The 106,918-nt window shown below is 29.8% G+C and overlaps 11 protein-coding genes across 25 annotated transcripts; 7 read left to right on the forward strand and 4 right to left on the reverse strand.

Moving 5' to 3' along the window:
- The first annotated feature begins 11,010 nt into the window (after nucleotides 1–11,010).
- LOC127241748 (putative lipid-binding protein AIR1B) lies at nucleotides 11,011–11,741 on the forward strand. Its single transcript, XM_051260943.1, has one exon. It carries the CDS (start codon nucleotides 11,089–11,091, stop codon nucleotides 11,422–11,424), a length of 336 nt encoding a protein of 111 aa, XP_051116900.1. The 5' UTR covers nucleotides 11,011–11,088; the 3' UTR covers nucleotides 11,425–11,741.
- Nucleotides 11,742–19,079: 7,338 nt separating this feature from the next.
- LOC127241744 (putative lipid-binding protein AIR1B) lies at nucleotides 19,080–19,852 on the forward strand. The gene has a single exon (XM_051260938.1). The coding sequence runs from the start codon at nucleotides 19,153–19,155 to the stop codon at nucleotides 19,627–19,629; it is 477 nt and encodes a 158-aa protein (XP_051116895.1). The 5' UTR covers nucleotides 19,080–19,152; the 3' UTR covers nucleotides 19,630–19,852.
- Nucleotides 19,853–22,287: 2,435 nt separating this feature from the next.
- LOC127241745 (putative lipid-binding protein AIR1B) lies at nucleotides 22,288–22,989 on the forward strand. Its single transcript, XM_051260939.1, has one exon. It carries the CDS (start codon nucleotides 22,342–22,344, stop codon nucleotides 22,732–22,734), a length of 393 nt encoding a protein of 130 aa, XP_051116896.1. The 5' UTR covers nucleotides 22,288–22,341; the 3' UTR covers nucleotides 22,735–22,989.
- A 3,804-nt stretch (nucleotides 22,990–26,793) lies between these two features.
- On the forward strand, nucleotides 26,794–27,566 carry LOC127241776 (putative lipid-binding protein AIR1B). Its single transcript, XM_051260985.1, has one exon. It carries the CDS (start codon nucleotides 26,875–26,877, stop codon nucleotides 27,280–27,282), a length of 408 nt encoding a protein of 135 aa, XP_051116942.1. The 5' UTR covers nucleotides 26,794–26,874; the 3' UTR covers nucleotides 27,283–27,566.
- A 6,341-nt stretch (nucleotides 27,567–33,907) lies between these two features.
- On the forward strand, nucleotides 33,908–34,736 carry LOC127241751 (putative lipid-binding protein AIR1B). The gene has a single exon (XM_051260947.1). The coding sequence runs from the start codon at nucleotides 34,016–34,018 to the stop codon at nucleotides 34,433–34,435; it is 420 nt and encodes a 139-aa protein (XP_051116904.1). The 5' UTR covers nucleotides 33,908–34,015; the 3' UTR covers nucleotides 34,436–34,736.
- Nucleotides 34,737–40,556: 5,820 nt separating this feature from the next.
- Nucleotides 40,557–41,387, reverse strand: LOC127241761 (putative lipid-binding protein AIR1B). The gene has a single exon (XM_051260962.1). The coding sequence runs from the start codon at nucleotides 41,208–41,210 to the stop codon at nucleotides 40,791–40,793; it is 420 nt and encodes a 139-aa protein (XP_051116919.1). The 5' UTR covers nucleotides 41,211–41,387; the 3' UTR covers nucleotides 40,557–40,790.
- A 3,194-nt stretch (nucleotides 41,388–44,581) lies between these two features.
- LOC127241587 (uncharacterized) lies at nucleotides 44,582–51,284 on the reverse strand. 6 transcript variants are annotated; one of them, XR_007836561.1, is made up of 6 exons: nucleotides 51,118–51,284; nucleotides 50,637–51,020; nucleotides 49,802–50,173; nucleotides 45,309–49,672; nucleotides 44,984–45,049; nucleotides 44,582–44,824 (listed from the first exon to the last, which is right to left on the reverse strand). XR_007836561.1 is itself a non-coding variant. In XM_051260713.1 (5 exons), the coding sequence occupies exons 2-5, from the start codon at nucleotides 50,748–50,750 to the stop codon at nucleotides 45,323–45,325; spliced, it is 4,746 nt and encodes a 1,581-aa protein (XP_051116670.1). In that variant the 5' UTR covers nucleotides 50,751–51,020; nucleotides 51,118–51,284; the 3' UTR covers nucleotides 45,211–45,322. The 6 variants fall into 6 exon arrangements, 4 of the variants coding, with proteins under 4 accessions (XP_051116670.1, XP_051116668.1, XP_051116669.1 ...); XR_007836560.1 differs by having other exon boundaries at nucleotides 44,980–45,049; XM_051260713.1 differs by lacking the exons at nucleotides 44,582–44,824; nucleotides 44,984–45,049 and having other exon boundaries at nucleotides 45,211–46,740; nucleotides 46,831–49,672.
- A 926-nt stretch (nucleotides 51,285–52,210) lies between these two features.
- On the reverse strand, nucleotides 52,211–59,321 carry LOC127241686 (pentatricopeptide repeat-containing protein At1g79540). 9 transcript variants are annotated; one of them, XM_051260858.1, is made up of 7 exons: nucleotides 56,440–59,321; nucleotides 55,174–55,234; nucleotides 55,052–55,101; nucleotides 54,771–54,948; nucleotides 53,299–53,333; nucleotides 53,024–53,131; nucleotides 52,213–52,535 (listed from the first exon to the last, which is right to left on the reverse strand). In XM_051260858.1, the coding sequence occupies exon 1, from the start codon at nucleotides 58,933–58,935 to the stop codon at nucleotides 56,521–56,523; it is 2,415 nt and encodes an 804-aa protein (XP_051116815.1). In that variant the 5' UTR covers nucleotides 58,936–59,321; the 3' UTR covers nucleotides 52,213–52,535; nucleotides 53,024–53,131; nucleotides 53,299–53,333; nucleotides 54,771–54,948; nucleotides 55,052–55,101; nucleotides 55,174–55,234; nucleotides 56,440–56,520. The 9 variants fall into 9 exon arrangements, with proteins under 9 accessions (XP_051116812.1, XP_051116815.1, XP_051116811.1 ...); XM_051260855.1 differs by having other exon boundaries at nucleotides 52,211–52,535; nucleotides 53,024–53,333; XM_051260853.1 differs by lacking the exon at nucleotides 52,213–52,535 and having other exon boundaries at nucleotides 52,754–53,131.
- A 16,401-nt stretch (nucleotides 59,322–75,722) lies between these two features.
- LOC127241798 (nucleobase-ascorbate transporter 6) lies at nucleotides 75,723–80,807 on the forward strand. Of its 2 annotated transcripts, none has more exons than XM_051261016.1 (15): nucleotides 75,723–75,970; nucleotides 76,309–76,433; nucleotides 77,162–77,259; nucleotides 77,357–77,530; nucleotides 77,627–77,727; nucleotides 77,822–77,897; nucleotides 78,262–78,321; nucleotides 78,413–78,597; nucleotides 78,701–78,797; nucleotides 78,912–78,998; nucleotides 79,068–79,126; nucleotides 79,211–79,302; nucleotides 79,400–79,477; nucleotides 79,577–79,737; nucleotides 80,425–80,807. In XM_051261016.1, exons 2-15 carry the CDS (start codon nucleotides 76,325–76,327, stop codon nucleotides 80,641–80,643), a joined length of 1,596 nt encoding a protein of 531 aa, XP_051116973.1. In that variant the 5' UTR covers nucleotides 75,723–75,970; nucleotides 76,309–76,324; the 3' UTR covers nucleotides 80,644–80,807. The 2 variants fall into 2 exon arrangements, with proteins under 2 accessions (XP_051116973.1, XP_051116974.1); XM_051261017.1 differs by lacking the exon at nucleotides 75,723–75,970 and adding an exon at nucleotides 75,990–76,120.
- Nucleotides 80,808–89,923: 9,116 nt separating this feature from the next.
- Nucleotides 89,924–91,736, forward strand: LOC127241599 (uncharacterized). Its single transcript, XM_051260731.1, has 3 exons — nucleotides 89,924–90,301; nucleotides 90,379–90,488; nucleotides 91,288–91,736. The coding sequence occupies exons 1-3, from the start codon at nucleotides 90,007–90,009 to the stop codon at nucleotides 91,483–91,485; spliced, it is 603 nt and encodes a 200-aa protein (XP_051116688.1). The 5' UTR covers nucleotides 89,924–90,006; the 3' UTR covers nucleotides 91,486–91,736.
- A 6,083-nt stretch (nucleotides 91,737–97,819) lies between these two features.
- Nucleotides 97,820–98,895, reverse strand: LOC127241598 (non-specific lipid-transfer protein 1-like). Its single transcript, XM_051260730.1, has 2 exons — nucleotides 98,458–98,895; nucleotides 97,820–98,063 (listed from the first exon to the last, which is right to left on the reverse strand). Exons 1-2 carry the CDS (start codon nucleotides 98,805–98,807, stop codon nucleotides 98,054–98,056), a joined length of 360 nt encoding a protein of 119 aa, XP_051116687.1. The 5' UTR covers nucleotides 98,808–98,895; the 3' UTR covers nucleotides 97,820–98,053.
- Between the last annotated feature and the right edge of the window lie 8,023 nt (nucleotides 98,896–106,918).

The raw sequence follows: 106,918 nt of genomic DNA on the forward strand, positions 1-106,918 counted from the left end.
TATAGTGTTGGGCTTTGGATAACATTTAGACCTCTCCATTTTATATCCTAGCCAAAATTCAATTTTTCACCTAATTTTAATAATACAGTTTTATCGGGTGTATAGGATCATCGTCACCAAACAAAATAAAATTTTTTATCCTGTACAAATAAAGAAATATTGTTTGTAAAGAAATTAAAAGAGATTGCAATACATTATTGTTTTAAAGTATTACATTAGAAAATTATTCCATCTCACAAAAAGCATATTAAAATCTAATTTTTGCACTATCTGCCGAAACTTTCAAATCTCTGTTTATTTTTAACTTTTGTTATTATTCATTACAATAATTTTTTTAAAAAATAAAAAATAAAATCAAGTATTTTTTTTTTTTCTTATTATAAAATATCCCATGAAATATTTTACCTGCAGGGGAAAACTTACAAAAATTATAGCATCCAAATGAAACTTTGTATAACCTAAACAAATAGCTTATATAATTCTGTATTGTCATAAGCTGATTTGTGCCGTTAATCACATATATACATGAGAATAAATTAATGCATTTCCCACATACTCTACAATGTACAACAATAGTAACAATTATTATTATTATTATTATTATTATTATTATTATTATTATTATTATTATTATTATTATTATTTCTCCCCAGACACTCCCCTAACCCCTCCCCTAACCCCTCCCCTACCCACCCCATTACCTTCCTCCCCAGAAGCATATATCCACAGTCGGACCTCAACAACCTTGATGATATTAATGCATGGTGAAAAATCGTGAATTAAACTAATTCAATGTATCCAATCGAAGAGTTGAGAATTAAGTGCATGGGAGTTTGTGGAATACTCTATACATAGAGTTTTGTTTATATATATATATATATATATGTGTGTGCGCGCGCGTGCGCGCGCCTTTGTCAGATCTTGAGAATTATTATGTCAAATTAAAAAGAAGATGTGAACGTGAATACATGGTTTCATGTACTGTTGGCAATTTTTTATTTTATGGTATGCATTTTTTGTATCCGAAAATACGAATATTATTAATCTTGCGAAAAAATGGGCTAGGACACTAAGCCTCTAGGTGAATATTTCGTGTGCATGAAAAAATGAGCTAGCAGAAAATCCGCCAATAGAAATGAAAAAGGAAAAAGACTTTAAATGAAATAAACTGCTTACAAACTGGAAGGACGACTAAAAATACATTTGGAATGAAAAGCAAGCGGAAAAAAATGAAATAAACTTGTAGAAAAGATAAATGACAAGAAAAGTAAAATGCGAGAAGCATAAATATAAAATTGAAAATTATTGTGTTGGTCAGAAACTCTTTTTTATCTCTGATCTTTGCTTTGTATAGCTTCAAGAGGCCGCAACTCTATTTAATTGATTGCACGTAACTCCGTTCATCAAAGAATGATAACTCCCATATCTTCCTCAATGATCAAGTCCTTGAGCTTCTCTTTTACTCCCTCCGTCCCAGATACCATGTCCACGTTGTCATTTCTGTTCGTCCCACATACCATGTCATTTTATTTTTTGAAAATGATTACACACTTTAATCTCATTTTAAATTTTTAAATTTTATTTTTTTTAATTTTAATTAAACTAATTAGTTATCTTAATCTTAATTTATAATTATTTATATTATAGGATAATTATTTTCACTAATACATTCTTAATTATCTACTAATTATACCCCTCCTAAAATACCGTGTCTACAGTGTAGCAGACACGATATCTGGGACGGAGGGAGTATTTAATAACCACAAAAAGGGCAATGATCATTGAGTAGCTCATCGCTTGATAACATCCAAGTTCCGTAAATGGTCATTCAATCTCCCGTTTATCACCCATCGGTTAGTAACTCCAAAGATAACTGCCATAACTCACCTAGCATAGTAAAAAATTTGAATTAGAATAGTATTATTGTGTGATATAAATAGGTATTTGATGTGATATTTTAAATGTATAAATTTGATTTTTAATATAATATAAATAAAAAATAAATATTTGATTTGATATATTTTTAAAAAAAATTTAGTGAACAGTGAAAATACGAAAAATTTCCCAAAAAAACACAAGCATTTCAACAAAAGCTAGATATTATTTTGAACTATATATATATATTTAATAATAATTTTTCTTTAAAAAAAACACATCACATTAAATTATCTTTTGTTTGTGTAGTATATAAGTTTTTGCGGAATATAAAATAATTAGAAAGTTGACTTTTTTGTATTATAGTATATGTTAAAAAAATAATAATAATAATTTAGTCGTGTGAGGTGAATATGCCATTGCAATAGGCTAAGGTAGTAGCTCCGTTAAGGTAGTAGCAGCTCAATATAAATAATAAAAAAAGGAAAAATATAAATTAAATAAAATTATATATGTTAAATAATCGGAATGAGCGTCTAACTTAAACGTTTAAACTAATTGGGGATATGCATAATTAAGGAGTCTCCAGCACATCCCATCAAGTGCAAGTAGATGTATGCGAGATTTGCACATAGATATATTGATATACTTTAAATCTAGTTTGTCATTTTGTTGAGTTTTCACGGATGTCTTGCGGAGTAACCCCGGCCGACGGTATGGAGTATCGGGCTTTGAAGTTGGTATTGGGCTGAGTCTGTCTAATGTATTCTCTTAGTTTATTTAAATAAAATTAGAGATATAAAATTTGTAATTTGTAACACAACCGTCTTCAATAAATATGTTCTTCACTTCTGCTCGCGAATGTAGTCAACACATTGTTGGTGAATCACGAAGATTTGTGTCTTTTTTTATGTTTCTATTTGTTATTCGATTACTAATCCTAATCTGTCGCAATAAAATATATGCCGAATAGGGACCGTGGGACTTGAACTCGAAGTCTATAACGACTCTAATACCACGTCAGATGATTGTCTTACCTAAAAGCTTAAGCTAATAGAAAGACGTGGCATTAATTATTTTTCTAACGTACCAAAATACCCAACAATATCTAGATAGAACCTTATCACTACAAAAAAATTAGTATATTTGTAACGGAATTCTGTTCCTAAAATTCGCGTAGCTAACGTAATTTCATCTATAATTCCGTCTCTAATGTTATTAGTAACAGAAAAAGTGAATTTAGTAACGGAAAAATTTCGTTACAAAATTGATAATTTCTTGTAGTAATTTTTGGTGTTGTATTTTATGTATATGTTATAAGTGAATAGTTTAGGTGGGTGGGCGGCAAAGTTTGGAAGGTTGTGAATAATGTCGATGAACAAGAATGCAAATTGGCACGTTACTTTTATCAACTTTCATTTCTATAACTTATCTTATTTAATTATCAACTACACCCATTCGAAGGTACATAATTAATTTATGCATTCATGTCTACAATACTACTAGTACGATTAAATTGATTTTTTATTCAAAATATTATATTAAATTCTTATAAATCAAATAATTATTCAATTTTAACTTTTACTATTTTAAACTCCAAATCGAAGTCTCTACCCCACGTTAAAACACGCTGATATACACGTATCCTCTAAAGTTTAGAGTAACTTCGGATCATGAATATCCGTAAATTCAATATATGGTGTCGTTATATAAACATATATATCATGTTGTTAAAGAATAATAGCATTGTCCCCGTAAGGGTATTAGGCTCGGCCGATGGTCGGATAGCGGCTACGAGTTCCCATGTTAAAAAAATAATAATGATAATAACATTGTCCCCGTAAAAGATGACCTAATTATGTGGGGAGTGAACTTGTGACCGTGAGGTCATGGGTTTCAAACTCCGACGCCTACAGGTTCACTTGCTATATGACTTGTTTTGTCGGCCTTAGTTTGCAGTGTTTGTTTGGAAGACTTTTCCAAATTTTTACTATTCATCAAATTTTTTTCCCCAAAAAATCAAATCAAACATCTATTTTTTATTTGTTTATATTATACTTAAAAACTAATTTTACATTCAAAACAACATATCAACACCTATTTATATCATGTCATACAACTATTCAAATTCAAAATTTTTACTATTTAAATGCTAATTCAAAATTCAAACCCCCTACCAAACACATCCTAAAAAGAATTGGAAAAATAAATAACAATAATAATAATAATAAGGCAATGAAACAGACTTGAATAATTACAAATTAATCCTACTAATTGACCTATATTAAAAATTGTTATTTTTACCATATAAGTTGCACTTCTATCATTATTAGTGTATTCAAATTTATTCAATATCTTACTTGTTATCCCTTGAATGATTTATATTTAATTTTGACACTCAACCAGATATACTTATAGGAAAATAACAAGTCGATTGTCTCGTAAAAGGATGAACTATACAATGATGCAGGATGAATTGTAATCGTGAAGTCATGAGTTTCAACCTTCGATATTTCTGAATCTTATCTACTAGACATGATTCGCCTAATGTTAAAAGCAATGATCGTCGATTCTCACGTCATAAAATAAATAAATAAATAAAAGAACAAGTGGATAATTAACATTACATCGGTAAGTACCACACAATACAAATGACCATTAAAATATAATAATAAATAGAAAAATATAAAATAATTTTAATAAATAGTACATTAATATATAAATAATATAAGGTACTATGTCCGAGAGTAATTATATATATATATGCATATATATATATATATATATATTTTCTCATAGTTGTAGTAGTTTATTCTTCCTTTTTTTAATGTATTATATATACTCTTCTATCTTAATTCAATGTAATATTTTTATTATTTTTGTTTGTTTAAAAAGTATATTTCTTCACTTATAATAAAATCAATTATATTTATATACCAAAATACTAATTTTTATAAAAATATTCATTTCATTTCTAATTCAGTAAAAATATCAAAATAATATTACACATTTTTACTAATTAATAAAATATTATTATTTCTTAATCTATTAAAAAAAATTAATATATTGGATCGGAGACTGAGGAAGTATTTTAAAAATATACAATAGGACTAAAATAAAATATATGTATATATATAAATAGTTAAAGTTTCAATTTGTCTTTCTCCTTTAATTTTTTTTTTTCTGATATAAAAATAATCACAAATTTAAAATAATTATATTTGAACACTTGAATTGAATACTTATAATAATACTGTATTTTCTTTAACAAATAATTAGGATGATCCGTGATTTAAATTTTAAAATTATACCGATAATACACAAAATTAATATTATAAAATGTATATTAATATAACATAAATATAGTATATAAATTGTCAACATATAAAAATAATTTACACAAAATATGCAACAAGCAATCTTATCTCAAGATGCATGTTAATGCATCGTATACCTAAAATATAAATAGACCATACACAATAATAATCTACATATTATATACTACCTTAGTTTACTGTCACTCTATCAATCTACTTTTTCTATGTTAATATTTAAATATTAATTATTATATCAAAATATAGTACAAATTAAGGAAAAATGACAAAAATATTTCTATTGGTGTCTTATAATACTAATGAAATAAAATTTGGACGAAAAATTATACAAATATAAGAATATTTTTAATGTTAAAAACAATAACGCCAAATGCAAATGGATAAATTGGTGGTGGACGGAGATAGTATTATATAAACTCAAATCATGGTGTCTTGGTTTATATTTTATGGGCTAATTTAACACCCTAACCACTCTTTAAAATAAATTATCTTTCAGTGCCGGACTCGTCATACTGGTCCTCCGTTGCTGATGTGGCGCTGGCGCGACTGACATATCATCGTCACGTAGATGTCACGTTAGTGACACGTGGAATTTGTTTTATATTTTTTAATTTATAAATGCCTTGATAAACTATTTTCTGAGTACCGTATATGACATATGTGTTGATGTATTTTTTCAATAAACAAAAAGTAAAATTCAAAGATATGGAAAATATCTTCAAATTTGATTAATTAGTGCCTAAAATTATGAATCTCTAAACACTGTACGGTACATAAGAAAATTAACTGGAAATTAAAATGCTGGAAATTTAAAGTGGTGATCCCCGAATCTGACTTTGCTTTTGTTGAAGTTGATTGAAGATGACCTGCTAGTTGCTGACCCAAATCCTTAAATATTCCTCAGAAGAGACGTTTCGGAACCGTCGCCAGCAACCGTCGTCAACCGCCCACAACGAAACGTTTTGAAACATCGTTTGGTCGGTTACGGCAACCGTCTCGCCAACCACATAACCCATCCGACCAAATCAGAGACTAACTGGTCGCTAGACCAAACGACTCCTTGGTCGCCTCATCAAACGACCACCCTCTGGTCTTTCCAGACGATTCAATGGTCGCCCCAACCAAGCGACTGAACTATTGTTTACTTAATTAGGCGACTGATTAACAGACCTTCACTTGGTCCAGACTCCGCATTGGCCGACTCAACCGATGGCGGGCCAACCGACTGTGAACCAACTGACTGCAAACCATCCAACTTATTGATCCGACCTGCTGACTATCCGACCTACGGACCTTCCGACCTGCGGACCGTCCGACTTGTAGACCGTCCGACTCGCAAACTATCCGACCTGCGGACCTTTCGACTTGCGGACCGTCCGACCTGCGTACCGTCCGACTCGCAGACCAACCGACCTGCCTATCCGACCTCAGACCTTCCGACCTGCCGATCCGACTGAGGACCAACCGACCAGACCAACCGACCGAGGACCAACCGATTTGACCGCAAATTTTTCTCCTTTTCCATCCGACTTCGTGTCTAACTTCTTTTAAGATCATGCTATCCTTATTTTTATTATTATTATTATTTTTTGTGTGTAACAATAAGCCTCCTCCTCAAGACTCCTAAACGTCACTTTCAGTGATGTTTTAGGAGTTTGCAGGCCATCATCCGAGGCTACATCAGCCTTAGATCCGACCTCCTTCTCTCGAGGCTACGTTGGACCCGACCTCCATTTATCGCGGACTGGTGCTGGCCTCCACGTTGGTCGATCTTACACTACCATTTCTTCAGCACCTCCCCTTGACAGAAGTCGTGATCGTTTTCTCTGAAAAAAGATTATAACCTCCCTGACTTGGATGCTAAACTGGCCAGATCTTGAACGTCGTGGGCCGTTAAAGCCTCTCGCAGTTGCGTATGCATATTTCGGACCACCAAATTGGTCATCTCGCTTTCCTCAATGATTTTCGGGCAATGTCCCTTTATTAATCGCATCCGCTCTATGAATTGGTAGGCGGTCTCCTCCGGCATTTGCCTGATCTCCAAAAGGTCTGTGAGTGAGACTGTTGGAAGCGGAATAAAGAACCTTGCATGAAAGGCCGCTTCCAAACCTTCCCAGGTTTGTATTTGTCCAGGTGGTAGATCGACAAACCACGAAAAAGCTGTTCTGGTAAGAGACAAACCAAATAGTTGCAGTTTATAAAAAAAGTTACTACCGACCTCTCATAACTGTGCTGTGAACCGACCAACATGCTCTATGGTGGAGGATCCGTCTTTTCCTGAGAAAAAACATGAAAGTCTGGCGGTCGATAATTCGTCGGGAGAGGATACTCATTGATGATTTTTTCTGGAAATGGCCTTTTTGATACACTGGTCGGTTCACCGTTTGCGGGTTTATTCCAAAATGCACATGGCATGTGGGACGGACAAAAATGGCAACGTGGACATGATATGTAGGAGTATTTTAATAAACTAATTTTTGCACACTCATTGAAACAAACACACCTCGAGATTTGGCCTCGGTTAAATCTGTCTTGGTTAATCGTGTACGTCCGTACATAGTATTTAGTCAGGAAGCCAACGTTAATAATATTTCTGACAACAAATAAATTGATAACCTACGACAACTTGAATTAATTAAAGAAAACGAATTCAATTCCCAAAGTAAAGGATATTTAGTACATGAAAAAAAAAAAGAAAAAAAAAGAAAAAAAGAAAGATATGGGACTGATTTCATCTCTCTAAATTAATCACCTTAAACCTGAAAAATAATTTATAATTAAGTGCATCTCTATTGACTTAATTAATTTATAAACGCACACTAACAATTAAATTCTAAAAATTGATTATTAACATGTTGGCTGAACCCTGCATGCATTGACTTGATTAATTTTTTTATTATCTACTAGTACAAGCAAGAATATAAAAATTTTGAGGTTTGGGTTTTAAATAACTTATAAGGTGTCTTTGCATGGGGCTTGGATTTTGAGTTGTAATTTGAATAGTTGTATGATGTGATATAAATAGGTGATGATGTGATGTTTTGAATGTAAAATTGATTTTTAGTATAATATAAAAAATAAAAAATATGTGTTTGATTTGATATTTTTTGAAGAAAAAAATGGGACGAATAGTGTATTTAAAATCTAATCTCCCAAACAAATCCGAACCTTTAAAAAAAAATCAATGTAAATTAGATTGGATTTCAAAATTGACACATTGTGTTTGGTACTGAGAAATGAATCCAGAGAAACAAAAATAGTATCATTTCTCTTGTTTGTTTGAGTAAGATAAATGAAACTTGAAAAATAAATTATTTCTATTTCTCTATTTTAATTTCTCTCTCATATGCAGAGAAATTAAGAGAAATAATGTAGTATATATTTTTTAAATTTTTTTTGTACTATTTAACTTTTATAATTTTTTAAAATTATATTTGTTCAATTTTACAAAAAAATAAATTTAATTTATTGTTAAAGTATTTAATTTTTACTGTCCTTTAAGAAATTATAATTTTTTGAAGAAAAAAGTCACCAAAAATATTTTTCATGAATTCTCATCTCTTTTTATCTAATTAATCATTTATTATTGTTTGATCATTCGTATAATTGCATTTGTTTTTATATTTTTCAACTGAATTCTATGTTTACCAAACAAGAAAATTAATTCACTTTCTCTACTAATTCCATTTCTCATTTTCTGTAAGAGAATGAAAAATTTAGGTCATCGATTACTAGACAATCCAATTTGTTCACTTTGCATTTTTTTATGCACCTATTTTTTTATCTTAGTTATAAGAAATTGTATTAATAATATAAAAATTAATATTTTATATTGAATTATTGATTTTATGAGTAAATAAAATATACTATATATTACATTTTATTAATGTATATATATTGTAATTTTTTAATAATATTTTTCGAAAATCATGTCATCCAAAATACTAAAGGACTATTTGATACAAGAAATTTAGGACGGAGAAATGAAAATAAGTGTATCTTTTTTGTTTGTTTGTCATTGAAATTTGAAATTTGAAAAATAAAAAATAATTCATTCTTTACTTTCAATTTCTTACATATACAAAAAAAAAAAAAAAAAAAAAAAAAAAAAAAAAAAAAGAATTTATATAACTATTTCACTAATTGACGTTCATTTTTTTGTTGGAATATTTGAAGTTGTATATAAAATGGTAAAAGATGGAAATTTATATGTAAATAAATAAAGTTGCAAAAGCTATTTCAATGACTTTTCCAAAAATTTAATATTAAAATTTTAAAAGTTCTTAAGCAACACTATTTCAACCATCTGAATTCAAAGTTTTGAAATTTTAAAAAATAATAAAAAATAAAACACCTTCCTATTTAAAATATAATCTCAAAAGTTAACCAAACTGACCGAATGAAGCAAGACTGAAACCTTTAAGAGAGATACGATGTAAATCAATTCAATTTTAATATATATATATATGGGAGGTTCTTAAGAGTAAGATGAACAATTGCTCAACCCTAATTAATAGATGCATATATTTTTTAAAACTATTCCATTAATATTATTATTAAATTTTAAATTTTAAAATTAAATTATAAATTTTAGTTTATATTTTTTTCTTTTTGAATTATTCAATTCAATTTTAATATTAAAATTAAATTTTAATTATATATTTTTTCTATCTTTTCTTTGTAATCATATTGTATCTCATCTTTTCAAATTTAATGATTGACCAATCTCTCACCTTCACGTTCCACCGCTCAGCACCCACCCACCAAACAACAAGGAAGACTCAACGATCAATTAAATCCAGCTCCTTCCCTCTCTTTCTTTTTCCGGCAATTTGTTTCACTTTTCAAATATTCGGACATCACCATGAAGCACCGCCGGTCCGTCTTCCATCTTATTTTCCCGAATCGACACCGCCGCTAGACTGCAGCCATCAACCTCTTATCCAACCCACGTCAATGTTGATGATATTATTTTGAAAATATATTGTAATCATGTGTTTATAAGGTCTCAGATCTATTTTTGTTCAGGACTTCGAAAAAGTTCGAAACAACCCTATCTATATATATATATAGTACTATAAATCTATCTATTGTAGCAAACTTGAGATATAAAGGTGGTCATTAAGGTTGTGTTTACATGTTTTCTGAAGTTTTGGATTGATGTCATTTAAAAATAGTAAAAAGTTGAATAGAAATACGTATTAATTTCAAGAATTAATACAATCTTGTAGAAAGAAAATATTAACATATATTGCTACATTTTCTTAAGCAAAAAAATAACAAAAAGCAAGATGAATCACGGAAAAACAAAGGTTTGGTAATTAGTTCGCGAAATTATCTATATCTATCAATTGGTTCGCGCCAAAAAAAATTCGAAGGCTCCCACCTTCCTAATGCCACAGTTAACTCGGCAGCGAGTTTGATTGCCGGTGTTGGACTTGAATATACAATATTATTTGAACTTTAAATCGAAATATATATTTTCTTTCTTTCTTTCTTTCTTTCTTTCTTTCTTTTATTACTAAATGTATAAATTTCACAAGGAAACCCTACCCACATCTCTAAAATTGTATTGTACATATATGTATAATATATATATATATATATATGAATCCCACTAGATTTAATTATATAACTTAGGAATTGCAACTAGCTAATTAACTTAAGTTGTCATCAACATTTCGAGATCTTCATTCGATCCAGGCTGTCCACATGGAGATCGACATCAAACTCAAATTAAAATATTCCCAAAACCCCCCAAAATTTTACCTATAAAATCCCCAACTGGCTATCCCAATTTACTACCAAACACATTCAACATCAACTAATTCCCAAAGTAAACCCTAATTCCATCTTTGATCACATCTCAGTTTCTACAATGGCTTCCAAAGCTGCCCTAATCTTTGTCCTCTCCAATGTTCTCTTCTTCACAATGGTGGCCTCATCCAGCCCCACCTGCAATCCTCTAGATTTGACTGTCTGTGCCAAAGTTCTGAACCTGTTAAAATTGAACATAGGAACCCTCCCTCCTAAGTCAGATTGCTGCAGCCTGATCCCCGGTGTGCTCGACGTCGACGCCGCGCTCTGCCTCTGCGCCAGCATCAAATCACTCAACGTGTTGAACCTTCTTACCCTCACCCAACCACTCTCACTCGAGTTGATTGTCAACCTCTGTGGCTGTCAGCTTCCCCCGGGCTTCAAATGCCCAGCTTAATTAACTCTAGATTTCGATGATCCATCGATATATCTACGAGAGGCTCGATATAATTTACTCGTAATTTCTAATATGTCGTTTTTCGAGTTGTTATTGTAAGCGTCTGTCTGTTTCTAGGTTTTGTTTGGTGGTCGTTCTTGTTTTCGTCGTCATGTTATGTTATGTAATAATGTTTCTGGCTGTACGGTAGGTTCTGGCCTTCTGGATAGCACAGGAATCAGCAATGGAGTATTAGCCCTTGCTTTGAATAATCATCGTATGTTTGTTACTTGATGCTGGATTCCTATTATTAGATTCTATAGAAATTAATTTTTATATGATTATTGATTCATGCAAATAATAATCCCACCATTTAATATACTATTAAATAACAAATGAAAGACATAGATTACTTTAATTAATCTGGAACAGACTATGGATTTGAAAAACTATGCATTCTATAATATAATAATAATAATAATAGGATTGGTATGATCAACATCTCATTTATTTGTATCAACCAATGCAAGAAATCAGAATATACATTCCGTCATGACTGTCTCGATCGGACTTTTTCGGAGCTCTGAGAAAAAATAAATTTTAGGCCCTATAAACACACAACTAAATGTATTTTAAAAATTATATCACAGACATTGGCTTCAGCTAGACAAAAAGTTGAAGGCAGTGGTCTGACGACGTGGTTGACTCGGAAGAAAAAGATGAAAATCGAACCGACGTCACTTCGTCTAAAGGTTCGAATAGTAAGAAAAACTGAGAGAATGTGAACGAGAAAGTAGAGAGAGAGGGAGAAGTGGGTTTTGGTCTTGGTGGGTGGATGGACGCAGCACAGTAAAGACGTGAAAGTGAAAGGGAAGAGATGTAGGCGACCAGTAAATTTCGAAAGATCCAATGCAGTATGGTTATGAATAAAAGATAAAAAACAAAAAACAAAAAAACAAAAAAAAGAGATACATGAGATTAGAGCTTTAAATTTAATCTTAAAATTAAAATTGAATTGGATAATAATGAAAAATATAAAATATAAAATAATATTTAATAATTATAATAAATTAATATTTAAAAGAAAGACCTTCTCTTAATTATAGGCGTTGTTCACCCTGCTCCTACTAATAGCCGCCCATATATATATATATATATATATATATAGCTTCTCCAAGTATTTTATTTGTCATCACATTTCATTAGAGTATACGATCATATCTACAACATTATTCCCAAAATACTATTTATTTTCTATAAAAGAAAAAGATCTTAATTACCACATCAACCATTCTTAGTGATTAACCAATGTTAAGTCAACCTTTTTTCTTTTGTACTAATTCTCTCTATTATGAAATTTGCAATAATTCATATTTTATATCCATATCGTCAGTTGTAGAGATCATAAAATAAGAAATTTAATCGTCTCGTCAAAGATAGTCTGGTGGTGTGAAAGTGAACTCGTAATCGTAAAGTCGAATTTTCATATAATAAAAAAATAAAAATAAAAATAAAGAATTGTAATAATTTCATTTTGCACCGGTAAAGAATTCCTCCAACACTCACTAGTATTTTCTCACTTGAGGTGTTCGTATAAATCTTTGACAACACAAAAAATCGATATTTTAAATACAATTTATAGGAATATTAAAAAAATGATATATCAAAACACATTATTTAAAAAAGTCTACCGGAATAAATGCTAGCAATCAATTTTGGACAAGAGAATGTATTCTGAATTATGAGCCTCTCTAGTGATAGGCCTAACCATGGTGTTATGATAAATAATGCAATAATTAAAACATAAAATCAATGAGGAACACAAAATTTAATTATTTGATTCGATCAAATTGATTTACCTCTTAGCACTATCAAGTAACAATTTCAACTATGTAAAATTAATGCACACTCAGTCTTCGAACGTTATACATAAAGTAAGAATATATGTATATTTATAAAGTAGAAACCTTAGGTCAACAATTTGGCAATGCTAATAATACTCTAACCTCATCTCTAGGCTTCGGGTTTCAATCAAATTTCACAATCAAACAATCTCCTACTTGATTCATATTGCTATGAAATTTAGTCTCAATTATTTTTGTTATTTATATATATATATTTTTTTTTTATTTCGTAAATCACACAATCTATTTTATTTCGTAATTAGACTTCGTTTGTTTGATTAGTGTATGGTGATTTTGAAATGTTATAATTTATCCATTTCTGGATATATGTATTTGTGATACAAAAAATATATTAGATTATATGATTATTGTTGTTACTATGCGTATTAGATTAGATTGTATCATAATCAAATTCTCTCCGGATATTTGGAGATCCTCCACAACCCTACCACCACCATCACTCCAAAATCCATAATTCGAAATCTCAATCCAACATTAGACTAGAAAGAAAATTTAGTCACTAAACATTAACTAGAAATAAAAAACAGTAAAGGTCTACTCGAGAGAAGATGACAAAGAAGAGGTTGCGATCGTTCTTGCTCCAGCCGTCCGCGCGTGCATGTTCTTACATCCTTTTTCTTTTTATTTTCAAGATGATTTTACGACTTTTTGCTGTTATTTTATTTTTTTTTTTATTTTTTATTTTTTGAATAAAACCGTGCAACCCTTAAAAAATCTAAAAAATAAATATACTTTTAAAATTTTTGTTCCTCAAATCTCTCTTGATGCCAGAATTCTCAATATATCCTTTGACTTTATCCAAATTTTCTCTCTTCTCTTTTGATTTGTAATATAGCATGAGATGCCTAAAAGAAAGTAACGATCTGAATTTTTTGTGCAATAATCTTTATTTTCTTTTCTTCTTAGTACAAAAATAAAATTCAATAAAAAAATTAGTAAAGACTATACAAAACTATGATCGATAAGCACAACTAATGTACAAAAACTCGGATGAACTTGTCGTTCATCAAAACACGCAGCCGCAACCAGCTTTACCTTTCTAATTTGTCGGGGGACAAGCCTTTTAGTTTTAACAACTTGTCCTCTTTGGCTTAACTTTGCACTTTCAAGCTTTTTGGCATTTTGTCAACTCGAGTTCAAAACCCTAAAATGATATCGAGAACTCCCAAATGAACAAAAGAGTCTTATCTTTCAACTCCTCAGCATGTGACAAAATATCACTTCATAAATTTCCTTTTGCAATTCTGGTTGCTGACACCGATCATCTCGACGGTTGTCTAATGGACCTGAAAACAACATGCGGCAGCCAAAACAGTTCTTGCTCAAGATCATGTAATAATTTGTGTTGTGTTCGCGTTTTATATTTTGGATTGAAAATTCTATTCAAGTCATGTACGAGTTTTAATATTTTATGTTTTACCTCCACCTCAATACAACAACAACACAACATGAAAATATGAATTGACAAATCTATATATCATTATATAGATTTTCTTAGGGTGTGTTTGTTTGGAAGTTTGGATTTTGAATTGGGATTTGAATAGTAAAATTTTTGAATTGACATAGTTGTATGATGTGTTATAAATAGGTGTTGATATAATGTTTTGAATATAAAATTGACTTTTAGTATAACTTTAAAAAATAAAAAATAGGTGTTTGATTTGATATTTTTTTAGAGAAAAAATAAATAGATAAATAGTAGATTTTTGGGAAAATCCCTCGAACAAACACACCCTTAATTGACCATCTCGCCTAAAAACCGTCATTAATTATTATATAATCAACCCAATAGATTTTCTCCCATGCAAAAATATTTCTTCGATTTCATTGTTGATATATTTGGATAATTTTTTATGTGACATATCGCAAATATGTTCAATCTATAACAGGCAACTTCTAAATAATATTTGGGACAAGAAATAAATTGATGATAACTAATACATAGTAGTATTGACCTGCTACAACTTGAATTAAAGAAAACAAATTCTGAGTCATTCCAAAATTAGAGGATATTATCATATGAATAAAAAAGATATGGGACTGATTTCATCTCTCTAATAAATTAATCACCTCCAAGCTGAAAATAATTTTGAAGAAATTAATAATCAACATGCATGTTTCCTGCATCTCCATTGACTTAGCTAATTTGTATATATATACATATATTCTGCATTGACTAATGAATTTGTTACTAAACCACATGTATAATCAGAGGCGGAATCAGACCAGGATGAAAGGGAGGGCTAATTTTTAAAATTTTGAAACGATCATCATCTATTTGTTATCCAATAATTTTATCAATAGAGTTATCATATTTCGAAAATCTTTGCAAAATATCTACATTGACAACTGCATATTATAAGATGAATTTTGTATTATATGAAACTGATAAATAATAAAAACATTTATTAAAAAAAAAAAACTGTTAAAAATATCATTTCCTGTGTTGAGAAATTTTTAAAATTTTTTTTTAATTATTATTTATTACTTTTTTGTTCATATCTATTTTTATATTATCAAAAAATTATTATGATATAAATTTTTTTATTATTCAAAATTTAAATTTTTACATAAATATTCTATCAATTTTTTTGTAATTTTTTAATTTATTTTATTATTTTTTAATTATATATTATAAAATAAAAACAAAAACTTAAAAATTATAAGGGGTGGAGTGGGGTGAGGTGGAGTGGGGGGAGGGGGGCTGGAGCGCCCCTTGCCCCCACGTACATCCGCCCCTGCTGTATAATGAATAAAATTTACATGTGAATGGAGCAATATTATACATCTATGTATACCGATGGTTCGGGTCTTGGTTAGGAATAATCAGCACAAGATAATATTTAAACGGCGCATATTATAATTGATCTCAACGACGTTTTAATATAATACAAATATATGATATAAGGTCAGGGGCGGCTCATAGTAGGAATAAGGTGAACAACTGTTCAAAGGCCCCTGTTCAAAGCCCCTGATTAATAGATGATCCATATTTTAAATTATTATATATTATAATTATTATTATTATTCAATTTTAAAATTAAATTTTAACTTTAGTTAATATTTTTTTCTTCTTCATAATTATTCTATTTAATTTATTTAAATTCTAATTATATATATATATATATATTTTTCATCACTTTCTTCCTAACCATCTCAGAACAAATCTTTCTCACCTTTTCTTTTATCTATTTTATCTTCCTTCAGTCCTTCTGATTTTTCAAAATTCCGGACATACCGTCTTTCATCTTCTTTTTTTAAATTGACATTGTCGAGACGGTCACGTTCAACCACTTCTCCAATCGACGCCAATCAATGATATTATTTTAAAAATACATTTTAATTATGCGTTTCTAGGACCTATAATTTATTTTCGCTCAAAGCCCCCAAAAAGTCTGAGACGGCCGTGGCGTAAGGTACATTTGAAATAGCCTAATGAACCGAGAATATATGATACTAATTCACATAATTTATGCTAATATAATTCTAGTTATACGTTGAAGAGTAGCTGCTCACTTAGTAACTCTAACTAGTCCCGTGCTACAGTGCCAGCGCCAGGGCCCCAAATTTATGGCCTTTTTTAGGGGTTCGTTTTTTTAAAATATATATATATATGTATGTATAAAATAAATATAATAAATACATGTATAATATTAATATATATATATATATATCAAAATCTGTTTGGTTGTATTTAAACATGAATATTTTATTTAAATTTCGAATGTAAATATATTTTAATGTAATATTTTATAAAAACATTATTTTTTTTGTCAGAACTAGCATGAAAGCTAAAAGATAATAATATTTTAAGTGAGAATATTATAGAAAATATATTAAAAATTTGATAAAAATATAAGATGGTAAATAGAAAATATAGTAACAAATTGCTTAATATTTGTTCCAATAAAAATAATAAAATTATGAGTGCATAAAATTGTTTATTATATAATAAATTATGCATAAATTTAAGCGATAGTAAAAAATATTATTTTTATATTAATGATTTATAATATAAAAAATTAAATATGGCATATTTTTAATTTTTGCAAAACTCAAGAACAGCCCTGATATGTGTGTGTGCATGTGCATGTGCATGCGCATTGGCAGTGATGGAATGAAGAATATTACTTAGTCATGCATGAATAAGCTGTTTTTTTAAATTTCTTAGTGCTCGTGCATTACTACTCTCAATTATTGCATCATGCAAATTATGTACCTCCTTCACCCTATAATTTAGCGTGTTTCTAATTGGAGGTTTGGATTTTGAATTGATATTTGAATACTAAAAATTTTGAATTGAAATAGTGTGCTATAATATGATATTTTGAATTGAAAAAATGTGATATGATGTGATATTTTAAATATGAAATTAATTTTTAATATAATATAAAAAATAAAAAATAAGTATTTGATTTGATATTTTTTAGAAAAAAAAATGATGAATAATAATTTTGGGATTAAATCTCACAACCGAACACACCCTAAGGGTGTGTTATTTTAAATTAAGGGTGTGTTATTTTCATCAAACTTCACCAAATTTTTACTATTCATTAATTTTTTTTAAAAAAAAATATCAAATCATACACCTATTTTTTATTTTATATATTATACTAAAAATTAATTTCACATTCAAAACATCACATTAATTTTTATTTATATTTCATCGTACAACCACTACAAGGAAAAATCATTTTTGTAACAAAACCTTTTTTTTTTTTGTCTCTAAATCTACTTTTTCTGTTCCTAATGACAATAGAGACGGAATTAGTAATGGAATTACGTTAGCTACGTGAACTTTAGGGACGGAATTCCGTTACAAATATATTATTTTTTTGTAGTGAACTGTTCCATTTCAATATATTTATTATTCAAATCTCAAACTAAAATAAAACCCTAAAACAAATACACCCTAAAATACAATATTAAATGGTAAAAATATATCAGCTTTCAGCCCCCAAAATTTGAGGGCTGATTTTGCCACTGGCTATGTTTGGATGATTGTTCGATACATTCAAAATCATTACAATGTCATAAATCATCCACATAATAGCTAAAATTATCTTAATTTTTCCATTTGTAGTAAATACAATCTCAATAGTTGATTATATATATATTAACATAATGCTAATTAGATAAGATAAATATAATATGATTTCGGAAATATAATTACATTGTTCAAAAACATATATCTACATATGTTTAAGTGAAATAATAGGAAAACTCATGATGAACACACATGAAAGACAAGACCAGTTTGCCGAACTTATATCTAGAGACGTCAAGCTAATTATTTTCACTAGTACAAATATCAATCCCTTTCGATAGACTATAATGACTATTTATACACATTAATAAAAAACTTAACAAGTTTGCCGCCCAAAATCTTTACGGATGACCTAAAAAAATCGCGGGCTCGCACTTCCCTTGGATGCCCCGATGAACTCAGTGGCAAGTTTTGACAAATTTGACAAGGAAACCCTACCCACATTCCTACAATTATATTGTATATGTATGTATAAACTTCGAAAGCTCACAAATTGACAAAAAAATTCAATTAGATTTAATTAATATTAGTTACTTACTAAATTGACTATGCAACTAGCCAAGTTGTCCTCCACATTTCAAGATCTTCAATCGATCCAGACTGCCCACATGGAGATGGACACCACACTCTAATAACATATTCCAAAAAAGACCTAAAACTTTACCTATAAAACCCCCAAATTGCTAGCTATCCAAAATAACCATCACACACACAAACACTCTTCATCAATTAATTCCCAAACCCTAATTAATTCCATTTTCGATCACATCTACAATTATGGCTTCCAAAGTTGCCCTAATTTTTCTTCTTTCGAATGTTCTCTTCTTTACCTTTGTGGCCTCATCTCCATCTCCATGTCCACCACCACCACCGCCACCACCATCTCCATGCCCACCACCACCACCACCACCAAAGCTACCCCAACCTGGCTGCAATAGCTGCACCAAGCCAGATCCCAATCACGATCACCATCACAATCACGATAATGGCAGCGGCGGCAAGTGCCCTACTCTAAACTTGGGTGTGTGTGCCAATGTGCTGAACCTGGTGAAATTGAAGATCGGAAAACCTCCAAAGGAGCCTTGCTGCAGCCTCATCCCGGGCGTGCTCGATCTCGAGGCTGCCCTCTGCCTCTGCACCAACATCAAACTCGACTTGTTGGGCATTGTTCACCTCAACCTACCACTCTCACTCGAATTGCTTGTCGACTTCTGTGACATTAAGCTTCCCAAAGACTTCAAATGCCCATCTTAATTAGAGATTACTTTTGATCTACCTCGATGTTTTGCAATATCTCTTTCACTTTTTTGGTTGGTTTTTGATTTATTATTTTGATCTGGTCTAGGGTTTGTCTGTTCTCCTCGTTATCTTTGTTATGTAATAACATTGCTGGCTGTATAGAAGGTTTTTGGCATTCTAGCAGAGTAGTCAGCAATGGATTTTTAATTAGCCTTTGCATTTATTATCATTATAAGTCTATTACTTGATATTGCATTCCTATTAAATTCTATATAGAAATTAAATTATCAATAATTCATGCAAATATGATAGTAAGAAATAATGATATTTTAATGTTAGAGTGTAGTTGATAAAAAGTAACACTAGTTGTATTATAGGAAATTTATTAAATGATTAATAAAAAAGTAACTAGGATATATAAAAAAAAAATGATAAATTGATTATTATTTTTTAAAATAAAAAATAAAATTGTGAGTGATAAAAAATTATTTATTACAAATAAATTGTACATAAGTTTATCCGATAATAATATATATATATATATATATTGATGTAATTTCAGGGGATGGAAGAAGTATTAATCATGTTTAATGGATTGGTTTGTCCCATCTATGAGATCAGTGGCGGAGCCACACCCGAGCCCCCCAATCGTCATTCTAGTCGTTACATTCATTATATTATTGATTATATCGATCAATTTTTATCAAGTTAATATTTTTATATTAATTAATATGTTAAAGTACATATTTTTATCATCAATTCCGCTCAAAATAATAAATATATATTGTTTTTCGACCTTAACGATACATTCAACCCTTGGCGAAATAACTCTGGCTCTCTCACTGGATAAGATAGAAGTGGTTAATCGTAGAAATTAGTACAATAATTATTGATTGAGGACATGAAGAGGATGTATGTGGTATGACTGATTTATAAAAGTAGAATTGTTGGCTATTGATTGCATCATATATATATATATATATTGAATGATATAATGTCATTAATTGCGAGTTCCCACGTCATCTAAATAAAATAAAATATAATGTCATAAATTATTTAGCCCAACTTACATTTCCCAAACAACATACATTCATCCTATTTTTCCACGAGGGTTTTTAGGTTGAATTTAAAGATTTCAAGTTGGAACATATTCCTAAGTTGAAGTATATCTGTGTGTAACCAACACTACAACAAAATATCATTTTTGTAACGAGATTTTTTTGTCTTAAAATCTATTTTTTCCGTTACTAATGATATTAGAGACGGAATTAATGATGGAATTACGTTAGCTACGTGATCTTTAGGAACAGAATTCCATTACAAATATACTATTTTTTTTGTAGTGCAAGGTGAATCATTAAATTTGAAATAAATTAGTCTAAGTGAACAAACTAATAAAACAGTCAAATAATTAAGTCCAAGCATGGCCAGTGATTATGGATTGTGAAAATTCAAGCATACAAAATATATATGTCTAAACGAAATATTGTTGCATAGAGCGATGTAATTAATGTGATAAATCTTTATATAATCGATGAGAGAAATGTCCATTATATGTTGTTTTAGAGTCATATGAAGTAGAAGTATATATTCTTATGTGAGATATACTAAAATAGAAAATATTTTTGGATATGTAGCACGAAGAAAGTATAAAGTATAAACAGTAAATTAAAAATGATAAGGCCAAAATGTAATTAAAAACATTCCTCTAATTTTTTTATTTTTTTATTTATGACGTGGGAACCTGTAGTTGTTACCCAAAAGTGCGCATCAGGTAAACTCCAGACCGAACCTAATTAAAGCATAACCAAGTTCATGTTTGGAGGATTCTTCCAAAGTTGTAAATATATTTGAATCATCCTCTCTATAATTTATATTCTAAAATTACTAATGAAAATATCTTGTTTGGACGCTCCAAACCTAAATCTGAGGTGAATTAGAAGTGAATACGTTAACACTAGTTGCCTAATTAAGTGAGCATTTTTGGGTAACTTGGTATTTGAGTTGAAAAATATTTGATCGTCGTAACTCCTTTAAGTGACCATTTTTGGATATCTTGGTACTTTCACTATTAACACTACTTGCTTAGATAGTTGAAAATATTTTAGTTTTGCTTTGGTAATTTGGATGTTCGCTTAATTAAGCATAAAAAAAATTGATTGTTGGAAATTGTATCGCATAAGTTTTTGGTCGTTTGCATTTCAAACTTGACATATGGTTTTCTTTTATTCAAATCTCAATCTTAATGTTTTGGATCATATCAAATAATGAAACGATAATGCATGCTTTCATTTAGATATTGTCATAATTTTTACCCAAAATACAAATAACATATGAATATACTAAATAGATCATAACGTTTTTGATCTTCAAAGTAAATAATCGAACATATATTATTAACACTTTTCATCATCAACATAACATAATCAAGAATCAACATGTTTCCAGCAGTACCTCACAATATTGCTTAGTCGTGCTTCAATAATTGAGCTCAATTTAATTAGTCCCCATTGATTATTTATTTATTTATTATTTCCTCAATTGTATATGCAGCAAGCTAACTTACCTTAAGCTGTCCTCCACATGAACCCTAAAATTCTTAATATTAATTTCAACATTGCCCCCAAATTTTTACCTATAAAATCCCCAATTCCCTATCCCTATTGTCATCAAACACACTCATTCCTCAATTCCCAAACCCTAATTCCATAGTCCATCACATCTACAATGGCTTCTAAAGCTGCCCTAATTTTTCTCCTTTCGAATGTTCTCTTCTTTACAATGGTGGCCTCATCACCATCTCCATGCCCACCACCACCACCACCAAAGCCAAAGCATCATGGCAGCGGCAGCCATGGCGGCGGCAAGTGCCCCACTCTAAACTTGGGTGTGTGTGCCAATGTGCTGAACCTGGTGAAATTAAAGATCGGAAAACCTCCAAAGGAGCCTTGCTGCAGCCTGATCCCCGGCGTGCTCGATCTAGAGGCTGCCCTCTGCCTCTGCACCAACATCAAACTCGACGTCTTGAACCTTGTCAAGCTCAACCTGCCACTCTCACTCGAATTGCTTGTCGGCCTCTGTGACATTAAGCTTCCCAAGGACTTCAAGTGCCCATCTTAATTGGAGATTTCGATCAATCTACCTCGATGTTTTGCAATATCTCTTTCTGCTTTTTGGTCGTTTGTTGATTTCTTTTTTTTGATCTGGTCTAGAGGTTTGTTTGTTGTCGTTGTTATCTTTGTCGCTATGTTATGTAATAACATTGCTGGCTATATAGAAGGTTTCTGGCCTTCTAGCAGAGTAATCAGCAATGGATATTTAATTAGCCTTTGCGTTTATTAAATTGAATAATATTATCATTATAAGTTTTATCAATTGAAACTGGATCTCGATGATCACCCTATACCTAATTAATTCTATAGAAATTAAATGATCATTATTGCAAGTAATATACTATTAAGGTAAATGACTACTTGACTTTTTACCAGTTAGTTTTTAATCGGAATTTTGGATTCTTTCTTAAAATTATATTAGAGTCATGATGTCGGTATTAGGTATTAATCTTGTTTAGAATTTTGAGATGATATTATCTTGAGGGGTAATGTTAAATATTGTTGTCATATATTGGAAAATTGTAAGAACTTTTTGGATATAAAGGTAAAATATCACTTTACTTGATATCAATTAATTTTAAATTGAAATTCAAAACTACATATTGATATGATATCAGAATTATAATGTCCATATTATCATTATTAGAATTTGAAGATGATATCACTGAACTGAAACTCCAAATCTCTTCTCGACAAATACTCAATGAGAAAATAAAATAAATGACTAAAGGCTACTTCTTTGTCACTAAAATAAACAAACCAATAAAAAAATAACAATAATACTTTTTATGATTAAAATGATAATTACATCAGTAAAATTGTGACTTTTATATCATTTGTACGTTGCATTAGAAAAAATTATCACTCAGGCCTTAAAAACTAATTGAAACTATTAGATGTATTATTTTAAATCTTAATTTTAATTTTCTTATTATGGATAAAAGAATAATATTTCATCTTACAATACATTACATCTCGAACAATTAATTAAAGTGAAAATCAAAGATCAAAGATCAAAACTAAATTCGAAAGAATACAGCAAAGTTGTTAAAGTTTGTATAGTAAAATTTTTGACTCATTGGCTAACAATTTCTATTTCTAGTTAGTCTTGTACAGAAGTTCTATTTCAATAATTTTCTCATTACCGAGTTCTTGTTCATTTGAAAAACTTTGGCACTGTCGTTTTAAAATTTGATTTCATATTTTTTTATTATACGATAATTTTGATTCTTTCAAATATACATTATTTCATCTTACAAAAAAAAAATAACATTTTGTCTACTTTTCTATCCAGTTGGAAGGCTTTGCAATTGGATCTTCATATTTCTTAGAAGTACAAGATCCTTGTAGAACCATTTCCAAAATATCATTCATTTTTTAGATAAAGACACTATCTAGCTAACTCCCTAATTAAATAAATAAGCACACATGAACAATAACACAAACAAATTTATAAGAACTATGTATACTACACATTATCGCAGCGTTACATCAACTTGACATGAAGAAAAAATTAATTTTTTTCATTAGAAAAATGAAAAATGAAAATATATTTTATTATAAGGTATTTATAGAAATTCATGTATATTAATATAAATAATATGTAATAATGATAGTGATAGTTTTAATACTAAAATTTTCAATGAAAAGTAATAGTTAAACATTTAATTATTTTATTTTATTTTATTTTTTGTCAAAACTAGTTATTCGATAAATTAAACATGGAAAAAAGAATAGACTAAATTTGACAGACAAATAGAATAATTTATATCAATTAGGTACCGAGTCGAGAGAATTGTAAAATAAATGTAGGAGAAGGATTTTGAGGTTATCTTCAAAATTGTCCCTAAAAAATTACAATCATCCATTTTTGAGCTAATAAGCTACGATAGTTTTTCACATGTAAAACTTTGACCACATATTTCCCTTTAGATAGAAACATTTTGGGAGTTTTAATAGAGTTTTAAAATTTTAGATAAAATAAAAAGTTGGTATTTAGTGTGGTATTGAGAAAAAATATATATATATATATATATGATGTTTTGAAAAATGAATAATATCAAATTTTCAAAATATATTGTGTAAACAAAATGGTTTTTCCTTTTTTCCTAGGAATTTCTTCCCATGTCTTAGGTATTTGAACGTGACTTTCCATAGATAATGGACAAAACAAAGATAAGAATATCTTAAGCCTAACAACAGCATGAGTAATGTTTTTTTATTTATAATAAAAAAAAAAAAAAAAAAAAAAAAGAAAACAAGTTACCTGTAAAATAAATAAAAAATAAAAAAATCATAATACACTTTAAAAAATATAACCTTTGTTAAACTAATATATTATGCAAATACCCATGGGCTAATTAAATACCATATTGAACATTAATCTACAAATTCTCTTTAGTACATGTAACAGCCAAATAGTAAACTATTTTAATTTTAATTATGAGCACTAAACCTAAACTAAAAAAAAAAAAAAAAAAAACTAGAAAAAATAATTCTTGAATGTTATTTTATGTGTTAATAATACATATATAGCCAATTTTATTATTAATGTTAATAATCTAATTGTAACCTTCATTTTTAAGAGAAATAACATCTCGAAGCAAAGCTAGCTATATGTATATATAACTAAAAAATAATGGTGCATGGATAATTTTGATAAGAATAATAGTTTGCATATTATGATAGTGTATATTGTAATTGTTTAATTTTATGTAAAAGACGTCATGATCGATTAGTGTATATAGTAGGTCCTATGTAATCCTCGCCGCCGTCGGGAAAAATAAATAAATAAATAAAGTCTCTATCTTTCTAACATAGTCAAGAATAACATGTTCTCCAAAGGGGATTAAATAAGAAATGGAATTTAGATGATTAATGAGCATATATGCATGTGCATTGGTGTTGTAATTAAGTACCTCATCACTTTGTTATTAGGGGGATTAGTGAGGTGTTTAGTGAGGTGATAATGCTAATTATATAATTATTTTATTTTAATATATATATAAAGTATCACTTGGTCGTCTTCAATAACTTGTTTCATAAACTCATTAGTCACTCTCGATTAATTATAAATTAAGATTATGTTTCAATGTTAAAACTAATAATTGTAGGCACATGTTTTATCATGACACTATGGTTAGTGTGTTATCATTAACGTATATTTTGTATTGAAATCGATTATGATATGTATTGTATGCACTATTATGATATATCATTTGTTCCATACATTCTATTCGTATTGTTCCACTAACACTCCAATCCGCAAGTCACATAGGCCGCTCATGTAGACTAACTTCACATATCAATACAACTCATTCCAGCGCGCTTTGTTCTCACTCGCGCATATTTTCAAAAAAAATTCAGAAGATCGTACATCCCGAAATTACTTTAGAACAAGCACATTTAACTTTAAAAAATTTTCAATAAGGCTCTCGAAAAATAATGTTCTTGTTGTTGACGTGAATAATTTAAACTCACAATCACACACTTTATGCCCCTAACCCGACATATGTACCATCAATTTTAAGCTCGATTATGAAGCCATTTACTCTACCTGTAATATATATATAGAGAGAGAGAGAGCGAGAGATCAATATTTGTGTCATCAATAGACACAAATATCAGAATGGCATCAAACTCTAAGTTCAAATTGTATGTGTACTTCTCGTAATTTTTTATAAAAATATAGTATTATGTTTTTTTCTAAAAAATATCATAGTTAGTTATTATTCAAATCAAATATAAAGAAAACAAAACATGAGATAAATTAAACAAGGAAAAAAATAATAAAAAACCCTAGTGGCAATGAATCCCACTCTAATCAATTATTAGTTCCTAAATTGAATATGTAGCTTAGCTTTGGCTGTCCTCCATGCACATTTCCAGATTTCAACTCCCATCCAGACTGTCCACATGAACATATAATATATATATATATATATAAATTTATTTATTTATATATGGACAATGACACGACCACCACTTTAGCTAGCTCAAATATTACTAACAAATTTATATTCCACAAAACCCTCAAATTTTTACCTATAAAAACCCCCACTCTGTGTACCAATTCCCATCAAATTAAACACACTAATTCATCATTCAATTAACTAATTCCAAAACCCTAATTCTAAGTTCTTCTACAATGGCTTCTAAAGCAGCTGCCCTAATTTTTATCCTTTCGAATATTCTCTTCTTTGCAATGGTGGCCTCATCATCAGATCTTTCAACTGAGTGCCTAAGCTGCACCAAGCCAGTCAATCCCGATCACCATCACGGCAGCCATGGCGGCGGCGGCAAGTGCCAGACTCTAAACTTGGGTGTGTGTGCCAATGTGCTGAACCTGGTGAAATTGAAGATTGGAAAACCTCCAAAGGAGCCTTGCTGCAGCCTGATCCCTGGCGTGCTCGATCTCGAGGCTGCCCTCTGCCTCTGCACCAACATCAAACTCGACGTCTTGAACCTTGTTAAGCTCAACCTACCACTCTCACTCGAATTGCTCGTGGCCCTCTGTGACATTAAGCTTCCCAAAGGCTTCAAATGCCCATCTTAATTGGAGATTTCGATCAATCTACCTCGATGTTTTGCAATATCTATTTTACTTTTTTGGTTGTTTGTTGGTTTATTCATTTTAATCTGGTCTAGGGTTTGTTTGTTGTCGTCGTTATCTTCGTCGCTATGTTCTGTAATAACATTGCTGGCTGTATAGAAGGTTTCTGGCCTTCTAGCACATGAGTCAGTAATGGATTTTTAATTAGCCTTTGCACTTTTTATTAAATTGAATGTTTCTTTAAATTGAAGGTTTTTCGAATAAATATCTAATAAAATATCTATTTAAATTCAAAATCTACATCCTATCCTTAAATAAAGGCACCATTAAGGGCGTGTTTGTTTGGGGGTTTGAATTTTGAATTGGGATTTGAATAATAAAAATTTTGAATTTGAATAGTTGTATGATGTGATATAAATAGGCGTTGATGTGATGTTTTGAATGTAAAATTGATTTTTAATATAATATAAAAATAAAAAATAGGTGTTTGATTTGATATTTTTGAGGGAAAAATTTTGAATGAATAGTAGGATTTTATCAAAATCCTACAACCGAACACACCCTAAGTTTATCAATTGAAATTGGATCTCCAGGATCGTTCTACTTAATTAATTATATAGAAACTAAATGATCATTCATGCAAATTTTATGGTAAATCATCGTCCAGGGACTTTGATTTTTATTTATTTTTTTTTATTTATAAGCAAAGCTAGTAAATGTATGATTGAATATTTATTGTCCTGCATGATTCAAAATTAAAATAAATATATATAGTCTCGTAAGGAATGGTCTAGTGGTGTAGGGGTCGCTTTGCAGGGTATTAGGTTTGGCCGGGTTCTCACGTCATAAAAAAATATATATATATATATATATATATATACACTAGACTCATATCACAAATTTACAATAATATTATTTCCTCCAGCTCCCCAAAAATCATACATTTTTCTATTTTCATTTCACACAATTTATACATTTTCTATTATGGTGTATTCCCTATAAAAATAAAATAAAATTGCAAATAAATCATAGCAAATAATGGATTTCCAGAGAAAGAAAATAAATTTTGATAATAAGACTTGATTCTTATATCTGAAAAAATAGATAATTCAATAAAAAAATATAATAAATAGTTAATTATCATTTATTCAAATAAATAGTATATATACAAAATCATGCACAAATTAATAATTTTAAAATATTTTAGTCAATAAAAAGCAGTCTGTTGATAAACTCTACTATTTTAGAGAATGAACACTCCAATTGCAATAGTCGATGTCATGACAACAGAGAAGAATATTTGTGGGAAACGTTCAAAGAGATCAATTTTTAGTGCAAAATTAAAAGACGATAACATATAAGTTTCTGTTTTTTTTTTCCCCCAGAAATTCAATTATATATCTCCATTAATCTCTCCACATTCAGGAGAGAATTGAAAAAAATGAAGAAGAAAAAATTCTTTAGATTTCAATATTAAACTCTCATATCTATGGAAACAATTACGTACATTTTCATTTCTCTACTTTTATTTCCTCTACCAAACACTTCAGAAAATAGTTTTTATATAGATAGATATCAAAATATTTTTAACTTTTATATAAAATCCAAATATACAAATTGAGGACTTTGCCTATCACTTCAAAGGACAAAATTGTCGAAACTTTATACATACTTTTACATATTAATAAAATATTATTTTTTAATCTACCTATTATACGTGTGTGTGTGTGTATATATATACACACTTTTGAGCGGGACAAACTGTATTTGTTTAAGAGTTTGAATTTTAGTTTGAGATTTGAATAGTAAAAATTTTGAATTTTAATAATTGTATGATGTAATATAAATAGATAATTATGTGATATTTTGAATATAGAATTTTTAAAGTATAATATAAAAAATATATTTTTCATTTGATCTCTTTTTAAGAAAAAAAATAGTGAATTATGGAGTATTAATTAGCATACATGAGGAAGTGGCAGCAGTGAACGAATACGCTAATAAGCTCTTTGCAAGTATTCGTAGCCCGAGCGGTTCGAAGGGCGAAATTGGGCTTATCCCGATAAAGGTCGGGTTTGTCGACTCATCACATCCTGGGGTTGAAGAAGGTCCCAAGGGTTCGGTTGTTCGCCGATTTAAGTAAAGGTGTAAAATTAAACAAGTGTTCAACATATACTTTTAATATATAGATATATATATATCAAAAGAAAATTTATTGGTTTAAAAAAAATGTTGGAATATTTGATTATCATAGATGAAAAAAAATACTCCCTTCGTTCCATATTATTGTATATACGAGAATTTAGAATAAGTATAATTAGTAGATAATTAAAAATGTATTAATAAAATTAATTATCCTATAATATAAATAATTATAAATTAAGATTAAAATAATTAATTAGTTTAATTAAAAAAATTTAAAAAAAAATTAAATTAGAAATTTTAAAATGAGATTAAGGTGTGTAATCATTTTTCTTAAAAAATGATATGAAATATGTGATGGATAGAAACGATAATGTGTATATGCTAGGTGGAACGGAGATAGTATATATTTTATTGGAGGCGGTTATGGTGCCACCATGCTGACAACACATAGTATGCTAACAGACAGCACCCGGTATTACTATAGATAACATATCATTTATATTAATATAATACATAATATTGTCCCATGCATCACATCTAGTTGATTTTAACATATTACATACTTTTATACAGCACACTCATTGTACTTATGAATAGACAACACTTATTTTTATTACACATAGAACATGGCATACTTTTATGTGTGCTAATATAGGAAATTAGCACTGTAATTATTCTCACACATGATCTATCACATAAGTAAACTTATTGTATTTTGGTATTTTAAAATATACTGAAATCATAAAAAAAATTGAATTGATATGATTTTTTGATAATATAAATATATATGTAATGCGATGTCTTTTGAAGTATCGATTAATCAACCCACACAAATTGGTATGCACAAATTCAAGGTGATTTGATGTTCTTTAAGATTTACTTGTGGGAAACAAAGCCCTTGATTATTTCTCATGCGCATAACCTCAAAAATCTATTCGATTTTGTGTCATATAGATAGTTGCAATAATTTGATTGTGCTCATCGCAAATAGTGGATGTCAAACACAATACAATACAATATCTATTTGAAACTATTGTCTTACACGTAATATATTATCGGCTAAAATAGGGACATATTGCACGTCGTAGAGGTATCTAACATCATCTTATATTGTGTTGTTGGAAAGTATACTTTTTTTTTTCTTCAACAAGCATTTCTTTTCCATCTTCAAGTCAAATATTATTAGTGCAAATATCTGATTTGGCCGCCCCAAATATAAATCATTTTAATCTAATTGAATCATCAAATTCATTGTATTAGTGTTTTTTTTTTTTTTTTCTAATTTCCCTTGCAGTATGTGTATAATATTGTTCTAATGCATTCAATAATGTCTTTCCAAGCATTCAATAATTACAAATTCAACCAAATTCAAACTAAAAGTAGTTAAGTGTAGGGTCTAGGATTTCAATATTATCTCATTTACTTTCTTGATATCTTATATAATTATTTTACTAGACAATAAAATAAGAGTTTCGACTTTACATTAACCTATATGAAATATATATATCATCAAAAGTGTGTTTTGGTTTGTGTTTTGTGTTTAACTATTAATTGAATGTGATATTCTATAAGAAAAAATTAATATATTAACATAAAGAATATCATGAGAATTGTATAGTTAAATTACAAATCTCAAGAAAATTAGAGCTAAATAAAATGAGCTTGTTCACTTAGTATTTTTTAAATGAATTTATTTTATGTTAGATATGATGAATTATTTCAGTAATAGAAAGTAATATTTTGTATTTAATTGTTGATTTTTTGTGAATGAATAAAGTCTATATATTATATATATATATATATATTATATTAATATTTTATAATATTTATAGGTTGTGCCATTTAAAACAAAATGTTAACAAACTCATATGGTGTGAGTGCAAATTGGCATGTTATTTTGCTCTCTCTCATTTCTTTAAGTTATCTTATTATCGACTACTCATTTGAAGATAATTAATTTATGCACGTTGCAAACACTATTGCTACAACTACTAATACTGTTTTCCACTTATTTATTTGAGACATACCACAATAATGTTGTGTTACTGTTACACCTACATTATATTTTTTTTTTCAGAAAATTTCTTGTTTATAATTAATATTATAATGTTCTAAAATCATATTTTATGGCTGCGAATTATCTTTTACTATATATCCAAATACTAAAATATATTAGAAGTGATTATCTCAATGATATAATATGGTTATAGGGATGTCTCTAAGTCAATCAGATTGTTTTAAATATTAACTTTAGCCAGCCACTAATGAGATGTGAATTCATTTACATATGTTCAAATTATTGAGGGAAAAATTATTGTAATCGGTTAATACTTTGATCGATTGTTCAAATTTTAATTAAGTACATATGTTTTAAAAGCCGATTAATTGGTGAGTGAAAAATATAATGGATCATGAAAAATAATTAACTAATTGGATTATCAGTTAATTGGGGTTTGATGCTAATTAACAAGTAAATTGATTATAGCTAGTTAAACTGAATTTATTATATAGAGGACATAAAGTATGATTGAACTATAACTGGACTAGAATTGGACTTAAACCAAAATAGACTTAACTTGATTTTGTGCACTGGCTGATTTTGGTCGAAATTGTGAGATTGAAAGCTGGAACATGAACTAGGCTAGGTGAGACAAGGCCTCAATTCATTTTGTTCTATGAACCAAAGATAATTAAATTTGAAAATAATATTCACTCGATCTTAATTCAAAGTACTATTTTTACCATTTTGTTTGTCCCATTTGAAAAAATTTTTTACTATTTTAGAAAAATTAATCATATACTAATACCAAAATACCCTTTTAACTCTTACTTAAATTACAAACATATCATTACACATGCAATTACAAACATACAATTACTTTATACAAAAAAAGTCAAAGGGCAAAAATATCAAAATCTCTTACACACTTTCACTAACTAATAAAATACTACTATTTTTTAATCTACTACAAAACTCCAAAAGTGTCCCTTTCAAAAGGGACGGAGGGAGTATAAAAATTAGTAACTACCATATTAAACCCGAATCCATAAAGTTGAATATGGATTGAATGTTTGTAACATGATGGTCATGATTTGAATTTAAGAGATGGTATTTATAGCGAGAAAATTGCAAAAAATATCTCTCATAGTATATCTTATTATCATTTTTATTCTGTATTTATCTCGTTGGCAAAATATATTTCATATGTTTGCAAAAATCTCTATTTATATCATTTGGCTAAGCATAGCCGCGTGTGATCACGCGTGACTGCACGTGGTGTGAACGTCACGCACGGTTAAAGGATATAAATAGAAATTTTTGCAAACATGTAGAATATATTTTGTTAACGAGATAAATACAAGACAAAAGTGATAATAGATCTCTTTTACAATTTTCTCTATTTATAGCCATTGTAATGACCATTATATCATATGTTATTATTTGGTAGTTTCAACAAGATATTATAGGTCTTATAACCCCATGATAGAGCTCTTCTATAAAAATAGATGTTATCTTCTCTTTTCAAGGTTAGTTGGTTGTCGAATACACAAACAAACAAAATAAAACAAAAACAAAAAAAAGCTAAGTATCTCACATTCTCTCCTCAAAGTGTTTTGTCTGTATTCTTTATGTACAACATATTGGTTGTCTTGCTCGTAGTATTTTTGCATTCTTTCCAAAGCATCCGAGTCCTACACAGCTTGCTCTTAGCCTCGATTTTGTTCGAAGAAGATCCGGCTTATTGTGATGATATTTAAGCCGGAGACAAACGTTGTCACTGGAAGTACTATCAGAATGTAATTTATCTGCAGACATAGGATATTTTCAACTCAATTTATTTTCATTTTACAGCTTCCTGTTCCGCAATACTGACAACACTGCACGCCATGACGACAAACACACAATATATCTTAAATAATATAAATATAATATATAAACTGACAACACATAACATTGTCCACGTATCACATGTTAGTACTGATTTCGGCAAATATATTCATGCAATACACCTGCAAATATGAATCAACATTATATTGTTGTGTTAAATAAATATATATATATATATATATATTGCCAAATGATGGATTTGGTATTATACATATTAATAAAATAGATATGGGATTGATTTAATCTCTCTAATAAAATCACCTCCAAAGAATAATTGATCTCTAAGAAAAAAAACATGGTAACATGTTTCCTGCATCTTCGTCGACTTAATTAATTTAATATTCCACACACACAGGCATTTGGTAATGGAATCTTCAATAACCTGTTTTATAAATTCATTACAGTTCCTAAATTCATTACTACTTCCAATCATTATATAATTTTAAATTTCACAGACTTCATCACAAGTAGCAATTGATTAGTTCATTTTTAGTTTTCAAGTCCAATTTGCAGCTAGGTAGCTTAGATATCATATGGCTGTCCTGTCCTCCACATGAACCCTAAAATTTTCAATATTAATTTCAACACAGCCCCCAAATTTTTACCTATAAAATCCCCAACTTTGTGTGTCCCAATTCCCATCAAACACATTAATTCATCAATCGAATAATTAAATCCAAAACCCTAATTCTTAATTCTACAATGGCTTCTAAAGCAGCTGCCCTAATTTTTATCCTTTCGAATGTTCTCTTTTTTGCAATGGTGGCCTCATCATCATCAGATCTTCCAGCTCTCTCAACTGAGTGCCAAAGCTGCACCAAGCCAGCCAATCCCGATCACCATCACGGCAGCCATGGCAGCGGCGGCAAGTGCCCCACTCTAAACTTGGGTGTGTGTGCCAATGTGCTGAACCTGGTGAAATTGAAGATAGGAAATCCTCCAAAGGAGCCTTGCTGCAGCCTGATCCCCGGCGTGCTCGATCTCGAGGCTGCCCTCTGCCTCTGCACCGACATCAAACTCGACGTGTTGGGCATTGTTAAGCTCAACCTACCACTCTCACTCGAATTGCTTGTCGGCCTCTGTGACATTAAGCTTCCCAAGGACTTCAAATGCCCAGCTTAATTAATTAATTACAGATTATTTCGATCCATCCATCTACCACAGGATCTAATTTAATTATTCTCAAATGCTTAATTATATGTTTTGCATGATCTTTCACTTTTTTTTGGTCGTTCTATGATTTCTTATTTCAAGAGTCTGTCTTGCAATCTGGTCTAGCTAGGGTTTCTTTGTTGTTGTCGTCAATATCTTGATCGTGTTATGTAATCATTATTGCTGCCTGTAAGGAAGGTTTTTCGCCTTCTAACTAAGTCATCAATTGTTTTCGAGGCTTCGCTTTATAATATATATATATATTTATTTATTTTTTATGACGTGAGATTAAAAACTATTTTTCGAGTGCAATCTAAGTAAACTTCTCAAATTTAATAATCTCAAATTAAGTCAACAATAGAAGTGATACTAGACAAATTATGAGTGTCAAGTAAAATCTAGAAACATCGGAGTTTTGGGGTCTTCGCTTATTAATATTGGATCTCCATATTGTTGCTTAAGTAAATTGATTAGAGCATTAATCCCCTATGTCGATGCTTATAAATTAAATTATATATATTATTTAATAGTGTTTTTTTTTTTTTTTTGTTCATATACAATTTCTATTTTTCGCAAATATTAAAATATGGTATCAAAATCTGTTTTTTATCTAAGATAGACATAGCTACTATAATCAACATTGCTTTCGCCGCCACCGGCGCATGGCAGCCGCTCGCGCCTCCAACGTAAATCGGCGTTGTATCCCTCTGGCGACCGCCGCCCTCCCACCGCGTCCAGCGGATTATTCAAACAAGTGTGATTAGGTTTTAAGAACTCACCACAGGCACCTGATCCCGTTGGTTAAATTAATTATACCGTAGTATTTCTTATGTAAAGTTAATAGGGATTCTCAGCCCCAAAATTAAGGGTTCCAGCCCTCTCCCTAGACATTATGTGTATAAACATACATTTTGTGCAATATTTTCTAAAATATAGAAAAATCTCATGCAATTTTTCTTTTATGATATGGGAATCCGCCGCTACTATTCGAGTGTTCTCTGGTAAATTCTCGATCGAACTTAATAGACTGCAAATTAAGCTCCACAAAACAAGTCACACTAACGAACTATATATGGAATACAAAATCTGAAGGCATCGGAATTTGAACTCATAACCTTCGCGATCACAAGTCCATCCCCTAGTAGGGACGAACCTCATGCAATTTTTAAAGTATAAAAGAGTATAATGCAAACTTTTTAAACCATATGTGAGCTATAAGAAATTTTGCTCATTAAAAAATGAAAATAATAATAATTTAATTATTATTATTATTATTATTATTATTATTATATTATTTTAAAGAAACTAATATGAGATTAGCCAATAGAAACATTTAGGTATTCTTACTTGTAAATACTATACACACAAGAGAATAAGACTTTTTTTTTCATTTTTTCTTTTTTATGTTTTTATTTTTTTTTTTCAAAAACATTACATTTAACACTAATTATTTAAAATTCAAAACTCAACTATCAAATCTACAACCAAACACAACCAAATACAGCCTATGGTTTCGCCAAGTTAATTTGTGTCTAATTTCCTTGGTGTGATTGTTTGGGGGTTTGAATTTTGAGTTGGGATTTGAATAGTAAAAATTTTGAATTTGAATAATTGCATGATGTGATATAAATAGGTGTTGATGTGATGTTTTGAATGTAAAATTGATTTTTAGTATAATATAAAAAATGAAAAATAGGTGTTTGATTTGATATTTTTTGGGGGGAAGGGGGGAAAATAGAATGAATAGTGGAAATGTAATCCAATCCCCAAACAAACACACTTATATTCATGGGTAATTTGTTCTTCCGTACTCTGAAAATGGTTCTCTTGCTCTTTTTATTTTGATTTTGATTTTGCATTCTTCCACGGAGGCAAAATTGATTTTGCAAAGGCTATTGTTATCTTATCAATGATATTGGTATATACTATTACGTCTGTCCGGTTATAAGGGTCCTATTACTTTTTGCGTGTTGATCTTTGAATATTAATTATTATATCAAAACGTAATACAAATTAAGAAAAAATTGCAAAAATACTTCTATTAGTGTCTTATGATACTAATAAAATGACATTTGTACAAAAAATTATATAAATATAAAGATATTTTTAATGTTAAGTACAATGACGCAAAAGGTAAATGTGACCCTTAGAAGCGGACGGAGAGAATATTATTTTGGTGTGTTTAGGTGATGATTTGTTTTATTTAATTTTTTTAGTTTGAACCATGGCTATGTGATATTTTTTAAAAATTAATACTTCCTACGTCTCATAATATGAGCAATGTTTATTTTTTGTCCATAAATTTTTTAATATTAGTATTATATTGGTTTATAGTAAAAATGACAAAATACCCTATTTGTATTGTATAATGTAAAAATAATATCATTTGTGTAATATTTGTAAGTTGTAATAATATTTATTATGTTAGATAAGTAATACAATTACTAAAAAAAAATAATACCTTTGTTTTGGGACGGACATAAATAAAAAATAGAACTCTTCTTATGGACAGATGGAGTATTATATTTTTATATATAATCTTGACAATTGAAAAAAAAAAAAAAAAAAGACGACAATCATCAATATGAACACAACCTTACTATTTTGATTTTTATTTGTTGTTTTTATTTGATTTCTCACCTAAAAGCTTTTCTTTACGGGATTACGAAATTTGCACATGGACGGTGAGACTCGAACACAAAAGAAATATACACTTATCATACAAAATAATTTAAACAATATGCTTTCATTCAATCATTTTGGTGAGACAAACATTTACATTATCTAACGAATATTAATTTAAACAATATACTTTCATTCAATAAATTAATCATATGATTTACTATTGTAAATCAAATTTGTTTGTTTGTATTAATATATATATATATATGTATATATATTATTGAACATGTCTTATAGAGTTGTGTTTTTTTTTTTTTAGCTTTTTATAAGAGCATAAGATTTTTTGGAATGTGATATTGTTTTGATGAATAAAGATTGTTGAATATATATGTAAAATAATAGATTGAGTACGTTAAAAAAAAAAAAAAAAAAAAAAAAAAAAAAAAAAAAAAGTGAGAGAAAATATAGGATATTTACTAGAAATTAAAAAATAAAAAATAAAAAGTAGTGTTTATATTGTTGTATATATTTATTTTAAGAAATATATGGAAAATATATAGGTTTAGGCTTATTAGGATTACTTATACTTCTATATTAATGTATGCGTTATGTTTAATTCGAAAACACAAAAACAAAATTTTAATGAAATTCCCACTTAAATTGTTTATCTTAAAATTCAATTCCTACGTAAATAAATAAAGCATTCGAAGATTAAACCCTAAACTCTAAACTCAAACGCAATTATTTATAAATATTACAGGTTTTTCTCTCCATTTGAATTGAGATACATGTAATTTAAAGCAATTGAAATCACCAAATTATCTAAAATCATGTGATTTTTGCGATAAAATGTCCTAATTTTGGTGGTAATGAACCTATGGTTCGTTTGGTTTATATTTCAAACCAAAAAATTTATCATTCAATTTGCATAGTTTTCAATAAAAATATATTCCCTCCGTCTGGCTCTAAGGTTTTATTTACATTTTGCGTCATTGTACTTGAAATAAAAATATCTTTATATTTGTATAAATTTTTACACAAATGTCATTATAACAGTATTATAAGACACTAATAGAAATATTTTTTTCATTTTCTCTTAATTTGTACCATATTTTCTTATAATAATTAATATTCAAAAATCAACATGCAGAAAGTAAATGGGACCCTTAGAATAGAACGGAGGTAGTATTATTTTTTTCGTAAATTATCATTTATCAAAATATTATTTAAATTAAAAATCAAATAAAGAATTCAAACTCAACTACAAACCGAACAATCCTTTTAACTTTTGTGTAGCTGATTTATAATTAAAACGAATCACTATTGCATTATTTGTACAAATTAACCTAGCTATTACATATAGATTATTGTAATTAGGGTTATAAATGTTATTATCTAAACAAGCAAATTAAATATATAAATATATATATATATATAGATACAATGTAGGTGTAACAGTAAGACAACATGGTTGCATAGTATGTCTCAAATAAATAAGTGAAAAAACAGTAGTAGTAGCAGTAGTGTTTCCAAAGTGCATATATAAATTATTTGTCTTCAAATGAGTAGTTGATAATAAAAAATAAAAAAATAAAAAAAAAAAAAAAAAAAAAAAGATAAGTTAGAGAAATGGGAGTGGTGCCAATTTCCACTCTCATTATTATTCTTTAATATTATTCCAAACCTTATTGCCCATCCACTAGGATGTCAACAGGGCAGGTTCGGGACGGGTTCTACAGGCCCCGAGATCCGCCCCTCTAGAAAATATTAGGCTTCGAAAACCGCTCCGTCCCGCTTCCACCCGACAAACTCGTTTTTTCTTAAAATATATAATAATAAATATTTTTTTAACAATCGAATACTAAAACAAATAGCATTAAAAGTACCAAAAAAAAATCTAAGAACAATCAAATATTGATCCATAAAAATAAGATAAATAAATAAATAATATATTTTTATTATATAAATATACATATATTAGGTATAATAATTTTAAAAAATTATTTGGAGCAGACGACTAATTGAATTTTATATTTAAAATTATTTAAGTAAATAAATAAGTATATTTTTATTATATAAATGTACATATATATTAGTTATAATAATTTTAAAAAATATCCGGGTTCGGGTTGGGGCGGATTTTTAGTAAAACCCGTAACCCGTCCCGAACCTGGCCGGGTTTAGAATTTTAAATCCACAACCCGCCCCGAAACATATTATTTAGACCCAAACCTACCCCATTAAGAGCGGGTCCGGGGCTAACCCGCCCCATTTGACATCCCTACCACCCACCCAACCTACTCACTCATACAATTGGCAAAATTGCATAATTACTTGTTTCAAAATTCGATATCAATACTCTTTCGTGATTTAAAAATTGTATAAAATTTTCTCGCATTTTGAAAAATATTACATATAAATTAGAATCTCCTAAAACTTACATGAGACTCCCTTGTAATCTCCTAAAAATTGAATTTTGTGAAATATTTTTTAAAATATAAAAATATTTCATGCAAAATTTTTAAATCATAAAAGAGAAAAATACAGATTTTTCAAACCATAAGTAGGTTATAACTAATTCTTTCCATACAATTATACAATATATATGTATATGTTTATACATACATGTTACAAAATTATACAAAAAAGCTGCAAGTACTTGCTCTGAAATTTTTTGACATTTTTTAACTATACAATATTTGACATTTTTTAACTATACAATATTCATGATTTTCTATATTAATATAAAATTTGATCTTATAAAATATCTTATTCAACTAATAGTTAAACACAAACAAAAACACACTCAATGATAATTAACTCTTTTGTTATATTTTTTTCGGGTTGAATTATTTGTTCTACGAAATATAAGAATCAATTCTTATTATCAAAACTTTATTGTTCTCTTGTTAATTCCATTATCTGCTATTATATATTATTTTTAATTTCGTTCTTTATAACAAATCCACCCTAAAAAAAATTTGTATAGATTGAGTGAGATAAAAATTAAAACAATGTACTATAATTTTGGGTTATTGGAGAAAATAATATAAGTAATGTAAATGTGTGATCTGAGTTTAGGGTTTGTTTGTTTAGAATTTTGGGTTTTTGGTATATTTTTTTCTATGTGAGGTATAAGAAATATATATATATATATATAATTTTGAATCATGCAGGTCAATAAAATAGTATTCAATCATCCATTAGCTTTGCTTATATATAACTAAATAAATATAATTAAATCAAGTCCAGGAATGATGGTTTAATTAGCATAATATATATTTGCATGAATGATCATTTAATCTCTATATACTTAAGTAGAACGATACTGGAGATCCAATTTCAATCGATAAGACTTATGGTTCGTTTATTTAAGAGTTTGATTTGAATTTTGCATTTTGAATTTTGATTTAAATAGAATTTTTATTAGATATTTATTGGAGAAACTTACAAATAAATTAAAGAAACATTCAATTTAATAATTAAATGCAAAGGCTAATTAAAAATCCATTGCTGACTACTGTGCTAGAAGGCCAGAAACCTTCTATACAGCCAGCAATGTTATGTAATAACATTGAGACGATGATAACGACGTCGAAAAACAAACCCTAGACCAGATTAAAATAATAAATCAACAAACAACCAAAAGAGTAGTGAGATGGATATTGCAAAAATATCAAGGTAGATTGATCGAAATCTCTAATTAAGCTGGGCATTTGAAGTCCTTGGGAAGCTTAATGTCACAGAGGCCCACAAGCAATTCGAGTGAGAGTGGTAGGTTGAGCTTAACAATGCCCAACACGTCGAGTTTGATGTCGGTGCAGAGGCAGAGGGCAGCCTCAAGATCGAGCACGCCGGGGATCAGGCTGCAGCAAGGCTCCTTTGGAGGATTTCCTATCTTCAATTTCACCAGGTTCAGCACATTGGCACACACACCCAAGTTTAGAGTGGGGCACTTGCCGCCGCCGCCATGGCTGCCGTGATGGTGATCGGGATTGGCTGGCTTGGTGCAGCTTTGGCACTCAGTTGAGAGAGCTGGAAGATCTGATGATGATGAGGCCACCATTGCAAAAAAGAGAACATTCGAAAGGATAAAAATTAGGGCAGCTGCTTTAGAAGCCATTGTAGAATTAAGAATTAGGGTTTTGGATTTAATTATTCGATTGATGAATTAATGTGTTTGATGGGAATTGGGACACACAAAGTTGGGGATTTTATAGGTAAAAATTTGGGGGCTGTGTTGAAATTAATATTGAAAATTTTAGGGTTCATGTGGAGGACAGGACAGCCATATGATATCTAAGCTACCTAGCTGCAAATTGGACTGGAAAACTAAAAATGAACTAATCAATTGCTACTTGTGATGAAGTCTGTGAAATTTAAAATTATATAATGATTGGAAGTAGTAATGAATTTAGGAACTGTAATGAATTTATAAAACAGGTTATTGAAGATTCCATCACCAAATGCCTGTGTGTGTGTAATAATAAATTAATTAAGAAGATGAAGATGCAGGAAACATGTTACCATGCTTTTTTTCTTAGAAATCAATTATTCCTTGGAGGTGATTATATTAGAGAGATTAAATCAATCCCATATCTATTTTATTAATATATAATACCAAATCGATCATTTGGCAATGACTAGAATAGTAGAATTATAGGCTATGTTCTTTGAATAGTTTGGTTTCAATTCTTTTATTATGAAATTATTGTGATTTTCTCTAAATAAATAAATAAATTAGGGTAATATGTCCCATTATCATTTTAGTCCACTTAAGTGAAAAATTTTCCCTATTTTAGTCCTCCGGCGAGCCACGCAGGTGTCTCCGGCGCCGGAGGACTAAAACAATGAACATTTTTTACTTATAGGACTAGTTTGCGACAAGCTCCACTTACGGGACTAAAATGATAAGAGGGTCAGTTACGGGAAAAAAAAAATAGATTACCCAATAAATTATTACAAGGACTAAAGATCTCTTTCTTTAGCAAAATTTCTCCAAATTTTACTATTTTGACTGTGTTTTTTCGAAAAAAAAAAAAAAAAATTCTTACAAAACATCTTATCAAACATTATTTTTATACCAAATTCAAATCAATTTTTTTCCAAATTCATTAAAAAAAAAAAAAAAAAAAAAACAAACCAAAGATAACCTGAAATGCATAGTCGATGGAAAACAGATGAATATTTCTATACTTATCCCTTATTGTTCTAAGGGACGGAGCACACTAGATTAGCCGAAAGAAGGTTAATATTTCAAGAACGTGAGGCACCCTTGGAATAGAGAAAATGCCTCGAGCTAACGCTACGGTGCCAAGTCTAATCAAAATAGATTTGAAATTTTTTAAACTAATCAATATACTAAAATGTATATTTAATATAAGTTCGAATTTTTAAATATCCAAGACTTTTCAAAATTTAATTAATTTAATATTTATTTTATATATTTTGATAGTCTCGAAATTGATTCCAAAACTAATTCCGAAGCAAATAAAGATCTTTCCTGTAGTGGCCCTAAAAACAACCCACCATACTTCCGGAAAAAGCTAAAATCAAAATCTGAAACCAAACTCCAAAGAATGAATGTGATTTTAAAATGTTATTTTTCATCTATTTAAATTTATATTAATCAAACAATAATTTTAATTTAAAAATTATAATTATTTTTAATCCAACTCTAAAATATACGAGCAGACAAACCCAGAATGTCTGTGCGTATTTATGTGTATGTTTTCGATTTAGGCCAGATTTAGCAGAAGTCACATGTCCATGAGCTTTTAATTGCAAGTTGTAAAATATATTTAAAATCATGGCAGTTGTTTTATTCAAGATATTCGTAGAATTTTTGTCTTATTTATACATTTATATATCACGATATTTTTACGATTGAAATAGAGAATTTCAATTTCATATTCTAAATTCTCTCCGGTACCTTCATGACCCATTATATCTCGTATATATCTTTATATTTTATTAATGTATTTGTTTCAATCCACGATCATGTTGTTATTTTTGTATCGTTTCCGTCTCTACTATTCCACTGACATAGTATACTTTCGACTCTAACGTCGTTGAGAGTCATATTCTCGACTCTAACTCTATCGAGAGCGAGGGAGTCCCGTTTCCAACTCTAGCTCTGTTATATGCGAGCGAGTCCTGTTTCCGACTCTAGCTCTGTTATGAGCGAGCGAATCTTGTTTCCGACTTTAGCTCTATAGAGTGAGCGAGTCCTGTTTTCGGCTCTAGTTCCGTTGTGAGCGAGCGAGTCCTATTTTCAACTCTAACGGTGATGAGAATTCAGCTTCTGACTCTAATTCTGTGGACGGCTACACCACTTTCAGTTAATCTTGACGAATTCAAATTTGTACGTGGAAGATCTCGACTATATTTTTTTCAGTCATTTCTGACAAACTCAAGTTTGTTAGATCTTATCTTGAGTTTGAGAAGGTGTATTAAAATATATTTAGAAACAATATATTATGAAAGTTGTCTTATTTAAGATATTTGTAGAATTTTTATCTTATTTAGACGATTTATATATCACTATAAGTATGTACGTATTCTTACAATTGAAAAAGAGAATTTCAATTTTATATTCTAACAGCAAGAATATATGATTTCAGTACATAAATATTACTCCCTCCATTCCCACTATTTTGTCCTATTTAGATTAGGCATGGAATTTTAAGTATTATATAATTAATGAGTAATTAAAAAGTGTATTAGTAAAATTGATTATAATTTAATAAAAATAATTTTAGATTAAAATGAGTAAATAGTTTAATATATATTTAATATATTTGAATACTTTAAATTTACTATTATATCAAAATATAGTACAAATTAAAAAATAATTGAAAAATAAGTCTTATAATACAAATTATATAAATATAAAAATATTTTTAATGTTACCTATGCGAAAAATAAATATAGTACATTTTAAAAGATCATAATTAGGTTTAACATACATCAATAAAATCTTTAAATTGTTGAAGAATAAATTTTAAAATTGTAATATGTCATCACCATAATATAATATTTTTAAAAAAATAATATCATTTGAAAATGTATATGTAAACTAAGCTCCATTTTCTTTATTGCCACATATTAATATTGCAATCTCGCCTACTGTAGCATTTTCACGTAAGATAATATTCACGAACTATGCTCTCATTTATTTGTCAAACATTTGATTCAATAAATAATTTTATTGTTTGAATTATTGTATTTTATTTTTCATTTATATATAATAATTTGTTTATTAATTAATCAATAATTTCATATATTTAAAACGAACCAAATCGAACCAAATTCAAGAACAGCTCGAATCGTTTATCAGCTTTACTAATAGAACTTACCGAGCTGAGGGCTGCTCGGCTCGGCTCGGCGAGTTGGCTCGGCTAAGGCGGTTAGTGATAGATAAAAACATCGATCGAAGAAAGGCGAGATATTCCGGCAGCCAGCTCTAAAGACAACAACAACCAACTCATCATATGGATCATCAAACTCCACTTTCTTTTTTTTATCATTCATCGCTGTCCTCTACCAGTAAGAACATATTTACAATCAGGACAATGTCTTCTTCTCTTCTCCCCAAGCTCAAATATCGTCGGAATGGAACCGAACTGAACAAACGTTGCCGGAGCATACAGATAGATCATACATGAAATGAAAATCTACGCGCTCAGCCCATCCTCATCGGAGCATAGATACAGACAATCAGCAACATGAAGAACACTGGGGAACATGATATCGACAGATTAGCAACAAAAATCACCAATACAATACCAGATTGTAAATAAAAATAAACTGCCCATGACATGGAATTGTTATCCTATATTCAGCCAGCATATATATACGATTTCGATCATGTCTGAGAAAGAAAGGCTCACCGACTGTTCATAGCAGGGTTGGGGAATTAGTAATCCATATCACGATGCTGACTGTCCGAATCTTGATCCACTATTCGAGGAAGCGTGCACAAACAAGGCAATATATTAGTGAAAACGAAAGTGTATAAACCGGAAAACATTTTGCCAGGATAGATAAATTCATGGTGAAGGAATATATTCATTGTCGAGTTTAGACAACAGCAAACCTGATGTGTAAAGAAGCGAACGAAATTCATCCATCATAAAGTTAAGTTCATTTAGCTAGATAAAAATGAGAAATGCGCTTGAAAACTAACGCCATAACTTTGTGTTTTGTGCTTGGTACGCACCCAAAGCATACATTCTATTGCCAAGAAGACTGCTTGTGTCTTAGCGCCTCGTTGTCCCAGCCTCCCTCGGGATCCTTCCTCTTCGAAATAGTATTACCTGAAATGGGAAAAATCCTTGCCTGCTCTTCGGCTAATGCCTGTGAACTAGAAACTGATCGTTGGCCGGATGATAGAGGCCTCATCTCACCCTTGATTTTGTTCTCCATGCCCCCGGGGCCGGCATTGAGGTCCAAACCCTGTCTGTCCCATTTTCTGCTGTTTTCCAGGCCACCATTGTCGGGAAGGCTGACTACGTACGGCCTTTGAAACTGAGATGCAGCAGAACTGAAAGGACCAAGAAACTGTGAATTCACCGGAGGTGCAAACATCCTTGCATTTGATGATGAATCTGATGCATAAGAGGTGGTGCCGACTGAAAATGTTGCAGATGGGAATGGAAAAGGGGTCCCGAAAGGGAAGATAGGAAGCTGATATGGACTGGAATGGAACGGGACAGCAGGCGACGAAGACAGTACCGACCCGCGTAACACGTCAGGGCTGAATGGGGCAACACTGCCTGGCCCAAATGTCCGAGGAGGGGCACTGGTTGGAAAAACTGGAACAGGATGCTCGCCTCGATCGGGTAATATTGAAGGGACTGCAACTGTTGAGTAAGTATCTCCGGGAGGAAACCATGATGAGATACTGCCGATTACTGGAGCATTCATTCTAGGACCTGCAGAAGGTAATGGAGATACGATTCCCCCCTTGACGAGTTGATTTATAGAGAAATGTTCGCCATTAATGTCATCCACCATGGGTCCGTTATTGAGATCGAAATTCCTACAGGTATCGCCAGAAGGTAAGAGACCAAACGGTTCAACATGCGCACTGGGACCCTCTCCTTTACAATTGCTGCTGGTCAAACAGTGTCCATTTCCATATGTTTCATCAGCTCGGTTCAAATCAAGATCCAGCCCTCCAAAACTATGTACTGTCATAGTGTTTGATGCTTCATTCTGAATCGAAGATTTACTTGACATATCAACAGCAACATTAGAACCTCGAGAAGCTATTTCCTCGAGAACTCTTTCATCTGGCACATTAAGATCAAAATCCAAAGGAACTCGTCCGTGTTTATTGGTAGAAGAAGCTTCAGGGCAAGCCACATTTCCTGAACCGAGTGGCGATTCAATTGTTTTTCGAGGTTCAGCAGGCCGAAATGCACTAGTAGCAGCAGAACCCTTCCATCCAAACTCAACTTTACTTTTCATCATGTCGTCATGAAGAACAAACGGCCCTTTGGCAGCTGCAGCTACAGTTATAGAGGAAGAAAGGCCACTGCGTAAAGAGTTCTGAGAAAATGGCAATAAGTTAGTCGCATGAACAGTTTCTGAAGCAGGGGATGTTGAAGTCACTAACTCCTCATATTTCCCATCATCCGCAGTAAGACCTTCATTTAAGTCGAATGTTAATTTAGCACATCCATTGGACGTTCTTGTGGAAGAGGAAGTAGTCTCGGCACCAGTAGAAGTAGACTCACCTGCCTCATCTGGATGAACACTGACAGATTTAGATACTGTCAACCCAGCATCCTTAACAATTTTAGGTTCCAAAGAACCAGGAGTCCGACTCTGCAGAAGTGATGTTCGTTCCTGAATCTCCATGCTTTTGGGAATTGCTTCTCCACAATGACTCTTAGGATCATCAGATGTGGAACACAGACCAGATGCATCCTTGTGGTCACCAGCTGCATTTCCAGCCATTTCTGTATCAAAGTCAAGTTTTTCAGGCTTGCTCAGGCGACTCTTATCATCGTTGTCATCAGACTCTCCTTTGAGTATTTTACCATCAGCTTGTAGAGTAGGTTTCTGTTCAATCTGATGCAGCAGTTTTTCATCACTAGCTTTTTCTTTAGATTCAAATTTAAAAGCTGAAGTAGGTAGTTTTACAATGGGTACTTCCTCATCTGATTTGATTTTCGAGTCCAATCTATCCTCCAAGATCTTGTCACCATTGCCTTGATCCAATCGTGTTGATACCCCATGTAAAAATCGGGACATGTCCACCAAATCATCACCTCTAGCACTTATACAATTTGAAACACCTTCCACAGTAACACTACTAGAAACTGCCTTCTCATCACTACTTTGCTCATTTGATTCTCCATCTCTTACCTTCTCCATACAAACAGTAAGTGCCACAGAAGTAGCAACTGTGTTTGCCTTGGGTTGCTCACTAATCTCCGATTTAGTAACAACATTGCTTGATAAATCCATTTTGGAAGAGCATAGGTCATCGGCCCCTGTAGGTGGCAACTCTTCATTGGTCTCAGGCAGAACATTTCTTCTGTCACCAGAAGCCTCAGGAGTCACATGTTTAGACAAATCGAAACCATCAACATATCGGGAAAAACCATCTAAAACGGCCTGATTCTTGCCATTGCATTCAGCACCATTTGAAGGCTGATTCTTAACTCCAGCACCGTATTCATCCTGCAAACCCTTAGATTTTGCTTCATCACTAGCACAAACTTGGTCGACTGCTGGGCTATTTCTTTCCATAGAATCTGTAGGTGTAACCATGTCAGATCTGGACATTTCTCCAGCAGCCACACTGGCAAGTAAATTCATTCCAACATCATCTTCAATTGATAATGACGAAGATGTCTCCGCATATTTAGCACAGCTCTCAATTAGAGCATTCATGGGGCTGAAAGAACTGTGTAATTTCACTTGCTCCACCTTATTTTTCAAAGTTCCTCTTGTAATTTTCTTCTGTACTTCAATGGTCATACTTTGATCTTCATGCTGTGGAACTGCTCGGGCCCCAACACCCTCTGACCCAGCCAACACAACCTTTTGTTCATTGTTTTGCAATGTATTCAGATCAGACAAAACATTGCATCGATTTGAATCAATCATCTCCAGTGACGCACGATCAGGCTGCTCGTGTTTATCTAACTGCATAGGAGAAGAAACTTGGCTGTTTGTGAAGGTAGGATCATCATGAGATCCCCCACCGACTTGTGCAGGACTTCTTACCCTACTAGAAATTCTAACAGCTAGTTTATGACCATTCCCTTCACCAGCAGATCCATCGAGCACTTCTTCACTAATTAAGGAAGACTGTGGTAGCTTCTCTACAGCAGAACCTTTGTGCGCCGAACTCTTGCAAGAACTGGTTTCCTTCTGACTTCCAGACTCAGAGACAATACTACTTTTTTTACTACGGGTACCATGGTTTGATGTCCTATTAATAGCCAGTCCACTTGAAGAACTCTTTTGGTCGTCTCTTGGCGAGGGAGACTGATTGTTATTATGAGACTGGATGGAACTACTACTTCTGTCCTCCCTGTTTTGAACGGCACCAGCACTGACACTAACAGATGTTCTAAGCTGGTTCTCCTTTCCAGATGAAGGTGAAGAGGCTTGTTTTACTGACCCACAAGACGTTTCCTGTTTTATGCTATTTTCCCCATGTGAAGACCGGAGTGAAGTTTTAGCTGGCAAATTCTGAGTGACTACGCTTTTCATGGCAACATCAGATCCACTCTGAGTTCTAATTACATGGGATGCCTCTGGAAGGCGTGATTTGGAAGGCCACGAGACAACAGGTTGGTTGGAACTGGACTTAGCATCAATACTAATCATTTCAGCTTCAACACGTTTCTTCCATGTGTCAACCAAAGCCCGTGCTTTCCTTTGAATTTCCGTATTTTTATGTGATCGTAAATGATTCACAGATCTTCCAATGTTGCACATTTGAAGGGCCTGCAGATTAACTGGAAGTTTATCCAGTGCACGAAGTAAAACCAAAAGAAACTCCTCCAGTGATTTGTCGCCGTACTTTGCACTACCACCATCACCATTCTTCCCTTGATGAATTTCCTGAAGCCAATCATCCAATACGGTCAACCCCCTGAGTTGAACGAAACGATTTAGGCACTCAACCTTGTCGATAGAAGCAATTACATTAGCTAGCATTGAACGAGTACTAAAATCCATTTTTCTCTCCATTTTATCTTGCTGCATTAGCTGAACAAGTTTATCCACCCCTTCCAGATCGATGACCCCTTTCCCAGAAATCCTTGAAATCTCAGTTTTTATATTGCTTTCTGTTTTATACAGAGCCGAACTAGCATCATCCGTCCTAGAAGAGCGTTCTCTTCTGAGAGAATCAGCACCACCATGATCACTTCTTTCTCTCTTCTTTCCCCTGACTTGAGATGTCCCCGTATTTTGTGCATTGTCAGAACCAGTTTTCATTTGTGAGGCTGATGTAGGACCATTAACTTGCTTAGGAGAACGACCACCGGGCTGACAAGTTGCATGCATTTCTGTCCTTGTTTTGTATAAAAGCTGCTCTACTTCCTCCTGCCGCCCCTGTCAACAAGTGAGCTTTCGAGTAAGAATTCAGTTGTAAAAGTATCAATGACTCTTAATATTCCTTCACTTTCATGGAAAATAATATGCAGTATGCAACAGGAAATATGTATTGGCATTAGAACTAACATGAATGTAATCTTTATCCGTTAACCACCACAAACACTTGTTCACAATGTCATAAACGCGTCTGCACACAAAAGAGTATGTGCCCTTCGGAAGCTCTACACCTTTAGGAAGAAAGGCTACTTTGCACGGGTGAAGTAGGGAGGCAGCAGGAATCTCGTCCTTGTGAAATGAATAGAAAATCTCGTTTGGAGCACTGTCCAACAATGAGCCTTTCCCAAGCTTTATTTCAGATGGTCGATATATCCAATTCACTTGTAACTTTAAAATGTTCTCTTTGCTTGATGGCAGCGAACAAATTAAACCAATGAATGGCGCACAATCCTGTGGTGGTTTAAAAAGAGCACAATCACCAAGGCTAATTCTGCGGCCATCCTAACAGAAGAGGGAACATTATAATTCTCCATTAGAAAAATATAAGATAGATCAAGTTAACAATTGTGTAGCTAGAAAACACAATGAAAGTGCAAATAGCAGAATTTCAGGCTCAATTCTTTTACTAAATAAAAACTAATGATTAAGAATATGAGGAAAAAGGAAACCAGAATTTCGGTTATCGCCGGCCAAATTCAGTAATTAACTAGCTTCAATCGTTTCACGGAGAAAATGGACAATGTCATACAATCAAGTATTATTACCTTCACATCAACCGTCTCACCAACAGCTCCTAAAATAAGTGCGTGAAAAGCAACATACAGACAGACATTTATAATCCAACTAATCCATAAATTCACACACCTATTTCTCTAAAAAAATACAAATCAACTGACACCAGTGGAAAATGAATTCATCACACCAACTTTTAAAAATAGAACAAAGAACCACCAGATCAGCTTACCTTGAAGAACGAATTTGAATCCGAAGCAATTACAGCTGAGTGCATATGCCAACTAATACCGTTTTCTGAACTTGGGCTGCTTTCCTTACCTTCCCTCTGACACCTCCCATGCATAATAAAGACTGCTGTTTTGCATTTTCCCCAAATTTCTCAAAACAAAATACCCAAGCTTCAACCATCAATTCAGCTTAATTCCTTTCCAAATTTCCTACTGCTGATTCCCACGCACCAAAACCCTAACCATCTAACCCCTCCAGTTGAAGTCCAAAAATAAAACCCTAGAACCCCGAAATCCCCAAATTGAAAACCCCCAGATCACTCAAACAGCTCAAAACGCACAATCCTCAATTTTTCAATTGAAACAAACGGCTTCGCTTCTTTCATCTGCAAAAACCCAAAATTTTCCAACACCCATAAAATTTCGATCCAATCGAGCTTGCGAAAGTACGAAAACAACGAATACACGTAACGCGGGGATTACCACATACACATAAAGAACATTTTCCTTGGATAGAATGAATCGCGGAAGGGATTGCGGGAAGACCTCGCGAAGAATCAGCTGCGGCAGACAGATAAAATCACAGACACAAGAGTCAAGACTGACGAGGAGCGCAGACGGCTTAAGGAAACGACGCAGTTTTGATCTCCTCGACTTGTTCGTTAAGTTTTTTATTTATCATCCGGTCCTTTTATTTTATAAATAACACGTTCTTGCCCCTAAATTCCTTCAGCTAAAAAAAAAGAATAGATTCGAATGGGAATGTGACCCGGATCCGACTTTTCATTCGGGTCTTTCGTTCACTTTGGATGGCTTTTCATTTTTAGTTCATGTATTGATTTTATCTTGTTTTGATATTTTAAATATTTTGAGAAAAAAAAAATATTAAATATAATATATTTGTAAACTTTAATAAATTCTGTTTGAATACAAATCTTTTTTTTTAATTTACAAAGAATCATAAATAAATTCACCCTAAATTCCTATATAAATACTTTTAAGTATTAATTACAACTCACCCAAAGAAATTTATTTAAAAAAAAAAAACACAAATAGAAAAATAGAGAGAAATTTATATATTTGTAATATATATTTAACAAAAATATATTTTTTTATTTGAACAAAAAAATAACAAAAATATATATATTTATGAAGCACAAGGAGAGAGTATTTAGTTGTACATAATTTCCATGAATTAAAGATTAGTTTAATTCTTAACTAATACTTCAGTCCCTTAACAATCTATCCATTTTTTTATTTTCGTCAATTCATAACAAAGTATCCATTTTTAGTAACTATACTAATCTACTTAACATTACAAATACTCTTCCAATTTATAATATATTTCACAAATGTTATTACTTTTATTCCAATTTCTTCCAATTTATAATATATTACACAAATGTTATTACTTTTATATCATACAATACTAGCAAGGGCAATTTAGTCTTTTTACTTTTATTTCTACTATATTCTAATATAATACTAATATTTCTAAAACTAAGTAAATAGACATATAGATATGGGACGGAGGGAGTATATCCAAAGATTTTTTTTTTTCTGTTTACAAAAATTGATTCACAAACCAAGGCTCTGTTTACCTATATCCAAAATTACTTTTAACATAAAAACATATCCTCAAGTCAAATACATATTTTTTTTTCTCGCAAATCGATTCTATCCTTGCTGCTAAACTCCAAGTAGAACAAAAAACATTTGATCTCAAATCCCACACGGCATCATGCCATTTCGATTTTCTTCTACCAACAATAAAAACAAAAATTATCAATTCAAAAGTAGCTCACCTGTGTCTATAATCATAGCTGAAGATAAAAAACGAAGTCCAGTGATCGATCTAACAAAAGAACACGGGTGCTTGAACAAGGTCGATCCATTGTTTCCTAGATCAGAGAAAAACATTTGATACAATATATATATATATATATGCTCTCGCAGCAAGGCCGGAGATTTACAGTGATTCATTTCTTTTTAGAGAAGAACAAGAATCACACACAGCAGGGGCACCTGATACCTATTCGACAAACATGATGACGTCTGAGATCTAAAATTTTCATGCAAATGTGTCTCGACGTGGTAATTTTATCAAGTTATGCAGAATAAATAAGCCAAGGCGGATTAAAATCAGTTCAAAACATTAAATAGATAAATATAAATGGATCTACCACAGATTCATTTGCACTATTAACATAGATTCTCATCCGAGCAGTAGCAATGCATAGACAAAGTTCCATACTAAGATTTAGATTAAAAGCAGGTCGAATATAGAGAAGCTTTAAGTACATAGCAATGATCTCATTCCTGAAGTAAGGTTTGAACTTTTCTCAAAACTGAATATGAAAGCAAAGAAAAAGATATATCAAAAACATACTCGCGAATGTTGCTCCACCAAAGTCCAACATGAGTGCTTGGATAATCATAAAAATCGATGGAACCAAAGCAAATGCTGTTGGGAAAAGGTGCTGAGATCTTCAATATCCTACAAATATGGAAAAGAGATGCCTCTTGCCTCATCAAGAAATTAGAATAATGATAACGGCATAGAAAGAGCCCTGAAATCCATGGTATAATAAGGGAAGAAGGCCACAAGAAAATAAAGATCCAAAACAGAGAAAGTATGCAAACACCAGAGGCTTGTCACCGTACTTAAAATGGGTTCCCCTTGTCCAGAGTGACGATACCTGAAGAGAGAGAGAAAACTCCGCAAATGAGTGAAACATAAGAATGCTTCTTCTATACTGCTACAAGAATAGGTACACAAACACAAAGATAGTTAAAGTTAGCTAGCACCATAAAAAGGAATATTTCGACCAAGAAAAATGGGATGTTGAATTGGTAAGTGCAGCAAAGAGTTGTGCAACAGGGGAAGGTGACGTAAGAGAAATAAGTGCCACAGGCCAATTTTGCGCATACTCCAAAATAAAAGTACCAAGCCGTGCCAATGTGCATCGCCAAGAAAGTGCTCTATTTTTCTCTATCCTAGTTTTAGTTCCAAACCAAAACAAATTCAGCAGATGTAGATTACTTATCTTATATTTCTATTTGTAGCAGTGGATTGTTTCTCTTTAAAAAATAAATCCATCAGAACATCATCATAGCACGATAGCAGACATATTCCTCTAGGGCTGTATAATCTTAAACCCATGGCAATATTTATTTCTTGAACATATATATAGCTTATTATAAATGTAAAATTAACCCCATAGTACAAGAATCTAGGAAACAAGCATTTAAAAGTCAATCTCCCAACTGGAGATATAACTAAATAGGAGTTGCAGGAGCATTAGCAAAATTTGTGCAACCCTGAGCAGCAAGATTTGCTAAGAAGTCAACATAAGCCCATGATAATTTATGGATTGTGAAAGGTAAAATAATATCCTATCCACAGAGATATGACCAACGGTGTTCTTTAATGGTTTTGTTTAATTAGTTGCATTCCAGACGAAAACAAACTCTCAATTTATTTGCATTTAGAGCGAAGTGAAAAATTGGTACGGGAAGTAAACGCCTAACTTCTCAAGCAGGCAGAAATAATTTTCCAATATTCATTTAAGACCATCATTTTTATTATCTCATGATAAAATGTCAAGTCCACATAAAGGAACATATTTAAGATAGATCGAAAAATAAAATAAAATAAAAATAAAAGACTAGCCCATTGGCTACAAGAACTTCCAATATATAGTAGCAGGTGAGACTAAAGAACAAGGTGCTACACATGATCAAACAGCTAGCTCTCATAACTGGAGGATATATTTCACAACAATTGGAGAATGAACCCTGAAGCAGAATAGTTATAAGCTAAAAATATAGTTATTACATGGAAAATGAGGATTTAAACTACATATGCAGCAGCTTAAAGCAATTGTGGCCTAAATCCTCAGGTTATAAATCAGCAAGAATATAGTGACATCAACAACAGTAGCAGCCAACAATTAAGCATGCAGCATTTAAAAAAAAAATTCACTTAAAATTTGATTTGTACTAATGATAATGAAGGTAGCCAAAACAAAACTAAGCACAATAAATCAATATGATGACCAAAAAGCACCAAGGAAGTAAACCAGAGGAGTCACAATTAACGAGAGGGTCATGCATAAAGTATACTACATACATACCTTCAGCAGAGGTAATATCATGGACAATACATTGATCATCATCCTGGACTCATATGTATCAGTTGCAAATTCCAAAAACTCATTCTCATTCGTATATACTTTCCAAAATTCAGTTGAAAAGTGCAGACATGCCACTTTTTCGTACTTTCACAAGCATCCCCTTTCTAGTATATCTGCACTAGATTCCATTATACTCAACTTCATATTAGTTTCCCTTTTAAACATGAACATTAAAATCAAATACAACATAGAATGTTTTAAGAACAAGAATAGATACTTACAGCTGAGGAGTGAGGAGGGTGGACTTTTGCATCCAGATTCATTTTTAAACCTGATAGCAACAACATAATGATGGTTGGAAGTGAAATCTGCCCATTAAAATGAAACAAAGTGAATAACTAACTCTATCATATCCCTGCCACAGCATTGCAACAGCATGAGAAATACAGCAGTGACTGCCAAATCTGATCAGAGAGCAAAAATATAAAGTTCAACTTAATTGGTTCAGAAGTCCAAAACCGAAGGCAAAAGAACAACGATGAAACAACATAAACAGGAAAGTGCCGTATAAATGCAAAATTTACACAAGATTTAAAATTACCAAACAGCATGACTTCATAGCTATCAAAAACAGGAAAAATATCCTTTGTTTGAAATTGTTCTCAGAATCAAGTGAAATTACATAAAAATCTTGGGAATAGAAGATCAAGATCACCTGACACTTACCACCTAAAGCTACACACACATTATCAAAATTTTCCATGGAATCATATACAAGTCCTCGAGTTCAATCATTCAAGTTGGCAAGAAGCAAGAGCATAGGATCACAGCAAATACAAAAAGACGCTTGATGTTAACAAGACTTGTATATGTCACTATAAACAACAAATGTTGCAGACTTGCAGTCACTCGAGATCACTTTGGACAACGGACACATGTTCAGCCTATCAAAACATATTAGGTCAGTGGACTCAAATGTTGCTTAAATTTGTGCCGTCTCATATGTCCTTGAGCATGTTGTCTTGGGGCAGTTAGACTCATTGCTCTAAATTATGGTTGAGTGACTCAAAAATGCACTCTGTTGTATTTAGCGCTCCTTTGAACATTGAATTCAAACTAACATCACTTTTCATCACATCTACCGATCGGAAAACATTTGGCTAACTTTGTCACAAGAAGGGTAGCCAAATGATTCAGAGAATTGGGTTCCTCAGACCTCAGAGCCCCGGTCCCTATACCCTATACTCAACTCCTATGTTTCTGTGCCTATCTATGTACTAGGAGCTTCTACATTCTCAGATGTATTTTATCCCATCTTTTATGATATAAAATTGTTACCTCCCATAAAAAACTATAAGAAACAACAAAACCTAGGGTTTTATCTGCAGTGATTTCAAAACTGAGGATGAAAAGGAAAGAACACACCATAACATACCACCCCAATATCAAAAATCATAAAAATTTCAAAATAATCCAAGATATAGATTTCTTTAATGAATTTTAATAATTTCAAGCGACGGATAAAGATCAATTGTAAAAACTTAATAAAAATATAAAGATAATACCCTCGAAAAATACATCAAGTGAGAAATTTATCAATACTAGGTATGGTGCAGTCAGCAAACTATATTTCAAAAATGAGAAAAGCGGAGTAGGCATAAGCCCTCACCACAACTTGATCCCTGTGACATTGCCACCACCTTAAAGTGACAAAAATAGAATAACACAAGTGAATACAGGTACAGGCAATCTATCCAACTGCCTTTTCTCTATTTTGCACGGACAAAGGTTCACGAAGAAGGGATCTTGTTACAGGATAAATATGAGAGTTTACACTATAACCCACTGACTGCATTCTATCAACAAGTTCATGCGCTATTGGTGCTTTATCTTTTGAATTGAGAAGATGCCGAAGCAAACTGTTACAAACTCCTGGTTTCAATAGATAGCGTTTCTTCATAGTGTAGAGAAAAACATCAACTGCTTTATTGAGATTTCCTACAGCGCATAGAGCATTAATCAAATTCACACATCCAGGGGCATATACATCAACATTGAACTCCTCAAGAAGGGAAAATATCTTCAGGGCCTCCTCCGTTCTATTGCCTTGACACAATCCAATAAGCCAAATGTTACAAGGGGATGAGTCAAAATCCGGCAACTCAACACACAGTTCAAGTAAGCTCTTTACAGCCTTCACCATATCACCTTTCTTAAAATATTCCTCAGATAACTGTAAAGCTTCTTCCTTGACGGCTAAACTCCTCAAGTATCTCAACCAAATACTGAAAGCAACAGAAAGTTTCGACCTTCTACAACACCAAGTCATAAGTGTTTTATACACAGATTGGTTAGGTGCACACCCATTTTCATCCATTTTCTCAAACATCTTAAATGCGTGCTCCTCTTTACCTACAAATTGGAGCCCATTAATGAGTGTTGAATAAGTTACCGAATCAGGGACAAGTCCCCTAATCTGGAGCTCATTAAACAGTTTAAGAGCGCCATCAACTTCCCCAGCTTTGCAGAAACCATTGATCAGTGTGTTGTATGTTATAATGTCTGGAAGAACACCACTATGATCCGCAAGCTGGGTAAGAAGCTTGTAAGCTTTAAGAACATCCCCAGAGTCAACCAAGTTCTCCACCATCTGTTGCAGACTCGTGTTATCAGGGACACGATCCGAGCCTTGTGAAAGGCGGAGAAACAATGAAGGATTTTTCCCGATCTCCATTTTGTAACGCATTAAATTAGCTTCCTCAAGCTCACCAGCCTTGCAAAGCCCATTAATAAGAACATTGAAAGTCACAATGGAAGGGGAGCAGCCGACCCTCTCTAGGTCATTGAAAATCTGCTGAGCCTCCCCCACCACACCATTCCTGCACAAAGCACAAATAAGAATCGTATAAGTGTACGTGGTGGGAAACTGATCGTGCCGGGAAATCTCCAGTTTCAGAGATCGAGCTTCATCCAACAGCCCCATGTCACAAAAGCCTTTGATTAAGACATTATAACATTGAGTGTCGGGCACGACACCTACTTCAATCATCGTTTGCAACATAGCTGTTGCCTCTTTCAACTTTCCGGCTTCACATAATCCACGCAGCATGATTGTGTACAAGACAACATCAGGTACGATACCCACTTCAAAAGCCTTGCGAACCAATTCTTGTGCCTCACTAATCCTCTTGGCTCTTATCAAACCATCAACCAAACAACTATAACCCTCTATCCCAATTACATCACCTTCATTCACAATCGACTCGAATCGCATTAGGGCCTCGTCGATCTTGCCACACTTACAGAGCCCACTAAGCAAAGCATGGTATGTAGCAGCATCTGGCCTGCATCCATTATTCTTCATCACCTCAAAAAGCTTATAGGCTTCGTCTGTCCTTTTCTCCTTGCACAATCCTGAGACAATCACTGTGTAAGTAATCCTGTTTGGAGAGATTCCTCTCACAGTCATTTCATCGAACAGTTTCAGTGTGGTTTTTGTCATCCCGCTCTTGCACAGTCCATCCAGCAAAGTGTTATACGTATCGCAACCCATCATCAAATTTGATTTCATCAGCTTGTTGTAAATCGCCATCGCCAGCAAAATCACACCCTTCTTAACCAAAACATCCAGCAGCACATTGTAAACGGCTAAATTTGGCTCACATTCATAGTTCTTCATCTTACTGTATGTCGCCACTGCCTTTTCCGCTTTCCCCAATCTCCAATAACCTAACATCAACACCGCAAATGCATCCGCAGGGATGGGGATTTTCTTGCTACTCAATTCATCGAGAACGCTCCAGTACAAATCGAATGAATTCGATTCGCAGGAGCTCACAAGCATATCGACAATTATTTTCCGCGAGAGGCCGCTTCGTAAGCGAGCTTTCCAAGCAGACCAAATGAAGAATCGAAAACAAATTATCGGATTATTCCCCAATCTTGCCTGGGACTGAAGAACTGAAACTATATCCTCGCGACTCAGAAATCGGGAAACCTGATTGAGTGAGGGCCAAATCCGATCCACCGAATTGATACGAGCAAGCACATTCGAAACCGTGGGATTTTGCCGCGGACTGTCAGAACTTGAAGAGAAGGCAGAAGCCCGAGTCAACCTTAGGGATTTGATCGAATGGAGGAATGGAGAATGGCAGAATTTCCGCATAATGAAACGGTAAAGCTCTCATCTTTTCCCTACAACATCTGGAAATTCTTCCCCGGCGTGCTTTCTCCTTCAATTTGGGGTTTACCAGAGGTTTATTCTGCGGCGAGAAATGAATTCACATTCAGGAGCCAATCCCCTCCCCATGTCCGATCAGGGACAACATGGACCATTTTTTATTTTTATTTTTTTTTTGAATCTTGCAGTACCAGGCGCAGTGGAGGCTGTGGAGCAGTAGGAGCAGGGTAGGTGAAGTGAAGAAGAAGAAAAAGGAAAGGAAAGAAGAAAGAGATGAAAGAATTGGGGAAGAAGAAGATAGAGGAGGACGACCGTGCGGCGTGCGGAGCTGCGGGCAGCGAGCTGCGGCGGCGGCTGTGGAGTATGGATGTGCAAATATTTTGATTAGGGCAATAATAAAAATCAAAATAATATTAATAAAATAAATAATTATTAATGATGTTATTTCTTATATTTATATTTTAAATTTTATAATTTTTTATTATATAATTATATTTAATTTAAATTATTTTATTATTTATTTGTATTTATTTTCATTTAAATTTTAGTTTAATTATTTACTAAATTTATTATTTTAATACTGTAAAAATCAAATTAATTACATTATTTATTATGATTTTTACATAATAAATATATATATCTAAATCAAATCAGATCAATGTTTTAAACTAAAATTTAAATTTAGAAAAAATAGAGAATAAAAAAATTTATATTATTAAAAATGAATAAATATAAATTGGCAATAGCAATTTCTAAATCGAAAGAAACGGTTTATAAACCATAATCGAAACCGTCAAATTATAATCGAAATTGTAATTTGAAAAAGTTCAATTTTAGTTTGAATAGTTTAAACTGTCTTGAAAAATTTAGGTATTACCGAATTGATATGAACAAACACATTGAAACCGTTAAATTTTGCAAGGAACTGTCCGATGTATAGTCTGTTAACTTAAGAGGTTTTGATTTTGAGTAGTAAAAATTTTGGATAAATCCAATAAAACACAAATTTTTTTATTTATATTTTAAATAAATAATTTTTTATAAGTAATCTAAATTATCTTTTAAAGAAATAGTATTATTACAAATAATTATTAATTATTTGTCCAAATACAAAAATTATTTATGCCAAAATATTTAATATCTATTTTATTTATAAAATTTTGAAATAAATTAATATACGATACTCTATTACAATTCTCATATCAATTAAACTAAACACAAGTCAAACCCTTGTAGATCAAGCGGTGAGACATCTTTCGCTTGAGAAAAAAAAAAACAATTAACTTTCGCTTGAGCTGCAATTGATTTTCGAGATGAAATGAAAATTGTTCCATGATTTTTTAACAATAATTTGTTATTTTGATATATTAATAAGAGACTAAATATTTTTTTATCATGTTATTGTCATTTATATTCTTATTGCGTAAGTTCAATTATCACTGCAAGAAATTTTTTGCACCTTCAAGAAAAGCTTAATAATTACTCTTTTTTTTTCAAATAAAATAATTTTCAAAATTCCTTCAATCCGATTAAAATGACATAGACAACACACCGTTAACTCGCTATGAAAATGACCTCGATCATCTTCACTATTGAAAATCTCCCAAAACTATGGATCAATTGTACAAGAATGTGTAAAATGCACAAGAAAAATAAAGGTATTAAACATTATTGTTCCTAGAATAACACCTAGTAAATATTAGATAAATAAAGAAAAGTGATCCACGTTAGTAAAAATTTTGAATTTGAATAATTGTATAATGCGATATAAATAGGTGTTGATGTGATGTTTTGAATGTAAAATTGATTTATAGTATAATATAAAAAATGAAAAATAGGTGTTTGATTTGATATTTTTGGGAGGAAAAAATGGGATGAATAATGGAAATCTAATCCATTCCCCCAAACAAACACACCCGAAGAGTATTTCTTTCTTTTTAGGGTAAACTATTTTTTTTAATCCCATAACTGGTCCCCTTATCATTTTAGTCTCGTAAGTGGAGCCTGTCGCAAACTAATCCTATAAGTGAAAAATTTTGGCTGTTTTAGTCCTCTGGCGCCGGAGACGCCCACGTGGCTTGCCAGAGGTGATGTGTCCGTCAGGTCAGCGACACCTAGCGGACACGTGGATTTTATTTTATTTTTTTTTTCATTCTTAAATTTTTTTTAAAACTTATTTTTAATTTATTTTAAATTTTATTTGTATTTTTTTTTAATTTAGTCCAATTAAAAAAAATTAAAAAAAAAAATAAATAAATAAATCCAGCGAGCCACGCGGGCATCTCCGGCGCCGGAAGACTAAAACAGCGAAAATTTTTCACTTATAGGACTAATTTGCGACAGGCTCCACTTACGGGACTAAAATGATAAGGGGTCCAGTTACGAGACTAAAAAACAGTTTACCATTCTTTGAATTTATTCCACAAGTCAAGGCGATTCGCGATTGTGGGATATTACATTTTTAGTTCTCCTTCGACATGATGTTGGATGAATATCATTATCTTAAATTAACTGATATAATTATTGTTTTTAACAATCGTTTTATTAAGACTAATAGATTTTAGATATATTTTAACATTCATTGTTCATGATAGATAATTTTTTTTTTTTTTCAAAAATAACAAGTTATACAAATTACTATTCCCTCTGTCTCACATTGGGTGTCCTGGTTACTATAGACACGAGAATTTTTTATAAATATAATTAGTAAATAATTAAAAATATATTAGTGAAAATAATTAACATTAATATAAATCATTATAGATTAAGATTAAGATAACTAATTAGTTTAATTAAAATTAGAAAATTTAAAATAAGATTAAAATGGGTAATCATTTTTTTTAAAAAAAAAGTGACATGAGATTAAAAATAATTATGATTTAATAAAAAAATTATAAATTAAGATTAAAATGACTAAATAGTTTAATTAAAATAAAAAAAAATTATATAATGAATTTTAAAATGTGATTAAAGTATATAATTATATTTTACAAGAATGAATGAGATAGACAAAAATAAAAATACAAAGACAAATTAAGTGGAACGGATGAAATATATATATTTTATATATAATTTTATGGTTTTTTGTATGTAGTTTATTATATGTATTTATATATTGTGTGTAAATATTTTAAATGCATAGCCCACGTACATAGAATGATATTTTATTATGTCAAAGCCCAAATAGTTTGTATATATTTTTTTATATAGGTGTAATAATTTATTAAAAGTAAATAAAAAGTTTGTATTGAAATATTTGTAAAATCATATAACAATAAAAACAGTATATATATATATATATAATTATTAGATAGCCCTACAAACAAAAATACACATAAATGTAAAGGAAAAAATAAAAATAAAAATACAATACCCATATGGTGTGTATTATGGGCTTTGAAAAGCTAATGGTACTGGGTTGATATTTTTGGCGTGGGTTGTCTTCGACCCGACAACCCACGTCAAATTCAAAGCCAATTTTTTGCGTTGAATTATTATTATTTTTTTATTTTTTAAAATTTTAAAATTATAAATTTAATTTATAAATTTAATTTTTATTTTTTACAATTTTTAATTTAAAATTTTATTTTAAATTAGAAAAATTAAAAGTTGTTTAAAATAATAGGAAAATTGAATATTTGAAGAATAATAGTGAAAAATGAAGTTATTGTTGAAGTAAAATTACTGTAGTAACTACATATTTGGAATTAAAACTGGATAAATGGAGATATGGAATGCATGTCAATGACTGAAGGTATTAAGGAGGGTATCTGGTTACATGGTCTGGTGCAGAGTTTGGGTCTGAAGGTGGAGAAACCGGTGTTATTCTGTGATAGTCAAAGTGCTTTGAGTTTGGCTAAAAATCCAGTGTATCATGAGAGAACCAAACATATTGATGTAAGGTTGAATTTTATCCGTGATGTTCTGGAGGAAGACAAGTTTTCTATTCAGAAAATAGCTACAGAACACAATCCAGCTGATATGTTGACAAAGGCGCTACCGACGGAGAAGTTTGAGCATTGCTTGAACTTGGTGAATATTCGTAGGAGGTAAAGCCTTCTCGGGGCATCTGGCAGGAAGGAGACGACTGAGAGATACTGACGAACCTTTGGCGGTTGGAGAAACTCCAAGTCAAGGTGGAGATTGTTGAAACGTGACTTGGATTTAGCGGTCTACTCGACCCTAAACCAAAGCGAAAGGGCTGTTTCAATTGGCAGGGTTCCTTTTGGGCTTATCCTAATTAATAACAAATGGACTTAGGGTTTAGGGTGTTTTGGAGTGCTTATAAATAGACAACTATGGTTCTTAGTCGGATGACATATTGTAAATCTCTGAATCAGTATAATAAAATCTCTCCGGTTCCTGCCCGTGGACGTAGGTTGACACACTGTCACCGAACCACGTAAAACCTCTGTATTCTTTATTTGTTTTCTTTCTCGTTTTCTCATAACAAGTCTGGAGATGGTGTAACAAACAAAGCCTTTTTTAATTTCTAAGGTATATTATATATGAAAATAATTGTATTTTCTTTTGTTATGGCACGAATAATTATAGATGTAGACATTAGAGTTTGTATTTTATATTATTAATAATAATAATAATAATAATAGAAAGATGTTTAATGGGATTTCAAATGCTCCCTCCGGCCTATAACAAAATATTCATTTTTTTATTTTAGTCTGTCTCATGACAAAGTATTCATTTTTTTTTTTAGTAACTGTACTATCTACCTATCATTGCAAATACCCTTACAACTTACAATATATTACGCAAATGTCATTACTTTTATATCACACATACTAATAAGGTTATTTTAGTTATTTTTATTTTATTCCTATTATATCCCAATATAATACTAATATTTCTAAAACTACGTGCAAAAAGCAAATGAATATTTCTTTATGAGACGGAATGAGTATTTAATCAACACAGTGGTAATAGTACAATAATATATACCAATTAGCACATTAGATATAAATTTATAGCATACATATAAAATAGACCTAATAGCATTTATTAATATTTGAGTAAACCGTTTTTTTAGTCTCGTAACTGGACCTCCTTATCATTTTAGTTCCGTAAGTGGAGTTTGTTGCAAATTAGTTCCATAAGTGGAAAATTTTCGTTGTTTTAGTTCTCTGGCGCCGGAGAGGCCCGCGTGGCTCACCGGAAGCCACGTGTCCCGCCAGGTGAGCGACACCTGGCGGACACGTGGATTTTTTTTTTAATTGGACCAAATAAAAAAATTAAAAAAGGCAAATAAAATTAAAAATAAATTTTTAAAAAAATTTAAAAAAAAATAAAAAATAAAATAAAATAAGATCCGGCGCCGGAGGACTAAAACAACAAAATTTTTTCACTTATGGAACTAATTTACGACATGCTCTACTTACGAGACTAAAATAATAAGGGGGTCAAATACGAGACTAAAAAAATAATTTACCCTTAGTATTTTTATAGTGCTATATTTTCATATGATGATTGAGATATAGTACTGATAAATAGCCGATTAACACCCTAGCCGTAAGTTTTATTTTTTGTTTGGTTACAATTTTTTTTATTATTCTGATATATATATATATATATATATATTAGTTCGATTATAATTTTTTATTATTTAACTATTATTGGAAACTAATTTATCATCATGTGTTGTCATATTTATTGAATGAGATTATTAAAGATAAAATTAATTATTATGGTGAATTAATTAATAGATGATATAATTGCTTTTAATGTCAAGCAGGTAATTTTGTTATATCATATAATTGGTGGTAGTAATTGAAATTATAAGAGGTTCACTGTCACATTTCATTATAGATACCATAACAATTGCTCAATTATATTTGTATTTTATTTTTTTTTTTTTTTTTTTTTTTTTTTTAACGTGGGAATCCGCAGTCGCTATCTAAAAGTGCGCACTAGGTAAACCTTCGGCCGAAATATTTGTATGTATTGTTTATTAGGATTTATATGGTTTTGGTTTCAAAATAAAATTATTACCATTTAAACTATATAATTTTTAATAAAATTATACTCCATCCGTCTCATAAAGAAGTATCAATTTGCTTTTTGCACGTAATTTTAGAAATATTAGTATTATATTGAGATATATTAGGAATAAAGTAGAAATGACTCAAATAACCTTATTAATATGTGTGATATAAAAGTAATGACATTTGTGTAATATATTGTAAGTTGTAAGCGTATTTGTAATGTTAGATAGATAGTACAGTTACTTTAAAAAAAAAAAAGAAATGAATACTTTGTTACGGGGATAGACTAAAATGGAAACTTAAATACTTTGTTATGGGACTGAGGGAATATTAATTTTTCTCTTAAAAAAAAACTATATCGAATTACTAGTTAAACTTAAACTAAAAAAAAAAAAAATTCAAACTCAAACCAAAATTGAGTGTTCATTTAATATTTTTTATTGACACAATATCCAATAAATATCATAAAAATTACTTTCCGTCTCATATATCTTGCAATATTTTTTATTTTGGTCTGTTCAGCATATTTTGCAATATTTTTAAAATATAAAATAATTAATATATTTTATTGCATCACATCGCTTAAATAAAAAAATATATATACATATGTTTCTTTCATCACATAAATTTTCCCTTTATTCTATCAACATAAATTTTCATTCCGAAATCCAAATATTGCTTTTTATATGGGACAAAGAGAGTACAATATATTCAAACTCTTACGCAATATATATAATATATAATCTATCTATAATACAAATAATTTTTAAAAATAAATTAAAAATAATTTTTAAAAAAAATTTTAAAAAATGAAAAAAAATTCACGTGCCCGCCAGGTCAGCGACACCTGACGGACACGTCACCTCCGCTCGAACCACGCAGGCGTCTCCGGCGCCGGAGGACTAAAACAACGAAAATTTTTCACTTATAAGACTAGTTTGCGACATGTTCCACTTACAGAACTAAAATAATAAAAGGTCCATTTACGAAAGTAAAAAAAAAAAATTTACCCAAATTATAATGGAGTTTACCCAAATTATAATGGAGGTATTGATGTTTAATTTGACTTTCAATGAAAGCTTTAAAAATAAGGATATGATTTCTTAGTTATTTCAAAGTCACAAATCATTTTTTATTTTTTTTACAATAATTTTTATTAATTAAAAATGTCATATTAAATAATAAAACTCCATTTAAATAATTGTTTTTGAGGTTTTGAATTGTGCTTGATTCATTTCTTAAGAAATCTTTATGCACAGTTTTTAAAAAATATACTGCGTTAGTTCCAATACAATAGTCATGTTTATCATTTTTTTCGTTCTAATACAATAGTCTCATTTCCATAAATAACCATATCATTATAAAAGTATCCTTACTTTTTCATTATTATTACACAATTGTCACTACTTTTTATACTAATACATTCACAAGGGCAAAAAGGTCTTTTACACATACTTTTTACCCACTGTCAATATAATATCAATATTCCTTAAATCCCGTGTCAAACACAACCCAAACTTAGTTCTGGGATGGGGAGAATACTATTGATCGAATATAATCTTCATCTGAAAACATAGTTAAGCTAACACAATGCATTTGTTATGAAAAATATCATAAGAATGGGAAAAAAAATAATATAAAGCTAAGGTATTATTATCTAATTTGATTGAAGTTAGGGTCTGCTTCTTTACACTAATTTTTTCATATTTTACTATTTGTATTATGTATTTTTTGAAAAGAATTTTTTTTTTTTTTCACAAAATATTCCATCAAAATATTATTTTAATACTAAACTCAAATCAAATTTTCTTAAACTCAACCAAAAAAATACACCCCTAATCTTCGTCTGAAAACTATTGCATGGTTGTGTAGCTAACATAACCATGTATAATTATACACTGAAATATACATAGCCGTGTATAATTGTACATGACCGTGTAGTTTTCAGATCAGCTGCCACGTCACCTCCATTACGTCCACGTCAACAATTTTCGTTAGTTTTTTAACGATGAGACCAAAATTGATTGAAATTGTTTATAATGGAACCAAAATTAATTGAAATTGTTTATAATTAGACTAAAATTGATAAGTTTTTTTATATTTAAACAAAAATTGATAAATTTTGATTATATTTGGACCAAAATTAATTTTTTCCCTTAAATATAATATTTATAATATTTTAAAGATAAAGAAATTTTGAATTAAGATATTTTCGTATGTCCCATTCAAAAATCTATATTTTATATTTAAAAAAATAATAATTATATATTAATATCAAAATATTTTTTAACTTTTAGTTAATTTATAAATATACTATTATACATATAATTATCTTATAAAATATCAAAATGTCTTACACATACATTAAACAATAAAATATTATTATTTTTTTATCTATTGTAAAACTCCAAAGAGCCATTTCGATTGGGACATATTAAGTATATACTCCCTCCGTCCCAGAAAATATGGGACTATTACTGTAGATACGAGAATTTAGGTAAAGTATAATTAGTAAATAATTAAGAAGTGTATTAATAAAAATAATAATTATTTAGTAAAAATAATTATAGATTAAGATTAAAATAAGTAAATAGTTTAATTAAAATTAAGAAAATTATAAAATTTAAATGCTATTAAAGTGCATAATTATATTTCCAAAAATAAAAAGGACAAATTATGTGGGACTGACGAAAATAAAAAATAAGAATAAATTATGTGGGATGAGGGATTATTTATAAAGGGGACGAAAGCAATATATTTTTCTAACAAACTTTTATCAGCACAAATCAAGTGCTGAAGGGTTTGGATTCAACACGTTGTCTGAATGCCTAAAAATTAATTAAACTTAATTAATCAAATTAAAATAATTGTATATAATTAAATTATGCCTATTCAGCAGGTGCTGAAAATATTTTATACTTCCCAATTTCAATTTAATGTATATTTTATTGTCTTATCCAAAAGTAATTATTTTTAATTATAGTAAAAAGAATCATATTTAAAAATATATTTTTATATTTTCAAATAATCATACTTTTTTCGTCCCAAAATTATAGTTTGAGTTGTGTTTGACACGAGATTTAATGAATATTGATATTATATTAGTAGTGAATAAAAAGTATATGTAAAAGACTTTTTTGCCCTTGTAAGTGTATTACTGTAAAAAGTAGTGGCAATTGTGTAATAATAATGAAAAAGTAAATGTAATTTTATATTAATATGATTATTTATAGAAATGAGACTATTGTTTTACAACATACAAAAATAAAATAGTAAACAAGACTGTATTGAGACGGAGGGAGTATATTTTTGTATTTTCAAAGCAAAAATATAAAAACAATTTTATATATTTCAATTAATTAATAAAATATTACTTCATAGGTTTATTCACAAAATATATATATATTTATTTTAAATTGTTTAATTATAATATAACCTTTTTAAAAAAAATTCTATTTTTTCATAAATATATTTATTTTACTATCATATTAATACTTTTATTCCAAAAAAATAATAATAAAATTATTTTTATATTATTTTTAATTATATACTATAATTAAAATATCATTATTTTTTAAAATTCATATAAAAAATAAATATATATTTTTTAATTGAATGGAGAAAATATATTTTTTAATCTATTAAATAAATAAATGTATACATTGGACTGAAAACAAAAAATATATATATTTAACTATTGTTGTTAAGAAAAATAAAAAAGGTACAAAAAAAAGCGCCAAATTAACAAAGGCAAAAAGCAAAAAGAATAAAAAAGTGAGTAAATATTGTAGAAAGGTGATAGACAAAGTGTCGGTTAGGGCGCGTTTGGCTTCCGAACCTACAACTAGGGATGTGAAATGGCGCGGGTTAGCCTCGGATCCGCCTCGGACCCATTTTTAATGAGGCGGGTTCGGGTCTAAATAATATATTTTGGGGCAGGTTATGGATTTAAAATTTAAAATTCGGCCGAGTTCGGGGCGGGTTACGGGTTTTACTAAAAACTCATCCCAATCCGGATCTGGACCCGAATTCGGATATTTTTTAAAATTATTATAATTAATATATATGTACATTTATATAATAAAAATATATTATTTATTTACTTAAATAATTTTAAATATAAAATTCAATTAGTCGCCTGCTCCAAATAATTTTTTAAAATTATTATACCTAATATATGTATATTTATATAATAAAAATATATTATTTATTTATTTATCTTATTTTTATAGATCAATATTTGATTGTTTTTAGATTTTTTTCTGCTTTTAATATTATTTGTTTTAGTATTCGATTGTTAAAAAAATATTTATTATTATATATTTTAAAAAAAAATAGGTTTGCCGTGTTGGCCCGAACCTGGAGGGTTCGGAGCGGGGCGGGTCCTGGAGCCGGGTGGAAGCGGGGCGAGGCGGGTCTCGGAGCCTAATATTTTCTAGCGGGACGGATCTCGGGGCCTGCAGAACCCGTCCCATTGACATTCCTATGTACAATTGGATTTGGAGTCGTGTTGAATATTAAAATAATAAAATTTTCTATTAAATATTATTTTGTAAAATATTTTTAATAAAAATAAATAGATTTATATATAATATAAAAAAATAAATATTTAAAAAAAATAAAAAGGTTAATCCAAATTTAGGTACAACGTGGGTATCAATTGGTCAATTCCTAACTTTTATTTATTGTAAGGGGTTTTGATTGCCTCATTAATTACGAGACAAGCAACCATACACTTGACACGAATTATTATTCAATTAAAAATTAATTTAATTTAATTAATCATGACCAAATCTAGTTGCCAATCACTGCTGTGGCTGACTTACCTACAAAATAATTTATCAAATTATTCTTAGGCTATATTCAAAATTTCAGATGGAAGTTTCCATTTTTTTTTCTTTTACTTTTTTTAAGTTAAATAAAAAAAATAATTGATGTTATGTTTTATGTAATAATAATTTTTAAAATATACTCTTTCTTTCCAAATATTTGAACAATATTTAATATTTTTAAAATAAAAAATAATTAATTACTCAAAAAAAAAATGTTTAGGCAGTAAGACTTAGTGTTTTAGATCGTTGGACTTTGTGTTTGGGCCGTGGAACTTTATGGTTAAGTTATAGGATTTTGCACTTGGGTTGTAGGACTGCATGTTCTTTTTTTTTTTTTTTTTTTTTTCTTATGACGTGAGAATCCGTAGTTGCTACCCGAAAATGCGCATTGGGTAACTTTCAGCCGAACCTAATACCCGCAAACTAGGCACGATAAGCAAGTCACACTAGGCGAACCATGTGTGGTAGGTAACCTGAGGTGTCGAGGGTTTGAACCCATGACTTTACGGTCACAAGTCCAACCCCTACACCACCAGGTAGTTTTTGACAAGCTTTGTCAACGAAGAACGAACAGGGAAGTGCTCCTTGATTTAAATCAAATTCAATGCTTTTCTGTTGCTTTTAATTACACTCAATTTAATTGAGCTTAGGGGTTGTTTGTTTATATTTCAATTTTATTCGGCGCAATATTGTTTTAAGTTTAATCGATTTAATTGCTTCTGCTAATAATTAAATTCTATTTGGTATATGATGTATTATTCAATAAATCCATAAAATTCGTAAATAAATTCACAACATGTTATATTAAAATACCAAAATATTGCATAACAATTGGGGGATGCATAACTAACAATATTCCTTATATAATTTTTTGTATATAAAAATTCAAAATTTTGAATAATTTACAAAGTAATTGTTGAATATTGTCCCACATTGGAAAAATGTGGGAACTCCCTTGGATTATAAGGGTGAAGGGCCACCCTACCTATCATCAATTGGTTTTAGGTTACAAGTCTGGATCTCTTCTTAATATGGTATCAAAGCCCTAGGTCTCAAGTTCGAGTCTCACCGAAAATAAATTAAACTTTTAAGTGAGACAGTCATTTAGTTCATCTAACATGATGTCAAAGCCATGATGTCCGTGCTGAATATATTGATGTTAATGGTTAGTCGCCATCAACGAAGTGTAAATTGATCAACGAAGTTTGCCATAATATAAGCCACAAGGTGTGAGTTGAAGCGTTCAACATCCTCATTCCACCCGCCTAGTGAATGACAACTCGGGAAAGCGGTATGCCGGATTTTGATGTACTTCAAGTGATGGAATTGTGCAGTTTGTATGTTGAGGTATTCAACTCCATTTACATCCCAAGCGCTTTGAATGAAATATTCAGTATTCATCTTTCAATTGTACCAAGGTGTTCTATGCTCCACAGTTATCAATGTCTCTAAATTTGGACAATTTTCAAGCATATGTACAATACCGGACAACTCGTATTTGAAGAAATATGTCAAAAAGGACATGTTCTTGCAATTCATGAACGATGGACATGTAATAATCTCAATATTGATTAGATCCAAGCTTTCCAGAACAGAACATCCCTGGAGTAAATGGACAAGATCTTGAGCGAAGTCCAACTTATGGAGTCGCCCCAATTTGAAATATACGTATATCCCTAAATATACAACTCCTCAAGCGCTAAGTTACGATAGAAACATGTAAGGTAATAGTACTCGATCTCTCTCAATCCATCGAAACAACTTTAAGTTAAGCGAACGAGCCCATAAAAGGCAAAAATCATCATGATCCACATCATATAGGGAAAGATGGTCGGTCCTAATGCTGAACGTGAATTTCTTAATATTAGGGCGACTGAGTTTGAACAAAGAATCAATGACCTGATCTAAGCGATTTTTCAAACGGAAACATATGGAGCTAAATTGGTGATCCCCACCGCCTCCGTCCGCCGAATAACCAGAGATCATTTCCGAGGGACATTTAATAAGAACTTCATCGACATCCTTTCAAAATTTCTCCATCTCGTAGAGAGCGCACAAGTTCGAACGGCGTAGTCCGACGACAATGCTCAATGATCTCAAACAACACATAATCTGGAAGCTCACTCAATCTATCTGGCTCTAGGTCATCGAATTTCCTCGTTATCCTCTTCGTTATGGGGGACGGACCGCTACTTTGATGGTTGTCCATTGCTGCAAGTAGATTTTCGTATCCACGAAGTTTGGGGTAAAAGAGAGAACACATGGAGGGAGGAGATATAAATATAAATATTAATTCTCTCTATTCAAAACCTTAGCTGCCGCCGCCGGCCGCTATTTACCTCCAACCACCGCGCTCCGGTCGACACAGCCCCCACCATCGGAACCGTTACATCATTGCCGGCCGACCACCGAAGTTTCGTTGCCAACAGCCGCACGTTCTGGCCTCACACACCAACAACGTGAATCGCGGCAAGAAGGGCTTTTCCGCCGCCTCCCTTCCGGCCTTGCGTGCGGGCGTGTCCAACCACCGTCTCCTGCTTTGATTTCCTACGTAGTGGTGTGGTTGGTTTTGTCATCGGAATTAATTTTAATTTCGTGTTGTTATCGGGATGGCTCCCTCAGTCCAGAATATCGTGATTCTCTCGCATTGAGTTCTTGCTTCCAATTTCTCTTTTGTCATTGACAATTTGTGGTATTTTTATTCCGGTTGCTGCCATCATATAACACCTACACTTTGGCCTATTGACCAATGCGCATCATGTGTCATCTTCATTGCCTATACATACTGCTAATGAGAGTCGCATGGATATCACTCATTCAAGATCTATATTTTTACCATTTATATCACTTCTTGATACTTACTGTATTCCTCAATTGATTTTAAATCTTGTATTAGTTGGCCAACTAGTTGAGCAGAGATTTACTATTACTTTTTCTTGTTCTGGTGTGCAAATTCAGAATCCACGTATGAGTCAAATTTTTGGGACAGATTGAAAAGTCGGTCAATTATTTAAGGTATAATATATTCTATGAAAATTCTTTCCCGTAATTTCTCTGCTGCTACTACTCATACCCCTCTTACTACTCATCCTTCCCTTAGTCTCCAGTAGCATATTTGTCTTGGTCATCCGTTTTCTTTTAAAATTCACTCTCTCGTTAGTAAGGGTTATTTGGTATCTACTCATTTTGAGTCATTTGATTGCTTAAACTGTCATTTGGAAAAACAACCAACCTTATCTTTTTCAGAAAATATGTCAGTCGCAAGTAAACGTTTTCCTTGGTTCATTCTGATATTTGGAGTCCTTCCCATGTTCCCTCTATGAGTGATTATTGTTATTATGTCATTTTCATAGATGATTACTCCCGTTTTACATGGTATCAGAGTCATGGTGCACGTAATGGGTATTGATCCTGTTTGGATTTTCGAGATTATCATTTCAAAGAAAAAATATTGAATATTTTCCCAGATTGGAAGAAATGTGAGAACTCCCTTGGCTTATAAAGATTAAAAAACACTCCACCTATCACAAATTAATTTTAACTTGGAAGTTGAGATCCGTTTCTTAACAGTAACTAAGATTCACCTGGCTTATATTAAAGTTAGTATTGGATGGTTAATATTGAACACTTATCTTGTCCATTAATTATGATACTTTGTTAAGAGACATATTTTAATTAAATTTATGTTACAATATGTAATATATTTTTTTACTTTCTTAGTTACTAGAAATTTTGACAATTAACAGTGTTTATTTTTTGTATCGTGTTTTTTAAGTAAAATACTTATAACATTTAATACAAAAAACTCGTGACATTTTTATAAAAGTCGTGAAATTGCATAACATAACTTTTTTTTTTTAAAAAAAAAAAAAATCTAAAAACGAACACAACCTATATTATTTGTTTAGAAACTAAGGTATGTTTATATGTATATATTAAAACTTTTGAATTTATCAATATATATATATATTTTTTTTTTAAAAAATATTATATCAAATACAATTTTCTTCTCGTAAAATATTGTAACTAATTAACTAATTTTTTGCTATTTTTAATTGTTTCTAGAATTTGAAAACTTCTTTCATTTAAATTAAACTTATTGTGGAACGAAACATATTTGCAACATTATAAAATTAAATGATAAAATAAATAAAAAATACAAGTAAACAAATAGAACCAACAATATTAAAATCAATGATCTCAAAACATCATATAATAATAATAATAATAATAATAATAATAATAATAAAACGTATCTATGGCAATGCATGTGCTCACCGGATATAGCAAAGGCAGAAATTCTTCTTCTTCTTATTATTATTATTATTAAAAAGAACATTATAGAAAACAAAACAAAATAAAATAAAATAAAATAAAATAAAATAGAGGGCATATTTGTCAAGGAAGCTAATTAAATTTGGAGACATCCAACAACGGACGCAACCAAACCTTTTTATGGAATAAACCAAAAATTCACATCTTTTTATATGTAATAATAAAATTAATTAATAATATCCAACTGGCGACGGTGGCTTGGCTTACCATCTATAAATAAAATGAATTCCTCAAATTTACAATAAAATTAGTATTTTATTTTATTTATTACCACGAGAAGAAGAAAATACTCCATAATGAGTGTGATTGTTGACAAAGAAATTAAAGAGATAATAATAATAAATAATAAAAGAGTCTTTAAAAATGAAGCATTAATTAAAGCAATTAAACAATATGGTCTGACGCGGTGAAAGATTCTCTTTTCACTGTGTGGGTCTTTTTGTAAAACAATTTTGGGTGTGTTTGTTGGGAGGTTTGATCTGGAATAGTAAAAAATTTGAATTGAAAGAAATAAAAGTAAAAAGATTAATTTAACCCATATAATATAAATGTAATGATATTTGTTTAATATATTGTAAATTGAAAGAGTATTTTGTAATGTTAGATAGACAGTAAAATTACTTAAAAGAAATAGATATTTTGTTATGTGACGGACCAAAATAAAAAAAATGGATAAATTGTTAAGGGACGGATGAAGTATAATATAAAAAATAAAAATTGACTGTTTGATTTAATATTTTTGGAAGAAAAATTTATGTGAATAATACTTGTATTTCAAAATCTCTCAAACAATTCTATACTTTTTATTTTGGAATTTGATATTGATTTTTGGTTTTAAAATATTCTCTCTGTCCTGTAATTAATTATCTTTTTTTTTTAGTATGTCTATAACAAAATATAAATTTATTTTTTTTTAGTAATTATTCTATCTACCTAACATTACAAATATCTTTACAATTTACAATATATTACACAAATGTCATTTACCTTTATATCACACAATATTAATAAAGTTATTTTAGTAACTTCTATTTTATTCATACTAAATCTAAATATAATACTAATATTTTTAAAATTATGAGCAAAAAGAATATTTTATATTATAAAGAAATACTTTGCATACATATATTTGAAACTATCGACATTATTCATCAATAATTTTAAAAATTATTATAGTATTTTATTTTTTATTTTTATAAAATATGATGTGTGTTTATTTAGTATTTTAATTTAAAATATTTTTATGTGAGATATACATAATATTATATTGATAATATAAAAAATAATATTTTATATTAAATTATTAATTTTTTTTGAGAAAATAAAACATATACTATTTATATTATACTATCATCGTCCGTTTTTAATGATCGCATTTACTTTTTGCATCGGAATGAAAAAGTATTTTTTTATTATTATTTATAAAAAATGGTATGAACAAAAACTTTTTAATGAAAAAAAAAAACCGTATATAAAAATATTTAAATTTTTTACTTATTATTATTATTATTATTATTTTAAAAAAAAAGAAACTGGGATGCCTTTTGGAACAATAGTATTTGGTTTCACATCACACCTTTCACTCACCTTTTATTCAATGGACCTTTTTCGGGGCTTTTCTTTCTCTTCTTCGCCTGCATCAGATTTATTTCAGAAATCTCACACCATTACTACCTCCTCTCTGTAAAGCTTATATTCCCCTCTTTCCCTTCTCTCTCTCTCTCTCTCTTCTTTTCTCTCTCTCTGCTTGGGGACCTTTTCCTGAGGTGGGGTCTGTGATTTATTGACTACAGCTTCACTTCAACACCCTCACCTGATATTGCTTCTCCAAAAGCTTCTGCATATTTCACGATTAAGGTTCCCTTTTCTTTCTTTTTTGTGTGTTTTCATGTTTTTGTTTCTGTTTTTTCTTTCAATCTTTTTAATGTTGTTGGAATCTGTATGAACTGATGTTGGTGCAATGTGATTTTGTGTTCTTTACTTCTTGTTGCTGTTGGGGGTAAAGAGGTAGGTGGGGTGGGGTTGGGGGTGGGGGACTGTGTTTCATTTTCCCTTTTGTGCTATTCCCTTTAATCTTACCTTTTTTTTTTTTTTTAAAACATTTCTTGATCTGAGGTGCTCTTAGATTTGGGGGTTTTGCATTTTGATTCTTCTGTAAATCTTGAGATTATTTTATTTAATTTTTTTTTTTGCAGTGATTGAAGAGCAGAAATGGCAGGAGGTGGAGCTCCAGCACCTAAGGCAGATGAACCAGCCCCCCACCCGCCCAAGGATCAACTTCCCAACGTTTCTTACTGTATCACAAGCCCTCCTCCATGGCGTTAGTTCGATTCTCCTGAATTTTGTTAATGATTGTTTCAGTATATTCTCTGCTTTGAAATGATAGATTTGGGAATAATTTGTTGTTTGATTCCTTTTTGATTCGTTCTCTGTAAGAATAATTGTTATCGAATTTTCGACATACTTTATATATATATATATGTCTTTATATTCTCAATTGTTTTCTAGGATTTGGTAGTACTGTCTTGTGGAATCTTTGCACTTTTCTGCATAGCCATTTGATTCCAATCTGTTGTTTTTGTATGGTATGTTGTCGACTGCGATTTGATTCGATTCGATTCGCCGCAAATGTGCGTTTTTTTTTGTATCATTTTGCTGAACTATATGATGCTTTTGATCCCTTTTAGTTCTTGAATCTCTTATTCTTCTTGCTGTAATCGAAACCGGATGCTTTAACTTTTTTCCGAGTGATCCTTTCAAGATTTAAGATCTATGCAACGTGTCGATGACTGTCGATTCTTTGGATTTCGTCGATCTTATGATGTTTTAATGTTGTGGATAAGATAACTTCAATGGATGTTACACAAATCTTCTCGGAAGTAATCTAATTCTACTTTGAGATCGAGATTCGAATAATCCTTTTTTCTTTAGTTGATTTAGTTGTAATCTACAAAAAGAATGATCTTTGATTCACCTTTTCACTTATCAAATATTTATGTAATGAGTTCGAGCTTCAATTTGTAATCTTTGGCTTTTATTGTTCTTCAGCCGAGGCGATCCTTCTCGGATTTCAACATTATCTGGTGATGCTCGGGACGACAGTCATCATACCGACGGCTTTGGTTCCTCAAATGGGAGGCGGAAATGTGAGGCATTAGTTAGATATTCTTTTTATTACATTTCCGATTCGATAAAAGCGTCGACATTTTTCTTGATTCAATTTTTCGGTGAGTCTTTTTTCAGGAGGAGAAAGCGAAAGTTATCCAAACTCTGCTGTTCGTCGCCGGGCTGAACACTCTGTTGCAGACATGGTTCGGGACTCGATTACCTGCCGTAATCGGAGGTTCGTACACCTTCGTTGCGCCCACGATTTCGATCATCCTATCTAGTCGATGGAGTGATCCTGATCCCATCTCGGTACACGACCACTTTTTCTTGAATTTTTCGTCCTTTTCTGACCTCTCGGGACATGTTTTCGCTAACCTTAACACGAGCTTTGATTTGCATATAAAGAGGTTCAAGAAGGTAATGCGGGCCACACAGGGCGCGCTCATTGTCGCCTCTACTATTCAGATTGTCCTCGGCTTCAGTGGTCTATGGCGCAACGTTGCAAGGTTTGTTATCTCTCGTCTATTTAATTGATTAGAAAGTTTTATGATTTCGATAATTCGCAAGAATTCAAAATGTGCTTATCTTTTCCTCGAGTAGGTTTCTTAGCCCACTTTCGGCTGTTCCTTTGGTCGCTCTCGCCGGTTTTGGGCTCTATGAATTTGGTTTTCCCGGGGTATACTCTCTCTCTCTCTCTCTATATATATATATATGCTTTGCCCCTTAACAAGGTATTTATTTTTCTTTTACGTCACTGTACTTAACATTAAAAATATTCTTATATTTATAATAATTTTTTGTACAAATGTCATTATATTAGTATTATAAGACACTGATAGAAGTATTTTTGACATTTTCTCTTGATTTGTAATACGTTTTGATATAATAATTACTATTCAAATATCAACACACAAAAAAGTAAATGGATACTTAGTTACGGGAAGAAGAGAATATATGTATTTGTATAATATATATATATATATGTGTACCGATTGTGATTTGTGATAAGCTAATTGAAATGATTTTTTCCTTCATTTTAGGTTGCTAAATGTGTCGAAATCGGGTTGCCGATGCTCATAATATTGGTTCTGTTTTCTCAGGTAATAAGTGGTTTTATGTTCTTCGAATGACTTAAAAAATCGATACAGAGTTCGAAATACGTGTCTAAAAAATTGTATATCGGGTTTGCAGTATTTGGTCCACTTGATACGTCCAGGGAAGAACATCTTCGACCGCTTTGCGGTCATATTTTCTGTCGTAATCGTTTGGATATACGCGCACCTACTCACTGTGGGTGGCGCCTATAACAGAACATCGCCGCGGACCCAAGCGAGCTGCCGAACCGATCGTTCGGGGCTTATCAATGCCGCTCCATGGTAATAAATGTCGCGTTGTTTACTCGAGTAATTACATTATCGATACGGATCTTGTGGTAATGAATGCTTAAGTTGTTTTGTCTGAAATCATTCGCCCTTGCAGGATAAGAGTTCCGTACCCTTTTCAGTGGGGAGCTCCTTCGTTTGATGCTGGCGAGGCCTTTGCGATGATGATGGCTGCGTTCGTTGCGCTCATCGAGGTTAGTTTTGCTCGTAAATGTTTTTTCTTTTGTTTTAGGCGACGAGGTTGTAAGATTCTTAAATATTTGCGTTTTTCTTGTTTTGTTACGTAACTTTATGGATTGTTATTGCAGTCGACCGGTGGATTTATTGCCGTATCGAGATATGCCAGCGCGACCCCTTTGCCTCCGTCGATTCTCAGCCGTGGGATCGGGTGGCAGGTACGGCCCCACTTCGAGACGTAACAAATTTTCAGCCAACTCGATTATTTATGTTTTTGTGTGTTCCAGGGTGTCGCTATCTTGCTGTCGGGGCTGTTCGGGACCGGCAACGGATCCTCTGTGTCCATGTAAGAACTTTACCGATTACTTATATTTATTCGACTGTCTTTTCGCGATTTACTTTTAACATATGTTTCGAGTGTCGTACGCAGCGAGAATGCCGGCCTACTCGCGCTTACTCGAGTTGGCAGCCGAAGGGTCGTGCAAATATCTGCTGGGTTCATGCTTTTCTTTTCCGTGTTAGGTAAACGGTTCTCTCGATATATATATATATCTTATCTCTTATTTGATTTGCGCTGTGCATATTATTCGATTTACGATGCGTAATTGTATCGTCGCAGGGAAATTCGGAGCGGTTTTTGCTTCGATTCCGGCTCCAATTGTGGGCGCGTTGTATTGCCTCTTCTTCGCCTATGTTGGTACGCCCCCCACCCCCCGACTAAATTATTTTCGTCGTAATATTTCTACTAGACAACACATGCGTATATGTATGCATATGTATATATATATATATGTAGGCGCGGCCGGAATAAGTTTCCTTCAATTCTGCAACCTCAATAGCTTCCGCACCAAATTCATTTTGGGGTTCTCGATTTTCCTCGGCTTGTCCGTTCCGCAATACTTCAATGAGTACACCGCCATTAAGGGATATGGGCCCGTCCACACCGGCGGAAGATGGGTATGCCGTTTGTTATTTTTGCGCACTTCGTTTATTTTGGTTCTGTGTTTAAATAGTGATTGAATACGATATTTTATGAAAAAAAAAAAATTATAGAGAATCGTAAGAATTTCATAGTAAGGTCTTTATGTATTTTGCGGGTATTACTTGTATTTTGGTAGACGATGTTTCCGTTAAAGCGTAAATTATCGCGCTAGCTAAAATTGTGCATAGAATTTGCGTACAAAATCTTGATAACATAGGAACGCTAGTTTTACGTATATACTTTATCTTTGTACTAAATACTGCTGAAAATCTTATAAAAAATAATACTACCTCCGTCTCATAAAATCTGTAATATTTATTTTTTGTACGTAGATTTTTTAATATTAGTATTATATTGGTTTATAGTGAAAATGACAAAAATGCATTTATTATTGTGTGATATAAAAATAATGATATTTGTGTAATATACTAAATTAGAAAATAGTACTTTTGTTTTGTTTTGAAACGGACAAAAATGGAAAATAGTATCATTCTTATGAGACGGACGAAAGGGAGTATTTTGTGTTGAATTATTAATTGTTTACGAGAGAATGAAGCATATACATTGTATTTCTTGTTAATATTTATCGGGAATTGTGTCGGTAATAATTTGTTGGATGAACAAACCTTTTGTTTTGATTCGATTTCCGACGATGTTTGCAGTTCAACGACATCGTGAATGTCCCGTTCTCATCGGAAGCTTTTGTGGCGGGGATCGTCGCGTTCTTTTTGGACAACACGATGCGCAAGAAGGACGGGCAAATAAGGAAGGATCGAGGCAAGCATTGGTGGGACAAATTCCGGTCGTTCAAGACGGATAATAGGAGCGAGGAGTTCTACTCGTTGCCGTTCAATCTCAACAAATATTTCCCGTCCGTTTGAATGCCGGACGGACGGCCGATCGTCGGCGTCGCCGGAAAATTACATTGTGTGTGTTGAGGATGATGATGATGGATATGGGAATGTGAACTTTTGTTTTGAAATAGTGAATCGAATTGGTAATACAAGGAAAGTATAAGTAAGGTCCTCCGCCGGACAGTTTTAAAGTTTGTTTGTTTTTATTTTTATTTTATTTGTAAATTATGTTATGTAGTTTCAGGGGTGTAGAATTGCTTATAATCTACTACTTGTTATAAATATAATTGTTTAAAATTTGGGTCAGATATTTTTATTTTTTTTAGAAAAAAAAAAAATTAAAAAGTGTTGCACAAAGTTTTTGAAAAAGAATTAGGTGTAATATTTTTAAAAATATGAATGCAATTTTTTTATTTTTTATTTTTAAATTAGAAATGAATTAAAAGTAATTTACTTATTTTGAATTTGAAATTATACTCCCTCTCTTCCAAAATACATCGGCTCATTTGATTTGGGATACGGTATTTATGATAAAAGAGTTTAATAAGTTAATAATATTGAATTATGATATTATTTTATTATGTTTTAATATGAGTAATATTATTGGTAGTTTTAATATACTCCTTCCGTTCAAGCTAAAAGTATACATTTACTTTTGGCGCGGAGATTAAGAAATAATAGTATTTTAATTATAGTGTGTAGGTAAAAGTAGTGAAATGATATTTTTGCCCTTATTTTTTTGGTATAAAAGTAATGATGTGATGTGATGTAAAATAGGGGTATTTATGAAAAAAACGGGGTATTTAATGAAATGGTTACTTTGTAATTGGACGTCCCAAAATAGAAATATATATTAAAATAAATTTAAAATATGTGTTTAAATATTTTAAATATTATATTTCAATAAGACAATACATATATGCAATATGAATATAATTTAATATTTTAAATAATACAAATAAACAAAAAATATATATATTTATTTATAATTAAGATAAAACTAATTTTATAAAATAATAGCAGAAGTTTTAAATGTAGATAAAATTATTTGTTTATTGAGAAGAGATATAGAAATAAAAGTATTTTAAATTGATCTTACGTGATGTATTATGTTATATGTTATTAAGTTAATTTAAATGATTTATAGTTGTTAAAGTATCGATAAATTTAATAAATTTTACTAAAAATAAAAATGTGTCAATTGAACTAACCGACAACAACAGAAAAATGAGACAATTGAAATAATTCGGAGATAGCATAAATTGAGACAATTGAAATAATTAGGAGATAGCATAAATTTATAATAGGGACATCTTAGTTATTTATATATTTTTAAAGCTTTAATACTATTTATTAATAATAAATTATAAAAATAATCATATCAAATAGTACAATTTTTTTTTCTTAAATGAAGTATTATTTTTATATTAGGTATAAATTTTTTTATAAAATCCAAAACTTAAAAAGAATTTGTATCTAAATTGAACTTCAAGCGTGTGCATTCAATATTTAGCATTTTAAAAAATACGTAGTTTTTAATAAAAATATTTTATTTTATTTTATAAATAATAAATAATAGACATTTAATATTTTCACCATTTCTAAAAAGACTACAATCTCAGTATCTCTATATTTTGTTTATTATGTTAGACTATTGTTTAATCTCAATGTTACATTTTATTATATATTATATTAAATAAATTAATTGTTTTTATTTAATATTTTTTTTTTTATTTTTAAACTAATTTAAAATTTTAAAATATTTTAAAAATATATTAATACTAGTATATTCAAAATTGAACTAATGTCTACCTAATTTTACTATTTTACCATCGTACTTTGTTTTTTTATATTTTTGGGTAAGTTATTCTTTTGTTCCGTAAATAGACTAATTTATTATTAGAGTTTTGTACTTAAAATTTGTAGAAAACAGTGGAAAATTTTCGTATCTACTTTGTTTTTTTTTTATATTTTTGGATAAACTGATTTTTTTTTTCATAACTGGACTTATTTATCATTAGAGTCTCGTAATTGAAGTATGTAACAACAACAACAACAATAATAATAAATTATAAAAAAAAAACATTATAGTACTTGGTTATAATCTAAAATTGAAATCAATATATTTATATTGTATGTTTTTCAATAAAAATATATATTTAAATTCTATAAAATATTATATTAAAATATTATTTAAATAAAAATATAAATCTAACACTCAATTTCAAACTATAATTATACAAACTCACAATTTAGAATGAATATATTGACTATTTAATCTAATGATATTTACCATCCAAATGCCCCAAGTAAATATGTGTTAAATATGATTTAAAAATATTTTGAAATTTTTAGTTGATTTGAAAATAGTAAAAAATTATGTGTTAAATATGATTTAAAAATATTTTGAAATTTTTAGTTGATTTGAAAATAGTAAAAAATTAATAAAAATAATTATTTAATGCAATATTAAAGACTTTCAGTGTTTCTTAAAAAAGAGAACCGTAAAATAAATTTAAAAACGTAAATAAAAATCTTATTGGTCTTGAAATATTTCGAATTTATTTATTTATTTATTTTTATTTTTTTATTTCTTTTATATGTTCGACTAGACATCAATATCTAATTTTACTAGAAATCGAGGATGGGCTCGATGAGCCCTAGTCAAGGTTTTTAGTGGGCCGAGCCAAATTCATAGATCTATTCAATAATGTTTGGGTTTGATTATGGGCCTTTTGTAGGTCCATCTAGGCCCACATAGGTAGGACCAATCCAAGCCCTTCCACGCAACAAAAATTTAAAAAAGATAAAGGAAAAATAAATTAATATTAATCTTCTCATAACCCCAAATTATTTTTAACAAAAACAGAAAATTTAGAAATTAAATTAGTGAAGATTAATTGATGATTTGATATTTTAAATTTATATTTGTTGGGAGAGAATAAGTGCTGCGCCAATATACTCTTGAACACTTATTTAAAGGGCTAATTCCCGAAGTATAGTTATATTACAGTTATAACGGCGACTTGTCAACGAAATAAATGCAGAGACCAAAGCAATAAATGACAAGTTATTTGCTAACCCGGTTCGGTTATAACCAATCTACATCCGGGAGATTCCAATTCAGGAGAGGTTCATTAATCAGTGCGGATTAAGAACAAAATACCCAAAACTCCTTCAACCCAAACTACAATGCTAATTATCTAGGAAAATCCCTCCACAGGCATATGTTGTCACAAACGCATACTGACAACTAACAAATAGTTGGGCAGCTTAGATTCTGAATGTTCCCTGATCGGATTTTGATTTCCCTTCGACCGACGAACTCTTCAGCGAGATAGTAGTGTATATCACCCACTTAATGCATAGAGATGAAAAATGTTGAGGTTGAGAGGATTGTTACAATTTTTCTTTCACTACATACTCCGTCAAAACCACCACTCTCCCTTCACCCTTCCATAGACGAGCTGTAAGGCAGCCACAACCGCCATTGTGATAACATGTAATTAATTCCCTTAATACAAACAAGGAATGATGTGTATCTGTTCACTTCTGACCACATAGGACAAACTCAAAGTGTCCATTTTGTCTTGAGAATCCATCATTCTTAAGAAAGATAATTCTCTTGATATGATTGCACAGTTGGGTCAAATGTTGCTGTTTATGGAAAATCTAACGACAACAACAGCAAAAAGAAGATTTGTCAATATACCAAAAATAGGTGATGAGGTTTTTCAACTTAACAATATTTATAAAAATTATTTTGATTCATAATACCACTTTAAATCCTTATTAAAACCACATCAAAATTATAGTATTTAATTTACTACCTACTATTTTCATAAATATCAAAACATAATAATGTGTGTTTTATTTTAAATTTTGTAAATGCTCATTTTTGTTAAATTTTTTTAGGTGAAATAATAATTGAATATAATCAATTTGTATGAAATGTTAATATGTTTTTATTGAAATACCAAAACAACTTGATTAAAAAAAAAAAAACCAAAAATGAAAAACACGAACAAAAAATACACACTAATTTAAGAGACTGAAAAGTTTTTTCTACTTTAAGTAGACCATAAATTATATTCAAATAATTCTAATCGAGTCAATACGAAGTGATTTTATTTTATTTTTTAATAACTTGAAAACTCGCAGCTCCTACTCTAAAAGTGCGTATTGGATAAACCCCGAGCGAATAGAGACCAAAAATCATGAGTGACGAGCCAGCAAAACAACTCAAAAAATAATTTGAAAATTTTATATACACATCACGAATTAATTCCTTTTTTTTTATATATATATATTTTATTTTATTCTTATTTGAAATCAATTTTGTGACAGCTATTGATGAAGTCTTGACAAATAATTTCAAATTACATTACAGACATATTAATGGGTGCATCCATCAAATCATTTTTTACTAACATAATTATCTATAATATTATTAAATATAAATATAAATATATATTCACAAGAATGTCAATAATTTTAAGTACTCTATCCATCAACCAATTTTTTTTTTTTTTTTTTTTTTTTTTTTTTTTTTTTTTTTTTTTTTTTTTTTACCTCTAAATTTATTCAAGTTTTATTTTTTAGTATCAAAATACCACTTTTTCTTTCTTTCTTTCTTTCTTTTTTTTACTTTTTATTTATCTAAAAAAATAAAATTTTCTAGTTTTACTTACTTTTTTTAAAATTCGTGTATGATCAAATAAACATACAATTGAATGACAGAGTATAGAATATTATTTTTATATTGTTCTAATAGTTTTCATGAAAAATTACATTAATCCAAAAATACAAAACAAACACATTCTTTAATACAATATTCTGAAAGAATATTTTTATAATTGAATAATGCTTACTAACAAAAAAATTAAGTGAATACAAGGGTGTGTTCGTTTAACATATTTCTCTAAATTTCTACCATTAATTAATTAATTAATTATTATTTTTTAAATAAAATTAAATATTTATTTTTATTTTTATATTATATTAAAATTAAATTTTACATTTAAAACATCACATCAACATCATTAATATCACATTATACAACTATTTCAATTCAAACAAACACACCATATATTTTGAAAATACTAAAATATTAAATTAAAATAATTATTTAATGTTATATGAATAAATATTCTGATGTGATAATTTGAATTTAAAATAATTTTTAAATTTAATATTTTATGCTAAAATATTTGATATTATTATATTTGTCATCCAAATTTATGTTAATTTTTTTTTTTTTTTTTTTTTTTGTCATAAAAAATTTTCATTTTTTTTTTCTAAGTAAAAAAATACTACAAATTTTCAACTTTTTCTTTACTATAATTTTTTTTGGGGTTTTGAGTGGGTCCTACATGTTTGAAGTTTAACTAAATTAATTTATATTTGTTAAGTATGTTTAATATTGATAAATTTGTCAAAAATGGAAATGAGTCATCTGTTGTGGGACGTACAAAAAAAAAAATTGGGTCATCTGTGGCAGGACGGAGGAAGTATTAAAAATAATAAAAAATTGTTTCTGATATAAATAAAAATAATAATACTCCACCCGTCTCACTACAATAGTCTTGTTTACCATTTTTATCCGTCCCAAAACAATAGTCTTATTTTCATAAATAATCATATCATCATAAAACTACCCATATTTTTTCATTTTTATTACACAATTGCCACTACTTTTTACACTAATACACTCAGAAGGGCAAAAAAATCTTTTATCCATACTTTTTACCAACTGTCAATGTAATATCAATATTCCTTAAATCTCGTATCCAACCCAATCAAGACTATATTTATGGAACCGATAGATTAATTAAGAATATATATATATATATATATATATATCCGATCGATACGACAAGATATTGCAAGTCGTCATTTAAAGGATAGAAAGTTAAAACAAGAGAAAAGTTGAAACACTTCGTTGGCATTAAAAGGCCTTCCCAATTGTGTCCTAAAAAATGGTCCTCAAAATAATAATAATAATAATAATAATAATAATAATAATAATAATAAGTAAATAAATAATAATAATAATAAAAGAAAAATAAAAAAATGGTCCTCAAAATCGCTACTCATATCTTCCCCAATTAATACGCTACACTTTTATTTGTATTTTTGTATCATTCAATCCTTTTCTTTCAAATAAACATTTTTTTTTTGAAAATTTTTTAAATTAATAATAATAACACATTTCTTTATTTATGATTTTTTATTGTTTTTTAGTCTGTTATTTGTTAATATTTTTGAAATAAGATAATTGTTAATAATAATAACACACGTCGTTGTTTTACTAATGACATTAGAGACGAAATTAAAGAGGGAATTTCGTTAATAATATATTCCAATACTATTCAGTAATGCTTTTCTCACAAAATATCACATGACCAATAAAAAAAGAAAAACTAAATTTTTATTTATTTTATTTTTAAATTTCAAAAGTCTTCGTAGTAAATTTAATAGTATATATATATATATTTTACGAAAATTATAATTAAGCAATTGTTCGTTTTATATTAAATGCTTTCACAAAGAATTTGCAACGTTGACTTGTTCCAATTTCTGATAAAATTGTGGCTGAAAATATGGAATGGGCAATGGCAGATTAGATAAAATGGAATGGGATATTATTATTATTATTATTATTATTATTATTATTTATTTATTGAGTGCACGAATAATTGAGTGTATTTGCCCATTTTTGTGTTTCCTTTTTCAGTTTTAGCCACTGCTGTTTGTACTTCTCAGAAATCGTGTCTCCCAATTTCCCACAGAGTCGTGTTTGGTACTCCACCGATTTATCAAAAACTAATTTATTGTAAAACAAAAAAATTAACGTGGGTCCGTAAGAATGACCTGGTAGTATGAGAAATGAATTTATAGTCTAGGTCATATTTTTTAATATTTTTTAAAAATAAATAATGTCAAATGAGAAAAAAAATATTAATTTATATATATATATTTATAAACAAATTCTATTGAGAAAGTGTAGCATTTTTTTTTTTTTACGTGAGAATCCGCAGTCGCTACCCAAAAGTGCAGTAAACCACCAGCCGAAAGTGTAGAAAATATTTGAACTTGTGCTTTGTTGTCAACTCACAAATTTGGGTTTGTTTCTTTTGACACCAAACCCAAGTTTCTACTATTTGGATTCTGAGTTTTTAAAAAAGAATATACATTTTCTTTTAAAAAAATATCTCATCATACATTATTTTAATATCGAATCCAAATCAAATTTTTCCTAAACCCATCAAAAGAAACATCTCACTCTCTTTTAAACGACGAACAACTATTTTTTGAGTACGTTTTGGATAAATTCTAACCGAATCTACTGAGATCATGCGCGATAGACTCCAGTAAACATCACTAAATCATTTTTTACAGGACAAATATTACTTTACTTTTGATAAACAAAAGAGTATCATTATTACTTTATATGTTATATTTATATTATATTAACATATATTATTTTGTGTTATTATTTTATATTTCATATTTTGTTATGTTTATAAATAAAAACTTAACAATACTTAATTATCATTAATCTAGTGTTGATTATATTAGACCTTAATCACCTATAATGGGATAAAATAATATTATCCTAATCCAATTATTCAAATTAAATATACTAACAAATACTTTTTCAATATAATAAAAAAGATATACATGAGAATTCAATACTCGCCTAAAAATGAGATGATTTTATAAATATATATTTATAAAACCACCATTATATTTATTTTGATTTTTTTTTTCTAATTTTTTTATCATACAAATTTTTTGATTTTAAAAAAACACATGATATTTGTTCTCATAAAATATTATATTTTTAAAAAATAGTGTACTACAAATAAATATTATATTTTTAAAAAAATATTAATAAAAATAAATTTTCTAAAAAATTGAAAATATAATACCAATTGAACTTTCATGCCCTAATATTATCTAACTGTACTATTAAAATATTGATTTATTATTATATAGCTATTAAATAAGAAAAAAAAATTGTGTAATACCACTTCTTTTTTTATTTTTATTTTATTATTTTTTTAATTATATCCAAAATGATCCCAACTGTTAATTTTATATTTCTATTGAATAAAGTGGGTAATTAAAAATATTATGAATTTGTCATCAAGTGGCAAAAAGTTGGACAAGGTGCCATGTAACGAGGAAGGAATATTTGGCACTGAAATTAATTAAAACTTGTCCATGCATAATTTTTACAATTTTTCTATTCTTAATTAAAAAAAATAATAATAATTGAATTAAAATTGTATTTAATACAATGTAAATGGACATGTAATATTTTGAGTGAAAATTGATAATATAGAATGAATACTCCCTTTCGTTCCAAAAGTATAGTCTTATTGTGTTGGACATGATATTTAAAAAATATTAATATTATAGTGCTAGTCGGTAAAAAGTAATGATAAATATTTTTTTTACCTTTGTGAGTATATTAGTATAAAAAGTAGTGAAAATGGTATAATAATAATAAAAAAGTAGGGATAGTTTTATGGTGATATGATTATTTACAGAAATGAGACTATTGTTTCGAGACAGACAAAAATGATAAACAAGACTATTGTATTGGGACGAAGGGAGTAGTAAATAGCGGATTCAGAGGAGTAAAATACTACTAGTGTGTTTACTTGTGATGTTTTGGTTTTGAATAATAAAATTTTGAATTAAAATAATCGTTTGATGTGATATAAATATATAATTATGTGATGTTCTGAATGTAAAATTAGATTTTATTGTAATAAAATAAATAAAAACTGAATGTTTAATTTAATGTTTTTGGAGAAAAAATAAAATTGAAATATTAAAATTATACGTTAAAAAAAAAAAGGAAAAATAGAAAAAGGAACTTGAGTTACGTTTTACCATATTTAGAAACAAACATAAACAAATCTTCTCATTACAACACTATTTTTATAAAAAAGGAAAAATAAAAAAACTTACCTAACAGCATATTTTTTTCAAATAAAAATAAAAATAAAAATTATATGTAGCTGTAAAATTATCAACTAATTATTCAAAGCCCGATCAATCTCCACCGTTGATTTCCCAAACCCCACAGCATCAACAGCACCGATTCATCCCTACTAAACTCCAGGACCTTCCTCCCGCAACCTCTCCAATCCAACGCCAGACAAATCTACACCATCCGTATAAATCCATCAACGGCTCAGATCTATCGTCCTCCCGATCCAGGACTTTTCAAGCCCAACTCTCCCTAACTTCCTTTTATAGCGCTTTCTTCTCCATCAAACCCCCTCTCCTCCTCCTCCTCCTCCTCCTCCTCCTCCTCTCTCTCATCATTTCTCTCTCCTCTCAAAAACAAAAAAAAATTTCAGATTCAGACAAATGGGGAATTGCCAAGCAGTCGATAATGCAACGATAGCAATTCAGTGTCCAAACGGAAAAGTAGAGAAGCTCTACTGCCCAATCCCCGCCGGAGAAATTATGCGGCTGAATCCCGGCCACTACGTCGCCCTTCTACTCACCACCACGCTATATTCCTCCGCCGCCGTCGCGCCCTCCGCCGCCGGAGGCGGCGGCGGCGGCGCCAATACTCCACTTAGGGTTACGAGAATAAAGCTTCTCAGACCTTCCGAAACCCTCGCCCTTGGTCATGTCTACAGACTCGTCACCTCACAAGGTCTCTACTTTATTTTAAATTAATTATTTTTAAATAATTAATTAATTAATTAATTGATTGATTTTTGTTACTGTTAGAGGTGATGAAAGGGCTATTGGCGAAGAAGATGCAGAAGAATGGGAAGAAAACGATGACAGAAAAGCAGCCTTTGTATTTCGAAGGAGATGATGGGATGAAGACCAATCAGGTTTGAGAAATTGAAAAAATAAAATAAAATAAAATAATAATAATAATGAAAATAAAATTTGTATTATTGCAATTAGTTTTGTGTGAACTGACTGACTGAGGTGTTTGTTTTCAAGAATGATATATTTATTGGGATTTGGTAATAGTTTACAGTGCCAAAGTACTGTTGAGATTCTCTTTGTTTTCTACTTTCCATTTTTGTTAATTATTAGGAAAACAACAAGAAAAAGATAATTATATATATATATATAAATAAATAAATAAGCTATTATTGTATGCCGTACGTGCAATTTCTCATAATTTCCATATCTTCTAAACCCTCTTTTTTTTTTTTTTTTAATTAGCCTTCAAATTTTTAGGGTTTTCAATGATATATATCATCAAGTTCCACATTATGTTTTCTTTACTTGTGTTTTCAATATTCATCAATATATATATTTTTTTCTAAAAAAATCTCATATAATATATAATAATGAAATTCTATTTTTACTATTTTAAAAATCCCTTCCTGACTAGGTGATATGGGCAGTAAATAATTGTGTGCACAGATTTCAACAGATTGCTTACCCTTTTGTCAGTTAATGTCTACAATTTTATGGAATAAAAATTTCTAGAGATCGATAATAGATAGATGGATAGATATGATCATATATACCGATGAGAGAGAGAGAGAGAGAGAGAGAGAGAGATGGGTACTTAGGGTTGGTTGTTCTTGGCCATAGAGGTCACATTCGAGAAAATTAATATTGTCTGATGTAAGAAATAAGTTTGTATTGATATGGGGGAAATGTCCATTTCAGGGAACTAGCCAAGAAAGGCACAGGCCAAGAATATTATGCACCACCACTGATCCACTAAACTCATCATCTGCTAGATCAAGATCAGGTTCGGGTCCGAATCCGGGTCCGGGTTCGGGTCCGGGTTCGGGTGGGTGCAACAAAGGTGGGATGAGAACATGGCAGCCTGCATTAAAGAGCATCTCCGAATCACTCTCCTGATCATCGATCCATCTTTTAAATAATATTTAATTTAATTTTAATTTCCTGTCTTATATATATATATATATATATATATATTGGTGCATGTTGGTCGTCTGTGTGTTGTCTGTCTGTATGTAGATTTTTGGTTAGATAATGAACGTGGGCACTGACGACACTGCTATGAACATGGATCCAACAGCCTCAGATTCAGATTTAGCTTCTTAGATAACATCTATAATATGTTTAAGAATTGCAACAACATTAATTAACTAATTCTTTTTTTTTCCTTTTATAATTATTCTAATAACCTGGGAATCCGGCTAGATAAATGTACGAGCAAGCATAATAGTTTGCAAATCAAGTCAATAGTGAGAATCATATGTGTGTTTCTTTTGGTTGAGTAAACACAGAGTCCAAATAATAAAATACGGAGAAATTTGATTAAAGAAACATACTCATACTAATCAAGCAATATGTAACAAACTCGACTTTAGGGTCTCTACACTAATTCGACCATCGGTAAAATCACATATATATATATATATATTTGTATTCACTTTGATTTATCAAAGCAATCAATAAAGTCGAAATTAATTGGAAAATATACACATGAAATGTAAAAATTTGTTAATCCAATTAGGCCATAAAACTTACATCGGGGAATATCAATCCAGATCATTTTACTAATATTACCCGAGAATTGGACAAGTTTTTCATATCACAATTTCACCAATGTGTAATATTAAAATGCAAACTAATTCACGAATTATCAATGCAAATGTATCGCCGTTGTAGGGCACAAATACAAGGTCTCGAACTCTCTGGTTTTAGTCTTGCTCCGGGCTAAAAATTCATGATTGATCTCCGTCGTCTCCTACTTCTTGTTAATGTTAATCCACTCCTCAATGCATGAAATATATCCTCAACGCCTCCACGTTTTGTCTACCACACATGGTTCGCCTAGTGTAACTTGTCTTGTCGGACATAGTTTGTAGGCTATTAGATTCAGCCGGAAGTTTACCCAGAGTGCACTCGTTAAGTAGCAACTGCGGGTTTTCACGTTATCAAAAAAATATATATACAAAATGAATTCCCGAAACCTCACAAAAATAGTTTCTACAAACCATGAAATAAACAATAAAAATATCTCGGAATCCTCGTGATTTCCTCACACACATTATATATGTTGTCTATCCTCAATATATTTTGTTTGTTGTAGGAGGAACCTACTAATAACTATACATCCAAACCAAAATAATTCGAATAGCATTGTCTTGGAAAAAAGGGATGTGAGTAATGCAAAATTTTACGAATATAATGTCGTCGAGCTCTGACAATGGTATGATTCTAAGAGAGGTTACGAATACACAAGTGACTTATGTCGAAAGTTATGAATAGATCATTCAAGCTAGGATCCATAAATTGTTACGAGTACCCTATTACGATTCTCTCTTATGTTTTGGCTTCAATGAGTTCCTTTAACTAATAGATCTAGACAATAAGTCACCGAAAAAATTATTGAGGTTGGAGTGCGTTATTATAAATGTTATGCAGAAGCGGAGCTATCTTAGGACTCAGGAAATCTTATATTCCCTCCGTCCCATTGAAATGTTACTATTTTCTATTTTCGTCCGTTTCAAAACAAGGTTACCATTTTCTAATTTAGTAATTGTACTACCTACATAACATAATAAATACCATTTCAACTTACATTATATTACATAAATGGTATTACTTTTAAATTATACTATACTAATAAGGGTATTTTTGTCTTTTTTTATTACAATCCAATATAATACTAATATTAAAAAATCTATGTGCAAAAAACAAATGTCAACCTTCAAATGGGATGGAGGGAGTATATAAAAAATTATTTTCACTACAAGAAATTATCAATTTTGTAACGAGGTTTTTTCGTTTCTAAATTCATTTTTTCCGTTACTAATGATATTAGAGACGGAATTAGAGATGGAATTACGTTAGCTACGTGAACTTTAGGAACGGAATTTCGTTGCAAATATACCATTTTTTTTTTGTAGTGTTTATCTCACAAAATATTACATATAATCATCGTTTAAATACAAAATATAAATACAAACACACCCTAAAAGTTCATTTGCTTGAAATTTGCACGCAAGGGTAAGCAAATTAATTTGTGACTATTCCTATATAATTCTTGGGTTTAAATTTTAAGTTTCTTATAAATGTTTATATAAAAATGACAAATTATTGAACCTACAAATGATACTACTAGCCTTATTATTTCTTGAATTACATGGACAAGTTCAATTATAAATATATTTGGGCAACTTCACATCCAATATCTACGGACATTATATTCAATAATAAAATAATAATAATAATAATAATAAATGAATAATAATTCTTCCCTCGATAATTTATCCATTTTTTTTTTATTTTGATCTGTCTCATAACAAAGTATTTATACCGTACTTATGATTTAACAATACAATACGCTTATAATTTACAATATATTACACAAATGACATTACCTTTATATCATACAATACTATATTGATTAGTTTAATTTTTTTTTCTACTACATCCCAATATAATACTAATATTTCTAAAAACTTCGTACAAAAAGTAAATGGACAGATAAATATGGGACGAAGGGAGTATTTTACATTATATTTTTAACAATTTATTGTAAATGAACAGCATTAAAAATTTCAAAACTGGCTATATAAATAGAGCCAATTCTATGATATGTATATATATTTTATAATTTAATTTTTTTTTTTTATTATTAAGTTATATCCAAAGTTGGGCCAATCAATATATTTGGGCCATATTAAAACACGAACGACTCAAAGGTTAATTTATACCTAAATTTATTGTAGAATATTCAAATTTAGGCTGATGTCTGGGTGTGAGGTTAATTGGGCTGGATCTCAGTTATTATTATTATTATTATTTTTTTTTGGTTAAATTGCACATAATCCACCAGTTTCATGAAATTGCACCAAATTTTCGTACTTTTAAAACTGCGTCAAACTTTCTCGTGGTTTCATAAACTTTGCATCTAACCCCTCAACGGTCCTTTATTTAACGGTATTTTACTTACAAGCGCTCAAACTGCAAATAAATTTTAAAATCTCAATTTCTAAACCCCTAAAATTACAAATATATTATATATATATATTTAGCCTAAAGAAATAGTAAAAATAAACTTTTAAAAGCTGAGAAAAATAACCATTTTTGAGTATATTTCCTAATTTTTTGAGGGTAAATATAAAAAAAATAAATATATTTGTAATTTTAAGGGTTTAGAAATTGATATTCTAAAATTTATTCGCAATTTGAGCGCATTTAGATCAAATACCATTAAATAAGGACCTCGAGGGGGTCAGATGCAAAGTTTATGAAACCACGAGGGAGTTTGATGCAGTTTTAGAAATATTGGGGATTTAGTGCAATTTCATGAAACCACGAGTGGATTTTGTGCAATTTAAATTTTTTTTATTTTATTTTTATTTTTTCTTCTCACATTAAAAGAAATATTAATTTAAAATATTAATCAAACATTGATTTCGATAAGACATATTTTTTAAAATTTTTAATTTTGTAAAAATTTAGAAATAATAAAAAATTAGTATTTGTTATAATATTTTATGAAAAAAAATAATTTTATATTTTTTTAAAAAATTATTGTTGATAAATAGTGTAAAAAAATTTGTGTAAAGGGGATCTTATTTAAATAGCATGAACTGTTTATTCAATTTAAATTTTTAATCAAATTGTTGTATATCATTGCAAATTGAGAGGTTTGGGTGGGAAATTTGATTTTAATATTTAGTAATGAGAATTTGTTTGATTGAAAATTAAATTATGATTTAATATATATTTGATCAAATAAAGTTAAATTAAAATATATGTTGAATGTTTTTAAAATTTATATTTAAAATGGGTTTTTTTTTTAAATAAAGAAAAAAATCTTATATAATATAAATAAATAAAATTCAACTTCACAAAACTCGTATGCAAATTTAGGAAATTGCATCAAATTCTTATATTTTCAAAATTGTGTCATTCTTTCATAATTTGATAAATTCTTGTGTCTAATTCATTTGGTTGTATTTATTTAACAGTGTTTAACCTCAATGCGCTCAAATTGTAAATAAATTTCAAAATCTCTATTTTTAAATTCCTGAAACTATAAATACATTCATTTATATATATATATATATATTTAGCCTTAAAACAGTAAAAAAAAATTAGAATTAGAGGAAAATAACTATTTCGGAGTATATTTATTGTTTTCTTAGGCTAAATGTAAAAAGACTAAATATACCGCTAATTTCAAGTGTTTAGAAATGAAAATTTTGAAACTCATTTACAGTTTAAGCGCGTGCATGTCAAACACCATAAATAAAGATGTCCAAAGGGTTAGAGGCAAAATTTATGAAACTATTAGAGAGTCTAACACAGTTTTAAAAGTATAAAAAATTTAACACAATTTCATGAAATTGCAAATAGCTTCTCCAAAAATACATATTCATTTATACATAAATAACATAAAATTTAAAAAAAATATATAGAATTTTAATTTTATATAGATATATTTATTTATGTAGGTGAAATAAATTGACACTACAAAAAATTATCAATTTTGTAACGAGGTTTTTTCGTTCCTAAATTCACTTTTTCCGTTACTAATGATATTAGAGACGGAATTAGAGATGGAATTATGTTAGCTACGTGAACTTTAGGAACGGAATTCCGTTACAAATATACTACTTTTTTTGTAGTGTGAGTATTATTGATAGGGCACAAATCCTTATATATTATACATATTGTAGCATATTTATAATACAATATATATTATGTTATAACATAATATAATATATCATATTTTATAACACATTATATATATTGTTTTACTTTTATAGTATACGTTGATCCCATCAAACCAATACTATACTGGAATCTACACCATTACAAATAATTATATTTTAAAATATTCTAAATATATTGAATTTTTTTTTCTTTTTTTTTTTTTTAATATAATTACAACAAAACAATGCTCATTGCTAACAATAAAACACAACTTTGATATGGGAATGGTCCGATGGCGTGGGGCTTAGACTTGTGACTTATTCAGTACGCACTTTCGAGTAGCAGAAAAAACCACCTTGATATTCATTGTGATTTTTATATTAATAATGTGACTTTTACAATACAGTACATGTGGCGCGTGTAAGAAAATTACAACATTACAACGTAAAATTTAACCTAAGTCGATGGATATACCCAAAGGGTCACCAAAGTATATAATTATTTTTTTAATTTATTATTATATATCTGTGTCTTCAATGAACCCTGCAAAATCAACCATTTCAAAATATGAGCTAGTTAAAAATATTATCAATATATATATATATATATATAAACTAGTTAAAAAATGTGTGAATCATTATCATAGGATATTTTTTCTTGAACATGTTACTGCATTATTTAAACTATTATTATAAGTTCATAGTAATTTTTTTAAATTTATTAAATTTTCCCATGTCTTTTAGTACTGTTTCTACGACCTCAATAGCATATATATGCAATAGTACGTTCGTCATGCAATAATGTGTGTCTGTTTTTGTTTAACACTAGGTGAAAATAATTCAATAATTAATTGCGAACTTAGAACTTGTTTGTTTGGTAATTTTTTAATTTTTCTATTTAAATAATGAATTGGATGTAATATTTTAGTAAAAAAATGTATGTTTTTATATAAAAACAAAATGTTACAGATTTGTTAATTAAAACTTATTTGATTGTGATTTGAAATTGATTTGAATAGCATATTAATTTAAATTTTTGCTTAAATAGTATTTCGATATAATATTTTATAACAATATATAATATATTTTTACTGAAAACTGTGTACGATGAAAAATATTAATTTCAATATGAGAAAAAATTTAAAGTCTGCAACCTTAATTTGTCACTAAAAATTATATATGCATGCAAATAGCTAGTAAGAAAAAAATAATAAATAATTTTCATAGTTATTATTATTATTATTATTATTATTATTATTTTTATTATTATATATTCTGTGACAATATTCTCCAACTAGCTTAATATTTTTTTATTTTTTATTTTTTGATAATGTGAGAATCCAAACCTAGCATTAAGTATCAGGGGTTCGATTCATAATTTTACGATTACGGGTTTACCTCAAACAAACTATACATAAATTAATTTTTTTCTTGCACCTTAATATTAGTTCTTTGGATTTTAGAATTTCTTTATATAAAAATAAGTATACGATGTGATAAAAGTGAATAGTATATATATATATATATATATTGAACGATATAAAACACATAAAAAAAGGCAATAAGTATAGCATATGAAAAGGAGAAGGTTACAAGATCAAGAAACCAATAGATACCATGGAGAAAGAGCATTACATGAAGGGCTAAAGTAAACTCTTTCCCCACTTATTTAAAGCATAGAAACACACACACATATACATACATACATTGATATATATATATATATATATATAATATGTGTGTGAAGAGCTCTAGCAATGCACGAAAAACCCTCGTTCCAACAGCCTTCAATGAACCCTACAAAACCAAGAACAAGAAAATAAATCAACAAGAAAATACCCACATTAATATATACATATATATATACACACACACATGTATGTATGTATGTATCTATGCATTCATGTATATATATAAAAAGAGAAAAAATAACAAAAAATATCTCCTTGTATACCTCATTATCACTTTTGTCGTATATTTATCTATGTAAAAAAATATATCCTACGTGTTTGCAAAAGTCATTATTTCTGTCATTTGACTGCGCGTGATGTTCACACCATGCGTGGCTAAATGATAAAAATATCAACTTTTGCAAGCAGGAGATATATTTTTCCAGCAAGATAAATAAATGACAAAAATAATAATGAGGTATACATATATGTATGTATGCGTGTGTGCGCGGCGGACTTACGTCGAGCAATCTATGTCAGGGCTGATCTTGTAGGGAAGGTTGACGCCGCATTGTCCAGGGAGGTGGGAAGCTTTGTCGAGGTCGATGGTGTTGTACGAGCCGGAGACTTGCTTGAGGCAATTGCATACGCTTTGGCGATCCGGGGTGGATTGGGCCATGTTGTTGAGTTTCCGGACGCCGTCGCAACAATTTCCGAGCGGCGCCATCGGGCTAGTGAGATAGCCGAGGCACGGGTTCAGAGTCTGGACGGCGGCAGTACAACTGACGGCGGCTTGCACGGTGGTGGTGCCCCGGGGGACTACCACCAATGCCGCCACCATTGCGGCCACTAGCATCAATGACTTGATCATTTTTTTCTGATTTTTTTTTTTTTTTTGGCTGACGCGGTAGAGAGAGAAAGTTCGAAAAATAATCGGAATTTTTTTGGGGTTTGGGAAGTGTTGTGGGGAAAATGGTTAGGGTTTGTAGGGTTTTTATAGAGTGGAAAAACCCTAAGAAAGATTGGATTATTTGAATTAATTAATTAGTGTAGTTGGGAAGTTGGTGTGGGACATAAATGGTGTAAGTAAATGTTGCTAAGTGTGTCCAAATTTATTAGGGTAGAGTGTTCATAATGCTACGCCTACTTTGGAAACTCGATTTGGGCGCCTTCTTTTTCTTTTTTCTTTTTTTTTTTTTTATATTTTAAATTTAATTTTTTACTTTTTTTTATTTTATTTTTTAAATTTTTGTGCACTAACTTACATAATTGTCAATATATATCTATATTATTTTTATATTATCGATATGATTTCGCGTGCCTAGTAAAAAATACCTCAAAAAAGACTAAACAAACAGGCCGTAATTAGTTTTAAAAATAAAATAGTTATAGAATGATGTGTTTTTTTTTTTTTAAAAGTAATTATAGTAAAAATAAATAAAATAAAATTGAGAAATATTTTTTTTGCGCTATCTAAAAGTATATATTTTGCCATTGTTATTTGTTTTACCTAAATGTATATATATCTTTAGGGTAAAATTTCGAATTTGTCTGAAAATAGTTTCGCAAGTAAAATATTTTTGCTAAAATGATTCCCCAGTGGCAGATTCACCGCAACTGACATGCCATCGCTACGTCAGTGCTGACCCTAAACCCTGATGTGACATCTACGTAGCTATGATGTGTCAGTCATATCAGCAACGGCGACCAGCGTGGCGAGTCTATCATTGGAGGACCATTTTAGTGAAAAAAATTTTACTTGTAGGACTATTTTAAATAGAACCCATTTTAAATACTAAAATGATAAAATGAGTCAGATAGAAGCTAAAAATCAATTTACCCTATTTTTTATTATAGTAAAATATCTTTAAATTTTACATACATTACAAATATACAATAATTGCACATATAATAATTTAATATGTAAATAAAAAAGTCAAATTTGTTAAAATATTCTTACACGTTTTATTTACTAATAAAGTATTGTTATTTTTTAATTTAATATAACAAAATTATTAAATTTGATTGGCAAAAAGTATTTCAAGAGAATAAACTTGAAGTACGTCGTGTGTTTACTTATGTGTTGAGAGTATTTTGTTATTATGTTTCTTTTATGGTTTTGAAAAAAAAAAAAAAATGTTTAAATTTGATATTAAAGTAACGTATGATGAAATATTTTGTGATAGATATTGTGTCTAAATAGTATTTTCTTCGTCCCAAATACTGTGCAACATATAAATTCGATATTGGAATTTAGGTGAGTAGTATTAAATATAGTAATTTGACATAATTTAGAGATTAGGTGATATAATTGAAGAGAGAAATATATATATATATTTTTTAGTGATGTGATAGGATAAAGTGAATTGTATATTTATATATATAAACATAATTAATTATTTCTAAATTTAGAAATATTGCAATGAGTTTAAGACAAACAAAAAAAAGAAATGTTGCAGGATGTTTGAGACGGATAGAGTAATATTTTATTTGTTAGTGAAAATGTGTAAGAATTTTAGACATTTTTGTCCTTTGATTTTATGTATAAAGTAATTGTATGTGTAATGGTATATTTGTAATTTAAGTGAAAGTTCAGAGTATTTTTGATATTAATGTATAATTATTTTTTCTAAAATAGAAAAATGATACTCCCTCCGTCCACAAGAAAAGTATACAATTACTTTTGGCGTGGTGTTTAAAAAATAATAGTATTTTAATTATAGTGGGTAGTTAAAAGTAGTGTAATGACATTTTTGCCTTTGCTTTTTGGTGTAAAAGTAATGATGTGATGTAAAGCAGGGGTATTTATGGAAAAAAGTAAGGTATTTAATGAAATGTTTACTTTGTAATTGGACGTCCCAAAATAAAAACATGTATACTTTCTAGGTGGATGGAGGGAGTACTATAGAATGGGACATACGAAAAGAATAAAAAAAATAGGACAAAATGAGTATATTTTATGTAATGCTACTATTTTGTAAGAAATGTATTTATTTTATATAATTATTTTGAATAAGTTATTATTATATATAAATAATGTCATTTAAAAAAAAAAAAAATGTACGTAAATAAAATACTCCCTCCATCCCATAAGTAAATATTCATTTTCTTTTTCCACATAGTTTTAGAAATATTAGTATTATATTGGGATATAGTAGAAATAAAGTAGAAATGACTAAAATAACTTTATTAGTATGTGTGATATAAATGTAATAACATTTGTGTAATATATTGTAAGTTGTAAGAATATTTGTAATGTTAGGTAGATAGTACAGTTACTAAAAAAAAGAAATGGATAGTTTGTCATGAGATTGACTAAAATGAAAAAATAGATATTTTCTTATGGGACGGAGAAAGTATAAATTTATTTGTTTGTTTGTGCGTTTTTAAATCTGATTAATTTTATTTTTATATTTATTTGTTATACAACATTATAAAAAGTATATATTGTTATGGCAATGTACCATTTAAAGTGAATGATGTATCAACTAAAAGAGTGAAAATAGTATATATTCACTCTCATGGTTAGATTATTTATCTGAAAATAGATTTTGTAAATGTTATATATATAAAATAAATTTTCATATAAATGAATAAAATAGTGGTTTTTTTTTTTTTTTTTCATCTTTTCTAGTAAAAAAATAAGAAATATGATATAATATTTTACTAAAAAATTAAGAAATATTTTTAATAACAATTCAAAAAATTTAGCATATATTTGAAGGACATAAAGAGTATAAAACAAGGACACCGATTCTATGCTAATTTGATCAAATCAATATCATGCTGATTTGGTCCGATAAGCAGAAGTTACAAAGATATACTCTCTCCATCCACAAACTAATTTCCTATTTGTCTATTTGGGACGTCTAATAACTATTGTTCTATTTCTTTTTTTTTTAAACACAAATTTTACATTTTTACTTTTCATTCATTTATTACTTTTAATCTCTACCATACAATTATAGGCAAATTTGTCAATTTATAACAAAAATATAATCACCTAAAAAACCGTACAGATATACTCTAGCACAATAGAAATTGAACGGAGCGACTAAAATTTTTTAATTTGAGAGGGAAAGAATATTATTGGGTATATTTTAACTTTTTTTCAAAATGTAAAATTTTTCTACATCATTAAATAAATAAATGGCGAGCAGGTGGTGGTTGTTGACCAGTCTTATCTGCTCAGGAAATCATACTTACGGACTGTAAATATTGTAAATAAAAATAAAAATAAAAAGGGCTCGAATATTGGCGCCACGTGTCCCCTGAGTAATTAATTCGATATATAGCTCGGCCGGCGGTCGGCAGAACATGTCATTACACACCGGCCGGGCCGCCTAATAACTCCGGCCCGCAACATATGATGCCTAAATTAACTCCACGTGTCATGATGTCAAATCCATTTTTTCTTTCTTCATTTCAAACTTCATTTTTTTTTAAAATTTTCTCAAATTTTACTGTTGAAATCTACTTAAAAAAATATATATATTTTAATCTCTCACAAAATTTTATATCAAATTCAAATTAAATTTTTTTCAAATTCATCGATTAAAAAAAAAAAAAAACACACCCAAAAAACTAAAAAAAAAAAAATTACATTCCATAATCTTCCATTCTTGCATCTCATTTTTTAAATAAATACTCCCTCCGTCTCAGATACCATATCCATGTTGCCGTTTCTGTTTGTCCCACTGTCACTTTTCTTTTTTGAAAAATAATTACACACTTTAATGTCATTTTAAATTTTAATTTTTTTTAATTTTAATTAAACTAATTAGTTATTTTAATCTTAATTTATAATTATTTATATTATAGAATAATTATTTTTACTAATACATTCTTAATTATCTATTAATTACACCCCTCCTAAAATACCGTATCTAGAGTATAACAGATACGGTATCTGGGACGGAGGGAGTATTAAATAAACTGGTGTGTTTTTTATATTCAATTATACTCCCTTTATTTGCACAATCAATGTGCATTTTCATTATTTCAAATAGTTCACATCAATATATAATTTTTTTAAAATTAATAAATATGTTGCTTACAGACAAAGTATATGTATGATTATATTTTACTTAAAATTATTAATAATTATATGCTCAATAAAATTCTGGTTCATATATTCTTAGACAGGGACAGAATTACATTAGGGTTTTGGAGAATAATTTATCCTCCAAATTCAATTTTTTATGATTTTTTTAGTGTTAAAAATATTAATTTTTATGTATTTATATACAATTTATCCCTCAAAATTATTTAAATTCATATATAATTTTGTCATTATTTTTTTATTTAAATTTATTAGTTAAATATTAAATAAATTATAATATTTTGCCCCTCGGAATTTAGATGTTAATTTCGTCGCTAATACTCCCTCCGTCCCGGTGCAAGGTTGCCGTTTACTTTTTGCATGTAGATTTTTTAATATTAATATTATAATGAGTTGTATTGAAAAAGTCGAAAATACCCCTATTAGTATTGCGTAATATAAAAGTAATGACATTTGTGTAATATAGTGTAAGTTAGAAGAGTATTTATTATATTAGATAGGTAGTACAACTACTAAATTAGGAAATGATAACCTTGTTTTGGGACAGAGAAAATAGAAAATGGTAACCTTTCAATGGGACGGAGGGAGTATTATTTTAAAATACATAACAATACTAAGTAAATGTAGACAAAATAAATAGAGGAAATATACAAACTGTAAAATTATGTACGATGTGAACAACACTATTTTAGAAAAAGTAATCATACACTAATACTAAAATATTCTTAAATTTTACTTAAATTACAAATATACCATTACATATACATTTACTTTATGACAAAAATGTCAAAACTTCTTACACACCTACTAAGTAATAAAATATTATTATTTTTAATTTACTATATAAAATTTTAAAACACCTACTTCTGTCCTATAACAAATTATCTATTTTTTTATTTTAATCCGTCTCATAACAAAGTATCCATTTTTTTTTCTTTAGTAACTGTACTATCTGTTTAACATAACAAATACCCTTACAACTTAGAATATATTGCACAAGTGTCATTACCTTTATATCACACAATACTAATAAGGATATTTTAGTCATTTATACTTTATTTCTATTATATTTCAATATAATACTAATATTTTTAAAACTACGTATAAAAAGCAAATAGATACATAATTATGAGACGGGGTATTTAAAATGGACATGAGAGAATATTTGAACTAAAACTTAAATAAATAAATAAAAACAAAGACCAAAGTGAATAGCCTATAGGTATTAATTAAATTGTTGTTCTTGTAGTATTTTCAATTTTAATATTTTTAAAAATATATCTTATGTTTAATATGACATTGTACTTAAAAATAACATTGAATCTAATATTTTTTAAAAACAATTATAAAATATTTCCGAAAATAAACTGATATAAATATAATCTTAAATTAGTAATAGGCAGGAACACGTATAAGAATGGGAGAATGACCTGCCATACCTAATGAGGTGGCTTTGACTCTTACAAATTAGGGCTTAACATTATCGCGAATTATGGCATAACATGAGTTCGATCCTTTTTTCTTTTTTTTTTTTTTTAATGTATTTTTTATACTTTTTTTTTATTATTTTTTAACAATTTATTTATTTTTTTATTTATGGTATATCTCATAATAAGCTATTAATTTCTTTTTTTTGTAGTTATACTTTCTAGTTAATATTACAAATATTTTTTCAATTTACAATATATTTTACATATACCATTACTTTTATATCACATAATACTGATAAAGTTATTTTAGTATTTTCTACTTTATTCATACTGCATCCCATTTTTATACTAATATTTCTAAAATTCTATTTAAAAAATAAATTGATATATAGATACGAGACGAATGGAGTATTAGACATGAAAAATTATGCCACTAATATAAATATATATATTTGAATGTTATTTTTTGTAGATAAATAATACTCTTATATACTACTCCCTTAGTCCAGTTAGAAATATACATATTTCTATTTTGGGACGTCAAATTACAAAGTAAATATTTCATTAAATACCACATTTTTTTCCCATAAATACGCTTACTTTACATCACATTATTATTTTTACATAAAAAAGCAAAGGCAAAAATGTCATTATGCTACTTTTAATTACTCACTATAATTAAAATACTATTATTTCTTAAACACTGCGCCAAAAGTAAATGTTTACTTTGTGTGTTGACGGAGGGAGTATTACTCCCTCTGTCATTCAAATATATACTCACTTTCCTTTTTGGGTTGTCACTGAAAAATATTCTAGTTTTCTTTTTAAGTAAAAAATTATTACATTTTTGTACTTTTTTTACTATAAAAGGAAAAAGTAATAATTATTACTCATTTTTTTTAAAATTTGTGTCCGGTCAAATGAGCACACATTTGCATGACGGAGGGAATATATTGCATACGTTTATGTAAATAATACTTCATCCGTTCCAATACAATAATTTTATTTATTATTTTTGTCCGTCTTATAACAATAATTTCATTTCCATAAATACTCGTATCACTGTCCGTAGTTTTACATTTTCTCCACTATATTTTTTGTCTTTTAAGAAAAAATATTATTCTTATTTTTTAGTGAATTCATTTTTATTTGAATTTTTTTTTTTTTTTTTTTTGCTATTATTTCTTGGTACTTTTTATTTTTCATACAAAACACTTTTATATTTATTAATACTAGTCTAACTGACAAATATTAATTAGTAATATCTTCATTATATTTATATTAAATTTAATAATTGAGATATAAGCAGTTAGTATTGAAAATTTTGAGCACGTAGATAACAAAATTAATTACGTGGGCCCCTAAAATAGATGACTTTGCAGAGAGGCATTATTGAGGTTGCGTTTGTTTGGGTTTTGAATTTTGGATTCAAATTTAAATAGTAAAATATTTGAATTAAAATAATTGTATGATATAATATAAATAAATATTAATATGGTGTTTTAAATTTAAAAAGATATTTAATTTAATATTTTTAAAAGAAAATTTTGGTGTGAATAATACAAATAATCCTTCTTCAAACAAATACTCTATCCGCCTCAAAACTATGATCTTATTTGGATTGAGTACGAGATTTAAAGAATATTGATATTATATTGATAGTTAGTAAAAAGTACGAATAAAAAACTTTTTTTATCATTGTGAGTGCAATAGTGTAAAAAATAGTAGCATTTGTGTAATAATAATGAAAAAGTAGGGATAATTTTACGGTGATATGAATATTTATGAAAATGAAACTATTATTTTACGACGAAGAAAAATAATAAACAAAACTATTATATTACTCCCTCCGTCCCACATACCATGTCTACGTTGCCGTTTATGTCCGTCCCATATTCCATGTCACTTTTCTTTTTTGAAAAATGATTATATATTTTAATCTCATTTTAAACTTTTTAATTTTTAATTTTTTTAATTTTAATTAAACTAATTAGTTATTTTAATCTTAATCTATAATTATTTATATTATAAAATAATTATTTACACTAATATATTTTTAATTATCTATTAATTATATTTCTTTGTAGCAGTACGGCAAAGTTGTTTCAATGGCAATATATGTATATATATATATATGTGCGTGTGTGAGAATTAAATGCATGGCAGTGATAGATAAGTTATTACTGTATTTTAGTAAAAGGTCACATCCCTAAATAAATGCAATTTAAGTTTGTAATAATTTGGCCGTTTGGAAGTAGTTAGTTGATCGCTAAATTGTAATAAAGATAATTAACCCACGTAATTAATTATGAATTTGTCCATTTAATATTTTTTAATGTCACGATCCCAATTTATATTATTAAAAAATATTTTTTCGTAATTTATGTTTTTTACTATTATAGTTATATTTTTTTTATTTTAAAAAAATTAATTATACTTAAATGCTAAAATTCTCTTTGACTTTTAGTTAAATTACAAACATAATCATTT

This window comes from Andrographis paniculata, unplaced genomic scaffold, assembly GCF_009805555.1.
Source record: "Andrographis paniculata isolate CXL003 unplaced genomic scaffold, ASM980555v1 Contig83END, whole genome shotgun sequence".
NCBI lineage: Eukaryota > Viridiplantae > Streptophyta > Magnoliopsida > Lamiales > Acanthaceae > Andrographis > Andrographis paniculata.

Bases quoted from the DNA above. Each gene is read 5' to 3' on its own strand.
- LOC127241776 (XM_051260985.1), top strand. From the start codon at position 26,875: ATGGCTTCTAAAGCAGCTGCCCTAATTTTTATCCTTTCGAATATTCTC.
- LOC127241598 (XM_051260730.1), bottom strand. From the start codon at position 98,807: ATGATCAAGTCATTGATGCTAGTGGCCGCAATGGTGGCGGCATTGGTG.
- LOC127241751 (XM_051260947.1), top strand. From the start codon at position 34,016: ATGGCTTCTAAAGCAGCTGCCCTAATTTTTATCCTTTCGAATGTTCTC.
- LOC127241748 (XM_051260943.1), top strand. From the start codon at position 11,089: ATGGCTTCCAAAGCTGCCCTAATCTTTGTCCTCTCCAATGTTCTCTTC.
- LOC127241599 (XM_051260731.1), top strand. From the start codon at position 90,007: ATGGGGAATTGCCAAGCAGTCGATAATGCAACGATAGCAATTCAGTGT. The intron at 90,302-90,378 runs GTCTCTACTTTA...TGTTACTGTTAG, and splicing joins CAGACTCGTCACCTCACAAG to AGGTGATGAAAGGGCTATTG. The intron at 90,489-91,287 runs GTTTGAGAAATT...TGTCCATTTCAG, and splicing joins ATGGGATGAAGACCAATCAG to GGAACTAGCCAAGAAAGGCA.
- LOC127241761 (XM_051260962.1), bottom strand. From the start codon at position 41,210: ATGGCTTCTAAAGCAGCTGCCCTAATTTTTATCCTTTCGAATGTTCTC.
- LOC127241745 (XM_051260939.1), top strand. From the start codon at position 22,342: ATGGCTTCTAAAGCTGCCCTAATTTTTCTCCTTTCGAATGTTCTCTTC.
- LOC127241744 (XM_051260938.1), top strand. From the start codon at position 19,153: ATGGCTTCCAAAGTTGCCCTAATTTTTCTTCTTTCGAATGTTCTCTTC.
- LOC127241686 (XM_051260855.1), bottom strand. From the start codon at position 58,935: ATGCGGAAATTCTGCCATTCTCCATTCCTCCATTCGATCAAATCCCTA.
- LOC127241587 (XM_051260711.1), bottom strand. From the start codon at position 50,750: ATGCATGGGAGGTGTCAGAGGGAAGGTAAGGAAAGCAGCCCAAGTTCA. The intron at 50,174-50,636 runs GTAAGCTGATCT...CTCTTCTGTTAG, and splicing joins ATTCAAATTCGTTCTTCAAG to GATGGCCGCAGAATTAGCCT. The intron at 49,673-49,801 runs GTTAGTTCTAAT...ACTTGTTGACAG, and splicing joins CGGATAAAGATTACATTCAT to GGGCGGCAGGAGGAAGTAGA.
- LOC127241798 (XM_051261016.1), top strand. From the start codon at position 76,325: ATGGCAGGAGGTGGAGCTCCAGCACCTAAGGCAGATGAACCAGCCCCC. The intron at 77,898-78,261 runs GTATACTCTCTC...CCTTCATTTTAG, and splicing joins ATGAATTTGGTTTTCCCGGG to GTTGCTAAATGTGTCGAAAT. The intron at 78,999-79,067 runs GTACGGCCCCAC...TGTGTGTTCCAG, and splicing joins GCCGTGGGATCGGGTGGCAG to GGTGTCGCTATCTTGCTGTC.